Source organism: Triturus cristatus, chromosome 1_1 (genome assembly GCF_964204655.1).
Source record: "Triturus cristatus chromosome 1_1, aTriCri1.1, whole genome shotgun sequence".
NCBI lineage: Eukaryota > Metazoa > Chordata > Amphibia > Caudata > Salamandridae > Triturus > Triturus cristatus.
Window position 1 is genome coordinate 20,816,655 of NC_140579.1, and position 144,179 is coordinate 20,960,833.

General features: G+C 48.4%; 1 protein-coding gene across 1 annotated transcript; it reads left to right on the forward strand.

Annotated features, from left to right (window-relative positions):
- The first annotated feature begins 2,955 nt into the window (after nt 1–2,955).
- On the forward strand, nt 2,956–98,569 carry LOC146869178 (endoplasmic reticulum protein SC65-like). The gene is made up of 7 exons (XM_085642154.1): nt 2,956–3,802; nt 25,174–25,323; nt 48,786–48,957; nt 71,300–71,428; nt 94,463–94,608; nt 95,751–95,834; nt 98,121–98,569. The coding sequence occupies exons 1-7, from the start codon at nt 3,329–3,331 to the stop codon at nt 98,268–98,270; spliced, it is 1,305 nt and encodes a 434-aa protein (XP_085498280.1). The 5' UTR covers nt 2,956–3,328; the 3' UTR covers nt 98,271–98,569.
- Nucleotides 98,570–144,179: the final 45,610 nt, after the last annotated feature.

Genomic DNA, 144,179 nt, shown 5'->3' on the forward strand with positions numbered 1-144,179 from the left:
CTAACTTGATGTCTGCCAAGGGTGAGTTAAGCACACAGCAGCTGAACATTACATGAGTCAGCCTGTGGGCCTCACTCCTTTCACACAGACAGTTAGGCCTGCTCACTTCTACTGATCACTACCCGGTCTGCTGCCACCACCGCGCCCACGGTATTAACTCCTGGCGAAGGCAGAAGCAATGTACCACTGAGGGTAGCGCTGTGGGCACTGACGAGACTGCAATCCATGAGACAGGCCTATGACATGGCGCCCACGACAACAAAAATCAGCACCATGGACCTGACATTATTGCAGCTGGGGTACTCAGGACAGGGGTACACGTCTGTTACCATACAAGGGACTTTTCCGTCCCAACACTCCCCCCCCAAACCTGTTGAAGACCTGATGGTCTTCAGTGTAGTGTCCCTTCAGACTGCGTTTACCCCTCGGCAACAAATCTTGCTCCTCCTCAATAATTAAGGATAACTCATATACCCCACACAACAGAGCATCCCTATGCAGGGTGGCAGTGGCCGTAGCGAGCACCGGGCGTTTCCCCGGTCGGCCACCATAATGGGGGCCGGGGTTGGACCCCTGGGAGTCCATTTTGCATAGCTGCAATATCGGCCCGATGTAACAAAAGCTGCAGCGGTGAGACGGGAGTGGTGCATCCAGGCGTTTCCCCGGTCGGCCACCATAATGGGGGCCGGGGTTGGACCCCTGGGAGTCCATTTTGCATAGCTGCAATATCGGCCCACTGTAACAAAAGCTGCAGCGGTGAGACGGGAGTGGTGCATCCAACTAACGCCCCTGGACCAGCCGAGCTGTTTGCGAGGGCCGGTTTCGGTTCCCAGTCCGGTGGTGTCCCTATGCTGCTGGGAAGACAATGTCTACTCTGAAACCCCTGCAGTCAATAAGTAGCAACAGGCAGAACACAGCGCTTTCATAGCAGGCATTGCATATGCTATGAGGCAAGGACATTTGCAAGAAGGGGAGGTTTACCTTCTTTCAGTAACAACCAGTGCAGAAGTGCAAAGTTCTCCTTTCGAGCTACTTTTAATGAATGTAATGCTAAACCTGCAGGCATGAGCAATACAAACACAAAATAAAGCAGTATTTAGCAACATGCTGGTTTTGCAGAGCAAACTTGAACGTAAAATTGGGTTAAGTGACATTTTGAGTTGGTGGATACTAAGGGCAAATCACAGCGCTGTGGGCCATCATCCCTCTCCATGGGTAGGAGCTGTGGCTCCCCTGTGATCCTGGGCAGGCTTGGACTGACTGAGCCTCCAGGGGAGCTTGCATTAAGAGACATTTTGAGTTAGTGGATACTAAGGGCAAGTCACAGCGCTGTGGGCCATCATCCCGCTCCATGGGTAGGAGCTGTGGCTCCCCTGTGATCCTGGGCAGGCTTGGACTGACTGAGCCTCCAGGGGAGCTTGCATTAAGAGACATTTTGAGTTAGTGGATACTAAGGGCAAGTCACAGCGCTGTGGGCCATCATCCCGCTCCATGGGTAGGAGCTGTGGCTCCCCTGTGATCCTGGGCAGGCTTGGACTGACTGAGCCTCCAGGGGAGCTTGCATTAAGAGACATTTTGAGTTAGTGGATACTAAGGGCAAGTCACAGCGCTGTGGGCCATCATCCCGCTCCATGGGTAGGAGCTGTGGCTCCCCTGTGATCCTGGGCAGGCTTGGACTGAATGAGCCTCCAGGGGAGCTTGCATTAAGTGACATTTTGAGTTAGTAGATATTAAGGGCAAATGACAGCGCTGTGGGCCATCATCCCGCTCCACGGGTAGGAGCTGTGGCTCCCCTGTGATCCTGGGCAGGCTTGGACTGAATGAGCCTCCAGGGGAGCTTGCATTAAGTGACATTTTGAGTTAGTAGATATTAAGGGCAAATGACAGCGCTGTGGGCCATCATCCCGCTCCACGGGTAGGAGCTGTGGCTCCCCTGTGATCCTGGGCAGGCTTGGACTGAATTAGCCTCCAGGGGAGCTTTAAGTATGAACAGTAGAGGTGGGCATCCACCGAGAGCTTGATGCAGATGCCAGGCTCTGTCTCAGCTCACTTCAGGCCAAAACAAGTCTTTGCACGTGAGGCGATGTGACCTCGTGGCTACAACTGCAGACCGTGCAGCCTGGGAAGCCAGGTTTGAATCCAGACCAGCGATCCTGTGAGCCCACGGAAATGTACCTGTGCTGAAAAAAGTGCACTTTCAAACCTGTGAATTCAGGATGTGCGCTGTTCAAAAACCTCGAGTGTATGATTTAATAGCCTTGTTGCTCCACGTATAATAAGAATGTACGCCGCATGTAGGGAGCACATGACCAGGGCCGGCTTTAGGGCAGTGCGACCGGTGCGGCAGCGCTTGGCGCAGTCCTGGAGGGGGTGGGGCACTGACCTCAGGGTCAGCTCAGCTGGGTTTAGCAATAATTTAAGATTTAAAAGTACCTGCTGCAGAGTTCCTTGTGCTGTCCAGCTTTTAGGCAGCAATAAAAATGTCAAGATAACTCTTGTGCTTAATGTTCCTGCTGGAGAGACAGATTCCAGCTTTATCTAGTGGCAGTTTTGACTTGCCATAAAGTAGCGCAGAGGGTTAATGTGCCTGCTGCAAAGAACAGATCTGCATTTAAAGTGGACAGCTGAGTGGATTAGTAAAGCCAGCCTTTACCAGCGCTTTAAAACAGATTGAAATCTTTTCAAGGCTCGGCTTGAACACAGACTTTTAGAGCCAGAGGCGACCCTTTTCCCGGCTCGCCCTGTTCATTTGGAGGCTTGCCCACCTCTATATGGACGGATGGATTTTGATGGCGCATTGACCAAGTTTACTCGACTCATCTCTCGACAACTTCCTTGGGTTTCTTGGAGCACTAAGACCCTGCAGAATCCCCCGCTCATCCTCCCTCCCACCTTTTACCAAATTTGGGAACAGGAAAAAAAGTTCCAGATGTGCTCTAAACCCTTTTTTCCCCCAACTTTCAATGAACGGAATTTTCGAGCCGGGTGCTACGTGCAGGGTAGCGTGTGCTCGAGACAGGGGCATGAGAGGGCGGCAGGAGGGGGTCGGGGGCAGCAGCAGCACGAGAAGTGGCAGCAGGGCCAGGGCAGTTCAGCTGCACCGAGGCAGAAGCAGCAGGGAGGGGGGGGGGGCAAGGGCACCCAGGGCATGATGAGTGACAGCAAGCTGGTGCCTCCAAAGTGACAGAAGGCACCAGGGCCGGACGGAGCATAGGTAGTGCCTGGGGGCAAGAGGTGCCCCAGGGGGCAGCCAGCAGTGGGTGGACCCTACGGGTGTGCTGCAGGGGCACCCTAGCTTCAGTAAGGTGTTGCCCCACAGCCAGCTGCCATGGACCCCCAGACTCGGCTACATTCCCACCGAAGCCCCCGCCTCGCCCTACTCTGGGCTCTGCTGCTCTCACTGGCGCCCCCCTGCGCCCGGGCGCAGTACGAGAAGTACAGCTTTCGGGGCTTCTCCCGAGCGGACCTGGCGCCCCTGACGGCCACCTACAGCCTGGCGCTGGAGCACTACGAGGGCGAGAGCTGGAGGGAGGCGGTGCGGCTCCTGGAGCACAGCCTGCGTCTGCACCGCCTCCTGCGGGACAGCGAGGCCGCCTGCGGCCGGGCGTGCGGCCCGCGGGGGGCGGCCCGCACCTCCGAGTCCCTGGAGGGCTGGCACCGGGAGCTGCTGCCCACCGCCGTCTGCTGGAGGGAGTGCAAGCAGGGCCTGCCCGCCTTCCAGGTGCCCTACCCCGGCCGGGACACGCTGCGGGACTTCCAGCGGAGGGAGCCCTACCAGTACCTGCACTATGCGCTCTTCAAGGTGAGTGCAAGGATTCTAGGCGCTATGGAGGAGCACACAATGGATGCCGCTCCTAAGTCACAATGGACTTTCGAAGTTCTGTAGACACCTTGACGTCTGCGTATTATTTACTGGTGCTGGGTAGAGTTTCCAAGAGTTGGGAGCTGTGTGTGTTCTTTTAAGCGCTGCATAAGCCCAAAGTGAACTTCCCTTAAATGCTTTAGAATCGAATATACGCTACTTGGAGTGCCAGGCATGTCTGTATACTTTAGTGGGTAGTGGGCACTCGCCTCTGCCATGTAAATGTATTAAAGTCCCAGCATAGGAGCCTTGAGGTAACATGTGATTTGTAAGCATTATAAAGCCATCTGATTAATATATGACAAGCGCTTCGTAGGTGCTTTGCTTTTAAGGCCTTGCTAAAGACAGCTGTAGTTGTCTACAACACCTGTTGCTCAGAATCCATCAATGTATACATAGAATGGCTTTGGCTCCGCCCTAAATTAGTAAAGCTCTAACGCCTCATACTATTGGCTGGGCGGAGCCTCCTTTACATTGTTGTGCACGAGGAACTACTTCACATCTTCAAGATACACAAAGTCGTCATACATGCATTCCTTTATCCGGTATGTACAAGTTATGCGGAATCGTATTTCTTATTTATACTGCAACACATTATTAATTATGTATGTATGTATGTGCGGTCTTATATAGCGCTCAAATTACCCTTGGGCATCTCGGCGCTTGCATTGGGAACCCGTCCTGGTTTTTCCCTATGAGATAACCCGTACTGGGCATCCCCAAGGTGAAAGCCAGGCATCCCGCCGCGGGGGGCCGTTGTGGAGATTAAGCAAGCTTGTTGCCCAGAGCTGCATAGTGTGAACTCGTGCTTAGAGTAGGCACCGAAGCGAGAATTATCGAGTCCGTGGACAATTGGGCTCCAGACCCTGCCGCGTCGGGAATCGAACCCTGGTCTGACCTCTGCTTCAGGGTATGCCTCCTCTAACCAGTGCCTCAGTGTTAGCCTGACCCGAAGATGGCACCATTGTTCTCTTACTTTAGGGTGCCTGACACCAAGATGGCTGCACATAAATGCCAGACTTCTATCTGCTTAACAGCATGGCTCCCTCTCACCATGCCACTGGGATGAGGTCTGGCTGCGCCTTTTCATCCTGCTGCGAGGCTGCTGGTTTATATCTTCTCTCCAAGATGTCCGTGCTTCCAGCTCTGGATCTCTCGGACCTGAGATGCCCATCTGTCTTTAGATGTACCTGTTGCATCCATGCCATCTTGCTGCCAGGACCGCGCTCCTCTTCAGTGCAACCAGTGCCCATGAAGCTCTCCACCGTGCTACTTCTCATATTAAGAGCATCCCTAGGCCCTTTTCGCACTGATGCTGGGCCTCTCACAACCACAAAGCTAACTGGTCTGGCTTGTGACGCAAGTTTGCCAGCCAGGTCTATTGGCTTTGATAATGCTTGCCATTTTGTAAGGCGTTTGAGCACTGAAACTACAGTTTACTTTTAATCATTTGAAGGAACAACACATGGGGCCTTATTTAGAGTTTGGATGACTGGATACTCTGTCACAATTGTGGAGGATGTCCCATCCGCCCATTGCTTAATTTGTGAATAATGAAGTGCTGGGGCCCTTGTCAGGAGGCCACTGCAGCCTACACCACCCATAGCCCCTGCGAGCCCTACCAATGACAGTACCAACCCAGCTGCTAACCAGCCCACTCCTACCAGTGCGACACTTCAAGGCCCCAAAGCTGTAAGATTAGTATGGGTGGAAGGTGATTGTCATTTTTAATATATGTTGAATTAGTAAACAATGTTGTTGTGCTCACTCTAAATCGGGCACACAGCCCACCATGTGGCAGACTGTCATAAGTGCTGGCGCTGCATATTAAGTGCCAGTGCCAAGCACAGTGCCCACCGTGTTACAAGTACATAATAGCCTTAGAATCTTATAGTAAATAAAGATGGGATATCTGCCTCTTATGAAGGCCCATAGTCTCTGTGAGCATCAGAAAACCAAAGATACCCTAATTCTATATGCGTATCTTATATTTGTACAGCGCAAGTCCAGCTGAGAGGAAGCAGAACTTTCTGTAGGGTTAAAGGTTTCCGAAAGTGTCTGGCTTCCTCTTCTGGTGTACTGTGCTTCAAAGCCTGGAGCAGCGGTGGGCTGTCTTGGTTGACATGTAGACGTCGGTTCAGATTCTGGGCACAAGGATGGTGAAATCCTGTCACTTTATTATTTTTATTTTTTTACTTTTTTGCACTTTGGCCTTATGGTGTCCTGGCCACACTGGAGTTGGTGAGCTTGTCCGTCAGTAGGTGCGGTGCCTGTTTGATGACTGCTTGGTCAAGATGGTGCTTGGTGGGGGCCAGGTGTACATTTGTGTCCAAGTCTGACATATCCACGACGCCCTGTTCAGAAGGATTCAAGCACTGTCTCTTCTGGATTGTAAAGTGACCAGAAGCACACATGGCGTCAACGCACGAGAACAGATGCACATTGTAACAAAGGAAGCACATATAACCGATATGTTAACTATTTAACTCTAATCTTGGGTTCTGGAGGAGTGCGGTATTTGCTGCAAAGTGGTTCATCACCTCCTCAATTGTAATAAGCGCTATACAATTACAATTTCCGGGTCCAATACTTAAAAATAAAAGTTAAAATAGCGTCTCTTCAACAATTAATGTCTATTAGTGACACCCATGCACTTTATTTTATTTCACCTTTGTACCAAAGGAGAACACATTGCGTTATTACTTCATGTGTTATGATTATTATTTGACACAAATACCACATTTTTTTACATTCCTACAATGTCCAGTTTAGTTTAATTGACTGCTTTTTGTATCCCCCAAAGGCTGTCTTCCGACAGCAAATAAACCCCGCGGCTCCCACCTGCGGTAAGTGTGTGGCCGGGGCTCAGAGTATAGGGTTTCACGGTGAGAATACAAGGGGGCTTTTGTAAGCCTCGGCTGCGTGTCTCGGTGCCACGCCCACCGTGCCACGTGTACTTTCTTGCACACATTGCCCATTCTGTGGGACGCCCGATTCACTCAGGCGCCTCGATGCCCTCGTTGAGAGCGGTGCTCGGCGCGTGAGGGGAAGGAGATGACAGAATCATAGACGCGCATTCATTCTGTAACACAAGTTGTTAATATATGTTGATTCTTTCATTTAAATGACACTAGAGCCGACGTGTGAGACTTTAGGTGAGCTAAAAAAACACTTAAAGCTGTGAAATACATTTCCTAAAACAAACCCCCTCCGAATTTTGAGCTTAACTGGCGCTTATCACACTGAGGTCTACCAGTCCATTTGGACGTCACACATATGACCGCACCGCACCCCCACCCCCTCCAACTCTCTTGTCTCTTAACGCTTAGTTGGCTGTACAGTTTAGCTGTGTTCTTGTAGCGTCTCTTTCTTACCTTTGTGCAATGCCCCCCTTCTCTGGAATCCGGAGGTCAAAGGGCAGCAGCCCAGACCTAAGGGGCGCATGCAGTGTCTGGGGATGTGCGGTGCACCCCCCCCCCCCCCTCCCATGCAGACAGGAGCCGAAGAGCGGTGCTGGCCTCTCCTCTGCTGTTCACCCCCTCCCCCAGGCCAGAGCTGTAGAAGGGGGGCGGGGGGGGGGGAGGGGATGCCACGTCACACATCGAAGGACCTCAGGGGCCAGGGCTTTAAACAGGGAGAGAACAGAGAGAGACAGCGACCTGCCCATGTCTGTCAGTCAAACCTGTCCAGACGGAGACAAGACACCCGATGTCTCTGCCACATGCGCCTCGCTCCACTCAAGTTTCCTTTTTGATCTGTTCATCAGGAATATATTGACTAGGCGCCCCCCTCGCCTAGAAGTGGGGCGCCCCCCTCGCCTAGAGGAGGGGCGCCCTTAGTCGCGCCTGAAACCAAGCTTCAGTTGAGGGGATGGTTTGGGTGGTCCGATTACGCGATGACGTGTGGTATACGTTTGGAAACCGAAACTTATCTCATTGTGTTATAGAGAAGTGTGGCTCAATGGTTAGAGCGGCAGACCCTGATGCAGAGGTCTAGCCCGGGACCAGGGTTCAATTCCCCGTCTCGGTGGGTCTTGGGCTCAAAAATTCCACGGACCTGATAATTCTCGCCTCGGTGCCTATTCCAATCATGGAGTCCCACTCTGCAACTCTGGGCAATAGCTTGCTTAATCTCCACAACGGCCCCCACAACGCTAAGGATGCCTGGCCTCCACCTTGGGGGTGCCCAGGAGTGGACGCCTCACAGGGAAAGCCAGGATGGGTTCCACAGCGGTATTTGTACAAGCGCCTTGAGACCCTTGCGGGTGAGTAGTGCGCTATACAAGTATCAAATTTACATAAGGCGGCGTCCCTGGGGTCACCTCCTCTTTGTCTCTGGACCCAGGGAAGCCGCAAGAACGTCGGAAACCACCCGGCAGAAGAGAAAGGCAGAGCGCTGGCAGTTAACACCAAAGGGGGCATGCCCAGCAATGGAGGTTCAGCGACTGGATGAACCCCAAGAGGGGGTAGGGTGGAACTGTGCAGTGGATAGGCAGGGAGGGGACTGACCTGCCGGTGGTCCTGTCTCTACTGCCCTATCCCGCAAAGTATGGATTGTGTGGACTCTTTGGGAGGCTGCCTGTGTTCAGGTACCTCGGTGGGCCGGTGCACTATGCGGTGCCCAGTATTTCAAGCAATTCAATGTTTGCTGTAGCGCGTTGGGGCCTCTCGGCACAATGTGCGCAGCTGAGTGGGTCGGCCGAGTCGGCCAACAAATAATGTTATGCCTAATTTCCTTACTACCTTTGACATGTGGCAATGTTTGCTGTAGCGCGTTGGGGGTCTACCGGCACAATGTGCGCAGCTGAGTGAGTCGGCCGAGTCAGCCAACAAATTTAAGTACGTGTATGGCGAAGCTGAAATCAATTCTAATGTTATGCCTCATGTCTTACTGCCTTTGACATGTGGATGTCGCAGAAAGTCTGTTGCTGTGTTTCATGATATATATCCAAGTAGTACTTTACTCCCGTAGTGCTTGTGTAGATTTATATGGTTTGATGTGAATAAAAGTCTACGCCTTGGACAACATAATCGATGTTTGGATATTCTTGGGCCCAGCGGGCGATGAGGGGTGTCAGAAGTGAGGGGGAGTGAGGGTTTCATTGTGCGCGTACTATATAATCGGAAGGTTTCTCTGCTGCTCTTCACGCGGGCTGAGGCCCACAGACCCCTTTAACGGCAGTTTATGTCTCCTGTCCTTCGCTGTGGTGTTCACCGGGGGGCATTTTTCCTCCATGCTGTTCACTTTGAGTTGGAATAAATTAGTAACTAGTCATGTCCGAATTTGTGGCCCCTGGTGATGGGGGCCGCAGTGCATGCACACTTCAGTGTTTAAGGGGACAGACCGCTTCTGTTGCAGAGAAACTGAGGTGCACTGAAGTTGAGAGACTCTCGAAGAGAGGGGGGGCAGGTGTATGGATGGGCCACAAACAGGGACGCTCTCCCAAACCAGGGGGCCACAAACAGGGACGCTCTCCCAAACCAGGGGGCCACAAACAGGGACGCTCTCCCAAACCAGGGGGCCACAAACAGGGACTCTCTCCCAAACCAGGGGGCCGCAAACAGGGACTCTCTCCCAAACCAGGGGGCCGCAAACAGGGACTCTCTCCCAAACCAGGGGGCGCAAACAGGGACGCTCTCCCAAACCAGGGGGCCACAAACAGGGACTCTCTCCCAAACCAGGGGGCCGCAAACAGGGACTCTCTCCCAAACCAGGGGGCCACAAACAGGGACTCTCTCCCAAACCAGGGGGCCACAAACAGGGACTCTCTCCCAAACCAGGGGGCCACAAACAGGGACTCTCTCCCAAACCAGGGGGCCACAAACAGGGACTCTCTCCCAAACCAGGGGGCCACAAAGAGGGACTCTCTCCGAAACCAGGGGGCCACAAACAGGGACTCTCTCCCAAACCAGGGGGCCACAAACAGGGACTCTCTCCCAAACCAGGGGGCCACAAACAGGGACTCTCTCCCAAACCAGGGGGCCACAAACAGGGACTCTCTCCCAAACCAGGGGGCCACAAACAGGGACTCTCTCCCAAACCAGGTGTTTATAGTGAGAAGGGGCTCCACTCACAGCTGGAGATCTACTCCCACAAGATGACTCCACATTTCTTGATATACAGGTTTTTAGGCATGCACAATAAATCAATTGGAAATGTGTCTTTTGAATTTCAACTTCCCAAACCCTACTCTTCTCGAAATAGCGGATGCTAGTAAAACAGCAAAACAGGACACTCCTGCCTTTAGAAAGAACAGTTTTGCGAACCTTTCCAGGGCAGTAAATACCCCAAACGTTCGTGATTGCCGCAGGGTTACACGTTTGAGGGCGTTGTTGCATTTTCAGGGTCACCCTCCATTACCAACCAAGACCATTGGGGAGAAAAACAGAATACGAATAGACCTTTCATTGTCGTAAATGCCCTTTGTGCTCTAAAAATGCATCAATGTTGAATGCATTGAACCACATTGCACGTTTCTTTCTCTGTGCGTCTTAGGGAGGCTTAGGTGCCCCCAAAGCTCACTTTTATCTGGTAGAGTCTTCTTTTCAGGAGCAAGCAGGGTGCCCGAAATGGACAACACAATGCAAACCACTGTCCAGTCCAATAAATCCAGGACATTAAAATGTAATGAAGACAAATCACGAAAAATGTAAAAGCGAGGTAAATAATAAAAATACTTGTTCCTTTAATAAACAAAGCCGGACCTTGAGTTATGAAATGAAAAAGATGTTCAGGGTCTCCACACACATGGTGCACCCAGAAATATTAACTGTAAATGGAAATCATTTGCGTAGTTGGGGGTTACCCTCAATCAGTGTCTTACAAAGCACGACTACTCACCCGGGAGGGTGGCACGGTGCTGGGGTGGAGGACGGGGCTGGGTCTGAGGTTCAGTCGAAGAGCCAGGTCTGAGGTCTTTCCTGAATTGTGGCAGCGATGCTGATTGCCGGAGGTGCAGAGGCAGTGAGTTCCAGGTGTTCACAGCGAGGTAAAAGAAGGATCTTCCTCCAGCCGTGATCTTGCGGATTCGTGTGACAGTGGCCAGGGCCATATGGGCAGAGCAGAGATGTCTGGTGGGAGTGTAGAAGGAGAGGCAGTGGTTGTGGTATGCAGATCCGGCATAGTGGAGGGCTCTGTAGGTGTATGTGAGAAGCTTGAAGGTGATTCTCTTGTTGAAAGGTAGCCAGGGAAGGTGTCTCAGGTGGCTGGTGATTTGGCTGCGGTGTGGGATGTTCAGGATGAGTCTGACGGTGGCATTCTGGATGGTCTGCAGTTTTTTGGGGTAGTTTCTGGGTGGTGCCAGCGTAGACTGCGTTGCCGTAGTAGTCTGCTGCTGACGAGTGTATGGGTGACCGTGTTCCTGGACTCAGTGGGGATCCACTTGAAGATCTTACAAAGGATTCGGAGATTGTGGAAGCAGGAGGACGAGACGACATTGATTTGTCAGTTCATTGAGAGCGAGGAGTCCAGGATGTTGCTGAGGTTTCGTGTGTGGTCCGTGGGTGTGGGGGGGATTCTGTGCGCTGTGGGCCATCAAGAGTCATCTCAGGCGGAGGGGAAGGAATCCAGGAGGCGGACTTCGATCTTATCTAAGTTAAACTTGAGGCTGCTGTCCTTCATCCAGTTGGTGAAAGCCGTTGTGGACGTTGCCCCTGGTGGCTGTGGGTTTGCTTGTGAGGGAGAGAATCAGCTTGGCGTCGTCGGCGTAGGAGACAATGTTGAGTCCATGGCTTCTAAAGATGGCTGTATGTGGGGCCATGTAGATGTTGAAGACGGTGGGGCTTAGGGAGGATCCCTGAGGCACTCTGCAGTTGATCTCTGGGGGTTGTGATTTGAATGGTGGAAGTCTGACCCTCTCCGTTTGGCCGGTGAGGAAGGACTGGATCCATCTTAGGGCTTTAATGTTGATGCTGGAGTCGTGGAGTCTTGCGCAGTGGTTGTGATGGGAGACGGTGTCAAAGGCGGCTGAGAGGTCCAGGAGGATGAGAGCTGCAGTCTTGCCTCGGTTGAGTATGGTGCGGCTGTCGTCTGTAGGGGCGAGGAGAGCGGTCTCACTGCTGTGGTTGCTTCTGAAGCCCGATTGGGAGAGGTCCAGGATGCTGTCCGTTTAGACGAACTTGGAGAGTTGGGCATTGATGGCTTTCTTAATGACTTTGGCTGGGAAGGGGAGCAGAGAGAAAATGTGGCATGTATTTGTCCTTCCGGGAACAGTGTTGGACTCCCACTTCTGAAGAATGTGACAAAGTGAGATGGCTAACTCCAAGGGACTAGCCAGCCTAAAGGGTACTTTAGCTGACTGAACGTGATGACTTCAACCCGCAGCACTGGGGGATATCAGAGGGATTGTAGTCTGTGGTGACGCTCAAGAGAAAGAACCGAGTGAACACACTCGATGCAACTTGTAGGCGGATGTTTGCTCTGCTAATCGTTTTAGGTGTGCATTATCTCTGCTAACTGTTCTTTTATGGCACTTAGGTCCTTTTTTAGAGTTTGTCGGACAGGATACTACTTCACATATATGGCAGATGCATTATAGCCTATGATACTTGGGGTACGATGGATGAAATATCTACCAATTTTTGATGGAGTTTCCATCAGCTAGCCTCTAAAAAAAAGTCAGTGTCAGAGAAGAAATGACACTGGGCAGGACCAACAAAAGGGGGTGGTGTAGTTGGGCTAATGGTCCTAGGCCCCACTCCAATCAGGGCCACAAACCTCTGCTGAAAACATCTGTAAATCATGGCTCATAATAAAATGAAGATAACAATGAATAAAAAACGTTACCAGAGCACACATATAAGTCCCAATACTACTGATTAGACCATGATACGTCAGTAGTAAAGGTCAACAAAAGTTAGCCGACACGTGTTTCGTCTTCAAGAAATTTCTCAAGGCTGGAAAAAGTGTACATAAGAGGCTCATATTACCGTGCTTTTTGATGACGACGCAACTGCGGTATGTGTCTCCTGCCTGCTCTTTTCTTTCTACTCTTTTTTTGTTTTTGTCTATTCCCTATGAATTGGATATGGGGCAATCATTTATCTCACTTTCATCATCTGTTCATCCTTTTTCTGCACGGGTGATTTCTCCAGTTCAATTATATTTAACCTATAGGTCAATCCCAAATGGATTGCCCTCTATTTTTCACGGTAATACTAGCCTTTTATGCACACTTTTCGCAGCCTTGAAAAAGTCTTGGAGACGAAACACTTGTTGGCTTCCCTTTGAAGATGTATTGTAATGGTTCATGAAGATTTGAAGAAGAATAAAAGTCAAGACTATTCATAAACTTTTGTCGACCTTTACCTCTGACATATCATGGTCCAATCAGTACAGTTGGAACTTTTATGTCTGCTTTAGTACCATTTTGTTCGTAAATTTACTTCGCTGGGATCTTGCTTCAGAATGGATTTTTCGCCCTTGGTGGTAGGGGGTTGGTAATAGGAGAGCACCACCATTGGGACATTTTCTTTTCTTTTGAACCTCATTTCTTCTGATGCCGGCCATGCATTTGTGGAAAAATATGTCTATTTTCTTGCCATTTGCTTTGCCATTTCTTGCGCTTCACCCTTCCTTATGGACTCTCTCCCAGTACCACAAACGCTCTGGGGCTTCATGTCTTGATTTGCCTCATTCCTGCACGGACGCCCACACCCTGTTCATGCCTCAGTCAGCCACAAACTGACCAACTCATGCTCAAACCAGTCAAACAGGGAGTTTCCCAGATGCTTATCGTCTGCACCCTGCGCGCTACACCCTGCAGGGACCCAACAGCTACCACCTGTGGATTTATCAGATTGACCACTACTTGTTGTGTAATCACTATGCCCTGCGGGGCCCAACAGCTACCATCTGCTAATCTGATCCATGTGAGACCGGTTCAGCAGGGAGTTCCCCGTGTGGTTTATTGCCTCCATCCTGCATGCTGCACCCTGTGGGGTCTCAACGGCTGCCCTCTACTGATATAATCAGAATAACCTCTGCTCGTATGATTATCGTATTTTATCAATGTCACCACCGTTTTATAATCATGGTTCCTTTGTTCTCTTTGCTCGCCTGGGGTAAGGGTGAGGGGTATAAGAGATACTGAACTGAGGATCCGGCAGACTGCCTCCTCAGACAGCTATGGGTGTCTGTTGCTGATGCTCTCTCTCATGAGATCAGAATAAATATCTTTTCTCTCCGTACTCCAGTGTTGGTCTCAGTTTGTATTCCGGACCCGTGGACGAAGGGTGACCCTGCACCTTTGGGTGATCTTCTTTTGGGACCCCCAAATCCACACATTAGATGAGCAAACAATATTGCATACCCACCAGTTTGTTATTGTCCAAAGATAACAATGAGACCGAGCAGTCTCGCTCTTATTCCCTTTGTAAAGCGAATTGAGATTAAACTTTCAGGGGGGAAAGGCAAAGGCCCCAGAGCCACTGACTAATCTCACTGACACTTTAGAAAAAATTAAACTTAAAATAAAAGCTTTAAGGAAATTGGCCTGGTTTAAAAAATGGTTTCTTTATTTAAAAAGCTGTCACAAGCATGTTGGAAGCCACCCTATGATTGTGGCCGACTGCAGTGCGTCCCAATTTGTCCCCTCGTGTTTGTATGGTCCAGTTCAATTTGCTTCGGATATGGAGAAAACACTGTTCTCCACTAATAATCGTATAGGCCCAATAGGTTTAGAGGGAGAGACTGTGCGGCTGCCCTCTTGCGGTGAAGCACATCCGTGTAAACGTAGTCCCACCTGTCCTGAGTGCCAGAACAGTGTTTTCTCCATATCCGGAGCAAATTGAACCAGACCTTACAAAAACCAGGGGACATTGCTCTGCCTGTCTTGGAAAACAAAGGGATTCTCCTACTCTATTGGTCCTGATGAAAGCCACCGACCCGTTGGGTCGCAAGTATGCTGAAACATTATATATCCCAAATACACACACACCTTCACTTTTAACCTTACCCCTATCTAGGTTCTTAATAAATCATTTTCTTCTAGATAAGAGGTAATTTTAAATCTCCTACTCTGATGCGGATCCCAAATAATTTCTTCGATCAGAGATATTACCTCCTGGTGGAGGAACAGACCTGATGATGACGCTATCAGTTACCAGTACGCCAGTGGCAAAGCATATATCACTGACCGAAAATAGCTGTTGAGGGTCCCTCAGATTTTTCTAATAGGGATCCCTCTAATACACATGATCCCACTTCCGTTTTGATATTTTGTGAAACAATCCATCCTCATATATAAATAAACATATTCTTCTAAGGTTTTTCTCTGCGTATCCAGTGGTTTTTCCAATCTACTTTTCACACAAAACACACACCGTAGGCCATTCTGTGGGAGTCTGTGGTAATAATGAGGTCACTCCGCTGCAAGGTAAGGAAGCACTTCAACTTTTATTCAGAGCAACCTGCCCATCTCGGTCAGGCACAAACCCCCCCAACGTCCGACATGGGATCCTATGATGTCATCGCTCCAGGCAGCATGACATCAACGCAGTACATGCGATCGACAGGAACAAGATACACTAAAGAACACCGCACAGGTACCACAAATACAAAATGTGAAGGAAAGGAAACCGACAACTGGGGAAAAGAGGGCAAGATAAACTAAGACACCACGCACACAAGACACAATACAGCAAACACACAACACATAATTATCTGACCAGGGTGGACTAAACACTAGAGGGAAAAACTAACCCAGAACATAATCATCCGACCAGGCTGGGACGTCTGCTCACCCGCACTCCACTCGTGCTATAATCCTCACCACTCACTGCTGCATTCGAAGCCCTCCTAGTGTCTGTGTCTTGAGGTCTCACAAACTCATTGTCATCTATGAGGGACCAGCCAGGACTACCACCTTGCTCCTGAGACATGGGAACAACAACAAAACCTTGCTCTTTCTTTCTAAACAAAGCTACTCTTCTGAGATTTCAAGTTTGGTCATTTTCCAGTCTGACCCAATTGCCACCCTCCTCCTCCTCTCTTTATGGACCATGAAATTTGTATAAACCTCCACTGACTCCACCCGGTTTGACATTTACCCAATCGTCAACACTAATCAAACCTGGATCTTTGTGAGAGGTTTTGAGATTTGTGTTGGCCTTGGCATCACACTCACGCAACTGTGTACCATTATCCGTGATTAAGCTCGAGGGTATGCCTTCCCTTCTGAGTATTTCCCCCCAACACAGAAAAGATCGCCCTAGTGTTGATAGACCTCATGAAAACAACCTTTGGCCACCACGATCTAACATCTACTAAAACTGCTACTACCTTTCATGCTCCGGATGGGAGACAAATAAGCCAATGAAATCCAAGCACAGTTTTTCTCACACGCACTCAGCCGCATTTACAAGCTCATTGTGCTCAGACACCCCAAAGCCAACTTTAAGCCTTTTTCTGAGTTCATGCATGTCTCACATTTCTCCACCCACGCCTTGGTCTGAGCATCCATCCCAGGCCACCACAATTGGTCCTTGAGTCTCTTAATGGTAAGAGTTTGGCCCAAATGACCTTCACGAGCTAGCCGCACAAGTTTTTCCCTCACAGCTGTAGGCCGCACAAATCTTTTGTTATGCATGATAAGATCATTCTTCACTAGGGATAGTTCTTTCAGTACATTATGAAACGCTCTAACTGCCTGCGGTAACGTGCTTTCTCTTCTCGAATCGCCTTTGAGTAACTCTCTCACCACCCCAAGGACCTCATCAGATTCCATGGCTGCCTTCCACTCACTCATGGGAACACACCGGTGTAGACTCTCAATCGCATCCTCCACATCAGCTACTACTTCTTCTGTTTCAAAAGTGCACTCATCGGCTGACGTATTGGGCAAACAAGATAAACAGTCTGCTACACTATTCTTCCAACCTGGTAGGTATTCAATTATGTAATTGTACTCATGTAACTTTGCAGCCAACCTAGCTAAACAACCTGAACACCTGGTAGATCCATTGGGTCCTAACACTTGCAATAGTGGTTCATGGCCAGTTCTCAGAACAACTTTCCCACCCCACAAAAACACACGGAAATGGTTGTTAGCCCATGCTGCTGCTATCGCTTCGCACTCAATAATTCAATAATTTCCCCCCGCTTCAGTTAAGAACTGCAACACAAAAGCCACAATTTGCGCAGAACGTCCATGCACCTGAGACAAAATGGCCCCTATACCATGCACACTGGCATCAACGGTTAGAAACTTTCTTAAACCACATTGAAAAGGAACCAACAAATTAGCGTTTACAATGTCCATTTTGAGTTGCTCACACTTCAGCTATTGCATTTTTCCCACTCAAACTTCTTTCCTTTTTAAGTATGTCCCGCAATGGAATGGACTTTTCAGCAAAGTCCCTCACAAACTTAATATGTCTTTGTCACTGGGAACTTGAGCATTAACAACTGCGGTGATCAAATTCAACTCAGGCTTTATACCTTCCCCAGTAATCAAATGGCCTAGATACTCCACCTCCCTGACTAGAAACTTGCATTTGTCCTTATGCAGGGTCATGCCTGCATCCGCTAGACGACTTAGTACCTGCTGCAAAAACCTGTTGTGCTCAGAGACATCCTTGCCAAAAATAAGTATGAAAGAAGACTACGTTAGTGATATCAGCCAACACACATGTCATGAGCCTCTGAAACACACTGGCAGCTGATGATAGTCCAAAAGGTAATCCATTGAACTGATATACACCTTCAGTGGTAATGAAAGCTGTCAAGTGCTTTGAGTCATGATGTAATTTCACCTGACGGTAGGCACTTATAAGGTCTATTCTGGAAAACGTACAATCGGATACCGGAGATAACAATTAGTTGATATTAGGCAGTGGAAAACAGTCCATCACTACTCTTTGTTTAGGCTACGCAATTCCACACAAAACCTAAGAGACGAATCCGTCTTCTTGGTGATCACAACCGGCGATATCCATTGGGATGCTTCTATTGGTTTGATGTTTGTCTCTGAGCATTTGATTGATGATGGACTTGACTCCAGGGCGAGTAGCTAGCAGAACTTTCCTAAGACAGTGCCTTACGGGAAGGGCATCCTCCTTTAAAACTTATGTTGGTAGTCTTTGAATTTGCTGATATGATCCTCGAACAAACTTTTAAACTCCTTGACTAACTCTTCCCGCTCTTCTTCTTCAACTAACAACACTTGTTCTCTGTCTCTAGGATTTACGATGATGTACAGATCGTACTGGTGGGACCACCCTAACATTGGAGGTCCAGATACCGCCACATGAACTTTACCCTTCGTCGTGCGACTTTTCAACACTATCTCTGCAGTGAAGGACCCCATGACACCAATGTCAGCTCCCTGATACCCTTTCAGCACTACATCTGAAATTTCCATTTTTAGGTCGAGGACTACCGGTCTGCCGAAGGCAGAACCGGAAGTCGAGATTTAATGTTTCCTAGAGTGGCTCCTTAGCCCGCCTCTCTTTTTGCCTCTCCTCCATTGGCTGGCTTCCTAAACGGAGGCCCGCCATTGGAAGAGAGCCGTCCCTCCAAATAGGCTCCGTCTTTTTCAGATTCGGGGGCGTGTTCCTTGCTGTTCTTTCCACTTTTTAGCCACGCCCCTTTAGAAAAGCAGGAACACGCCCTCGAATCTGAAAAAGTTTCGAAGCTTCCATCCGCCATTTTTTAGGACTCACCAGAAGCTCCGAGGGCGTTGCAGGCGTTTGTCTCCTACAGGGGTAGACTTTCGGACGAAGTGGAACACCAGATCAGGGAAGGCTGAAATGTCAGGTAATTCCTAGCTCTTTATTGTGGGGGTGAGCGGATTGCCGGCCCTGACGCAAAGCTTGTCCCCTGATGCCAAAACATGGCCTGTGACCCGGGGCAGTGAAGGGTGGTACAACGCGTGTGTAAGCAGGGCAAAGTGAAATGATGCAGCCGCCATAAACTTGGATTATTAAACTGAATCCCATCCGTAGTTTTTACACCTAGTTTTACCACAATATAAACTGTTCTTACTCCTGGGCCAGTGTGACGTTTACATCTCATTGGCTGATGCCCACGCTGAATTGGACCACACCATTGTCCTTCCTCCAATTAGCTTGCAGGGGAGTAAGGGGATCGTGGTCATTGGTGCACACGCGCAGTTTTCAGAAAGTACACAGGACAAGAAAACCCGAGAAAGAGAAGCGAATGGAAACCCCCGCCCGAGCACTGCTGCCTCCCCCTCGGTTCTCGTCAGGCGCGCGCCACATGCCTCGAGTTAGTGCTGGAAAAAACAACTCTTTTCAAGGCGCACGCCACATGCCTCGGGTCACTCCGGAAAAAACACAGCTCTTTTCACACGGCCACAAAACACTGAACACTAGCAAAGCACGGGGCGCCTATCTGTGTACAAGCAGCGCGCGGCCCTCCTCGTGCTGGGCGGTGAGTCACTGGGAGGACGGGAGGCTCCGGGGCAAGACGGGAACCCGGGGCGACCTCAGCAAGGGGGCGGGACCCCACACTGACCACAGCCTCACTCACCTTCATACAGCTTCACTTTTTCCTCCAACACCATCAACCCCTTTGCAAGAAGCTGGTTCTGAAAACAAACCGAAGGAAAACCAGGTTACTAGCGCTGAAAGAATATTGGCGCTATAGTGAACGTTTCTTAGCGCTCCAGAGACTTGTTAGCATGTACTTTGAAACTATTTAAGGTCAGGGTTCAGGGGCTCCCCGGAATACTCCACCACCTGTACATACTTTGAAGCACTGACCACACACGGTCTCAAGCTTTGCCCTTACATTTTTTATTCATTAATTCATTCAGGGTGTTTTATATGGCGAGAACAAGACTCGAGGGTATCAGAGCGCTGCACATATGATTGAAAGAGCACAAAGCTAGCCAAATAACTGAAAACAGGAAGGAAATCAACACCTTAACTAAAGCATTGATCAAAAGCCGTATTGAGTGTTTATTGGTGGGGGCTGTTAGAGCCGCAGGTCTGGGTGGAAAGAACCCCCTTTACACTGGAGGTTCATGTACAGCTGTGCACTCACACCGCATGCAGTGCAGGGACACGGCCCGAAGGTGCCTTCGCACAAACAAGGAACCGGTCAGATCGAGGGATGGAGGCACACCACAGCCCCACGGAAGGCCACTACAGAACTGGCTCTCTGCTCCAGGAGCGCCCTCAGCTCTGCGCCCCCCCTGCAGACTCCCTTTTACAGCTGGGAGCGCCCTGGACTTCAGAGCCCGCGCCGTCAGCACAGCGTCTCACTGAGGGCACGGGCGGGGCATTAACCCCTCTCTCCCAGGCGAGCCTGCGCCTCCCTTGTGTGAGGCCACCCTCCCATCCACTCCTGAAGCCTTGGTTGGAACTAGGCAAGGACCCTGCATCCCGCCACTGCAGGTGTGTGCGTTTCTGGGGATGGGAAGCAGCGCAGTAACACCATGCACAATGTGAACAAGCCATTATGCAAATATAAATCACACCCGACAACATGAATTTCAGCCAGCCACCCCATCAATGGTTAATATTCACAGCCGGGTGTATTTACTGCCTTCATAATAAATATGAGTTAGTGAATATAGCACCAATACTCACCCCGCCCCAAAAAACAGCAGAAACAGTCCTTGGCACCCAAGCAGTCCCCAATATCCTAGCAATTTACTATTCGGAAGCCCACCGTCAGTGTAATCGAATTTAAAAAGTTTGTGGGCACACGTCATATTATATTTCAGATTTCATAATGTTTTCGAAAATTCTAATTCGCCATCACAGAGTTTTACATACTTCTGAGATAAAAAGGCTTAGAAATCACATTTGAAATTGAGTTAAAATGTGTTGAGGTGTGTGCTGCAGGCAGTAAAACTTTTTTTTAAATCCAGGTGAAAAAGTCTAGTGTTTGGGGGTCTGTTGCCCTTTCGCCAGAATTTTGTAAATTTTTTGCAGTTTTATGTAGCGCTACGTCGACCGGAGCTATTGGAGGGCATTACTGTTCACCAGTTCCATTACACATGGTTTATTCGTTTTTGTAGCCACGAGGAGATTAAGTAATTTGTCTCGAATCACAAGTGGTTGAGCAGACGCCGAGATTCGAAACCGGTTCCTCAGATTCAAATTCGACGGCGCTGGCCATAACGCCACATCCCTTAACGTCTTCCTAATGTTTACATCTCTTGGTCTTTAGGGTGTTGTAATGTTTCCTATATCTCACTACCTCACAACATCCCTCTCCCTCACTATATCACTGTTTCACTACCTCACTCTCTCTCACTACATAACTCTCTCTACCTCACTACTCCACTCTATCTCACTACCTCCCTATCTCACAACTTCTCTCTCTCAAAACATCACTACCTCACTCTCTAGCTCACAACTTCACTCTCTCACTCACTACCTCAATCACTCTCTATCTCACTACCTCACTCTTTCTATCTCACTAAGGGGCATATCAACAACAACCGGCGATAATTAGCTCTAAGCGCACTTAGCGCTAGGATAATTATCGCCGGCTAGCGTGAACTTTTATCGCTGAGATAGCGTGCTATTAGCAACGCTTATCTCAATAGCGATAAAAATCCTCACGCTAACAGGCTAACGTGAGATTATCGCTGGAAACCCAGCGATAATCTCACGTTACCTTGTTGATAGGGACAGGCAAACTTAGCCATGATATCCTCCTTCCATAGGATATCATGGCTAAGTCTGAAAAATACCAGACGTAAAAAAGCAGCGTTAACCGCGGTTAGCGCTGCTTTTTTTGTCTCTAACAGGGTTAGCGACATTCTTGATAATAGGAGAAATGTTGCTTAGCGACATTTCTCCTATGATTTTACTCTGGAACGCCCCTTTGCATCTCATTAGAGATGCAAGGGGAAGCGTAGAGTAAAAGGGTGCTAACATGCAAATTTGCATGTTAGCACCCTGTTGTTGATAGGGTGCTAGTTTTATCTCTCCTTTTTTGACTTTTAAAGCCAAAAAAGCAGAGATAAAGCCCTTGTTGATATGCCCCTTGCTCACTTTCACTCTCTCTTTCACTACCTCTCTCTCTCTCTCACTACATCACAACATCACTCTATGCTTATATATCACTACCTCACAACATCCCTCTCCCTCACTACCTCACTCTCTATCTCACTACCTCACTCTCTATCTCACTACCTCACTCTCTATCTCACTACCTCACTCTCTATTTCAATACCTCACTCTCTCTCTCTATCTCACTACCTCACTCTCTCTCTGCTAATGCAATAGGTATCACATATGCAAAAAAAGCTAATGCCAATAGAAATGACAATGCCATTTATTTAGGGATACAAAAATGATAAAAAAAATAATGAGCAATACCAATAGCTCTACCTATAATATTGCCGAGACCATTGCATTGTAAATGCTTGTTTCTTTTGACGACAAGTCATCAATGGGTAGAGGAGTTGGCCTAATGGCTAGGGTGGTCGACCTTGAATCTGGGTTTGAGTCCCGGCAATGACGCTGAACATCCTGTGATTCTAGGCAAATCACTTAATCTCCCCGTGCCTAACAAAAAAAAGAAAATGAAAGTGTCCTCATGTAACGCAACTGGTGCTATGTAAAGAGCTCTGATACCCAATTCGGGTCAAGTTTGCGCTATATAAAACTCTGCAAAATACAACAAAAAAATAAATAAAAATCAAACATGTGACTAGGAACAATGGTGTATAAGGAGCCTGAATCTACCATCAACTCGGACACTTTGTCATTAATCTTATAGTCAGCCTTAGGTCGTACTTTCCTTTCTCAGCTTGGTTCTCATCATCTTCCACCATCAACACCTTGTCACTCCCTTCCTCCAGAAAAGCAATTCTTATGCTTGAGGCTTTGCAAACTGGTGAGAAATTACCTTTTCTTCCACATTTATAACAGTCTGTTCCAAAGGCAAAGCAGTTCTTGGAATCCGCCAAGTGTGGGAAACTGCCACATCTATGACCGGACCGGGTGACTTGACTTCTCTGAGTTCAGAGTGGGCCAAGATTTCTCCAAAGTACCTTTCCCTGTGCATCTGGATGCACTCACGGCTTTAAATAGAGTTTTTTTCTTACATCATTAACTAGTTCATCTTCATCCCCTAACCTAGCTACAGCACCATCAGATTTAAAATCTGGTTTTTACATTTCTTTCATGCATCTCTGCGAATCCTCCAGTCTTGGATATTTTTATTGCATCTTTAAGGGTTGGGTAGTACATGGCCCACAGTCCTTCCCGCATCTTCTCGCTACTACATTGCACGATGAGTGGATCCCTGATCATTTCCTCAGTCATGGGGACAAACGTACATTTAGCTGCCAATTCACACAACCGAGCTACAAACTCATTGATAGTTTCCCCAGGTTTCTGCGGTTGTGTATAGAATTTGTGACGTCTCATTACAGTATTAACAGTTTTAGCAATGCGAGTGTGTGACCTCAATTAGCTTCCTTAAAAACATCCTCTATAATGTCACCATTTTGCTCATGAGCTTCAGGTAAGTATTGGAAAATGTGTTGGCCTTCAGTGCCCAAACAACCCACAAAGATTGCCTTCTTCCGTGCAGCTGAGGAGTTGGTACCTCCCAGTGCCACAATATAATTGTAGAAAATTTCAGACCAATCTTCCCATTCGATGGGAGGTTCTCCGTGTTGCGACAGAAATGACAGTGGAACAGTGATCGACTGGCTGATATTCATGTTGATAAAGAAAACTCTTGCTTCCAAAATGAACTGGATGGCGTTGTGAGTGAATAAAACAAGGGTATGAGTGGGAATGTAGGATGTCAGTATGTTATACACCAGGTGAATTGAGCAGGTCAGGGGGTGCATATAGTTCACTTTTCTTTTGAGTAGATAAGGTTTGGCAGAGTCACAAATAAGCTCACACTGTCTCTGGCATTCATGAATAAACCCAGGGAACAGAGGTACAAATGTCCCAGATGCCACACCCCTGGTAAGTGAGTAAGTCAGAAAAACGTGGCTGGGTACTCACCAAGACAGGGCAAGCGTCTCGAAATTTCAAAATAGGACCAATGAAACTAAATAAAGAATCCACGCCTGCTCTCTCCCAAATCACTCGTGCAGGAATATTGAAAGCTTCACCACACAGTGGCAGGCAAGCGCAGGGCATCGTGAAGGTGGCACCACTCCACCGGAAGCAAAGAGGAAGCGGTGTGATAGTCAACGATTCCCTTTTCCAAATAAACATACGCCACTCCACTGGACGCCGCTCCACTGGACGCCGCTCCACTGGACGCCGCTCCACTGGACGCCGCTCCACTGGACGCCGCTCCACTGGACGCCACTCCACTGGACGCCACTCCACTGGACACCACTCCACTGGACACCACACCACTGGACGCCACTCCACTGGACGCCACTCCACTGGACGCCACTCCACTGGAATCCGCCCTGTAGAACACAGGGACCAGCCTTTGCACCATAAACACAGGCCACAGATACATCGGAGCAGCTCTCCAGGCCTCGGTAGAAGCTTCGCTGTGTCCGCTCTCCTCAGATGAGTGCCCGACCAAGGAAATCTCACCTGTCGCCAAATAATGTGGTAATAATGAGGCCACTCTGCTGCAAGGTAAGAAAGCTCTTCAACTTTCATTCATAGCAACCTCCCATATCAGTCAGGCACAAACCGCCCCCAACGTCCGACATGGGATCCTATGATGTCATCGCTCCAGGCAGCGTGACATCAATGGAGTTCCATGCGATCGACAGGAACAAGATACAACAGAGTCATAGCCCCAGGAGCACACACCCACTGCACCACAGGTCCAATGGCCACATTACCTTTAATGCTTTCAACAAGGAAATGCTGTTTTTTCTCTTCAAACGTTAACATTTGGTCCAAACCCTTGAGATATCAGACCCGACAAAATCCATAACTTTTCCTATTTCCAACAGGTCTGTGCAAGAACGGTGCAAGTAAAAATGTGTTCGACTAAAAACTGGGCAAGAGGTTTGAGCTGCAGTTGCCCTGCTTTACATCTGTTTGCATTGGTTGAGGCTTTTATACCTGGCGCACCAGTGCATGTTCTCTTCTGGGGATGGGCACTGCTTATTAATCGATCAGTCAATTTTTGATAAATTTGAAAAAAGCCTGGGTAAATTAGAACAAAACGCTGTGCTTTCTAGATGTTAAAATGCAAGAAATTATAATTATTTAGTGGGCAGATGACAAATTAACATCCAAGACTCTTAAATTTGTCCAAAAACAGAATTGTTTCAGCAACAAAATAAAAATGAAATCCAACGATGTTTCCCCGTGAATCCTGCTTTTGTCAAGTTACCAAAGCCTGTAAACGCTGCAGTTCATGGAGGTCTGTGTGTTTCCCTCTTCTAGGCCAACAAGATCGAAAAAGCTGTCTCAGCGGCTCACACCTACCTGCAGAAGAACCCCAAGCACGAGATGACCTTGAGGTACATGAACTACTACAAGTCCTTGCTGGACGTCGACGAGTTTCTGGTAGATATAGAGGCTCACGCCTACGAAGTAAGTTGAGATTCGATGAGCTCATGGTTATGCTAGAAGGAATTGTAGCCCCTGTGTGTTTGCTTAGTCCAAATAGAGCCAGTAGGTGGCACCAATGGGCACCAGACCTTCTTCTGAGGTCTTGGTGTGACCATAAAAGCCCTGGGCATGTGTTCGTTAGTGGCGACTCGGTCAGAGTTATTTCGTTTATTTATTGAATTAGTTGTAATACCGACATTTATAATTAAAACCAAAGGCAGTGCAGTGATGTAGAATAATCAGGGCCACTGGAATTATGTGACAGGAGTGGGCCAAATTATGCGGCAGGGTTGAATAAATTATGCGGCAAGAAGAGGCAAATTATGTGGCATAATACGGAACATTTCTGAAATTAGCACTTTAATATTCTGTCATTTTTACACTTGTTAACCGTGTCTGGGCATAGCTTGCACCGTATTAGTACCAGTTTGATGCTCAAACATACCAACAAGCAAGAGATGGATGACCAGTCACCTTTGCAAAGGGCCTTCAACTGTCTTGCTGCATTTTTAGTAACTTTTGAAACGTTTTTAGCTGGAAACACATTTTTTTTGGGGGGGCGGGGAACCTGCAGATTATGCAGCAGATGATGGATTATGTGGATGATGCGGGTGATACATAATCATGGGAAAAACGCAGCAGCCGCACAATCGCATAATTCCAGTGGCCCTGATAATAACGTACCAAAGCTTTGGGGAAGCCAATCTTTATTTTCTCAATTTTATTTATTTGTAAGCATGAAAACTATATTTGAAAACGAAATTCTACTTTTTGATGCAAACATTCTAGATGGCTAATATCGGGCTTTAAAAGGCACGGTGCTCTCTCCCACATAATATATGCAGATTGACCACTGCTTAGTTATTGTTAACATGTTTTTGGACTTGACCGGTATTACTTACCGAGATGAATCTCACATGAAAATGATCATGTACTATATATATTTGTGTACATTTATTATAGAGTCTATATCTGAGAATCTGTAGTAAGTAAATGAGCAAATGCTGACACGGGATGTGAGACGAGCCATGTGTGTAATGTATGATTGTGCGCTTTTTTAGGGATACTGTAAGAAATTGGATCATTATTAGGGGTGGATGACCACCCACATCAAAGAATTATCACAACCCATGTCAGGGTATGCCTGCAAAGTTACTAAATTAACCTGAGTTCAAACCCCTGGGAGCTGTGGCATAAAGCAGACAGATTTAACTTAGGCCAGTGTGCTCAGTAATTATGCATTTCAAAAACAGTAATAAAGTAGAAATTAGTAAAAATGACAAACTGAATTAGAAAAAAAGAGGAAAATCTAATAAACAAAATGAAACCAAAATGACAAAAATCCAACAAGGCAAATTGAAGATATGAATTTCTAAAGTTTCAAATAGGAATAGTGCCAAGAAGCACGCAGTGCCAGTGACAGTCAATGGTCACAGTTGACCGGAACCTAGGCGCAATATGGCACTGACAGCGATGGAGCACAGGTTGGATACACCCACCAGGTTTTTCCTGGTCAAAGATTTTACCTTGTGACTTTTATACGTTAAGTCTCAATCCGCCATAGCGGTACACTTCTAAAAGCCCCAGTGGAGCCACTTAGAGACTCACAGGGTGTCGGGCAGGGGCCAAACAGCAGGGTGCAGTCCAGGTCCATTTGTCACTAGACAGCCTGGCAGTGGCATGAAAAGGCCTCTAGAAGCTTGCTGTGTCCCTGTAGCTTTAACAGGAGGTCCGCCTTACGACCATTGGAATCCACATCTTTGCCCCAGGTGCAAGAGAGCAGGTCCAGTCTTCTAGGCTTTTCTCAGGTGGCAGACCTTAGGCTAAGTTCTCTTCTGATCACCCTCAGGCCCAGACATGCTCCTGGAAATGCTACATTTATGAATGGCATGGGCTAGTGGGTGGGAATAACTCCTGGACATGCCCTAACCAATGGGGTATAAGGTCCTTTGGTCAACCCTACCCATTATGGGCATTTTAAAGATGGTGAAATTCTTTGGCCTGGCCAAACTTGGACTCAGAGGATTGGAGGTGTATGTGGGGTGTATACTATGGCAAACCTAGTGTCCTGGTAAAAGAGAAAGGGTATGCTGTTCCTATAGAGGACGGGGTGAGGAATGTGACAGGCCACGATAGTATTCTCAGTTACAGAAAGGTGCTAGATAGGACAAGGCAGTGCGTGCTTCTCCAGGGATAGCTCCAATAAGTAGCAAGGGCCCTCACACTCTCCGAGGGGTGTCATGCTTCGTCATAGGGCAGCTCCTCGTTGGGCCAGCGCTGCAATGCCCAACGGACCCCACAGGGGACGTCTTTGTCGGAGGTCTTCTCAGTTTGTCGTCGTGAAGCTACGGATGTTTTTGGAGGGTGCCAATGTATGGTGAGTAGAAGTGGGATTGTGTGCGTGTGGTTAAAAATGACTCCTGGATTTTCCAAAGACAATTTATTCGAGGAGTACCTGGGCCATGGATAAACATTTAAAAAAAATAAAAAACAGACTAAGAGGTCGTAGACCGAGGAGGGAGGATTAAACCTGTCTCAGTTCTTGGATTAGCGAGTTGTGCAGGGGGTCGACATACCTTATTCAGTCCGTATGGATCTATGCATTTCATCAGGACCTTTATATCCTCATCTACTTAGAGCGGGTGGCTTGTAAAGATTTTGCCAAAAATGAGTAAAGAGTCACGTCCCCTCAAGTCGGGATTCAACAGGAGCTCTAATTTGTAGTGAAAACAACAGGTACAATTATACCTTCTGGAAAGATGGTGCACCTAAAAAGGGGGGGGGGGGATTCAGCCCCAACATAGACGAGCAGGGGAGCTCGCTGGCGTTGCAAGAAAGACCAATTTTAGTCCGGATGGCTCCTAGGATGGGACCTACCCTACTATTGGAGCTATCCCTGGACGAGCACGCCCTGCCTTGTCCTATCGAGCACCTGTCTGTAACTGACAATACTAACGTGGCCTGTCACATTCCTCACCCCGTCCTCTATAGGAACAGCATACCAGTATCCTTGGGGCCTGTATGCTGAACCTACTAGGCCCCTTGTCACTCCCTGTGAGACTCAAACCTAGTGTCCTCCCATATCTGACATTAAAATTCAGTTTGGGGGAATCAGTGTACCCACACTAAACCCAACAACAAAGGTCTGGTACAACAAAACTAGAGTTTTCCAGCAACCTGACCATGGATACACAAGAGTTGTTTATGCATTCAGGTCCCCTTCCTTTCAAGTGCACCCCAAAGTGTTATTTGTAACCCCAGCAGACCTGTCAAGCAGGAACTGACATTCCAGAATGATGTGGTACTGTAATATAAAAAAGGATGTTCAGAGCTCCACCCTCATATTTTGGGAGGCTCTGAGGAGTTTATTGTTTACCCCTGGGATGCAGTTCACACCTATTCGGAAACCACTTACTGGCTGGCAGACGTGGAAGTGCAAATGCAAATTTAGCCTCCAGAATCTTCAGGCAGACAGGGAAAAGGTAACTTTCTACCGTTCCTTGATATTTATTAAAAAATTCGACTTCACTTTTGAATTGGAGCTTTAATAACTATTAGACCATTGGAATGTTGGAAGCTCCATTGAAAACAATGAAGTGCTCTGGGCTTCTATTGGCCGGTAGACGCCGAGAGCATCATCATTCCAATGTTGTTGTTCACAGCTATTGCTGTGAACAAAGACCTCACGGACCCCGAGGGGATTTGAAACCCCTCTGGTTCCGTGAGGCCTTTGTTTTATCTGCCCTCTAGTGGCGGAATGTTCTAATAGCCTTATAGCCCTCCATAGCTGGGATATACTGGCATTAAAGTCCTGCTCCCTTGTTAAAGACCCGAGCCGAATTTAACGTTGGAGGGGGCCTTTAATGGCCAGTATATCCAGCTACGGCAGGCTATAAGGCTATATTAAAAATAGGCGTTACATTATTTTTCTAGTTAGTTCCATTGCCGAGATACAGTATTAGGATTTGTAAACTGTACTGTAGCTTTCTGCGTAGAGCAGCTAGGCTTGCCGTAGTGAAAAATAGCTTTTGGGTACTAGTCAATATAAGAACATGTTAACATTGAATTTCTACATGTCCTACTTTTAAATACCATACCCTGCTTTGTAGGCAACAAGACTTACACATGGTTGACTTATTATTTTTTTAAAGGGAGGCTTTGAACCACCGGTGGCTCCTCTGTTAAGGGGGAGGAGCATCGCCCCACTGCCTGACAGCCAGCAAATTCGAGCATGTAAAATAAAGTGATAATAAAACAATGTTATTATCATTTTATTTTTCATCTAGCCAAGCTGATTGAGCGTCTGAGCCAGTCTCAGGACGGGGTGAGGCCATCCTGGCGGACAGCAGCTGCAGCAGGGTAGAGGAGTGGTGGGAACTGCAAGTGCGCATGTCGGTTTGGCCAGCTATCTTAGGATAGCCAAACTGACATGCGCACTTAGATTTCTCCAACCCGAGCAGGGTTATACAGCTGGGTGGGAATCCTAGTCCCTGTGTGATCGTTAAATAAGCCCACTCAGACCAATCTTGGCACTTCTCTCATGCTGGGTAATGAGTTTAGGATTGGGCTTTACTATACCCTACAGTTATGAAATGGTTAATAGAGTTCACACAACTTTTTTAAATTCTTCTAGATAATTACTTTGCCAAGGGACTATAGATTATATAGGCTTTAACAATGAACAATTGCGAAGATAGCCATTGCTCCGCAGTTTAGCAGTGGAGAATGGCCTACAGTGGCTCCTCCAGCTGCAAATATTCCAGTCCATCATCTGTCAACCTGGCTTGACTGTAGAGACTACAGAAAGTAAAACTTAGAGATATGTGCCAACATTGAGAGACTTGAGAGCCTTCATAAATATTAATCAACCCTAACCTATTCTTCCAGCTTTGGAAGAATATTGGTTCTTTCCAGCCTGTCGATATTTCGCCAGATTTAAATTCCCCAAGTGAGTTGCTTCGTGGCATTACAGACATCCTTTTTAACAAACACAGCTTCCATCTTATGCCTGCGGCAATGAATTACCCTGTCCCAAGCCTTCCGTCTAAAGGATTTTCTTGTGCTGAATTCTATCACCGTGGACAGCACTGCAGTTGAGTTATCCATTGGCTAGACCAGGCTGCAAGGTGTTTTCAGACAAAGATTCTTAGAAAAACAAGCACTGGCAAAGCCAATTGGTCTCACCTATGAGAGCTATTGGCTTGGACAATGTTTTGTAGCCAGTCTGTACAGCAGCAGGGGTACTTTGCAATGTGGCTAAATCTAATTTATAAAAAGCTCTATGATGCAGACAGGGATAGTTCACTTTTTGTTTATAAAAGGTGCAACAGTGCTGGATGCATCAGAGTCCTTTTTAATTATTATTTTTGGCCATGCAATACAGCAGCCACGTTGTTATACTGCATGGCTACAAATCATTGCCACAGTCGGCAATGCCCACGATGTATAGCATGAACAAAAGGTAATAGCAGAACTTATAGTTTGAAAGGTGAGACGTGTCGGCTTTGCCAGTGCGTGTTAGGTCTTGGCACAACACCCTTAGGATTCTGAGCAAACCAGTTAATCTCCGAATGTGTGAAAAGAAAAAAATGACATTTGACAAAAAATACTATCACATAAAAAAAGCGATTGCGCCCATGTCTTATGAAAAAATAGGTTTGGAAACAGATAACATCTGTTGTCACACTAAAAGCAGATAACATCTGTTGTCACAATAAACAGCCATTTTAAAGGAGGAAAGGGCTTCTTTAAAGTGTATGTGGCATAATAAAACATTGCTACACATTGCTACAAGAACAACTGGGAAGAAAAAAATAATAAAAGTAGTACCTCAATTACAGCACGACCAGCGGAAAGACCGCAATCAAGCTGAAGCAATCAGTACTTGGTCCATGCTCCTGCTGAACGAAGAGGAAGAGAAGCCAGCATGCTGTGGCCAATTAGAAGACAGCAAAAAAGAGTGACCATGAAGCCAACAAATGTTAATCGACAGGCGGGCTGCAAGCCCCTGTTGTATACAATATCTCTTCCAAGCGAGAGCGCACGCAGCGCATATGCTGTGGCCGGTGAAACCTAATGATGGTATAGGCACGTTAACCCCTAGTATATTTTAAAAATCCCTGCATCAGCTACTTTATCTAGGCCAACATAGAGCCTGCTAACCTTTTGAGTCTTACTGTTACTTTAAGAACATTTTTGATTTCTAATATCAAAGTGTGACTACACTAAGGCCAGTATCCAGCATATGTTATGACACCAGTCAGTGCTGGATAAAAGGCTCTAAGAGTATCCTCGCCAGCCATTCTTCATCTGCCACACAACACTCCTGTTCTAAAACCGCCCGGGGCATTTAATAATGTATAGATACACTTCCCGGGTTTGGAATAACATTTGGCTTTCAGGCCACTCTCAAAAATGTTATTTTCTGCAATCTGCAAGCTATAAATCTATTGTCATTGGTCTGCCCATCTTGTTATTTCCCTAGAGAAGAGGCAGGCCTTTTCAAAATCAATGGTCATAGGTCTCTCAAGGTCTAGTGGGATTTTGATGCATTCAGTATATCATAGCAGAATGAATTGTGCAACTGCTTGGAACTATATATCAGGAAGATATTTAAAAATAATTTTGACCCTACTCATTTTACCTTAATCCGGGACAACACCAACTTCATAGAGCTACTGAGAGAAAAGGCCCCTCTTAAGGTGTCGGCAGAAGGAAATGTGTTGATTAGCGTAGGAAAGGCACCTTTTCTGTGTGGTCACTCTGTATTTTCACCTTTTGCTGGATCCTAGATTTTTGCTTTTGAACTTTGTGCACTCTACACCCTGCTAACCAGACGTCATGTGCCTGAGCTCCCCTTCAAACATGGTAGAATGTTCTTACTCTTAACTGATATATTTGCCTTGCCTATAAGTCCTTAGTACGGGGTACAGAATGTACCCAAGGACCTGGAAGTTACATGCTATTAGTGGACTGCAGCACCTGTACTGGCAGGGCAAACATTACGTAATGCCAACCATCGTAGCCTGACTGTAACAGTGCAAAACATGCAACGCAGCCTGTCAAAGTAAACCCCCTTTGACACATAAAAATATTAATCGGTCACCCCTATATAGGTCTTGTTGCTCAAAAGGCAGGGAGCCTAGTATTTAGAAGTAGTACATATAGACATTTAAAGTTAGCTTTTCCTTACAGTGACTAGCCCTCAACAGCTATTTTCGTTGTAGGAAAGCTGATTGGCCCAGAGAGAAACACTGGGAATGAATATTAGATGCTAATACTGTATCTCGGGAAAGGTACCACCTAGAAATATAATTAAATTACCATTTTTGACACACACCCCAGATATCAGAGCCCAAGTCTGGTGTGGCTGAAGACGGTCGCCATCTTGAAAATGTCCTGACACTTGGCATTTATTGCCTGTTTGCAGTGAGGCACAAAATGAACTATTGAAATAGTGTGTAGGGTTGGCCCTGGGAACTTTTACTTTTGGGGTAAAACCGAGAGAGAAACCTTGAAGGACTGGACCTGCTTCCTCTTATACACAGGACAAAAAAGTGGACTTTAAGGATCAATTGGCTGTCTTCACTGTGGCTACAGGGAGACAAGCTGCAAGAGGCCTTTTCCTGGAAATACCCAGCTGGCCAGTGGCAACTGGACCTGGACTGGACCCTGCTGGTAGCCTCTACCTGACACCCTGTGAGTCTATAACTGGTTCCCCTGAGGTCTTGGAGGGGCTCTAAAAGTGTTCTTCTGTGGTGGATCGGGACTTAAAAGACTGGGTCAGAAGGTTAAACCTTTGACTGGGTCAAATCTGGTTGGTCTATCCGACCAGTGGATCTCATGAAATTGGGCCTCGGTCCCCGACTATCATTGGTTTATGGTTTGATTTTTGGTGCCCTTTTCTCCTGTACCTTTAAAAATGCATAACTCCGGTTCCCCTTATTGGATTTTTGTGTCATTTTGTTTATTAAATTGTACTCTGTTTCTAATTCGGTGTGGAACTTTTATTGTTCTGCACTTTATTACTGTTTTTGTACTGCATAAATACTTTACACATTGCCCTAAGTTGAGGCAGTCTGCTAAGTGCCGAAGCTACCAGGGTGTTGAACTCAGGCTAATTTAGTGACTTTGAGGGTTCCCCCTCACAAGGGTTGTGATTATTTCTTGAAGTGGGTAGTCACCCACCCCAAATTATAATGCAATTTCTTACAATTGCTTTCGGAAAGAAAAGTGTTCTCCATTAAGACTCTGATATTTAAAATGTAGATTCGACCACACGTCCAATAGGAGAAGTTCTTAGCAAGAATTCTGGCTAATATTCGCAATAGGACCTGGTTTATAGTGTGTTTTAGGTGCCACACATATGCTTTAATTTTGCTCCTTATAGCAACTGTGAGGTTGTGGAGTGCTGACCCTACGGGTTGGATAGGTTTGTAATGACTGCTTCCGTTTACCAGTGTCTCTTCTGCAACTCTTAATGATCCGGGTTGGTAATCCAAGGTAATCTGTTAAAATAGTCCAAGCTGGTAAATAAAACAAATATCAAATAAAAACCACACACATCATGAAGAACAGTGGCATTCGGGACTAATTCCAGGCCGCAGCTCGAATCACAGTAACTGGATGAAGTAGAACCCATTTGTAAGTTGTCACTTGAAATTTAAAACTCGGCATCACAGCAGCTCTCACCCCACTATTGCCTTGTGTCTATTTTACTAAGCCTCGGAGATGTATAAATAGCACTTCAAAGTCCACCTGTTGCTCTCACAATTAAGCCAACCATTTGATGTGCTTTTTAAGGTCTCGCCTAGCGTTGCAGCACATGTTCTGCTTGCTCGGCGAGATTTATTGTGAAGGAAGACATTGAGAAGAGGGCTTGAAGCCCCGCCCCTCATTTTCATTGGAAGGCGTCATTGTTTATGGTAAACGGTGGCCTGCCATTGAAAATGAAGCTTCTTTGTTACCGCCCTTTCGCCTTTTGGGACGGCCCATCCGGACTGGCTCGTCTGCTTTGCAGCTGTTGCCAAGCAATTTCTTATCTTTAGGAGCCGTGTTAGATAAACAAGCCGTGAGATCCAGTCCGGATGGGCCGTCCAAAAGGAGACAGGGCGGTAACAAACGAGCACTGTTTGGAGAGCTTGTTAAACCTAGGAGATGTTGGGCTAAGGCGCGTCATCGCGGGAGCTTATGTCTTTCATCCGTGTGTACACAGTAATCCCGGATGTGTGCATGCGGCCATCTTATTACACAGTCGGAGCAGAAAGCGTTTCCACCTATAAGCTGTCTGTGGGCGGCACTAAGTCAAATGACAGTTGTGTCTGCAGTCATCGCAGAGAGGCGAAAGACTGAATGAGCATAGAACACGATTAGGAAACCTTCCTGTGGGATTCAGTGAGGTGACAACGTATCTGTACTGTTCCAGGGCAAGATGAAGGTATTTTGGCTTTGTTGTACTTGGGCTCGCTTTCTTCTGAGAAGTGACGGTACTCTACAAGTGAAAGTATTGTACCTCTGCTGACAAGTGCAGGTTCTCGCCATCTCAAAATGAAGACATGCAAGTACAGTACCGGGCCGGTCCATTTAAAAACACTCTGGCTCTAGGGCTGTACCATCTGAGGGCTCCGTAGGTCAGATCATACCAATGACGCTGATGTGTGTTCTGGGGTCCAAGTCCTGAAACAGGAAGTACTACTTGAGGTCAGACTAAAGGTAGGCGGTTTAGGTAGATGCTAAACAGTGATGAGTCCGAGTCCTGAAACCCATCTAAGATGTGATATTTACAAGAGGACGGACGGGAGGGGGGGCAGTCTTGCTCTCTCCTGACACAGACCCCTTCACACATAAACCGTGCTGAGCGGGTCGCGTGGGGGCTCATGAACCACGTGGGTGATCCTGGGAGGGAACGCTCCAGGCACCAGCCCCCCCCCCACCCCCCCTGCTCTGCACATGGTAGCACCCGAGCCATCTCCGGTGACCCGTGAGTGTCTGGAGAAATGACTACGCGGCTTTGGAAGAGAATTGCACATCCCTCCCCACGGGAACCGTCCAGTGAGTGGTGAGAGGAGGAGGTCGCATTGAGAGGGAAGGGGGAGAGGTGCCAGGATGGAGTAGAGTATTTTTCTCCCTGCTCTTTAGAACCCCTCTCCCTTTCTTTCCTTCGCTCTGTGTTAATCTCCTCTCGATTGCCCTCTCGCGCTCTTAGTCCCTCTTTCGCCTCTCCCTTCTTCCCCATCCTAGTTCACTCCCTATCCTAGTTCTCTCTCCGCTCTTGCCTCTCTCTAGTCTCGTGCTCTCACCTGCACTTGCTCCGAACCCCTTTCGATACCCTACATTCTTCCTTTCATATTTTCTTTCCTTATGCTTTCCCCATTTGTTTCCTGCACTCTCATTCACTCATGTTCTTTTGCGCACTCCTTCATTCTTATCTTCCTTTCTCTTGGGCCCCCCTCTTCTTGCTTTACCTCGCATGCTCACTCTTTCTTATTCATATTCTCACAAATACTATATCTCAGTCTTTTCAGGACACCTTTCATTTTTCAGTATGCTAAGTTATCTCCCTCCCTCGCGTACTCTCACACCTTCACTATCTAGCTTTCACCGGCTATGTCTCTTATGCTGAATAAGAGACATAGCCGGTGAAAGCTAGATAGTGAAGGTGAGACAGGAAGTACTTCTCGAGGTCAGACTGGAGCAGGCGGTTTAGGTTGACGCCTCAAAGGCCTGAAACCCATTGAACATGTGATGTTACATGCGGATGGACGGCGGGGGAAGGGGGGGCAGTCCTGCTCTGTCTCTGGTGCATAAGTTATGCACTGTATCCACTACTACTTTTTCTCTTTTACCCTTCTTCGCATATTCTCTGCTAATATTCTCTCCCTCTTGCCTTCAACCCCCTCCCCTCACACTGACGTTCTTTCTCTTATATCCTGTCTCTGACTATCGGAATGTCTAGTACTTATGTGCGCTCACTCTTCTGCACTGCCTCATGGTCTTTCAAACACTCGCTTACACTTTAGTTCTTATTTTCTTTTGTAACTTTTCACTGTTTTTCCTCTGTTGCCGTCACACGCTCTCCTTTTCTTTCTCACACCTTCTGTTCCTCCATCTACTTGGAGCTTTTTTTTTTGTCTCTTGACTTGATTCTCTCACACCCTTTCTCTCGCTTAAAAATTTCCCTCTTGTATTTTCTCTATGCCACTCTCTTGTTTTCTTTCTATCTTTCTTTCTTTCTCTCTTTCTTTCTTTCTTCCCTGTTCTCGCTTTCTTTTTTTCCAGTTTTTAGTTTCTTCCCTCTCTTATCTTTCCTTCTTTGGCCTCATCTTTCTTTCTTTCTTTCTTTCTTTCTTTCTTTCTTTCTTTCTTTCTTTCTTTCTTTCTTTCTTGTTCGTTCTTTCTTTCTCTCTCTCTCACACTCTCCCTCTTTCTCTCTTACTCCCTTCCTCTTTCTCTCTTTCTTTCTCTCTCCCCCTCCCTCTGAAGCATTTGCAATGCAATAGGTCTCGCATTTATGTTACGCTACGGAGTTGTGAATTGCAAATAACAATGCCTTCTATTTATGTTTTTAAAATGAAAACAAAAATAAAAGGCATTGTTATTTGCAATGTCAATAGCTCAAACTCGCGTGAAAGCGAGACCTATTGCATTGCAAATGCTTGTTATCCTTATATTAGGTTCCATGTGACCACCTCAAAGGAACGCTGCAAATATACTGGAAGTAGATATCTCGGGGTACAGAGGATAGAATTTAAATTTCGGGACTAAAGAAGGTTTTAGAATCCAAGGGGTTTAGTGGATGTGGACTCATTTGAATCTGTGTAGAAGAGGTCAGGGTTGTAATTAGAAGTTCATTTTTAGAGATTATTTTCTCAAGCTCTTTGTTTCCAGTGGTTTTATGTAGAGGGGTGTTGTAACTTTGCTTTCAGCATTGGATTAGGTGTGTCCCAGAGCCCGGTGCTGATATGCCCTCATGCAGCTTGCGTTCAGCATTGGATTAGGCATGTCCCAGAGCCCGGTGCTGATATGCCCTCATGCAGCTTGCGTTCAGCATTGGATTAGGCGTGTCCCAGAGCCCGGTGCTGATATGCCCTCATGCAGCTTGCGTTCAGCATTGGATTAGGCGTGTCCCAGAGCCCGGTGCTGATATGCCCTCATGCAGTTTGCGTTCAGCATTGGATTAGGCGTGTCCCAGAGCCCGGTGCTGATATGCCCTCATGGAGCTTGCGTTCAGCATTGGATTAGGCGTGTCCCAGAGCCCGGTGCTGATATGCCCTCATGGAGCTTGCGTTCAGCATTGGCTTTGGCGTGTCCCAGAGCCTGGTGCTGATATGCCCTCATGGAGCTTGCGTTCAGCATTGGATTAGGCATGTCCCAGAGCCCGGTGCTGATATGCCCTCATGCAGCTTGCGTTCAGCATTGGATTAGGCGTGTCCCAGAGCCCGGTGCTGATATGCCCTCATGCAGTTTGCGTTCAGCATTGGATTAGGCGTGTCCCAGAGCCCGGTGCTGATATGCCCTCATGGAGCTTGCGTTCAGCATTGGATTAGGCGTGTCCCAGAGCCCGGTGCTGATATGCCCTCATGCAGCTTGTGTTCAGCATTGGATTAGCTGTGTCCCAGAGCCCGGTGCTGATATGCCCTCATGCAATTTGCGTTCAGCATTGGATTAGGCGTGTCCCAGAGCCCGGTGCTGATATGCCCTCATGCAGCTTGCGTTCAGCATTGGATTAGGCATGTCCCAGAGCCCGGTGCTGATATGCCCTCATGGAGCTTGCTTCCAGCATTGGATTAGGCGTGTCCCAGAGCCCGGTGCTGATATGCCCTCATGCAGCTTGCGTTCAGCATTGGATTAGGCGTGTCCCAGAGCCCGGTGCTGATATGCCCTCATGCAGCTTGCGTTCAGCATTGGATTAGGCGTGTCCCAGAGCCCGGTGCTGATATGCCCTCATGGAGCTTGTGTTCAGCATTGGATTAGGCGTGTCCCAGAGCCCGGTGCTGATATGCCCTCATGCAGCTTGCGTTCAGCATTGGATTAGGCGTGTCCCAGAGCCCGGTGCTGATATGCCCTCATGCAGCTTGCGTTCAGCATTGGATTAGGCGTGTCCCAGAGCCCGGTGCTGATATGCCCTCATGCAGCTTGCGTTCAGCATTGGATTAGGCGTGTCCCAGAGCCCGGTGCTGATATGCCCTCATGCAGCTTGCGTTCAGCATTGGATTAGGCATGTCCCAGAGCCCGGTGCGGATATGCCCTCATGCAGCTTGCTTTCAGCATTGGATTAGGCGTGTCCCAGAGCCCGGTGCTGATATGCCCTCATGCAGCTTGCGTTCAGCATTGGATTAGGCGTGTCCCAGAGCCCGGTGCTGATATGCCCTCATGCAGCTTGCGTTCAGCATTGGATTAGGCGTGTCCCAGAGCCCGGTGCTGATATGCCCTCATGCAGCTTGTGTTCAGCATTGGATTAGGCGTGTCCCAGAGCCCGGTGCTGATATACCCTCATGCAGCTTGCGTTCAGCATTGGATTAGGCGTGTCCCAGAGCCCGGTGCTGATATGCCCTCATGCAGCTTGCGTTCAGCATTGGATTAGGCGTGTCCCAGAGCCCGGTGCTGATATGCCCTCATGCAGCTTGCGTTCAGCATTGGATTAGGCGTGTCCCAGAGCCCGGTGCTGACATGCCCTCATGCAGCTTGCGTTCAGCATTGGATTAGGCGTGTCCCAGAGCCCGGTGCTGACATGCCCTCATGCAGCTTGCGTTCAGCATTGGATTAGGCGTGTCCCAGAGCCCGGTGCTGACATGCCCTCATGCAGCTTGCGTTCAGCATTGGATTAGGCGTGTCCCAGAGCCCGGTGTTGATATGCCCTCATGCAGCTTGTGTTCAGCATTGGATTAGGCGTGTCCCAGAGCCCGGTGCTGATATGCCCTCATGCAGCTTGCGTTCAGCATTGGATTAGGCGTGTCCCAGAGCCCGGTGCTGATATGCCCTCATGCAGCTTGGATTTCATTGGTCAGACTGAGGTTCTGTTGCTTTGTCAGAATGCTTTGATCAAAGTACTTTGAAGGAGCAGCTTTTTTAGGTCACCAGGTCCCTTGATCCTGCATACTTGGTGTGTGGAGCCGGAAATCTATAAATGTATCCTCAATGCACATGGTACTGTCTTTATACTCACACTGTATTCACTGAGTGTTTGGTTCTGGCCACTGTAACTTGTTGAGCGATGTAAATTATGCATGACTCATTATCTATTTCTTCCTGGTCATTCATTATGAAAGGCCTCTGACCAGCACATTTGCTTCCAGAACAAATGTCATATCAAAGTCCAAGATTAGGCCCAGATTATTCCCTTTTTGCACTAGAGTCAAACAGCCCCAGCGCGTCGGGCGTTGAACTGATACATTTCATATCCTCCCCCCTCAGAGTATCAGTAACTTTGTTTTGGACCATCAAGACGAGCCTTGTTTTCCTGGGCAATGTGTGACGCGACCTGTTCTGCGAATCATTATCTAAACAACGGTTTTGTTGTTACGCCTTTTGGTCCACTCTTCTTTGCAGGCAAAACAAGAGAGGGAAATAATTTTTAGATGATTATTAGAGAACATTAGACTTATTAGAATAGACGGAAAGTAAAACCACTCTTGAAAAATAATATTTAGAGAAAATCAGCAATCACAAAAGAAAGGTTGATAAAAGCAGCATAAAGGATGTATAGAAGTGCCGATGTATGTATGGAGATTTGTCAATACTCGTACACAACACGTATTGATATATAGTGTGGGCCTCTGGTAGGTTTTCCCACAATTCCCAGTGTACGTATGGTGTGTGAGCTAGCATCTTCCTTTTCAAGAAGCACATCTCAAGAAGATGACCACTCTTACTTCAGGGACCATGTGTTCCTGTAGTTATGTACGTCTCTTCTCCCGTATCCAGGAGCAGGCCTCTCAAGACCTGAGGATGCTGTCTGCACCAGTATGGAGTATGGGACTAGTCGCCTGTAGCTCTTTCATTGCAGCCATGTTTCCCTGTAGTTACGTATGTCTCTCCTCCCGTATCCAGGAGCCGGCCTCTCGACCTGAGGATGCTGTCTGCACCAGTATGGAGTATGGGACTAGTCGTCTGTAGATCTTTCATTGCATTGGCATGTTTCCCTGTAGTTACGTATGTCTCTCCTCCCGTATCCAGGAGCCGGCCTCTCAAGACCTGAGGATGCTGTCTGCACCAGTATGGAGTATGGGACTAGTCGTCTGTAGCTCTTTCATTGCATTGGCATGTGTCCCTGTAGTTACGTATGTCTCTCCTCCCGTATCCAGGAGCAGGCCTCTCAAGACCTGAGGATGCTGTCTGCACCAGTATGGAGTATGGGACTAGTCGTCTGTAGCTCTTTCATTGCAGCCATGTTTCCCTGTAGTTACGTATGTCTCTCCTCCCGTCTCTAGGAGCAGGCCTCTCAAGACCTGAGGATGCTGTCTGCACCAGTATGGAGTATGGGACTAGTCGTCTGTAGCTCTTTCATTGCATTGGCATGTTTCCCTGTAGTTACGTATGTCTCTCCTCCCGTATCCAGGAGCCGGCCTCTCGACCTGAGGATGCTGTCTGCACCAGTATGGAGTATGGGACTAGTCGTCTGTAGCTCTTTCATTGCAGCCATGTTTCCCTGTAGTTACGTATGTCTCTCCTCCCGTATCCAGGAGCCGGCCTCTCGACCTGAGGATGCTGTCTGCACCAGTATGGAGTATGGGACTAGTCGTCTGTAGCTCTTTCATTGCAGCCATGTTTCCCTGTAGTTACGTATGTCTCTCCTCCCGTCTCTAGGAGCCGGCCTCTCAAGACCTGAGGATGCTGTCTGCACCAGTATGGAGTATGGGACTAGTCATCTGTAGCTCTTTCATTGCATTGCCATGTGTCCCTGTAGTTACGTATGTCTCTCCTCCCGTCTCTAGGAGCCGGCCTCTCGACCTGAGGATGCTGTCTGCACCAGTATGGAGTATGGGACTAGTCGTCTGTAGCTCTTTCATTGCATTGGCATGTTTCCCTGTAGTTGGATTGGATTGGATTGGATGTGCATTTATAGAGCGCAAATTGCTGCCCGGAGGCGTCCAAGCGCTAAGAATACCGTAAGACCAGACTGAGACACCCGTGGGGAGAAGGGGGGGGTAGGTTAGATTGGGTGAAATAAAAAGGTTTTCAGCTGTTTACGAAAGGCTAGAAGGTTAGGGTTGGCTCTAAGATGCAGAGGAAGGGCGTTCCAGGCCCTCGCGGCGTTGTGTGAAAAAGACCTGCCTCCGGATCTGGATCTCTTTATCCTGGGAACTATTGCCCGGAAGGTCTGACTCGAGCGTAGACTTCTGTTGGGTGTGTAGTGGGTTATTAGATCTTGAGTGATGCTGGGGCCAGTGTTCCAGAAGGACTGATGAGCTATGCACATGGCCTTGAACATAACTCTCTGGCGCACTGGAAGCCAGTGAAGGGTTATCAGTCCGGCCCTAGCTGACTGTCTGCGAGGAATGTTGAGTAGGATGCGGGCTGCGCAGTTCTGGGCCATCTGAAGCCTGCTCAGAGTGTATTCCGGGGCCCCGAGGTAAAGTACATTATTAAAGTCGAGGCGCGACTGGATTAGACCTTGGACAGCTGTTTGTCTGGCCTCCATAGGAAGGAGAGGGAGGATTCTCCTCAGCATCCTCATGATGCCGAAGCAAGTTGCTGAGAGTTTTGTGGCCTGCGTGCTAAAGGACAGAGATCTGTCAAGCCAGACTCCGAGGCTCTTGATGCTATTTTTTGGGGTAGGTGGAGGGCCCAGACTAGGTGGCCACATGGAGGTGGGGAGACTGAGGTCTGGGGGCCCGAGGAGCATCAGCTCGGTTTTGTCTCCATTTAATTTTAAAGATGAGCGGGACATCCAGGTTTTCACTTCCTCCAGGCACTCTCTAAGCCTGCCCTGTGTTGAAAAATTGGCAACCTGCGTCAGGGAGACCACTAGCTGTGTGTCGTCCGCGTAGGAGATGATCTTAATCCCAAAAGGACGGACGACATCTGCCAGTGGCCTCATGTATATGTTAAAGAGTGCAGGGCTTAGAGAGGAACCCTGGGGGACTCCACATTTCAGGGGCCTGCTGGTGGAGACAGACTCACCGTCAAACACGCGGAAGGACCTATCCTCCAAGAATGACTGGAACCAGGACCAGGCTTTGTCTTTGATGCCGACCTGGGACATACGATACAGCAGGGTGTTGTGGCTGACCGTATCAAAGGCCGCGCTGAGGTCAAGGAGGATCACTGCCACTGATCCTCCCTGATCCAGAATATGTCTAGCTTCTTCGGTGACCATGAGGAGAGCGGTCTCGGTCCCGTGTTTCGGTCTAAAGCCTGTTTGAGTTGGGTCCAGTAGATGATGAACTTCCAGGAAGTTTATTAGTTGTTGGTTTATATGTTTCTCCAGGATCTTGCTTAGCCATGGGAGCAGTGATATGGGGCGATAATTGCTCAGGTCGGCGGAGTCCAGGTTAGGCTTTTTCAGCAGGGCTCTGACCATAGCCCGCTTCCACGCTATTGGGACCGTACCGGAGGAGATGGAGGTATTTAAGACCTCCCTTATGATGGGGAGAGTCGTGTGTGCGGCAGCCATTATTATATCTGGAGGGGCTGGGTCATTCGGGGACCCGGATTTTACTTTCCGTGCTAAGGGCTCGAGAGATGCTAAGTCCAGAAGAGGGAAGTGGTTTAGCATAGGTAGGTGTGGGCTGGGCGGGGAGACTGTGGGGAGAGGGGGAGTGACTGAAAGGGTGGAATTTTCCGGGGAGAAAGCAGAGTAGATGGAGCTGATTTTCAGATGAAAGAATTCGGCAACATTGTTACAATGGGAGGATGTCTTATCCGCCTGCAGACGTGGTGATTGTTTGGATAGTTGTTTAATGATCTGGAAGATTTCTTTTGGTCTAGATTTGGCATGCAGGATTTTCTCTGAGAAATATGTGGCCTGTGCTGTTTTTATGAGTGATTTGTATTCACTGATGCTTTTGCGATATAGGGTTCTTTTGACTGCGGAGTAGTCAGAGCGCCAGTGCCTTTCTGATTTCCTGCAGAGACGCTTCTTCTCTCTGAGAACATCTGTATACCATGGAGCTGTTTTATGCGAGCGCTTGAACGTAATTTCCTTTTTAGGGAGAACGGCGTCAAGCGAATTAGTAATCCAGTTGGTATATGCTTGGTTTGCTATGCCAGGGTTATCTTCAATCAGGGGTGGATTCTCTGTGAGTATACTAGTCCAGTTGTCGACTGCTAAGCGAGACCAAGCTCTCATGATTCTCGTAGTGGGAAGGGGTTCGGGGGGTTTGGGCGCAGACCAATTAATGGGAATAAGGAAGTGATCCGTCCAGGGCAAGGGAATAGGAGAGCTGGTTAGAAGGTCATGACAGTTGCTGAAGACCGGGTCCAGCAAATGGCCTTTTTCATGAGTGGGAGATGTGACTCGTTGAGTGAGTCGTAGGGCCGCAAGGTCATCTGTTAAGATTGCCGCCGTGGGTCTACATGAGCCCCCTCGCGGCCATCGTACGCAAACACAACCTCAGCATAATCTCCTACGCCGACGACACCCAGCTGATCCTCTCCCTGACCAACGACCCCGCCGCCGCCAAAGCCAACCTACAAGAAGGGATGAAAGAGGTAGCCGAGTGGATGACGACCAGCCGCCTGAAGCTGAACTCAGACAAGACGGAGGTCCTCATCCTGGGCTCCTCACCCTCCGCCTGGGACGACTCCTGGTGGCCTCCCGCCCTGGGCACCGCACCCAAACCGACAGACCATGCACGCAACCTGGGCTTCATCCTGGACTCCTCCCTCTCCATGACCAGGCAAGTCAACGCCGTCTCCTCGTCATGCTTCAACATCCTACGCATGCTACGGAAGATCTTCTGGTGGATCCCCACAGAGACCAGGAAGACCGTCACCCAGGCCCTCGTCACCAGCCGACTGGACTACGGCAACGCCCTCTACGCCGGCACCACCGCCAAGCTCCAGAAGAGACTCCAGCGGATCCAAAACGCCTCAGCCAGACTCATCCTCGACATCCCACGAACCAGCCACATCTCCGGACATCTGAGAGACCTCCACTGGCTCCCCGTCAGCAAGAGAGTCTCCTTCCGCCTCCTCACCCACGCACACAAAGCCCTACACGACCAAGGCCCGAGCTACCTCAACAGCCGAGTCAACTTCTACGCTCCCAAACGCCACCTCCGATCTGCCAGCCACGCCCTCGCCGCCGTCCCCCGCATCCGAAGAGCGACCACAGGAGGAAGGTCCTTCTCCTACCTGGCCGCCAAGACCTGGAACTCCCTCCCGACCGGCCTGCGCCTGACCCAAGACCACCTCTCCTTCAGGAAGAAGCTGAAGACCTGGCTGTTCGAGCAGTAGCGGCACCCCCTCCCCCCCCAGCGCCTTGAGACCCTACGGGTATGTAGCGCGCTCTAGAAATGTCTTTGATTGATTGATTGATTGATCTGCTGTTGACTCGAAATGAAAATTAAAGTCTCCTAGCAGGATGAAGTTGGACGTGTGTCTCTCCTCCCGTATCCAGGAGCCGGCCTCTCAAGACCTGAGGATGCTATCTGCACCAGTATGGAGTATGGGACTAGTCGCCTGTAGCTCTTTCATTGCATTGGCATGTTTCCCTGTAGTTACGTATGTCTCTCCTCCCGTATCCAGGAGCAGGCCTCTCCAGACCTGAGGATGCTGTCTGCACCAGTATGGAGTATGGGACTAGTCGTCTGTAGCTCTTTCATTGCATTGGCATGTTTCCCTGTAGTTACGTATGTCTCTCCTCCCGTCTCTAGGAGCCGGCCTCTCGACCTGAGGATGCTGTCTGCACCAGTATGGAGTATGGGACTAGTCGTCTGTAGCTCTTTCATTGCATTGGCATGTTTCCCTGTAGTTACGTATGTCTCTCCTCCCGTATCCAGGAGCAGGCCTCTCGACCTGAGGATGCTGTCTGCACCAGTATGGAGTATGGGACTAGTCGTCTGTAGCTCTTTCATTGCATTGGCATGTTTCCCTGTAGTTACGTATGTCTCTCCTCCCGTATCCAGGAGCCGGCCTCTCAAGACCTGAGGATGCTATCTGCACCAGTATGGACTATGGGACTAGTCGTCTGTAGCTCTTTCATTGCATTGGCATGTTTCCCTGTAGTTACGTATGTCTCTCCTCCCGTCTCCAGGAGCAGGCCTCTCAAGACCTGAGGATGCTGTCTGCACCAGTATGGAGTATGGGACTAGTCATCTGTAGCTCTTTCATTGCATTGCCATGTGTCCCTGTAGTTACGTATGTCTCTCCTCCCGTCTCTAGGAGCCGGCCTCTCGACCTGAGGATGCTGTCTGCACCAGTATGGAGTATGGGACTAGTCGTCTGTAGCTCTTTCATTGCATTGGCATGTTTCCCTGTAGTTACGTATGTCTCTCCTCCCGTATCCAGGAGCCGGCCTCTCAAGACCTGAGGATGCTATCTGCACCAGTATGGACTATGGGACTAGTCGTCTGTAGCTCTTTCATTGCAGCCATGTTTCCCTGTAGTTACGTATGTCTCTCCTCCCGTATCCAGGAGCAGGCCTCTCGACCTGAGGATGCTGTCTGCACCAGTATGGAGTATGGGACTAGTCGCCTGTAGCTCTTTCATTGCATTGGCATGTGTCCCTGTAGTTACGTATGTCTCTCCTCCCGTCTCCAGGAGCAGGCCTCTCAAAGCGTGAGGATGCTATCTGCACCAGTATGGAGTATGGGACTAGTCGCCTGTAGCTCTTTCATTGCATTGGCATGTGTCCCTGTAGTTACGTATGTCTCTCCTCCCGTATCCAGGAGCAGGCCTCTCAAGACCTGAGGATGCTGTCTGCACCAGTATGGAGTATGGGACTAGTCGCCTGTAGCTCTTTCATTGCATTGGCATGTTTCCCTGTAGTTACGTATGTCTCTCCTCCCGTCTCTAGGAGCAGGCCTCTCGACCTGAGGATGCTGTCTGCACCAGTATGGAGTATGGGACTAGTCATCTGTAGCTCTTTCATTGCATTGGCATGTTTCCCTGTAGTTACGTATGTCTCTCCTCCCGTATCCAGGAGCCGGCCTCTCAAGGCGTGAGGATGCTATCTGCACCAGTATGGAGTATGGGACTAGTCGTCTGTAGCTCTTTCATTGCATTGGCATGTTTCCCTGTAGTTACGTATGTCTCTCCTCCCGTATCCAGGAGCCGGCCTCTCAAGACCTGAGGATGCTGTCTGCACCAGTATGGAGTATGGGACTAGTCGTCTGTAGCTCTTTCATTGCAGCCATGTGTTCCTGTAGTTACGTATGTCTCTCCTCCCGTATCCAGGAGCCGGCCTCTCGACCTGAGGATGCTGTCTGCACCAGTATGGAGTATGGGACTAGTCGTCTGTAGCTCTTTCATTGCATTGGCATGTTTCCCTGTAGTTACGTATGTCTCTCCTCCCGTATCCAGGAGCCGGCCTCTCAAGGCCTGAGGATGCTGTCTACACCAGTATGGACTATGGGACTAGTCGTCTGTAGCTCTTTCATTGCAGCCATGTTTCCCTGTAGTTACGTATGTCTCTTCTCGCGTATCCAGGAGCCGGCCTCTCGACCTGAGGATGCTATCTGCACCAGTATGGAGTATGGGACTAGTCGTCTGTAGATCTTTCATGGCATTGCCATGTGTCCCTGTAGTTACGTATGTCTCTCCTCCCGTATCTAGGAGCAGGCCTCTCAAGACCTGAGGATGCTGTCTGCACCAGTATGGAGTATGGGACTAGTCGTCTGTAGATCTTTCATGGCATTGCCATTTTTCCAAGGCTGGAACCCCAGCCTCTTGGTTTGTTGCCATCCAGCCACTTGGCTCTGGCCAGGATGAAGACTTGTCCTTCCTTTGGGCTTTTAAGAGTGCAAGCGAATGGCTCTCTCCGGCTCGTCGGGTGAAGACTTCTTGGCATAGAATGTGTTTTTATTTCTCGATTTGTTTCATCCCAGGTTGATTTCCTCACTGTTCCAGTTTGATTTTCAGGATTGATGACGCTTTCTGGCGGTTGTGGTTGTTTTTCTTTTGAAAGAAGGCTACATTTTGCGTGTCTCTTTTAATGTCTGATTGTTTGGGCTTCTCACAATCATTCTTTGCAGAATGTGTCCTTCATATGCCTGTTTGCTGCTGAAGGGCACTTGACTGCATAGCTACAACCCTCTTTTTCATTCACTACCTCAAGGGCCGGCTCTAGAGTTGATGGCACCCAGTGTGATAATCATTTTTGCAACCCCCCCCCCCCTCTTTTGATTCCCTCACGACCACCAGGCAAGAAAGCCCGTCATCTCTCCATAGCCCCTCTCTCACATACATTTAATTTGTTTTAAAGCACTGGTAAAGGCTGACTTTTTTAATAAGAATGTATATCTTTCCAAACAATCACTGTCCAGCAACAGAAATAGATCATGAATGACTGAGGGTGAACATAATGTCCTAATTTATTCTACGCAGTTTGCTGGCAGCTCCTTGAGGGCAGTTTGTAATAGTCACTGTTGTATATTAGGGTTGTATCTCATGAACTGCGGTAACAAATGGATCTCTGTGACACGCCTATTTTCTATTGTCTTCTTTAAGTGCCACAATAAAAATGGGCACCGGTAAAGCCAAGAGGTTTAACCGTGACAATGTGGTGCAATGGCTATTAAAACATATATATGTTTTTCTGCAGGTGAAGTCCCCAAAAATAAACAAGCATTGGCATAGCCAATAGGTCTCGCCTTTGGGACCTTAGAAGTATTTAGTTATGCAGTACAATATCCTTGGTGCAACAACATCAACTGTTGCATGGCTAAACACTTATAAGGTCCCAAAGGCGAGACCTATTGGCTATGCCAATGCTTGTTGAACAGTTGCAATAGTCATTTTGCTGGAGCAGGTGTATTTGGGTGAAGTTTATGTACATTCAGAGCTGCAGTTCACAGGGTCAGCATACAACTAGGAGCTTGACAGAAATCTCAACTGTCTCCAGATACAAACACATTTCAATAAGGACGGTTGCTCATTCTCAGGTCGCTTTTTGCATCTAGAATTATAGAGGGGGAAAAAGAGCCGCGCAGAACAGTAAAAGGAGTGAGTCCAACAAACATAGAAGCTCTGCCTGCGCTCTTGGCATTATCATCATCAAAGTCGTTTATCTGGCCCAAGGAGTATAACATAAGGAATGGGTGGATAGTTCTTTTTGGCTGATTCTCTTGAGAAAATAACCTGTATTTTGGGGTCATAAGGCAGGGTGAGGTAAGAGGCGAAAGCAGCGCCTTCAAGCTTGGCTGTTACTCATATTAAACTGCCCAACACGTGCCCTTTCACCCAACTGATTATTGGCTTATTTACTTGCGTTGGAACTTCACGCCATCACTGTTGTGAAAGCTGCAGATGCGCACGTGAATAACCTTTGACCCTACTTTTAGGCGCTCTTCGTGAAAGCTGTGAAGTCCTACAACAGTGGTGACTTCAGCAGCAGCAGTTCCGGCATGGAGCAGGCACTGTCCGAATATTACAAAGCCTATGAGGACTGCTTGGCGTGCTGCGAGGGCTCCTACGAGGTGCAAGAGAGGAAGGACTTCTACCCAGCCATTGCCGGTGCGTGCCTGTACAAGGCCCCTCCATCTTCCAAATGTGTTTGATGTGCATTGTCTCTTTAGCACAACTTTATGTCTAAATCCTTTCGCACTGATTATATTTTTTCTATTGCTTGCCACAGAAAAACAAGCATTTGCAATGCTATTAGGTCTCGCATTTGTGAGTTAGAGCTATTGATATTGTAAATGGCAATGTTTTTTACCTACGCGTTTTATTTTTGGAGTGAATGTATGTAGTGTGCAAAATCCCTTGGAAAGGTCCTGCACTTCGTAATGAATATAATGAAAAAGACGCAAAGTGTGGATTGTGTCAACAATTGCTTGGCACGTACCTCATGGGTGAAGTGTCGCCACACATGCATACCGTGGTGCTTTACTAATGCGAAACTCATTAATAAAAGTAGTGCTTACAGACTAACCAACGCGATCGGAGCATGTGAATCCAAATCCCGACTTCTCTTTCATTTTCTACACTATGTGACTCACTCTCTTGCGTCTTGGTTATCCCCCAAACACTGGGAGGCAATGAATTATGCCAAGGGGGCGGGGGCAGGGGGGCTTCGGGGGTACATGAAAATGTATTCATTGCCTAGTTGTCAAAGGTCGCCTGGTGCTATTAGTTAAAAGTGTGCAGATTTCATTAAGATATTAAAAGTACTTTACTCGCATCTATTAGAAAATCGACATTAACTAAACAAAATGCCAGAATGTGTGTCAGTTTTAACAGTGTTTTAGACAGTACTGGTTGCTTAGTTTCATTGCATCCATTTTTGGATTTACTCTTTTACACAGCATCCAAAGTAGGTTACCTAACCCCAAAGCCCCGAGTTGTTAAATGACCAATAGAAGGGAGTGTTTTACAGTTGAGCAAATGTGTCCAAATGTAGTTTTGGTAGTGCCATGGAATGATCAGCCAATGAGGTACTCGATGACCAGGTATTTAACTACACGTTCAAAACGTACGGTATTGCGGCTGTTGTTTGTTTGTACACAACCACCTCCCTGAATGTGTTTATTAACACAGAGCTTCATCTACCAGACAGTGCTCACAGAGGGGCGACTAAAGCACAGAACAAAATGTATTCATTTATCCTGAGTGTGAAGGCACCCGGAAGGCTTAGGTGCCCTCCTGGAGAGGCCAGGGATCCTAGCGCTTCTACAGACTCTGCCGTGCTCCTCTGCACCAGCAGGGCACAGTTCAGAATCTGCCGCTTCTGCTAAGAATAGGTGAGGGGGATGATTCTGACGTGAGGCAATGGAGACTGACTTTGTCTGTTTGTCTGCACCAGTCTATTTCTCTACCATCTACCGGGCTCACTGTCATGTATCCATTCATCTCTCTTTGTTAGAGGTGCGCAAGCCAATATATTAATTAACAGGTAGAGCCAGCCAGAGACGAGCCAAGCGTATACGATCCAGTGGGCGAGCCGTGAAAATGATCGGCATGTTAATCATACAGTAAACATGATGTAAATGTGCGATAATGTCTTTTCAGAACTAAAAAAAGTGCATTTCTTTAGCTCGTCACCTCAGTACACAAGATTATAGCACTGAATTGAGAGGAAGTCATTAAAAGTGCTCGTTTTAAGCATGAGTTAAAACACTGCCACTTCTCCCGGCCGACAACAATGCCATTTGTGAACTAAGAGGTGTCAGTTGCCATGCATACCCCAAATGTTGCCTAGAGTCTTATTATATTTAGAGTAACATTAAAATCTAGTTCATTAAACAAGAGAAGTTTTTGTACAGCACGCATCTTGAACGCGCATATTTCAAGGTGGCAATAATAAAGATGAAAACGGAAGTGCCGGCAGGCAAGAAAACACAAATGGGAGTGGGGGGGCTGGGGCAGGTGAGAAGTCACAGACTGAGGGAGGGGGCGTTGGGGTGGGGAGACAGGGAAGAACATTGTGTTAGGAGTAAAGGGGCCAATAGCCGTGGAAGGATACAAATGATGAATGAGGAGGGACTAACAAGCCTCAAACCAATCGGAAGGCAGTATTTAAGACAAAAGCCAATGGGTAGAGAGTGGGCGGAGCTCCCACAAAGCTTCCACACTACAGTATATACTGCATGTCTCGCAAAGCGATGGCAGAGCATTCGCACTGCAACGCTAGTCGAGACCTAAAAGAAAATAGAGTCAGGAGAAAAAGGGCCAATAGCCGTGGAAGGTTATAAATGATGAATGAGGAGGGACTAACAAGCCTAAAACCAATCGGACGGCAGCATTTAAAACAAAAGCCAATGGGCGGAGAGTGGGCTGAGCTTCCACAAAGCTTCCACACTACAGTATATACTGCATGTCTCGCAAAGCGATTGCAGCGCGTGTGCGCTGCAACGCTAGGCGAGACCTAATGAACCTCCCATCTGGCACGACGGTGGTGCTTCTGCTGCATACTACATCTTTAGAGTATGTGATGTCATGATCTCCAGTAAAGCCTGTATAGTTTCAAAGATAAAACAATATACCACACCTCTAAAGCCCCCCCATAAAAAAAAATCTGCATCACCACAAATAAAACACATACCTTTCCAAATGAAACACATTCACCTTCCTTATAGAAGCAAAGTGGCCCATGTCCTGTGTGACATTGTCCACCGGCCAGGACTTTTTAGCCAACAGCACATTGCTCGTTATAAGTCCCTTCCAGTAGGCAATCTGCTATTTGCTAAGAAAGCATAGAATGTTTGAATATGGCACACAAGACATAGCCACATGGCACCAGTGATGTTACATGAGCTGAGAAAGCAAACCCAATATGTTGTAAATAAAAAAGAAGTAATTTTACTAATAAAGTGTGCATTTGTAAAGCGCACGTTCACCCGTAGGTATCTTGGTGCTGAATGACAGATGCTTCTTGTTACCCAACGGTACTCATTTTATCGACTTCAGATAGATGAAAGGCTGAGTGGACCTGCCGCAATTTGAACCTGTGACCATGAGGTCGAACACAGGCCCCGGATGTAGGCATGAGTCCACGGAGTCATCAGACCCTACATATCCCAGACTATATTTCAGTACATTTGATATTTTCCACTTCCGGCCTATGATCAGTGGATACTCCTTCCTATCCCTGATGGGGGATAAAATATGTGCCTCAAATAGGATGGCGACATTCCTTCACATTGTATGCGGTTCCCACATGCCAGATGTGCCTGTTCCTGGTGGTGATATCCCATCTGTACAATTGCAATGACTTTTATTATGTAAGGGGTGAGAGCCCTCAGGCGCTTTACAACCAGAATGAAACATCTGCACAAGAGGTGCCACTTTGACAAACGTTAAGAGATCTGCCCCTCTGAGGAGGGGTGAAGTCTGAAACTGACATCAAAAGTGACTGCCAGTCCAGCACTTGCTCCCACAGAGGGGCAAACACAGCCTTATTAGAGCTTCACTTGAAGACATTAGAGGATTTGGGTAATGTTAATGATGCTTGATTTGTCTACAGCCTTTGAGACCCTTGCTCCCTGTTGTATATTGTCCAGGGTTAGGGAAAATGGAGGGGTATCGGGCAACACCGCTGCTTTGGGTTCGGCAAGCGGTCAAGGATTAGAGTGGGTGACTTTTCGTTCCCCACCTTTTTGTCCACTACAGCGTTGATGCCCAGCCTCTCTAACAGCTGCTCCTGGACCAGATTGGTGCTTTTCACAGTTACGCTGATGATACCCAGACAGTGTTCCGTCTACCATGAGCCTGGACAGTGATGTTGCCATGAGATAGATCAGCCCGTCCGAGCTTATCTGGCGCAGCAAAGTCAGATTGGCATTGTGCACCCACTCTACCATTTGACCCCACATACTCCTTATTATTGGTTTTCCACACCAGTTACTCAGTTTATCAAGGAGGAAAGTGAGTGAGCTCAGTTCTTCTTCGAAGATAATTTTAACCTTTCCTAAAATATCCCTTATGAGACTTGCTACCCATTAAGTTTGAGCAACATCTCCAGTGTCGTTATGTACGTTTGCTGGAATCGCATCGCCAGAAGAGCAATGAATAACGCCGCTCTGTTCATCAGAGCTTTAAGTGGACTTTAGAGTGCGACGGGAAGAGGTCTCTTTTTGGCAGCCACAGTGGGTTTAGCAGTAGGTTTAGCAGGCCTTGGGGACAGCCAGTAATTGAGTTCCTTCTCAGGCCTTCTTGTCCTTCTTGATGGCTCCCACAAACGGACTGTTTAGGGCTTCTTAGTAGAACACACTGCGGACCTGTCAAAGCACCTTGTGGATCCAAGGACAGAGACAGTTGTCTCAGTAAATTCTATCTCCACGGCCACTACACCTATGGCTCTTTGCAACATTCTGTCAGTAGAGGTGGGGTTTGGGGACAGCAAGGGCGACTGGGACCTCCCTTGGTGGTTCCTTTTCCCTATGGTGTGAATAAAAGAATTTGATGGTTGACTACAGGGAGAACACCCTGCCACAAGAATAGAATCACTCACACTGCAGAGTACTTGTATCCGGGAAGGCACAATAGATGAAAGATACAAGTGAGGTGGCCCAGCCTCGTCCGGCTACAGATGTGCCCGCTCTTTGACGGGGTACGCGCCTGGTTGCGTCCCATGCAGCAGGAGCCCAGCAAGAGTTTGTAGGTGCCTTCTGGTGCAACTAAACAGCTTAGTCGGCTTCCTGCCGCAGGGAAGTCTGGGGCTTGTAGTCTGGTCTGGCCCCCACCACCACCGTCAGCACAACCGCAACACTGGTGTAATCCGGAGCACTGCTTGAATGAGGAACAGCCTGAGCTTTCACGCGTGGGCTCAAATCCAGCTCAGCGGAAACTAAAACCCCATGTGGGGATTATTCAGGAGACACAAACATACCTCAAGTGCTTAAACCTGACCACTGTGCACTGTTGCCATGGGCCAGTGACACCAATTTAACATATAACACCACTTTATGCAACTTGAATGCACAGATTATAAACAGATCCTCATTAGCATATAAAGAAGCACTTTCAAAGCAAGAATTTTGACAAAAAGCAAGAATTTTTACAAAAAGAAACACGTCAACATGATTTATTCTGTTTTTTAAAACAGAAAATAAATTTCTTCTGGGAAATCTATCAAGTTTCTCTGTTCAACATCCAAGCCCAATGCATTTCGGGCCAGACGGCCCTTCTTCGGGGGCTAAAGTCTACAAATGACAGAAAAAATGACATGAAAACAATGTGCAGGGAGTGTCAGTCTCATTTCAGTCAATTTCTACTGCCTAGTATAGTAAACACGGTCTAAAGACATCTTATTATAAGTAATAATATGGGTGTGTCCGTGTCCTACTGCGTCTGTCATTGTTGTCGCACATGCGAAATTTGTGTGCTCTGTTAGAAACAGTCCTTGTGTTCTAGTGTGAACTATGAATGATGTTGCCAGTATATAGTGATAGATGTTGCTCTTATAAAGTGAAACCTCCACTTTCAAAACCCGCAGAACCCTATATCCACATTGGTGATGCCAATACATTCACACGTGAATTAAAAAAAAAAAAATAATACTAGTGCTCCAAGCAAATAATGTCCCGAATTACAAACTTATCGATGAACTCTCCTATATCAATCTGTAACAGATAACTCAACAGGTTGTTAAAACCTACCGGTGCCTTAAATATCACCTACCTAGGTGCATGAGAACAACATAAACGTACTGACCTGAAAAATGGTGAATGCACCTCTCTTATTCATTTATTTAGAGTCTTGTAAAGCGCCCGAATCGCCCACTAAAGGGTATCTCCGCGCTGCGGGAGTGCTAGGAGTGGCAGGAAAGGAAATCAAACGATCGCAGTTTTCAAGAGCTTATGGAATCAAAGATAGTCAGCACAATTCCAGAGGTGGCTGGGAAGTGAATTCCACAGGGAAGGGGCCAGATGGTAAAAAGATTTCCCTCCGATGCGGGATTTCTTAATACGAGGCAACAACAAGAGTGATTTAGAACTAGAAGGTAGAGTTCTGGAAGGTAGATAGCGAATAGGTTTATCTGCTAGATAGCTAGGGCCATTACCATGGATTGCCTTATGCACTATGCAGCAGATCTTGTATTGAATTTGCTTGCGAATGGGTAGCCAGTGCAGACCTTGGAGAAGTGGCAAAGAGGCGGTCCTAGCAGGAGAGGGCGGGCAGTGTTTTGGACCACTTGAAGTCTGTTAAGAGAAGACTCATTGGCTGAAATCAGGAGGGCATTACAGTAGTCTAATCGACTGAATACCAGCGCCTGAAGGAGAGTTTTTCAGACAGTCATGGGGAGAAGAGGGAAAGCCCTTCTCAGGAGGCTCAAGGCATGGTAGCAAGAGCCCGCAATGGTCGCAACTTGATCCTTCATCGTTAATTTCTGGTTTATATGTACTGCTAGGTTTTTTACCACTGTTTTTGTGACGGGGGCATCACCCAGGTCAGCAGGCCACCAATCAGGGGACCAGAGTAGGGGTGCTTCTCCAAACAGCATAATCTCTGTTTTGCTGGTATTTAGTCGAAGAAAATTGTTCCGCATCCAGGCTGATATGGCTATCAAGCCTTCACAGAAGTTTGATTGGGTATTGGGAGAGTTTTTGTCAAACGCCATTAGAAGCTGGGTGTCGTCAGCGTATGAGATTGGGATGAAGCCCAGATCCCTTAGAAGATTTGCCAGGGGAGCCACATAAATGTTATCTAGAGTGGGACTGAGGCACGATACCTGAGGCACCCCTATAGTCAGCTCCGATGGTTGGGAGCGGAAAGTGCCAAGATTGATGGTTTGGGTGCGGTGGGTTAAGAAGCTGGCTAACCACTGGAAAGCAGAGCTCTGAACTCCGATGTCTATTGAGTAGGATGGAAAGGGATATTGTGTCAAACGCCTTCTTGAAATGCGATGGATATAAATAACAAGCTTGGTCTGTAAAACATAAATCCGCACAGCCACACCATGACTCTAAGTACTCACGAGATCCAAGGTGAATATAGTCTCAACTATCTGGAATCCTATCTGTAACTGCTCACCTGGATCTTACCGTCGAAAAAACGCTCGATACTCTGCACTAACGGCTTGAGTTTGGCGTGTGCGACGCGCTCATAACTCATAATAAGTGGCACCAATTCTATAAAACAAACGACGGACTCAGGAGCTTGGAAGCTCTCACTGAATGTAAATGTGATTGCCATCTTTGAGTAAAGAAAAATTATAGAGTGAAAAAAGTCGACAAGGAAAAGGTGTAAAAAAAACATATGAAGTGAACACAATATCACTGAAAAATATCCATCGTGAATAGATGCACTACAAACTTTTTGGGCACGTAACTGTTCACCTGAAACTTCATGGACAAAAAAACGCTCAATGCTTTTCACGAACAGCTGATGTTCAGCTTGTATGAGGCGCACAACACTCAAAAATAAGCAGGGTAGATTACATGAAACAAACAACGGACTCAGGAGCAAAGGATCTCTCACTACATGGGAACGTGGTCGTCATACTCAAATAAAGAAAAGACTGATATGGTACAGAAAATAAAAATCGATAAGGTCAACACAATGTCATTACATAACCCATCGTGAGTAGATACTCGACAAACTATTCTATCACGTGAGCAACATACTCAGACTACTAGCAACACCGAGAAATGAAAAACAATAGTGTTCTACCCAATTCTGCCACATCACACACAAACAATAATCCAAACTCATGTTCATCATGGACTCTCAAGGTTGTAAGAGATCGTGTCCTATGTAGAAGTAAGTGGTCGTGAATGGTCGGCATGCACGTCATCCTGTTTTGTGTTGGGACACATCTGGATTATAGAATCAGGATTCACATGACTATACAATCGCAAAACATATTACCGTTATAGGAAACAACTCGTCAATTTTTTCATTTAAACCCTTCGGATGTTGTGTGTCTAGTTTCCTGATCCAGGAAATTTCTCTTTGTAGTAGTGATCTCGTGACATCTTTGCCAGGAGTGAGTATTACGGTCTCTATGACCTGGAATTTATTCTGTGCGCTGGTGTGTCTGGCCTCTGTCCAATGAACTGCTAGACTGCTTGTTGTCCACAAGGACACTACGCAGTAAATCCAATTCTTAGAATTGCCGTTGGGAGTGTGTCTTAGTGTAATGGTTTCTCCCGCCATGGGGTGCTGAATCTTAGTGCCAATTATTACATTGTTGCAGTGCACACAGTTAAGCCATTTCCTGGTGCCAGCGGTTGTGACGTTTCTCCGGGAGTCATCGTTATCAAAAGTTCTTTAAGATTCTTTGACCTTCAGTATGCGTGCAGCGGTTTTTCTTTAAAGAGATCTTTGAAATCTGTTTTGTTCCTCAATATCTCTCATCTGTTATTAATGATTTTCTTAATCTTTGCAGAACTGGTGGAGTATTTAGACACAAAAACCTGTCGTTGTTGGTTCTTTTTTGGGTGTTTAGTCATTAATGCAGTTCGACTTGGTCTCTTCATGCGATCAATGGCTCCATTCAAGATTTTTCTGGATATCCCCAGGAACTACATTTCTGTTTCTGAATCCTGGTATTTTCATCAAGAGTTGTGGTTTGTGAGCAGATCCTCTTCATGCATAGACACTGAGAATATGGTAAATTTTGAATAAGATTGTTGGGATGGAAACTTGTAAACAGTAACGCGTTGTTTTCATCCGTCTCTTTCCGATGGACTTGGGTTTGGATGCCGGAATCTGTTTTGATAATGAGTACATCAAGAAAAGCGATAGATTCGTCACTGATGGTATGAGTAAATTTGTAAATTGTAATATAAATTGATACTTGTATAGCGCACTACTCACCCGCCAGGGTGTCAAGGCGCTTGTACAAATACCGCTGTGGAACCCATCCTGGCTTTCCCTGTGAGGCGTCCACTCCTGGGCACCCCCAAAGGTGGAGGCCAGGCATCCTTAGCATTGTGGGGGCCATTGTGGAGATTAAGCAAGCTATTGCCCAGAGTTGCAGAGTGGGACTCCATGATCGGAATAGGCGCCGAGGCGAGAATTATCAGGTCCGTGGAATTTTTTAGCCCAAGACCCGCCGAGGCGGGGAATTGAACCCTGGTCCCGGGCTAGACCTCTGCATCAGGGTCTGCCGCTCTAATCATTGAGCCACACTTCTCCACTCAAATTGAATGTGATCATCAAATGTGTTAAGTTGTGTATTCTTCAGTTCAAGACTCTCACGGGTGTTGGTACACATCAACAAAATATCATCTATATATCTGCAGTACAGTAGAAGCGTGTCTGTCCATTCCTTGTCTCCACACGGTCTTTCTCAAATTTAGCCATGAATGTATTGGCATACGTCGGCGCCACTGCAAAGCCCATTGTTGTGCTCCTAGTCCTGTTTGTTTCAAAAGGGCCCATTCTACAGCTTCCATTCCACCCGAGTGAGGGATTGAAGTGTAAAGGGAGTTTGTGTCTATGGTGCAGAGTATGCATTCTGCCCTGCAACGCACGCGAGACCTAAAAAACGGTGATAACTGAAAGCTGTAATGGACTTGAATTGTCCTCTTGAAAGAAAAAAAATCTGATAACTTAAAGGAAACAATAATTGTAGCCTTAATGAAAAGTGCATTTTATATATATATGTAATAATGAAGCTGAATTTGTGAATTAAGCGTTGACATACCGAAACACCTGACTGCATACCTGTAATACCAACATTGGACACACGATGGCAGCAGAATGCAATGAATGTGAAATTATTAAACTGATCCGTTTCACTGTTGCCAGTATGGCAGCAAAAAGCAATGTTTCATTCTTCAGTTTGCCAGGTCGTGTGCTGTCTGGCTTTTATTAGTCTCTAAAATCAGTCAACTTACGCTTTGTGTAGCCAAATACTAAAGATGCATTAACAAAGTCAATAGGTCTGTTTAGGAATGAAAGAGCCTTTCGGGTCATTGATGGAATGAGGCACTCAACAAATCCTCATAAATGCACGCTGTCACTCATTGTTGCACTGGTGCATCCAGCCATTCATCCACTGACTCATTATTACATCCACCGTCACACTCAACCGCAATAGAACACACACAAATTCAACAAGATATGCACAACAACTCATTGCAGTAACAAAGGTAAACATAGCAGTGTGTGTCCATCTTGCAGTGGTATGGTTGTTTTAAAAAGTTCCAGCATGGCCTCCACCTTTAGAACCAGCGATAATCTCACGTTACCTTGTTGATAGGGACAGGAAAACTTAGCCATGATATCCTCCTCCCATAGGATATCATGGCTAAGTCAGAAAAATACCAGACGTAAAAAAGCAGCGTTAACCGCGGTTAGCGCTGCTTTTTTTGTCTCTAACAGGGTTAGCGACATTCTTGATAATAGGGGAAATGTCGCTTAGCAACATTTCTCCTATTATTTTACTCTGGAACGCCCCCTTTGCATCTCATTAGAGATGAAAGGGGAAGCGTAGAGTAAAAGGGTGCTAACATGCAAATTTGCGTGTTAGCACCCTGTTGTTGATAGGGCGCTAGTTTTATCTCTCCTTTTTTGGCTTTTAAAGCCAAAAAAGCAGAGATAAAGCCCTTGTTGATATGCCCCGTGGAATGGTAAAACAATGATAAACTATGGACTACCGTATTCTATAACGGTTGCGTGGTTTAGAGGGAGTGGCCACATGGGTTCAAACACACTGCAGACTAAATGCATTTAGGGAGTGGCAAGCAGGCGGCACGTCAGACATTGCATCTTAGGTATTCAGTATCTTCTTCAGTATTCTCTTAAGACAAATGTAAATAAATATAGGAGAAGCAAATAAATGAAAGGGGAACTATAAAGGGATAAAATTGAAATCTAAAGGACTAGCCACCCACCCCTGACCCTGACGCACACTTGTTTTCAGGTGGATGCACATACACAATCAGCTAATGCTATCATTCACAGAGCAAGAGAGACAAAGACTGATGTGACCTGAATGATTCATTACCCCATGCAGTGCGCTGTCATAGTTGGAAGCAGAGTGTAACTGACCCTCAAAGCAGTGGCAGCAGCGGGCAGCCACAAAGCCCTTTGTGTATCTATCCATCTATGAACAAAGCTTTGTGTCGGCGAGACGTCCAAAGAAAGGGGCTCTCCAAGGTGGCATGCAGTCACTGTAATTCATTCAGCGGACACAAATGCTACCAACATGTTTCGGCTCTACGAGCCTTTCTCAACTCCTTGAGTAAGGCTCGCAAATCCAAACCGTGTTGGTAGCGTTTGTGTCCACTGAAAAAATTTCATGACTGCATGCCACCTTGGAGAGCCCTTTTCTTTGGTCGTCTCACAGACGCAAAGCTTTGCTCATGTGTATTACAGTGGGGTGTCGCACCCGCCACGGAGCACCCGAATATCGTTGGATGTGACCACTTTTTGCTACACAAGGAAACATATATATTAACATTACTTAATTATTTTTTTTATGCAAGATCCTTGTAGACAGTTAAGCCTGTTAATAAGTCTTCTGAAGAGATTCTAGCAAGAAATATAACTGCAAATCTTCTACCTGTAAGATTTCTCAAAGGGGGCACCAACACCAAAATCCTTCTCTACAATGGTTATCTGTGAGATTTCATTTAACAAAATATCTGACTGCAGGCTTTAACAAAGCTCAAAAACACTCCATATAAAGGCATATAGACTTTGACATGTGTTATATCATAAATAGGTCTGGTGTTCTGCCATTGTCATAACTTTTCATAATAAGCAGATGAGGCCTACGGTATCGGAAGTAACTTTTCCTGGTGAACCCCTCAGGCTTATACCTGAGTTGGTTATGGCCCATCACAGTAACCAACTTGGGCCTAACGAATTGAGCTTAAGCTTTTCCTCAAGGCAACCATGAGGCAAACATTCATAAAATTACAAAAGTATTCAAAATATTATGCATCCGAACAGGGCTAAGCAGAATCCTCACAGTGCAAATCTTCTATTTCCACAGTTTGTCAGAGGGGCAACCAACACTGAAATCCCTGCATACTCAGATTAAACCTTCCCACAAGGCAACCGTCGAGCATATGTCATAAAAATAAAATATTAAACGTCTCAATTTCTCAAAATTAGTACTCACTTTGATTTTAATGCACATTTAAATACAAATGAGGCAAATGGAACCTCAGCATTGATGGTCTCAGATATGTTTTATGTCTTGTTTTCGAGGGCCCCACATCTTATTTACAGTCAAATGGCGCAAAAATCATCCAAAGACTTGAACACAAAGAGGGAAGTCAGGCTAAACAGAACCGGGGGCTAGGATGTAAACAGCCATGTTTCAAATGTTTACGAAAGTCCAAAAGCTTTTCAGATCCAGCAATGCCGCTGGGTACGGTGTCCCATAGTTTGGCCACCTCATAAGCAAGAGAGCGCCACCCCGATCTGCCATTGCGAAGCTTGGGCACCATCGCCTTCCTCCTGTAGGTGGAACGAAGGGGCCTGTTGGGCACATGACACTAAAATATCGACTGGAAAAACCTCCGACCCATTTTATGCAAAGCCATAAAGGCCAGGATTAGAACTTTAAAAATGACTTGTTTCCTGACTGGAAGCCAACCGAAGTCTGAAGACCTCTGGCAAATGAGAGATGTTTTGGAATGCCATAAAAAGCTGTGCCGCTGCTTTTTGGATGACCTAGAGTTTATTAAGGGAAGCTTGGTTGATGTTCAGGTAAGGAGCGTTACAATAATCCGGGCGGGAGGACACCAGTGCCATGGATCACAGATATGCAAATCCCTGCTGGAATCAACGGAAAGACCTTTTCCATCAATCTAATAATACAGAAGCACATGCTGGTCGTGCGATTAACTTTTAGGCTGAATGTCAAGGAGTTGTCAAAAATAACCACTAGGTTCTTGGCTGACTCGACCAGAGTAGGGAGAGGACCGCAAGACTCCATCCATAACAGCTCAGACCAAATGGACGGCTGTGCTCCAAACACGAGAACATTTGTTTCATCAGCGTTCAGCTTAAGAACATTTTCTTTCATCCAGTTACTAATTCTGGCCATACAGTTCTTAGACCTGTGTGCCACCAAGGGCACACTGTCGGTTATCGACACAATGATTTGAGTGTCGTCTGCATAGGACAGCACCCGAAAAACAAAAGTTCTAAGCACAGTCGCAAAGGATGAGACATAGAGATGAAAAAGGGTAGGGCTCAGTGTGAGCCCTGTGGCAGCCCACAAGGAAGTTTAATAGCGTTAGCCCATAACTGTCTGCAACTTACAACTTGCACTGTGCACTAGAAAATAATGCAACAGACGGAGCGATTTGCCCTCCATGCCCAGTTGCAGTAAACAATTTATCACGAGATTCAGGAACACCGTATCGAAATCATCATCATCATAATAACTTTATTTCGGCCATAAGACCATAAAAGTACAATAAAATATATACAAGTACAAGAGTAAGACCATAAATACAAAAAAGAAATTTTTAAGAAGTTATTAAACAGTAAGTTATCATGATTATTTAGCAGTAAAAAAGAATAAAGGCTGAAGGCTAGACCATTGTTAAATAAAACTCATCCTTCTCCGCCACATCCCATATAAATAGCGGGAGACTGCATAAACAATAAGAGGATCAGTGTCATAAGTCAGGACTCTACAGACTTGTACACATTGTCTGAGGCCCAAATTTTTGCACAGAGGAATAAGCCAACATTTTCGAATCATGCTATATGCTGGACAAAAGAACATAATATGGGTGATATCTTCATTACAAGTTTTGCAAGCTGGACAAATGCCCTCCATCTGTTTTTCCCATCTAGATGTTAGCGCCCCGATTGGGAGAGAGCCATGTCTCAGCTGAATATATAATTTTCTTGCTAGAGGAGGCTGTACTAGGTCCAAGAATACCTCCAGCTTAGAGTCAGTTTTCACCATTAAAAACTCAGAGGTCAACCTGCCCAAGGAGGTCGAGCAGCATAGTAATTTAGAGTTATATAATCTAACAGCCGCCAATATCTCGGACCTTTGAGTCCTCTCGCAGCTGGTACCCAGCGAATCCCAAAGTTGGGGCAAACCGACTTGATAGAGGGAAGTCTTTATATGGAGTAGCCATGGTATTTTCTTGTAGTTTAACTGTCCCCAGATTGCATTAAATTCCACTCTAAAAATTGCAAGCTCAGGGACAGACCAGAGCCTTCTCCAATAAAGTAATGGTCGGGCAGCCGCCAGTTCACTGACGGATTCCAGATCCATGTCCAGGCGCAGTGGTATAAGAGGCGTGCTCAGGGGGAGACCAACTAAACCACGCATAAAGGCTTGTTCTACCTTCCGTAAATTGGATGTATTTGTGTGGCCCCAAAGTTCAGCAGCATACAAGGCTGCTGACCTCACCTGTGTTTTATAAATCTCTAGTAGAGGGGTGACAGGTTTAAATATAGAGATTCTATGGAATCTGCTGATACCCCTCGTTATCTGAGATAGCCTCAGGGAAGATTTGGCTACTTGAGCGTCCCAAACGAAATGCTCAGTCGGCGTGACTCCCAGAAATATAAAGGTCTTGACTCTTTCTAGGGGTACACCACCTAGTACAGGGTTCGGACGCGTGTGCCTCGGAGGATTGAAGATCATAAACTTAGTTTTCCCCAGGTTGATCTCCAATCCCCGCGAGGCGCAAAAGGTCAAAAACCCGTCCAGAACCCGCTGGATGCCCGATGATGTCCGCGAACATCAGAGCGGGCACCTGACCAGAGGCCAAACGCGGGGCATCATTATCCCTGAGACTATTTAGATCATCGATCAGTCCATTTACATATAGGCTGAACAGTGTAGGGGCCAGTACGCAACCCTGGCGAAACCCCCGAGTTACAGGAAAGCGAGCTGATAGCTCCCCATTCTTCCCACATCTCACCTGTGCGAAGTTCCCTGTATGAAGACGAACCAGCACATCAAGTAGGTAGGATGGGAGACCAAGTTCCTTCAGCACCATCCAGAGTTTCGCCCTGGGTACCAGATCAAATGCGGCCCACAGGTCCACAAAAACAAGGTAGAGGCTGCCACCCTCCACTCTTGCAGTTTTCCAATACAGGACCTGGAGCCGGAAGATCTGGTCCAGGGTAGAAATACCCGTTCTAAAACCGGCTTGTAAGGGAGTCTGTATTTTGTTCACCTCCATCCAATCTAATAATCTATTCAGGAGAATTCGGCCCAGCAGTTTTTGAGTGGTGTCCAATAAACTGATGGGTCTATAGTTGGATGGGGCTAATGGGCAGCCCTTCTTAAAAATTGGAACAATCTCGGCTCCAAGCCATGTGTCCGGCAATGCGGAACCTTGCTGAACCGCATTAAACAGAACAACCAGGTAAGGGGCCCAGATTTTAGGTTGAGAACGGAAAAGGTCCCCCGGGAGATTGTCAAGACCTGGTGCTATATTTAGGGGCAGTCCCTCAATTGCAGATTCGACCTCTTTAAAAGAAATTGAGTCTGGATAATTGGCCTCATTCCTATCCTGAGGGTCCTGGGAACTAATCCCTATCCCAATGCCCAAAAATCCCGGGTAACTATAATCGAGGGGGGAGTCTAAGGATACAACAGTCCCATGAGATGGTGTATTAACCTGCTCCTGACACACAGATGCCCTCAACTCAGGACTTGAGTAAAGTTCTTTAAAATGCGCCTCCCACACTAAGGGAGCAATATTTGGCACCCCTTCCTCTCGGTCGTCTCTCAATGTTGAAGAGGCAATGCCCCAAAAGGTCTTAGGATCCTTAGAGAGGAGTGCTTGTCTCAGATCATTCCATCTGGATTCCTCACACTCTCTCTTAGCCCTGGTCAATTCCTTCTTATACAGTATTCTAGATGCTCTAATTTTAGGGGTAACTTTAGATTTAATTGCTGCAAGCATATCTCTCTTTGCTATTTTACAAGCATGGTCAAACCAGGGGTGTGTTCTGGACCTTGACTGCCTAGTCCCGGTAACTGGGTAAAATATCTCTCCTAGACTCATAGTCAACTTCCTATGTATCTCTATAGCCTGCCTAAAAGAAACAAGACCCCCCATTTCACTAATGAGTGGAGTGGCAATCTGATAAATTTCTGCAAGACGAGTCGGTGATTCCAGACATATTGGCCATTTAACCCTTCTCCTATTGTTAGATATAATGAAAGGTGGTGCAGCCAGCTTTAAACTTGGATCTGGGTTGGATAAGCCAAATACACCCGGCTTAAGCGTCAGAACCAGGGCATTATGGTCACTATCGTGTCTTAATACAACCCTAAAGTCTTTAAGCTTGTCCCAGTGCTTAGCTTCCAGTAAGATGTAATCTAAAATGGAAGTACTATTAGACCTACTAAATGTGGGTAGACCAGAGCTAGCATTATCAAACCTTCCATTGCACGCCCACAAGGACATTGCAAGAGTAAAGGATTTGATTTGCAATACCAGCTTGGTCCAAGCCCTTACTGGGGTAATCACGGGGGCTGGAATACACCCAAGCGAATCGACTTCATCTTGGTTGCCATAATCAGGAATACTCAAAGGTTCGTACTGGCAGTTAAAATCGCCACCCAAAATTATTGTTATTGAGGGATCAAGTGACTGGATGAAAAGGTCAAGTGCGATAATAGTACTTGATTCATTTCCGTTCGTAGTGGGCCTAGAATAGATATTTATTATGGCCACTCGTGACTTATCAGGAAGGATTAGTAGAACACATTGGATATCTAGGGAGTTTGTTCCAAGCTCAGTGGCCTGTATTCCTAAGTGTGTTCCTACCCAGATAGATAGGCCACCCGAAGGGCGGCCCTTGCCCCTGGATACTGCGGGGATATCAAAGGTCGCAAAACCGAGACATGCACTCCCTTCCAGGGCCCAAGTCTCCTGCATCAGGCAAATATCATACTTTGCCTTAAAGGTGAACCACTCCGGTACTAGTAATTTATTCTTTAATCCCGCTATGTTCCATGAGAGAATCGTTATACACCCTTGCTTCATTTTTTCAGTAGCTTGCTCACACCCCTGTTCTTTTAAGGGGGCCTGATCTCGAATACCTTCTATTCTCTTTTGTACCCTCCTAGTGTCAGTAGGGCAAGGATCATTGCCAGAGGGTAGGGACAAAATATTCTCCACTAATCCAGAACCATCCGTACATTCAGTAATACTCGGTTCTGGGATAGGGGTTTCAGTGTGGATCAGTCAGTCAACCTCCTCTAAGACACTAAACCTGTTCCAATGGGCATATGACTGGAAAGGCGGATTGGGATTTAAGGGGCATTCCAGAGGTGACTTCCAATGTCGTGGTCCCTCTAGGTGGCAAGTAATGGTTCCTATCATATTGGGGCCTCTGCGTACAATTCAAATTAAAATCCGCAAACAGGCCACGCATGACCAGAACTGCATTTCCACCCCGATCGACCTGACCTCTGATACAGTCAGCTGCCACCACTAGGGCAGTCTCTGTACTGTGGCTACTCCTGTAACCCGTCTGGAATGGATCAGGGAGACCGTGAGTATCAATAAATGTAACCAATTCCTTGTTCAAATGCTTCTCCAATATTTTAGCAGGAGGGGGCAGTAATGAAATTGGGCAATCGTTTTTGAAATCCTCAGTTTATGTTTCTTGAGCAAAGGAGTGACACATGCTTCCTTCCATGGCCTAGGACCTTTTCCAGCCTCTACGGCCTTACTAAAGCTCAGTGCATGATGCTCAGCAACTATATCTTGGGCAAGTTGTGAGATATTAGAAGAGCAGGGATCCAATGGCGAGCCAGATTTAATGCCCATCAAAAGTTCTAGAACTTGCGGCCTCGTAATTTGTTAAAAACCAGACAGCACTGGAGAACGCTTCAAAGAAGAAGGAGAAGAGGCCATAGGCAAGGTCTCCTGATCACAAGGAAAATCAAACTCAGAGTGAATATTGAAAATGTAGCTCTAGAAAAATGTCTAACTCATCACCAAAAGCTTGAGAAGTATTAAAAGGCTGTAGAGAACGAAGATTACATAAAGAGTTAACAACTTAAAAAAGCTCATTAAAGGAGTTTGTAGCGGACCTGATTTTCTCTGTAAAGAAAACAGATTTGGCCTAGAAAATGGTGACTTATAAAAAAGTCACAGCACTTTATGTTAACTCTTTTCGTCTGGATCGAAATTTAAGTGCCATCTGCACTCCTGCCAGCGGCATGACCGCCTGAGTTCTTTAAGCCGTTCTGAGAACCAGGGAGCCGGAGGCTTACTTCTTGTATGCCTCCTTACTTCCAACAGGGCAAGTGTCTCTAAAGCTGCATTAACCCAACTCTCAACGCCCTCAGGAGTGAGACCCATGAATGAACATGCACTTGAATAGGAGGTCGTAAGAGCATTCTGCGAATCAATGCCAGAGACCTTTTCCCGAGTCCTATTCAAATGGGGCGAGTTCGGCGATCTAGGAGGGCCCACAAAGGAAAGAGAAGGGGTCACCTTGAAGCCACCACTGAATGATCTGACCAGCTAAGAGTGATAATGTCCTTAATTCTAATTGTGAAGATATGTCCCGCCCCATGAGAGGGAGAATGAAGTAGCTGAGAAAATCCCAGACTGGACATCAACTCAAAGCAATGGAGTCCTGGCACCTAAAAGCCTCTAAATGAAATTTAAATCCCCCAGGGAGAGTGAAACTCAAACTTACTGAACAATGTTCTAAAAAATGACCCCAAGTCGATATGAAGCTGGCGCGCGAGCCTGGAAGGCGATAAACCAAGAGACCAGAGAAGGTGAAAAAACTCATAGCTCTTTATTTTAAATAGTGCCGCTTCACAGTCACCATGAGGTGATTGGGAAGCAGGGGCGTTACAAGGATTTTGACAGTGCATATCTTATATACCCATGTTTTTTCAGAGGAGATAATTTTTGTAAACAAAGTTAGGCCCTTGTATGTAATCAGTCCAGAAGCAAGTAGCTTAGATTTTGTAGGTTTATTCAGTTACAGGTAAGATGGTGCAGCTCCACCGGGAACTGCAAACATTCTGCTGCTCGGCTCCCCTCATTCCAACCGAGCACTCATACAAACCGTGCCCTCATGAACATTCGATTACATCACACTCACACCGGCTGAGCAACAAGGAAGTGGAGGAACACAGGATATAACCTATCTCCTTCCTTCAGGTGACAAAAGAAAGGACATTAAGGTAAGTGAAAGAAAATGCACATTCTACACCTCCTGTAAATATAAGTGAGCAATACTCAATCACAAAGAAAGATGAATCCTTGTCGCCGTTGTGATAATGTATAAAAAGTCCATGGTAGCTGTAGAGCAGATTGTAGAAGATGGTTTATTATGAATTAGTTACAAGTCAAGACGGTAAGTTTCAGGTAAGTAAATAAGTATATGGAAGATAAGAAGTTTAGTAGATTACCCCTCCCCCCCCACTCTGGTTGAGCAGTAGGGAAGTTGAGCTAAGGAAAAGGTATGACAACACTTAAGTCACAACAATAACGAACGCCAACATCTGTGCCTAGTATGGTAATCTGCATGATCCCCCGTAACAAAACACCCACCTGTAGGAATGAATACAGAGCAGTAACAATCCACCCGTAAACGCCTATCAACCTTAGCATTCCTTCTCACAAGGAATATGTCAGGCCTGCTGCCTTTGTCGTAACTTTTCATAATAGACAGTCAGGCCTATTAGCTTTTATCATTGGCTAGTCAGCATAACCAACTCAGACCTACTGTGTTGGGCAAAAGCATTCCCTCAAGGCAGCCGTCAGGTAAACCACAATAACATTACACAGATTTACAAAACTACAGTTGTCTAAAAATATAAAGTCCGTCCTGTTAAAACCCATTGGGGTGATCGTAGCGCAAATCTAATACCCTGAAGGTGTGTTTGGGCGGGTCATCAACATCAAAACACTTGCCTTCTGTGGTCGTGTGAGAGAGTTTGTGTAACAAATACCTTTCCACAGGCCACACCAAGTGTAATAATAATCCACCCTTGAGAGCCTATTGCCTTTGTGAAACCCGTCACAATACGCAAGTCAGATCTACTGGCTTTGTCTTAACTTTTCATTATAAACTGATCACGCCTCAGGACTTTGACACACCTATAGTTATATCCACTGGCATTACACTACAGCCAACACTGGCCTGCTAAAGTGCACAGAAACGGGTAACCATCATGCACACAGTGATAACATTACAAATATGTACACAATACCAGCTGGCAAAGCAATATGCACCCCCTCTCAATCGGATCTAACGTGCATTATCACAGTGAGAACCCCCAGTGTGTGTTAGAGTGGGCGGCCAACACCAAAACCCTTACCTACTGCATTAATCTGTGAGAATACCCGAAACAAAAATACCTACCTATGGCCTGTAACTTAGTGTGACAGCAACCAACTGTTCAAGTCCTATTGGCTTTAACAAACGCTTTTCACATTACATAAGCCAGTTCTAATGCCTTTGCCATAAATCATATTAAATAGACTGGACCTATTGTATCTGGCAAAACGTTTCCCAGCCCTCGAATCAGGCCTGAAGCTGTTATTGCAAACTTGTCACCATAAACACTTCAGACCTTTTATACTCAGTGTAAACCCACCCACAAGGAACTATCAAGCATACGGTCATGTTACAAATGCATAAAGATTGTCAAATACTATAACTCGTAAGAAGGCATCACAAGGATTTTGAGAGTACAAAGGGGATGACCATCCCAAAACCCGTGCCTCCTGTGGTGATCTGTGAGACTCCATGGCAGGGGCGGCTCTAGGCTCATGGTGGCCCTGTGCAGGGAGCGTAGGTAGGGGGCACCGGAAGAGGGGGTCCGGGCACGGCGGACTCGGATGCCGGAGGCCGCCAAATCCCTGCCAAGCGCCGCCACGAATATGTATTGTATCCGATCGCCACGAATATGTATTGTATCAGATTCCTCGTGGTGGCCCCTGGGGTTTGGCGGCCCTGTGCAGGTGCACAGCTTGCACATGCCTAAGGCCGCCCCTGTCCATGGAACGAAACACCCATCCGTGGGCTTTAAGACAGAGTCATACATATCCACTAAATGTTTATTGAATTTAACATATGCTTTTCAAAACAAATGTCAGCCCTACTGCCTTTAGCAGCCTGTTTTAATTATAAACATGCAGACACAGGACCATAACCAATCCAGACTCGCCTCCCACACGGCACCCACAGAAGTGATCATAGTCGGCATTGGCTGAGGCTGGTGTTTTCGTGACATGAAGAAATGTGACTCTTCTGAGCTTATAGGGAACAAATAAATAGACATTTTCAGTAATAAAATGTACTTAAGGTTAATAAACATGCAGACATTGTGTTATCAGGAGAAAACGCCACACGCATCAATCAAACTGTTTACAATGAAAGTGACTTGTATAAGTAGCAGGGTACAATTAATCAGGAATTGTATTATTTAGAGGAAAGAATGAATATGTCGCTTTATTATTATTGAGTTCACATTCTTGATATGTTTATTTCTTCGGGGGATTTATAAAGTCCTGCGTTTAGTCTAGTATTATCCCCGGAGCACTGGTGGCGAATCTAGCTTTCCATTTGTTAATAAAATGTTAATTCACTTTGAAATTAATCAAATTGACCTCAGTAGTTTTTAAGTTATAAAAATAACAATATGGACATTTAGAAACATGAACCAATGGCATCGAATCCTCAGCATAAATATTGCTCATTGTACACACAGTTACTACAAGGCCTGCTGCTGAGGAGTCCTTCATGGCAGGACGATATATGCCTGCTCCAGGACCTGGGAGCCATTGTGCTTGACATGCCTTTCCTTAAAGTGCTTGTGGTCAGAGCTTTCCAGGAGGCAGGGGGCACATGCTCACAGAGACTCAGATCATGGACAGGAGCATGGCTTGAGTTCCTTCATATTTGGTTTTTATTTACTTCCGGGAGATGTTTGCTTTGACTGTGTCACTGAATTGCCTCTCCATGGGAGATTATTCGTCAGTGTTCCCTTTGCCTGAGGGTTTACCCCTCATCAGGGGGTCTTCGGTGGGTGTCAGAGTGAGGGACCTTGTCAGCTCGTCCCAGCAGAGTCCTACTTTTATAGGGTAGACCTGGGGTGGTTGCACTCCACCACCATGACGTGTGTTGCTAGGTCTATGCTAGTAATTTATTTAGTTTTTTTGTTAATTGCTACAAACCTCCCAGTAGGTGGCCTGAGAGTGCTCAGTGGGTGAGAGTTGTAGGAAAGCAGGAAATAGGCTGCTGTGATAGTGCATTCCCTGTAGGCCCACGGCTACTCGGTGATGTCTTACTGGGCCACTATTATGTAGCGGATGACTTTCATGTCTTTGCTGGCACCTGTTAGCCCAATGAGGCAAAGAGCAGGTGTCAAAAGTGGTTCTCACACAGCACATGACACCAACCATAGGATCCGGGGACAGGACTCATAAAGCAATTTTCTCAAATTTGCTTTTTTTATGACTTTCTTTTGGGTCAATTTCAGATCTTTTTGTGGATGTCCTGAGGTGTAAAGTGGACTGTGAAACCAACCTGACCCCGAATGTCGGCGGCTTCTTTGTGGAGAAGTTCGTAGCCACTATGTACCACTATCTGCAGTTCGCCTATTACAAGCGTAAGTATCTTTGACCGTCTTTCTTCCTTTGTGGGTATGTAACTGTGTCCAATCACTCTTTCAGGCTTATCTTTTTATATCATATTGTTTGGAAGCAGAGGGTTGCTGGGTCATATTCTGAGGAGCACAGACCACAGATCCAAATAGAGACAGATTTGCACATGTGCTATTGTTTTCAAAAAGCAAGGTTTTCATACTCATAACTGACGTCATTCCATTTCCCTTAAGTACACTGAACCCAGCAATAGTTGTGACCTTGCTGATTGCATTTTCAATATTTCTAAGTTCATTATGACCATGCATTCACTGAACAGCGACTTTAGTATTAAGCCAGGGACTAATGATTGGCAAAGTGTTCGGCCATACCAGGAAATGAATCGCTGTTTTATCATAACTAGATTGAACCAACTTGGCAGCTCCTTTATGTGCAGTTATGTGATTATGATTGTTATATTTCTCATACCGTTATGAGCACATTTTCAGGTTTCACCTGAACAGCGCACATGTATTGGCAAAACCCTATTGTTAACAAAAAAAAGCTTACTTCAGACTTAGAGCCCATCCATTACTTACCACTGCTTACCATTGGTGGGTTTCCATGTCACTCATTTCCTTGCTTCTGATTGGTCAGCGCCATCTGCTTCTTTCTGCTTCCAGTATGTGTCCGTGGCAAGGAGCATGTGGCTAGTACACCTTCCTGTATTCAGCCAGGGTCCTTCCATTGGGTGCGCTCTCCAGTAGGTACATTTAAAAAAACTTTTTGACATGCACTCTTGAAGAGTGCATTTGTCTGCAGTGTTTCTCCCTCCCCTGCCCCTCCTTTGTGTTGCTTGTCCATTTGCCCTCATCTTGCTGTCTGTTGTGTTACTGCTCTCTCTCTCGTCCCCCACACCTCCTTTGTGTTGCTTGTCCCCACGCCCTGCTCTTGCTGTCTGTTGTGTTACTGCTCTCTCTCTCGTCCCCCACACCTCCTTTGTGTTGCTTGTCCCGACGCCCTGCTCTTGCTGTCTGTTGTGGTACTGCTCCCTCTCTCGTCCCCCACACCTCCTTTGTGTTGCTTGTCCCCACGCCCTGTTCTTCCTGTCTGTTGTGGTACTGCTCCCTCTCTCGTCCCCCACACCTCCTTTGTGTTGCTTGTCCCCACGCCCTCCTCTTGCTGTCTGTTGTGTTACTGGTCTCTCTCTCGTCCCCGACACCTCCTTTGTGTTGCTTGTCCCCACGCCCTGCTCTTGCTGTCTGTTGTGTTACTGCTCTCTCTCTCGTCCCCCACACCTCCTTTGTGTTGCTTGTCCCCACGCCCTGCTCTTGCTGTCTGTTGTGTTACTGCTCTCTCTCTCGTCCCCCACACCTCCTTTGTGTTGCTTGTCCCCACGCCCTCCTCTTGCTGTCTGTTGTGTTACTGCTCTCTCTCTCGTCCCCCACACCTCCTTTGTGTTGCTTGTCCCCACGCCCTGCTCTTGCTGTCTGTTGTGGTACTGCTCCCTCTCTCGTCCCCCACACCTCCTTTGTGTTGCTTGTCCCCACGCCCTGCTCTTGCTGTCTGTTGTGTTACTGCTCTCTCTCTCGTCCCCCACACGTCCTTTGTGTTGCTTGTCCCCACGCCCTGCTCTTGCTGTCTGTTGTGGTACTGCTCCCTCTCTCGTCCCCCACACCTCCTTTGTGTTGCTTGTCCCCACGCCCTGCTCTTGCTGTCTGTTGTGTTACTGCTCTCTCTCTCGTCCCCCACACCTCCTTTGTGTTGCTTGTCCCCATGCCCTGCTCTTGCTGTCTGTTGTGTTACTGCTCCCTCTCTCGTCCCCCACACCTCCTTTGTGTTGCTTGTCCCCACGCCCTGCTCTTGCTGTCTGTTGTGTTAATGCTCTCTCTCTCGCACCCCACACCTCCTTTGTGTTGCTTGTCCCCACGCCCTGCTCTTGCTGTCTGCTGTGTTATTGCTCCCTTTCTTGTCCCCCACACCTCCTTTGTGTTGCTTGTCCCCAAGCCCTGCTCTTGCTGTCTGTTGTGTTACTGCTCCCTCTCTCGTCCCCCATACCTCCTTTGTGTTGCTTGTCCCCACACCCTGCTCTTGCTGTCTTCTGTGTTACTGCTCTCTCTCTCGTCCCCCACACCTCCTTTGTGTTGCTTGTCCCCACGCCCTGCTCTTGCTGTCTGTTGTGTTACTGCTCCCGCCCTTCTCCTCGCACCGCCTTTGTGTTGCTTGTCCCCACGTCCTCCTCTTGCTGTCTGTTGTGTTGCTGCTCTCTCTCTCGTCCCCCACACCTCCTTTGTGTTGCTTGTCCCCACGCCCTGCTCTTGCTGTCTGTTGTGTTACTGCTCTCTCTCTCGTCCCCCACACCTCCTTTGTGTTGCTTGTCCCCACGCCCTGCTCTTGCTGTCTGTTGTGTTACTGCTCTCTCTCTCGTCCCCCACACCTCCTTTGTGTTGCTTGTCCCCACGCCCTGTTCTTCCTGTCTGTTGTGGTACTGCTCCCTCTCTCGTCCCCCACACCTCCTTTGTGTTGCTTGTCCCCACGCCCTCCTCTTGCTGTCTGTTGTGTTACTGGTCTCTCTCTCGTCCCCGACACCTCCTTTGTGTTGCTTGTCCCCACGCCCTGCTCTTGCTGTCTGTTGTGTTACTGCTCTCTCTCTCGTCCCCCACACCTCCTTTGTGTTGCTTGTCCCCACGCCCTGCTCTTGCTGTCTGTTGTGTTACTGCTCTCTCTCTCGTCCCCCACACCTCCTTTGTGTTGCTTGTCCCCACGCCCTCCTCTTGCTGTCTGTTGTGTTACTGCTCTCTCTCTCGTCCCCCACACCTCCTTTGTGTTGCTTGTCCCCACGCCCTGCTCTTGCTGTCTGTTGTGGTACTGCTCCCTCTCTCGTCCCCCACACCTCCTTTGTGTTGCTTGTCCCCACGCCCTGCTCTTGCTGTCTGTTGTGTTACTGCTCTCTCTCTCGTCCCCCACACCTCCTTTGTGTTGCTTGTCCCCACGCCCTGTTCTTCCTGTCTGTTGTGGTACTGCTCCCTCTCTCGTCCCCCACACCTCCTTTGTGTTGCTTGTCCCCACGCCCTCCTCTTGCTGTCTGTTGTGTTACTGGTCTCTCTCTCGTCCCCGACACCTCCTTTGTGTTGCTTGTCCCCACGCCCTGCTCTTGCTGTCTGTTGTGTTACTGCTCTCTCTCTCGTCCCCCACACCTCCTTTGTGTTGCTTGTCCCCACGCCCTGCTCTTGCTGTCTGTTGTGTTACTGCTCTCTCTCTCGTCCCCCACACCTCCTTTGTGTTGCTTGTCCCCACGCCCTCCTCTTGCTGTCTGTTGTGTTACTGCTCTCTCTCTCGTCCCCCACACCTCCTTTGTGTTGCTTGTCCCCACGCCCTGCTCTTGCTGTCTGTTGTGGTACTGCTCCCTCTCTCATCCCCCACACCTCCTTTGTGTTGCTTGTCCCCATGCCCTGCTCTTGCTGTCTGTTGTGTTACTGCTCCCTCTCTCGTCCCCCACACCTCCTTTGTGTTGCTTGTCCCCACGCCCTGCTCTTGCTGTCTGTTGTGTTAATGCTCTCTCTCTCGCACCCCACACCTCCTTTGTGTTGCTTGTCCCCACGCCCTGCTCTTGCTGTCTGCTGTGTTATTGCTCCCTTTCTTGTCCCCCACACCTCCTTTGTGTTGCTTGTCCCCAAGCCCTGCTCTTGCTGTCTGTTGTGTTACTGCTCCCTCCCTCGTCCCCCATACCTCCTTTGTGTTGCTTGTCCCCACACCCTGCTCTTGCTGTCTGCTGTGTTACTGCTCTCTCTCTCGTCCCCCACACCTCCTTTGTGTTGCTTGTCCCCACGCCCTGCTCTTGCTGTCTGTTGTGTTACTGCTCCCGCCCTTCTCCTCGCACCGCCTTTGTGTTGCTTGTCCCCACGTCCTCCTCTTGCTGTCTGTTGTGTTGCTGCTCTCTCTCTCGTCCCCCACACCTCCTTTGTGTTGCTTGTCCCCACGCCCTGCTCTTGCTGTCTGTTGTGTTACTGCTCTCTCTCTCGTCCCCCACACCTCCTTTGTGTTGCTTGTCCCCACGCCCTGCTCTTGCTGTCTGTTGTGTTACTGCTCTCTCTCTCTTCCCCCACACCTCCTTTGTGTTGCTTGTCCCCACGCCCTGCTCTTGCTGTCTGTTGTGTTACTGCTCTCTCTCTCGTCCCCCACACGTCCTTTGTGTTGCTTGTCCCCACGCCCTCCTCTTGCTGTCTGTTGTGTTACTGCTCCCTCTCTCGTCCCCCACACCTCCTTTGTGTTGCTTGTCCACATGCCCTGCTCTTGCTGTCTGTTGTGTTGCTGCTCCCTCTCTCATCCCCCACACCTCCTTTGCGTTGCTTGTCCCCACGCCCTCCTCTTGCTGTCTGTTGTGTTACTGCTCTCTCTCTCGTCCCCCACACCTCCTTTGTGTTGCTTGTCCCCACGCCCTGCTCTTGCTGTCTGTTGTGTTACTGCTCTCTCTCTCGTCCCCCACACCTCCTTTGTGTTGCTTGTCCCCACGCCCTGCTCTTGCTGTCTGCTGTGTTACTGCTCTCTCTCTCGTCCCCCACACCTCCTTTGTGTTGCTTGTCCACACGCCCTGCTCTTGCTGTCTGTTGTGTTGCTGCTCCCGCCCTTCTCGTCGCACCGCCTTTGTGTTGCTTGTCCCCACGCCCTCCTCTTGCTGCTTGTTGTGTTACTGCTCCCTCTCTTGTCCCCCACACCTCCTTTGTGTTGCTTGTCCCCACGCCCTGCTCTTGCTGTCTGTTGTGTTACTGCTCCCGCCCTTCTCCTCGCACCTCCTTTGTGTTGCTTGTCCCCACGCCCTCCTCTTGCTGTCTGTTGTGTTACTGCTCTCTCTCTCGTCCCCACACCTCCTTTGTGTTGCTTGTCCCCACGCCCTGCTCTTGCTGTCTGTTGTGTTACTGCTCTCTCTCTCGTCCCCCACACCTCCTTTGTGTTGCTTGTCCCCACACCCTGCTCTTGCTGTCTGCTGTGTTACTGCTCTCTCTCTCGTCCCCCACACCTCCTTTGTGTTGCTTGTCCCCACGCCCTGCTCTTGCTGACTGTTGTGTTACTGCTCCCGCCCTTCTCCTCGCACCGCCTTTGTGTTGCTTGTCCCCACGTCCTCCTCTTGCTGTCTGTTGTGTTACTGCTCTCTCTCTCGTCCCCACACCTCCTTTGTGTTGCTTGTCCCCACGCCCTGCTCTTGCTGTCTGTTGTGTTACTGCTCTCTCTCTCGTCCCCCACACCTCCTTTGTGTTGCTTGCCCCCACGCCCTGCTCTTGCTGTCTGTTGTGTTACTGCTCCCTCTCTCATCCCCCACACCTCCTTTGTGTTGCTTGTCCCCATGCCCTCCTCTTGCTGTCTGTTGTGTTACTGCTCTCTCTCTCGTCCCCCACACTTCCTTTGTGTTGCTTGTCCCCACGCTCTCCTCTTGCTGTCTGTTGTGTTACTGCTCCCTCTCTCATCCCCCACACCTCCTTTGTGTTGCTTGTCCACACGCCCTGCTCTTTCTGTCTGTTGTGTTACTGCTCCCGCCCTTCTCCTCGCACCGCCTTTGTGTTGCTTGTCCCCATGCCCTCCTCTTGCTGTCTGTTGTGTTACTGCTCTCTCTCTCGTCCCCTACACCTCCTTTGTGTTGCTTGTCCCCACGCCCTGCTCTTCCTGTCTGTTGTGTTACTGCTCCCTCTCTTGTCCCCCACACCTCCTTTGTGTTGCTCGTCCCCACGTCCTGCTCTTGCTGTCTGTTGTGTTCCTGCTCTCTCTCTCATCCCCCACACCTCCTTTGTGTTGCTTGTCCCCACGCCCTGCTCTTGCTGTCTGTTGTGTTACTGCTCTCTCTCTCGTCCCCCACACCTCCTTTGTGTTGCTTGTCCCCACGCCCTGCTCTTGCTGTCTGTTGTGTTACTGCTCTCTCTCTCGTCCCCCACACCTCCTTTGTGTTGCTTCTCCCCAAGCCCTGCTCTTGCTGTCTGCTGTGTTACTGCTCTCTCTCTCGTCCCCCACACCTCCTTTGTGTTGCTTGTCCACACGCCCTGCTCTTGCTGTCTGTTGTGTTGCTGCTCCCGCCCTTCTCCTCGCACCGCCTTTGTGTTGCTTGTCCCCACGCCCTGCTCTTGCTGTCTGTTGTTTTACTGCTCTCTCTCTCGTCCCCCACACCTCCTTTGTATTGCTTGTCCCCATGCCCTGCTCTTTCTGTCTGTTGTGTTGCTGCTCCCTCTCTCGTCCCCCACACCTCCTTTGTGTTGCTTGTCCCCACGCCCTCCTCTTGCTGTCTGTTGTGTTACTCCTCTCTCTCTTGTCCCCCACACCTCCTTTGTGTTGCTTGTCCCCACGCCCTGCTCTTGCTGTCTGTTGTTACTGCTCCCTCTCTCATCCCCCACACCTCCTTTGTGTTGCTTGTCCCCACGCCCTCCTCTTGCTGTCTGTTGTGTTACTGCTCTCTCTCTCGTCCCCCACACCTCCTTTGTGTTGCTTTTCTCCACGCCCTGCTCTTGCTGTCTGTTGTGTTACTGCTCCCGCCCTTCTCCTCGCACCGCCTTTGTGTTGCTTGTCCCCACGTCCTCCTCTTGCTGTCTGTTGTGTTACTGTTCTCTCTCTCGTCCCCACACCTCCTTTGTGTTGCTTGTCCCCACGCCCTGCTCTTGCTGTCTGTTGTGTTACTGCTCTCTCTCTCGTCCCCCACACCTCCTTTGTGTTGCTTGCCCCCACGCCCTGCTCTTGCTGTCTGTTGTGTTACTGCTCCCTCTCTCACCCCCCACACCTTTGTGTTGCTTGTCCCCATGCCCTCCTCTTGCTGTCTGTTGTGTTACTGCTCTCTCTCTCGTCCCCCACACCTCCTTTGTGTTGCTTGTCCCCACGCCCTCCTCTTGCTGTCTGTTGTGTTACTGCTCCCTCTCTCATCCCCCACACCTCCTTTGTGTTGCTTGTCCACACGCCCTGCTCTTGCTGTCTGTTGTGTTCTTGCTCCCGCCCTTCTCCTCGCACCGCCTTTGTGTTGCTTGTCCCCACGCCCTCCTCTTGCTGTCTGTTGTGTTACTGCTCTCTCTCTCGTCCCCTACACCTCCTTTGTGTTGCTTGTCCCCACGCCCTGCTCTTCCTGTCTGTTGTGTTACTGCTCCCTCTCTTGTCCCCCACACCTCCTTTGTGTTGCTTGTCCCCACGTCCTGCTCTTGCTGTCTGTTGTGTTCCTGCTCTCTCTCTCGTCCCCCACACCTCCTTTGTGTTGCTTGTCCCCACGCCCTGCTCTTGCTGTCTGTTGTGTTACTGCTCTCGTCCCCCACACCTCCTTTGTGTTGCTTGTCCCCATGCCCTGCTCTTGCTGTCGGTTGTGTTACTGCTCCCTCTCTCATCCCCCACACCTCCTTTGTGTTGCTTCTCCCCACGCCCTGCTCTTGCTGTCTGTTGGTTTACTGCTCTCTCTCTCGTCCCCCACACCTCCTTTGTGTTGCTTGTCCCCACGCCCTGCTTTTGCTGTCTGTTGTGTTACTGCTCTCTCTCTCGTCCCCCACACCTCCTTTGTGTTGCTTGTCCCCACGCCCTGCTCTTGCTGTCTGTTGTGTTACTGCTCTCTCTCTCGTCCCCCACACGTCCTTTGTGTTGCTTGTCCCCACGCCCTCCTCTTGCTGTCTGTTGTGTTACTGCTCCCTCTCTCGTCCCCCACACCTCCTTTGTGTTGCTTGTCCACATGCCCTGCTCTTGCTGTCTGTTGTGTTGCTGCTCCCTCTCTCATCCCCCATACCTCCTTTGTGTTGCTTGTCCCCACGCCCTCCTCTTGCTGTCTGTTGTGTTACTGCTCTCTCTCTCGTCCCCTACACCTCATTTGTGTTGCTTGTCCACACGCCCTGCTCTTGCTGTCTGTTGTGTTGCTGCTCCCGCCCTTCTCCTCGCACCGCCTTTGTGTTGCTTGTCCCCACGCCCTCCTCTTGCTGTCTGTTGTGTTACTGCTCTCTCTCATATCCCCCACACCTCCTTTGTGTTGCTTGTCCCCACACCCTCCTCTTGCTGTCTGTTGTGTTACTGCTCTCTCTCTCGTCCCCCACACCTCCTTTGTGTTGCTTGTCCCCACACCCTGCTCTTGCTGTCTGCTGTGTTACTGCTCTCTCTCTCGTCCCCCACACCTCCTTTGTGTTGCTTGTCCCCACGCCCTGCTCTTGCTGTCTGTTGTGTTACTGCTCCCGCCCTTCTCCTCGCACCGCCTTTGTGTTGCTTGTCCCCACGCCCTCCTCTTGCTGTCTGTTGTGTTACTGCTCTCTCTCTCGTCCCCACACCTCCTTTGTGTTGCTTGTCCCCACGCCCTGCTCTTGCTGTCTGTTGTGTTACTGCTCTCTCTCTCGTCCCCCACACCTCCTTTGTGTTGCTTGTCCCCACACCCTGCTCTTGCTGTCTGCTGTGTTACTGCTCTCTCTCTCGTCCCCCACACCTCCTTTGTGTTGCTTGTCCCCACGCCCTGCTCTTGCTGTCTGTTGTGTTACTGCTCCCGCCCTTCTCCTCACACCGCCTTTGTGTTGCTTGTCCCCACGTCCTCCTCTTGCTGTCTGTTGTGTTACTGCTCTCTCTCTCGTCCCCACACCTCCTTTGTGTTGCTTGTCCCCACGCCCTGCTCTTGCTGTCTGTTGTGTTACTGCTCTCTCTCTCGTCCCCCACACCTCCTTTGTGTTGCTTGCCCCCACGCCCTGCTCTTGCTGTCTGTTGTGTTACTGCTCCCTCTCTCATCCCCCACACCTCCTTTGTGTTGCTTGTCCCCATGCCCTCCTCTTGCTGTCTGTTGTGTTACTGCTCTCTCTCTCGTCCCCCACACTTCCTTTGTGTTGCTTGTCCCCACGCTCTCCTCTTGCTGTCTGTTGTGTTACTGCTCCCTCTCTAATCCCCCACACCTCCTTTGTGTTGCTTGTCCACACGCCCTGCTCTTGCTGTCTGTTGTGTTACTGCTCCCGCCCTTCTCCTCGCACCGCCTTTGTGTTGCGTGTCCCCATGCCCTCCTCTTGCTGTCTGTTGTGTTACTGCTCTCTCTCTCGTCCCCTACACCTCCTTTGTGTTGCTTGTCCCCACGCCCTGTTCTTCCTGTCTGTTGTGTTACTGCTCCCTCTCTTGTCCCCCACACCTCCTTTGTGTTGCTTGTCCCCACGTCCTGCTCTTGCTGTCTGTTGTGTTCCTGCTCTCTCTCTCATCCCTCACACCTCCTTTGTGTTGCTTGTCCCCACGCCCTGCTCTTGCTGTCTGTTGTGTTACTGCTCTCTCTCTCGTCCCCCACACCTCCTTTGTGTTGCTTGTCCCCACGCCCTGCTCTTGCTGTCTGTTGTGTTACTGCTCTCTCTCTCGTCCCCCACACCTCCTTTGTGTTGCTTGTCCCCACGCCCTGCTCTTGCTGTCTGTTGTGTTTCTGCTCCCGCCCTTCTCCTCGCACCGCCTTTGTGTTGCTTGTCCCCACGCCCTGCTCTTGCTGTCTGTTGTTTTACTGCTCTCTCTCTCGTCCCCCACACCTCCTTTGTATTGCTTGTCCCCATGCCCTGCTCTTTCTGTCTGTTGTGTTGCTGCTCCCTCTCTCGTCCCCCACACCTCCTTTGTGTTGCTTGTCCCCACGCCCTCCTCTTGCTGTCTGTTGTGTTACTCCTCTCTCTCTTGTCCCCCGCACCTCCTTTGTGTTGCTTGTCCCCACGCCCTGCTCTTGCTGTCTGTTGTGTTACTGCTCCCTCTCTCATCCCCCACACCTCCTTTGTGTTGCTTGTCCCCACGCCCTCCTCTTGCTGTCTGTTGTGTTACTGCTCTCTCTCTCGTCCCCCACACCTCCTTTGTGTTGCTTGTCCCCACGCCCTGCTCTTGCTGTCTGTTGTGGTACTGCTCCCTCTCTCGTCCCCCACACCTCCTTTGTGTTGCTTGTCCCCACGCCCTGCTCTTGCTGTCTGTTGTGTTACTGCTCTCTCTCTCGTCCCCCACACGTCCTTTGTGTTGCTTGTCCCCACGCCCTGCTCTTGCTGTCTGTTGTGGTACTGCTCCCTCTCTCGTCCCCCACACCTCCTTTGTGTTGCTTGTCCCCACGCCCTGCTCTTGCTGTCTGTTGTGTTACTGCTCTCTCTCTCGTCCCCCACACCTCCTTTGTGTTGCTTGTCCCCATGCCCTGCTCTTGCTGTCTGTTGTGTTACTGCTCCCTCTCTCGTCCCCCACACCTCCTTTGTGTTGCTTGTCCCCACGCCCTGCTCTTGCTGTCTGTTGTGTTAATGCTCTCTCTCTCGCACCCCACACCTCCTTTGTGTTGCTTGTCCCCACGCCCTGCTCTTGCTGTCTGCTGTGTTATTGCTCCCTTTCTTGTCCCCCACACCTCCTTTGTGTTGCTTGTCCCCAAGCCCTGCTCTTGCTGTCTGTTGTGTTACTGCTCCCTCCCTCGTCCCCCATACCTCCTTTGTGTTGCTTGTCCCCACACCCTGCTCTTGCTGTCCGCTGTGTTACTGCTCTCTCTCTCGTCCCCCACACCTCCTTTGTGTTGCTTGTCCCCACGCCCTGCTCTTGCTGTCTGTTGTGTTACTGCTCCCGCCCTTCTCCTCGCACCGCCTTTGTGTTGCTTGTCCCCACGTCCTCCTCTTGCTGTCTGTTGTGTTGCTGCTCTCTCTCTCGTCCCCCACACCTCCTTTGTGTTGCTTGTCCCCACGCCCTGCTCTTGCTGTCTGTTGTGTTACTGCTCTCTCTCTCGTCCCCCACACCTCCTTTGTGTTGCTTGTCCCCACGCCCTGCTCTTGCTGTCTGTTGTGTTACTGCTCTCTCTCTCTTCCCCCACACCTCCTTTGTGTTGCTTGTCCCCACGCCCTGCTCTTGCTGTCTGTTGTGTTACTGCTCTCTCTCTCGTCCCCCACACGTCCTTTGTGTTGCTTGTCCCCACGCCCTCCTCTTGCTGTCTGTTGTGTTACTGCTCCCTCTCTCGTCCCCCACACCTCCTTTGTGTTGCTTGTCCACATGCCCTGCTCTTGCTGTCTGTTGTGTTGCTGCTCCCTCTCTCATCCCCCACACCTCCTTTGCGTTGCTTGTCCCCACGCCCTCCTCTTGCTGTCTGTTGTGTTACTGCTCTCTCTCTCGTCCCCCACACCTCCTTTGCGTTGCTTGTCCCCACGCCCTGCTCTTGCTGTCTGTTGTGTTACTGCTCTCTCTCTCGTCCCCCACACCTCCTTTGTGTTGCTTGTCCCCACGCCCTGCTCTTGCTGTCTGTTGTGTTACTGCTCTCTCTCTCGTCCCCCACACCTCCTTTGTGTTGCTTGTCCCCACGCCCTGCTCTTGCTGTCTGCTGTGTTACTGCTCTCTCTCTCGTCCCCCACACCTCCTTTGTGTTGCTTGTCCACACGCCCTGCTCTTGCTGTCTGTTGTGTTGCTGCTCCCGCCCTTCTCGTCGCACCGCCTTTGTGTTGCTTGTCCCCACGCCCTCCTCTTGCTGCTTGTTGTGTTACTGCTCCCTCTCTTGTCCCCCACACCTCCTTTGTGTTGCTTGTCCCCACGCCCTGCTCTTGCTGTCTGTTGTGTTACTGCTCCCGCCCTTCTCCTCGCACCTCCTTTGTGTTGCTTGTCCCCACGCCCTCCTCTTGCTGTCTGTTGTGTTACTGCTCTCTCTCTCGTCCCCACACCTCCTTTGTGTTGCTTGTCCCCACGCCCTGCTCTTGCTGTCTGTTGTGTTACTGCTCTCTCTCTCGTCCCCCACACCTCCTTTGTGTTGCTTGTCCCCACACCCTGCTCTTGCTGTCTGCTGTGTTACTGCTCTCTCTCTCGTCCCCCACACCTCCTTTGTGTTGCTTGTCCCCACGCCCTGCTCTTGCTGACTGTTGTGTTACTGCTCCCGCCCTTCTCCTCGCACCGCCTTTGTGTTGCTTGTCCCCACGTCCTCCTCTTGCTGTCTGTTGTGTTACTGCTCTCTCTCTCGTCCCCACACCTCCTTTGTGTTGCTTGTCCCCACGCCCTGCTCTTGCTGTCTGTTGTGTTACTGCTCTCTCTCTCGTCCCCCACACCTCCTTTGTGTTGCTTGCCCCCACGCCCTGCTCTTGCTGTCTGTTGTGTTACTGCTCCCTCTCTCATCCCCCACACCTCCTTTGTGTTGCTTGTCCCCATGCCCTCCTCTTGCTGTCTGTTGTGTTACTGCTCTCTCTCTCGTCCCCCACACTTCCTTTGTGTTGCTTGTCCCCACGCTCTCCTCTTGCTGTCTGTTGTGTTACTGCTCCCTCTCTCATCCCCCACACCTCCTTTGTGTTGCTTGTCCACACGCCCTGCTCTTTCTGTCTGTTGTGTTACTGCTCCCGCCCTTCTCCTCGCACCGCCTTTGTGTTGCTTGTCCCCATGCCCTCCTCTTGCTGTCTGTTGTGTTACTGCTCTCTCTCTCGTCCCCTACACCTCCTTTGTGTTGCTTGTCCCCACGCCCTGCTCTTCCTGTCTGTTGTGTTACTGCTCCCTCTCTTGTCCCCCACACCTCCTTTGTGTTGCTCGTCCCCACGTCCTGCTCTTGCTGTCTGTTGTGTTCCTGCTCTCTCTCTCATCCCCCACACCTCCTTTGTGTTGCTTGTCCCCACGCCCTGCTCTTGCTGTCTGTTGTGTTACTGCTCTCTCTCTCGTCCCCCACACCTCCTTTGTGTTGCTTGTCCCCACGCCCTGCTCTTGCTGTCTGTTGTGTTACTGCTCTCTCTCTCGTCCCCCACACCTCCTTTGTGTTGCTTCTCCCCAAGCCCTGCTCTTGCTGTCTGCTGTGTTACTGCTCTCTCTCTCGTCCCCCACACCTCCTTTGTGTTGCTTGTCCACACGCCCTGCTCTTGCTGTCTGTTGTGTTGCTGCTCCCGCCCTTCTCCTCGCACCGCCTTTGTGTTGCTTGTCCCCACGCCCTGCTCTTGCTGTCTGTTGTTTTACTGCTCTCTCTCTCGTCCCCCACACCTCCTTTGTATTGCTTGTCCCCATGCCCTGCTCTTTCTGTCTGTTGTGTTGCTGCTCCCTCTCTCGTCCCCCACACCTCCTTTGTGTTGCTTGTCCCCACGCCCTCCTCTTGCTGTCTGTTGTGTTACTCCTCTCTCTCTTGTCCCCCACACCTCCTTTGTGTTGCTTGTCCCCACGCCCTGCTCTTGCTGTCTGTTGTTACTGCTCCCTCTCTCATCCCCCACACCTCCTTTGTGTTGCTTGTCCCCACGCCCTCCTCTTGCTGTCTGTTGTGTTACTGCTCTCTCTCTCGTCCCCCACACCTCCTTTGTGTTGCTTTTCCCCACGCCCTGCTCTTGCTGTCTGTTGTGTTACTGCTCCCGCCCTTCTCCTCGCACCGCCTTTGTGTTGCTTGTCCCCACGTCCTCCTCTTGCTGTCTGTTGTGTTACTGTTCTCTCTCTCGTCCCCACACCTCCTTTGTGTTGCTTGTCCCCACGCCCTGCTCTTGCTGTCTGTTGTGTTACTGCTCTCTCTCTCGTCCCCCACACCTCCTTTGTGTTGCTTGCCCCCACGCCCTGCTCTTGCTGTCTGTTGTGTTACTGCTCCCTCTCTCACCCCCCACACCTTTGTGTTGCTTGTCCCCATGCCCTCCTCTTGCTGTCTGTTGTGTTACTGCTCTCTCTCTCGTCCCCCACACCTCCTTTGTGTTGCTTGTCCCCACGCCCTCCTCTTGCTGTCTGTTGTGTTACTGCTCCCTCTCTCATCCCCCACACCTCCTTTGTGTTGCTTGTCCACACGCCCTGCTCTTGCTGTCTGTTGTGTTCTTGCTCCCGCCCTTCTCCTCGCACCGCCTTTGTGTTGCTTGTCCCCACGCCCTCCTCTTGCTGTCTGTTGTGTTACTGCTCTCTCTCTCGTCCCCTACACCTCCTTTGTGTTGCTTGTCCCCACGCCCTGCTCTTCCTGTCTGTTGTGTTACTGCTCCCTGTAACGCCCGGAACGTCCCAGGATCGTTTAACAGACACGATAATGAGGACGCAACCACTTGTGAAGGGTTAGTTATTTTAATGAAGGCAAAACAATACAACGAATAAACAAAAGTTATAGTCACTGGAATCCTCCAGGCTAAGTACGTTACCAGCCCACAGCACGGATGGTCCTAACCGTCCTCTGCATATACGCCGATCCCGGCGTATGCCAACAGAGGGCAGAAATGAAATGGCCGACAATGCCAATCGGTAGGCTGTGAGGGGCACGACGAGTGTTGGGGAGAATCGAGGAGTCAGGGAAACACCCAGCCGGGGTCTCTACCTGAAGGGAGCAGCCGCTCAACCTCTTCCTCAGACTGCACCGGGACGCGGAGTCACCTCCTGGTGATGCGTCACCGATACCCCAATCAAAAGCAAGAAGACTGAACCGAGAGCAGCCGCTCGATCGATCCTGTGGACTTCCGAGTCTGTAACGCGGCAAACACCTCCTGGTGTGCGTTACAGCTGGCAGTCCCTGTATCTCTGGTCGGGCTGGGAGTTACGACTCCAACCAGCAAAAGCGCCACTGCGCTTTGACTCAGCCGAGTCAAAAAGCGAAGCTCAATGGTTGACCGGTAGAGCTTCCGGGTCCTTCACAGGTGACGATGGGGCAAGACACGGCCCAGGGAGTAACGACTCGACCTACCTCCGTTCTTGCCTTACTGGAGCACCACTCCGGAACACTGCTCTTCACGAAGCAGGTACGTCGGTGTAAACACAATATCCGACAGCCTTGTACCTCCCGGTTCCTCCCTTTATAGGGCGTGTTTTCAATGAGTTATGTAACAGCTCTCCTGTTTACATAAGGGCGTGTTTTCCCTTGAGTTATGTAACAGCTCTCCTGTTTACATAAGGGCGTGTTTTCCCTTGAGTTATGTAACAGCTCTCCTGTTTACATAAGGGCGTGTTTTCCTTGAGTTATGTAACAGCTCTCCTGTTTACATAACCTCTCAACCGCTAAGCATCCTGGGAGATGTAGTCCGTTTACGCTGGTTACCGTTTTCCTCCCCTCGCATGACAGGAATTCTTGACACTCCCTCTCTTGTCCCCCACACCTCCTTTGTGTTGCTTGTCCCCACGTCCTGCTCTTGCTGTCTGTTGTGTTCCTGCTCTCTCTCTCGTCCCCCACACCTCCTTTGTGTTGCTTGTCCCCACGCCCTGCTCTTGCTGTCTGTTGTGTTACTGCTCTCGTCCCCCACACCTCCTTTGTGTTGCTTGTCCCCATGCCCTGCTCTTGCTGTCGGTTGTGTTACTGCTCCCTCTCTCATCCCCCACACCTCCTTTGTGTTGCTTCTCCCCACGCCCTGCTCTTGCTGTCTGTTGGTTTACTGCTCTCTCTCTCGTCCCCCACACCTCCTTTGTGTTGCTTGTCCCCACGCCCTGCTCTTTCTGTCTGTTGTGTTGCTGCTCCCTCTCTCGTCCCCCACACCTCCTTTGTGTTGCGTGTCCTCACGCCCTCCTCTTGCTGTCTGTTGTGTTACTCCTCTCTCTCTTGTCCCCCACACCTCCTTTGTGTTGCTTGTCCCCACGCCCTGCTTTTGCTGTCTGTTGTGTTACTGTTCCCTCTCTCATCCCCCACACCTCCTTTGTGTTGCTTGTCCCCACACCCTCCTCTTGCTGTCTGTTGTGTTACTGCTCTCTCTCTCGTCCCCCACACCTCCTTTGTGTTGCTTGTCCCCACGCCCTGCTCTTGCTGTCTGTTGTGTTACTGCTCTCTCTCTCGTCCCCCACACGTCCTTTGTGTTGCTTGTCCCCACGCCCTCCTCTTGCTGTCTGTTGTGTTACTGCTCCCTCTCTCGTCCCCCACACCTCCTTTGTGTTGCTTGTCCACATGCCCTGCTCTTGCTGTCTGTTGTGTTGCTGCTACCTCTCTCATCCCCCACACCTCCTTTGTGTTGCTTGTCCCCACGCCCTCCTCTTGCTGTCTGTTGTGTTACTGCTCTCTCTCTCGTCCCCTACACCTCATTTGTGTTGCTTGTCCACACGCCCTGCTCTTGCTGTCTGTTGTGTTGCTGCTCCCGCCCTTCTCCTCGCACCGCCTTTGTGTTGCTTGTCCCCACGCCCTCCTCTTGCTGTCTGTTGTGTTACTGCTCTCTCTCATATCCCCCACACCTCCTTTGTGTTGCTTGTCCCCACACCCTCCTCTTGCTGTCTGTTGTGTTACTGCTCTCTCTCTCGTCCCCCACACCTCCTTTGTGTTGCTTGTCCCCACACCCTGCTCTTGCTGTCTGCTGTGTTACTGCTCTCTCTCTCGTCCCCCACACCTCCTTTGTGTTGCATGTCCCCACGCCCTGCTCTTGCTGTCTGTTGTGTTACTGCTCCCGCCCTTCTCCTCGCACCGCCTTTGTGTTGCTTGTCCCCACGCCCTCCTCTTGCTGTCTGTTGTGTTACTGCTCTCTCTCTCGTCCCCACACCTCCTTTGTGTTGCTTGTCCCCACGCCCTGCTCTTGCTGTCTGTTGTGTTACTGCTCTCTCTCTCGTCCCCCACACCTCCTTTGTGTTGCTTGTCCCCACACCCTGCTCTTGCTGTCTGCTGTGTTACTGCTCTCTCTCTCGTCCCCCACACCTCCTTTGTGTTGCTTGTCCCCACGCCCTGCTCTTGCTGTCTGTTGTGTTACTGCTCCCGCCCTTCTCCTCACACCGCCTTTGTGTTGCTTGTCCCCACGTCCTCCTCTTGCTGTCTGTTGTGTTACTGCTCTCTCTCTCGTCCCCACACCTCCTTTGTGTTGCTTGTCCCCACGCCCTGCTCTTGCTGTCTGTTGTGTTACTGCTCTCTCTCTCGTCCCCCACACCTCCTTTGTGTTGCTTGCCCCCACGCCCTGCTCTTGCTGTCTGTTGTGTTACTGCTCCCTCTCTCATCCCCCACACCTCCTTTGTGTTGCTTGTCCCCATGCCCTCCTCTTGCTGTCTGTTGTGTTACTGCTCTCTCTCTCGTCCCCCACACTTCCTTTGTGTTGCTTGTCCCCACGCTCTCCTCTTGCTGTCTGTTGTGTTACTGCTCCCTCTCTAATCCCCCACACCTCCTTTGTGTTGCTTGTCCACACGCCCTGCTCTTGCTGTCTGTTGTGTTACTGCTCCCGCCCTTCTCCTCGCACCGCCTTTGTGTTGCGTGTCCCCATGCCCTCCTCTTGCTGTCTGTTGTGTTACTGCTCTCTCTCTCGTCCCCTACACCTCCTTTGTGTTGCTTGTCCCCACGCCCTGTTCTTCCTGTCTGTTGTGTTACTGCTCCCTCTCTTGTCCCCCACACCTCCTTTGTGTTGCTTGTCCCCACGTCCTGCTCTTGCTGTCTGTTGTGTTCCTGCTCTCTCTCTCATCCCTCACACCTCCTTTGTGTTGCTTGTCCCCACGCCCTGCTCTTGCTGTCTGTTGTGTTACTGCTCTCTCTCTCGTCCCCCACACCTCCTTTGTGTTGCTTGTCCCCACGCCCTGCTCTTGCTGTCTGTTGTGTTACTGCTCTCTCTCTCGTCCCCCACACCTCCTTTGTGTTGCTTGTCCCCACGCCCTGCTCTTGCTGTCTGTTGTGTTGCTGCTCCCGCCCTTCTCCTCGCACCGCCTTTGTGTTGCTTGTCCCCACGCCCTGCTCTTGCTGTCTGTTGTTTTACTGCTCTCTCTCTCGTCCCCCACACCTCCTTTGTATTGCTTGTCCCCATGCCCTGCTCTTTCTGTCTGTTGTGTTGCTGCTCCCTCTCTCGTCCCCCACACTTCCTTTGTGTTGCTTGTCCCCACGCCCTCCTCTTGCTGTCTGTTGTGTTACTCCTCTCTCTCTTGTCCCCCACACCTCCTTTGTGTTGCTTGTCCCCACGCCCTGCTCTTGCTGTCTGTTGTGTTACTGCTCCCTCTCTCATCCCCCACACCTCCTTTGTGTTGCTTGTCCCCACGCCCTCCTCTTGCTGTCTGTTGTGTTACTGCTCTCTCTCTCGTCCCCCACACCTCCTTTGTGTTGCTTGTCCCCACGCCCTGCTCTTGCTGTCTGTTGTGTTACTGCTCCCGCCCTTCTCCTCGCACCGCCTTTGTGTTGCTTGTCCCCACGCCCTCCTCTTGCTGTCTGTTGTCTTACTGTTCTCTCTCTCGTCCCCACACCTCCTTTGTGTTGCTTGTCCCCACGCCCTGCTCTTGCTGTCTGTTGTGTTACTGCTCTCTCTCTCGTCCCCCATACCTCCTTTGTGTTGCTTGCCCCCACGCCCTGCTCTTGCTGTCTGTTGTGTTACTGCTCCCTCTCTCATCCCCCACACCTCCTTTGTGTTGCTTGTCCCCATGCCCTCCTCTTGCTGTCTGTTGTGTTACTGCTCTCTCTCGTCCCCCACACCTCCTTTGTGTTGCTTGTCCCCACGCCCTCCTCTTGCTGTCTGTTGTGTTACTGCTCCCTCTCTCATCCCCCACACCTCCTTTGTGTTGCTTGTCCACACGCCCTGCTCTTGCTGTCTGTTGTGTTACTGCTCCCTCCCTTCTCCTCGCACCGCCTTTGTGTTGCTTGTCCCCACGCCCTCCTCTTGCTGTCTGTTGTGTTACTGCTCTCTCTCTCGTCCCCTACACCTCCTTTGTGTTGCTTGTCCCCACGCCCTGCTCTTCCTGTCTGTTGTGTTACTGCTCCCTCTCTTGTCCCCCACACCTCCTTTGTGTTGCTTGTCCCCACGTCCTGCTCTTGCTGTCTGTTGTGTTCCTGCTCTCTCTCTCGTCCCCCACACCTCCTTTGTGTTGCTTGTCCCCACGCCCTGCTCTTGCTGTCTGTTGTGTTACTGCTCTCGTCCCCCACACCTCCTTTGTGTTGCTTGTCCCCATGCCCTGCTCTTGCTGTCGGTTGTGTTACTGCTCCCTCTCTCATCCCCCACACCTCCTTTGTGTTGCTTCTCCCCACGCCCTGCTCTTGCTGTCTGTTGGTTTACTGCTCTCTCTCTCGTCCCCCACACCTCCTTTGTGTTGCTTGTCCCCACGCCCTGCTCTTTCTGTCTGTTGTGTTGCTGCTCCCTCTCTCGTCCCCCACACCTCCTTTGTGTTGCGTGTCCCCACGCCCTCCTCTTTCTGTCTGTTGTGTTACTCCTCTCTCTCTTGTCCCCCACACCTCCTTTGTGTTGCTTGTCCCCACGCCCTGCTTTTGCTGTCTGTTGTGTTACAGCTCCCTCTCTCATCCCCCACACCTCCTTTGTGTTGCTTGTCCCCACGCCCTCCTCTTGCTGTCTGTTGTGTTACTGCTCTCTCTCTCGTCCCCCACACCTCCTTTGTGTTGCTTGTCCCCACGCCCTGCTCTTGCTATCTGTTGTGTTACTGCTCTCTCTCTCGTCCCCCACACGTCCTTTGTGTTGCTTGTCCCCACGCCCTCCTCTTGCTGTCTGTTGTGTTACTGCTCCCTCTCTCGTCCCCCACACCTCCTTTGTGTTGCTTGTCCACATGCCCTGCTCTTGCTGTCTGTTGTGTTGCTGCTCCCTCTCTCATCCCCCACACCTCCTTTGTGTTGCTTGTCCCCACGCCCTCCTCTTGCTGTCTGTTGTGTTACTGCTCTCTCTCTCGTCCCCCACACCTCCTTTGTGTTGCTTGTCCCCACGCCCTGCTCTTGCTGCCTGTTGTGTTACTGCTCTCTCTCTCGTCCCCCACACCTCCTTTGTGTTGCTTGTCCCCACGCCCTGCTCTTGCTGTCTGTTGTGTTACTGCTCCCTCTCTCATCCCCCACACCTCCTTTGTGTTGCTTGTCCCCACGCCCTCCTCTTGCTGTCTGTTGTGTTACTGGTCTCTCTCTCGTCCCCCACACCTCCTTTGTGTTGCTTGTCCCCACGCCCTCCTCTTGCTGTCGGTTGTGTTACTGCTCTCTCTCTCGTCTCCCACACCTCCTTTGTGTTGCTTGTCCTGTGGTAAATAAAATTCATTACCGGGACTTAATTTGATACGGAAACATAATAAAATAGCTCAGTAAAATGAGAGGCAGAATCCGTGGTATCAGAGGTTCGGAATGGGCTTTATTCCAATGGACGATTATAATCGGTTGCTCCAAGTTCCATCACCACGGAGGTTCAGGAAGTGAAGTACATACATGATTGACAAGAAATGACTTTTATAGTACATACATTACAATGAAGTGAATGCAGTAGGCGTAACAATTGATAAGAAAAATGACGATTCATATGCGTAACCGAAAATGGGTGTAATAAGGAGTAAAAAGGAACATAATTGGTTATGATGTCATATATAGGTGGATCTATAAGATAATACTTGGCATAGATGCGCGCGCAGCAGCATGACGTGTGATTGACGTGCAACTAGGGGGTGAAGGGGACTTGACATTTAGCTCTACATGTGGAGACGAAAAGTCTGGGGGGTCAAGTCAACCTAATCCCAAATCATATCTAACATCCTATGTTTAAAGAACTATGTTATCCACAAAAGAAGGACTCTCGGACAGAATCTATTCTATACTGACTGTGCGTGCGTGTACAAGCGTCTAAGTGTCTACACTAAATGCGAGGGGGTAGGAATATTCCATAGTAACAGGGCTATGAATTACTTGCATAAAGACAGAGAAGCCGAGCCATTGCTCGGTAGCTGGAAGAATGTTTATTTAAACTACTAGACAGGAATGCATCGGCTGAGGGGTGAAGCAGATAACTCGAAGGTGAAATACAGTTCTTGGCAGAGAATAGGCTGATGTCAGGCTTCGTGAGCCGCGCAGAGAATGAGACAAAGTTCATGGTCACAGATGCAGGCTCAGACTGGAGTTTTCAGAGGCAGAAGGCAAGAAGAGTTTGACGACAGAATCAGGGCCTACTTGCCTGGACTGTAAAATGGCATAGGTGAACCATATGAAGCCGGTGGCTTTTCATACTTAGGAATGGAATATCCGGCCTATTCATGGCGGATCTGACAGAGGACATGTTGACGGTGGACGCACATGTGTTTGCGTCTTCATAACTGGAACTGGAGGAAACATACATGTACTTGTAATATGCACATAGAACCGTTGGGGTCCAAGATAGGGGACATAACTGACCAGAAAAATCCATATTTCCACAGTCCTCATGCCCTGCTCTTGCTGTCTGTTGTGTTACTGCTCCCTCTCTCATCCCCCACACCTCCTTTGTGTTGCTTGTCCCCACGCCCTCCTCTTGCTGTCTGTTGTGTTACTGGTCTCTCTCTCGTCCCCCACACCTCCTTTGTGTTGCTTGTCCCCACGCCCTCCTCTTGCTGTCTGTTGTGTTACTGCTCTCTCTCTCGTCCCCCACACCTCCTTTGTGTTGCTTGTCAATTTGCCCTGCTCTTGCTGTCTGTTATGTTACTGCTCTCTCTCTCTTCCCCCACACCTCCTTTGTGTTGCTTGTCCTCATGCCCTGCTCTTGCTGTCTGTTGTGTTACTGCTCTCTCTCTCGTCCCCCACACCTCCTTTGTGTTGCTTGTCCTCATGCCCTGCTCTTGCTGTCTGTTGTGTTACTGGTCTCTCTCTCGTCCCCCACACCTCCTTTGTGTTGCGTGTCCCCACGCCCTCCTCTTGCTGTCTGTTGTGTTACTGGTCTCTCTCTCGTCCCCCACACCTCCTTTGTGTTGCTTGTCAATTTGCCCTGCTCTTGCTGTCTGTTATGTTACTGCTCCCTCTCTCGTCCCCCACACCTCCTTTGTGTTGCTTGTCCCCATGCCCTGCTCTTGCTGTCTGTTGTGTTACTGCTCCCTCTCTCGTCCCCCACACCTCCTTTGTGTTGCTTGTCCCCACGCCCTGCTCTTGCTGTCTGTTGTGTTACTGCTCCCACCCTTCTCCTCGCACCTCCTTTGTGTTGCTTGTCCCCACGCCCTCCTCTTGCTGTCTGTTGTGTTGCTGCTCCCGCCCTTCTCCTCACACCTCGTTTGTGTTGCTTGTCCCCCGCCCTCCTCCCGCTGTCTGTTGTTGGGGATTCATCTCTTCTTATCCGCACCTCCCTTGTTTTGCTTTCCCATACCCCACCCTCCTCTTGCTCTCCGTTATTGCTGTGTCCTTCCTCTCCTCCGCAGCTTCCTCATGTTGCTTTCCCCCCCCCCTCTCTGTCCATTTTGTGCTGCTCCCGCCCTCCTCCCCTGCATCTCCCTCATGTGGCTTGCCCCTCATGTTCTTTTTTTAAACATATTGCAAAACAGCGCGAGCTGCTGTGCAACATGGCTTAATAAAAAACATGCTATGATGCGTTCAACGCTGGCACTTTTTTTCTTTACTCTAAGCCATGTTGCACAGCATCATGTGCTGCTGTGCAACATGTCTAAAAAAAATTGACAAAGGCAATAGTTCTTGCATAGGCAAGACATATTGGTGTTGCCAATGCTTGTTTAATTAAGGTGTCCAAGTCAGAAAGCAGCAAGTTATTAGCAAACAAAGTTAGGGTTCAATTTGTAAACTACCAATTTCTTAACCAAAGCAGTATTTTAATATGAATGTTCATAAATGCCTGACTCGACTCTTTGGCTACGTAATCGCATAAGTATTTTACTAAAGACGGATGTTTGGATTTTAGACTCATTTTTGCCGAATGCCTCTTAAAATCTGCTTTCAACACAACCTCAGACTTCTGCATCCCACACTGGGTCCTGTCCAATTTCTTTAAGAAACCCACCAACAAGATGTTTTTGGTGCCTCGTGTCATAAGTGTGAATGTATAACTGTCAATCAAGTCTGGCTGCAGTTTTTTTAGAAATTGTTTTTTTTCTGTGGTAGAATGAGTGGTTTGTGTCTCATGCGGCAGGCGATGGCTTTGCTTCTAGGAATGTAAGGAAGCGTTATTAGCTGTATTGTTTGACACAGGTATGTTTATAATTGTAAACTGAGGCATTAAAAGAGCTACAAGAATAATTTACATTTATTGTTGAGCCCCTGTGGTAGCTCAGCGAAAATGTATATTTGGGACCTGGAAGCTCACCTTAGAAGGCCACCTGGTCTGCTAGGTTGAGCTTCTGGCAGAGAATAGTATTAATATCTACTTCTGGCACCAAACCTTCCAAGAGAGGCCTTGATGATGGAACATTTGCAGAAATAGCAGCCATTCATTTCTCCACATTAGTAGAATCAGGAATGTTCCTGCAGATGGTAAGAATGCCTGGAACACCCTGCCGGTACCACTCAGGAAACACTTGAATATTGCTCTTCCTCTGGGGCCAGTTTGGTTATAGGGTGTTCAAAGGCGGTCTTAGAACTGTGAGATCAGAGCTTCTTGGTGTTTTTGTAGTGAACGACATCAAGAATGCGGTGCAGTGCGTCTCCAGCTACATTCTCTTCGACTCCAAGGATGACGTCATGCAGCGGAACCTGGTGTACTACCGCTTCTACAAGGAGCAGTGGAACCTGCAGGAGGAGGACTTTCATCCTCGAGAGGTAAGAGCAGGGGCTAGAGGCGTTTCAGGAGCGAGTTTCTTGCTCTAAGGTTCTTGCACCCTAGTAGCCTTACACATTGCCTACATTTGCTATACCTACCGTTAGTGGCCTCCTACTTCTTTTTGGGTCCCGTCACATCTTGTTAAGCTTGTGGTTTTGCTGTTTGTTTTACTGTTTCTTCCTTCCTGGCAGCTGATAAAGTGCTCTGATACCTTCTTGGGCCATGTCCGCGCTATATAAAACTTTTAAAATAAATATATATTCACCTGTCTGTCAGTGAAGACATCAGAGCCTGGCTACCATGAACACAACAGGCAGGCCTTCCATGTCTAGCCTCTTACTAAACTCTCTCTCTCTCCGAAATATCTTTACTAGGGGCAATCTATTCTTTACAAGTTAAGTATTCAGTCTGTTGTGCAGTTTAAAAGATAGAACCAAGCTAAAAGTAGAAGGAACCTTAACTATTCTGGTACTGTGCTAGAATAAGGGGGTGTTTGCTGAGCAGTTGGCCATCTGTGTAGTGCCTGTGTTACACCACTTGCTTACAGTAAGAAATCTGCCCTGATTCAGAGTTTAAAGGATCACGGAACATCCTTCAAAAATTGGCCTATATTTTTTTTTAAACTTTACATAGAGGGGATGAGACATCTGCCAGTGTTTGGCAGGTGTCCCACATCCACAAAACTCTCAGGGCCCTAGAAGTTTGGTAGTGGTATGATCTGTGAGGAAAGGTAGGGAGGGAACATTATTTCTCAGTGACTGCTTTTGGTCAACCCCAATTAAAAATGAGTAATTATGCCTTTGAAACTCTGATATAGACGCAGATATGCGTCACGTATCTGCTTGTCCTTGCACCACGATGCGCCGCATTGTAAATGCGGCGCATCTGCGGTGGCGCAAGGGCAAACTTGCGTGACGCATCTTCCCTGGCGCATCCATGCTGATTTGCAGGGATGCGCCAGGGAACATAAATCTGCCCCTATATATACATGGAGGTTTGAGAGTTGTATTTTTAACTGCTTTTTGAAGGATGCTTATACTAAAACCTTGTGCTGTAGAACAGATCCTGGAGACTCTGAATATCGCTCACAATTGTAAGTTAAATTAAAAATCATATTCTGGCCTGTTGTTTTCTCTCACAGGAAGCTGTTCGATACCATAACCGGACCACCATTCAAAGGAGCATGCTGGATTTTGCCGAGCACCATCTTCAGCCAGATGATGAAGTGAGTGAACATGTTGCCCCCTCCACGACCACATTCTAAGGGCTTTTTATTAGCTCCTGGCTTGGCAATAGGGCCTCTTCCTATCCTAGTAACCTTGACAGGGCCAGGGTTATTGGTACAGAAACCATGCTCGGGCTTTCCACACAAAATGGGACCCCTCAAATCTAGACTGGTTGCCCACCCCTGAAGAAGGTACAGCCTCGAGTAAAGACCCAGTCCCAGTTACAAGGGACCTTCCTGCAAGCCATGTGCTGGTTTTTGATGCCTCATGTTTGCCCCAGATAGGAGTCTTTTGCAGATTTCTAATAGGAAAAATGAAAAAAGGTTGTTGAGGAAAGGGAGGGGCCACTTGTAGGTGGCTAAGTTTGGACTAAAAGAAAAGCGGGTAGAGAAAATGTTAAATACATAGATAGAAATAACTATGGGACCTGAGAGATGAACAGACAGTGAGAACAAGAGTTTAATTATGGGGTAGCTAATAGAAGAGACTGTGACCCCATGTGAATGCCACACACACATGAACTGTAGTATGAGATCCCATGTGTTTACATCAGATCCATTAATCCATTTGACATCAATCTTGGGTGATTAAGAGATTGAATAATTTCGAGATCCATTTTTTAGGTCTGGTGCTACAGATAGCATTTAGAAGTCTAGTGTTGAAAGCCTATTGTTTACAATACCAATACTTAGAGTGGGCTTTGGGTCAGCCCCGTGTCATATGTGGCTTTTTTGTCAGTCATTCATCTGCATCTTTCTTGATGGAGTTCCTCCATCTTCTTGTGTTTGTCCTTTCTCTGCATAGCTTCTTTAGCATCCTTTTTAAGGGGTGACTTTGCTTTGAACACTGCATAGGAGGGCATGTGTTTTCTTGCTCTCGTCTTCACAAGCAGCTTCTCCTGACCATCCTCTGCCTTTCACATGTTGCATGAAACACCAGACCTTGGCACACAAAGGCAGCATGATCTGTGACGTTGGGGCAGCATGGAAGCAAATGACTAGCACATTTGTTCAAGGTCTGAGTTCTTTGAAAATTAAATGGACGGCATTTTCATTTAAATTCTGATACCTGCCCAGACAACTTTATGTTCTTTTAAGTACGCGCAATGAACCATTGGTGTTATTTGTAATCAAAATCATGTGCAACAGCCTTTTTACATTATGTCCAGTATCTGATGTGAAAGTCGAAAAATAAAACGTGCTGTTTATAAAGATTGAAAATATTTAATTCAATGTGAAGTTTCATGATACCTTAAGATGATTTCCCTCCAGTATTTTGTAATGCTTTTCCCCAACATGCTGTGTAATCAAGCATTGGCAAAACCAATAGCTTAGCCCTTAACGTGCATAATTAAAGTGCGACCTGTTGGCTTAGCTAATGCTTGTTATTGATGTGTTGTCATAAATACAATATTTCATTTTTCTATCCTACATACGCCCATGTTGCATCATGCACAATGCGTTCTTTTCTCTTATTGATTTTTTTTTATTTGCAGGACAGACTCATGTACCCTGACACTTAACCATACTCTGATACGCTAGGGGTAGAATTTTGCTAGCAGTACTTTGAACTCTGATCTCATTTAATTTCAGCACTTTAATGCAACAGAAGTGCATGACAAGCAGTGATAGCCGACATCTGGGGTCTCGGCTTCCACACATACCTGTCTCTCCTTGTTGATGGTTTGCATGAAGAGAATGGTGGTTTCCTGACTTCACTTGAATTGTACAGGCTGTCCCTTCTTTCCCCTTCAGTCGCCCGCCCATTAGTCAGCAGTGGTGCCACTGGCAATCCAGGAAGTAGTGAAAAACACTATAGTTAGGGTGCACTTGGCCCTCCACTCCCAGTGCCCCAGTAACATTGCAACTACTGTACCACTGATAGGTAAACCAGTGAACCCAGGGAGCACTTTGGTTTTCTCCTTGGGGTCCTAAAAGCCCTTATGGGCCTCCTACCCTGCCAGTCTTCCTCTCTGGAGTACCTTGCTTGGGTTTTCTGTTAGGGTACCTTAGCATCCAAGCACCTCCTCTGTACCATAAACTGACATCAGAATTGGATCAGACATATAGTACATGTCTACGGCTTCCAAGCCTGGGCCCGAGACCTGTCAGAGTTGTACAAGTCCCACCTATTAACATGATGGCACCCGCCACTTTAGTTATAATGTTACAATACACACAAGGCTTTGAAAAGCCCTTGAGTGCAAACACATTATTGTTTTCAGGAAGTTATTTTTCTACTTACTTTTAGAGAAATGACTGTGTTTTTTCCCCCTCTCATCCAAGATGGAAGTAGGAGCAGAAGAAGATATGGCAGATGAAGAGACACCTTCAGACAGTGAGTTCGAAGGTGAAGGTGATTATGAAGAAGGAATCTATGCTGAAGGGTGGAGGGACCACAAGGTAAAAGGAGACAAAGCTGATAAGAGCAACTGATGGTGGAACATGGGAGAAGATGCTACCTCAACATTCCAGTGATGAACAAGTGATATCCTGGGCAAGATGGGCTCTGATAGCTCACTGAATCTTAAGGTTAGGTCCAGTCCCCTGCCTGAATGCCCAGCTCCAACTCACACATGTGGGCTGATCGCAGAAGATACACGAACATCTTGGAAACCCCTGGACCTGTGAAGCCTCCTTAACTCCCAGTACAGAGACGCTGACTGCCTGGCATTGAGCTACAACTTCTATGAAGGTCAAATAAAGGCGTGTAAATAAAGGTGTATAGACTCTCATCAGCCAGCATTTGTAATTGAATCCGTTCAAAGGGGTCTGGGTGGATGGAGAGGGTGGTCTAGAAGACTACGGGACCAGGATTCCATGGCTCTCATATTGTTTTTAACTCTCTTTGATCTCATCAAAATGTCAGAAAATATTTGGAGTCCTGGGTAATGAGTAAAAGGAACAGATAATTTCCCCTCTATCTGTAATTAAATAAAGACTATAGATAAGGGCCAATAGGGTGGCAGGAATTGGTAATTGGCTCTCTGTAGTAGTAGATGGAGTCAAAAGTAGATGTTATATAATCGCGTATTAGGGGAGAATGTTCGTTAAGTCCTTTTTCTTGTGTCTTAAGGTAGATGGAGTAAAAAGTAGATATTATATAATCGCGTTTTCCCAGGGAAGATGTTCGTTAAGACCTTTTTCTTGTGTTTTAAGGATGTATATCCAAAAAACCTCTCTTTTACGTCTGATTGCATCCACATTGAGGCTGTTGAGGGGATGTACATGTTCCAAAATAAGCCACTTGAGTTCTGAGATACTATGATGTTTCTCGATCCAATGGGCCACCAGTGGTGCTCCCTCGCGTTTGTTTAGTATTGATGACTTATGTTCACTAAAGCGCACGCGGAATTCTCTGCTGGTTTCTCCAACATATCCTTTGCCACAAGGACAAAGGATAAGATAAACAACATGTCGGGTACGACAATTAGTCATGTTTTTAAATGTGTACGTCTGTTTGTCCCAGATTAGTTCATCAGTCACCATGGCATGGTGGCATGCGTGGCAACTCCCACATTTATGGGTACCACTAATTGGTTGGGTTCCAGTAATAGATTTTTGTACAAATTGATTAGTGGTCGGTATTTTTGCTTTGACCAAAGAGTTTCTTAGATTTTTGTTGCGTCTGAATGCAAAGATAGGTCTCGGGAAACTATTCTTGGTCTGATCCGTATTGAGAATATGCCATTCTTTATTGATGATTTGTCTGATTTTGTGATCGATATTTGAGTGGGTAGTCACACAAACCAATTTCTCATCAGTTTTAGGTTCTTTAGGTTGCAGCAATATGGATCTGTCGTGATATTTGGCTCTTTTATAAGCATCTTTAATGAGCTTAAAAGGATATCCTCTGCTTGCAAATTTCTGTTTGAGTTCCTCTGCATGTATATCATAATTAGATATAGTGGTACAATTCCTGCGTAGCCGTAAAAATTGGCTAAAAGGGATGTTATCCTTTTGGCTGCGCGGATGAAAGCTGGAGTACTGAAGTAGAGTGTTTTTTGCAGTGGGTTTGGTGTATAAACTCACCTCGATTTTAGCATCAATAATTTGTATCCAAATGTCCAGAAATTCTATTTTGGATTTACTTATATTAGGGCTAAATTTGAGGTGGACATCGCAAAGGTTAATCCATGCCATAAATTCCTGCAGTTGCTCTTCCGGACCTCTCCAAATAAAAAAGATATCATCAATAAAGCGATACCAGCTTTTGATGTTTTCGCTGAAAGGAGCCATTTCATTGAAAATAAACCTATTTTCAAATTCCCCCATGTATATGTTCGCTACATTGGGGGCACAGGCAGCACCCATACTTACTCCAAGTATCTGTTTGTAGATTTGTCTGTTAAATTCAAAGTAGTTTTCCTTTAGAACAATGGCTAGACATTCTAGCAGAAATAGCCGATCGACCATGGTATTGCTGTTCTCCAGAGTGTGTTTGACTGCTTCTAGTGCTCCCAGCTGTGGGATGTTGGTGTATAGGGCTTCGATGTCCATGGACACTAGAAAGTCTGTGTGGATGTTAAACTGCATGCCTTCAATTTCTCTAATGAGGTGTCCTGTGTCCTTTATGTATCCTCGGAGATTAAACACCAGCGGTTGTATAATTTTGTCTACATATTTGGACAATGGTTCCGTTAGAGAACCAATCGTAGAAACGATGGGTCTAAACGGAGGGCTGGAGGAATTCTTATGGATTTTAGGTACTCCATATAAGATGGGTATTCGATGGTTTTCTACATTGAGAAAGTTGAATTCTTGTATGCACAGTGTACCTCTGTCAAGAGCTCTTTGAGTGATTTCTAAAATGTCTCTTTTAATCCTTACTTCAGGGTATGTTCTGGTTTTGGCGTAATGTTCGGGGATAGCAAGCATGGCCTCAATTTGTTGTATATAGGCTGGACTATCCATAACTACAATGCCTCCACCCTTGTCCGCGGGCTTAATGGTTAAGCTAGTATTGTTGGCCAATTGTTTAAAAGCTTGATACTCTGAATAGTTCAAGTTGTAGTCCGGTTTGGGAACAAAGGACAGGAGTTTCTGAATTTTAGTGGAAACCACCTTTTCAAAAATACCCACCTCTGGGCCAATTTGGTCTAAAGTTGGAGTAAAGATGGATTTAGGTCTAAATCCTGTAGAGTTGTCACTAGTCTGAAGAGGGTTATCTTCAAAAAATCTTTTCAGACGGATTTTACGAAAAAATGATTGAATATCAGTCATTAGTTTGAACCGATCCAGGTAGGTGGTGGGAATAAACGTAAGCCCTCGAGATAACAATTCCATGACGGGCGTATCTAGCTTGGTCTTAGAAAGGTTAAATACCGGTATTGTTTTACTATCTCTGGTAGCTGTACTTTCAGGAATGTTTATTATTTCTGTAGGGAAACAGTCTTTAGAGGTACTGGGTAAAGAGGCTGAATTGTAATAGAGTGATACTTCAGTGATACTGTTATTGTCAGAGTTGGTACCTACTCTCTCCAGTATTGATTTCTTCGGGTCTGAAGAAATTGGGGGGTATTCTCTGATTGTTGGTAAGAACCCCTTTCGGAGTTCCGATACCGGGTTTTCATTTGGCCTCGTCTGTTGCCTAAAAAATGGGCGTTCCTTCTAGGGCCTTGATAGTTAGCCCTTCTTTGTCCATAGTTGTCAAAGGAGTTGGGTCCACTATCTGTGTCTGATCCGGAGGTATCTGAGAATCTGGTTACCTTTTTATTAGACCAATATTGTCGGTCATTAGAGTAGGGTTGATCTATTTGGTTTTTATAGTATTCTGGAGCTAAATATGGATAAACTCTTTGCTCACTAAAGTATCTAATATCTTTCTTGAGTTTCTCCGTTTTTTTCTTTATTAGGTATTCACAAAAGGAGTTCATCTCATTGTTAATCTCCTCTAATTTGTTTTTAGCTTCTTCTAGTGAGTTATTTTTCTTTAGATTTTCTTCCATCTCTGCTATTTCTTTAAGCAGATCTTCTACTACCTCTCTTGCTGTTTCTAACATGTGGGCTGATCGCAGAAGATACACGAACATCTTGGAAACCCCTGGACCTGTGAAGCCTCCTTAACTCCCAGTACAGAGACGCTGACTGCCTGGCATTGAGCTACAACTTCTATGAAGGTCAAATAAAGGCGTGTAAATAAAGGTGTATAGACTCTCATCAGCCAGCATTTGTAATTGAATCCGTTCAAAGGGGTCTGGGTGGATGGAGAGGGTGGTCTAGAAGACTACGGGACCAGGATTCCATGGCTCTCATATTGTTTTTAACTCTCTTTGATCTCATCAAAATGTCAGAAAATATTTGGAGTCCTGGGTTTGACTGCCGCTTAGGGATTGTTGTCTTTCACCACCAACTGTACATTGTCAGGTGTTATAGGGTCCCTTTCTAGGTGTCTGGTAGCAGCACATCTCCTATTGTCTGTGTGCTACGCAACATGTTCCTCACTTTTTCTGACCCACGTTTCTGCCACTTTTTAGCGCTCGTGGTACCACGTCCTTCATTAGCCCTTGTGCTCCCAAGTAAAGTAGAAATCTCCACCAATTGAAGCCGGTGTACAGAGAAAACGTACCCTGTTTAGTGGAGGTCACAGAGCTTGGGTCAAAGAGAGGTTCGTAGCAGGTTGAGCTTTGTATTGTACCCCAGTGATGTCTGCTCCCACCTTATGACATTGACATATGCGTCTGCCGAAATGAAGCTTTTCAATACAAAGACTGTCCATGTATCCACCAATATCTGTCCAGAATAAGACTCTTCCTGCTCAGGCTCTCCACTGGTGTACCGAAACCAGCCGGTGCTCTTCATAGAACTATCTGCAAAGGAAGTAACTGCGTGCAGACCTCTACCTCTGAGATAAGCCTGACTGCCCGTGCCAAGCTACCAAGGGGGTGAGCAAGGGTTATCTTAGCTGTGTAATCCCCTTACCCTGACTAGAGTGATTGTCCCTACTTGGAGAGGGTGAACGCCAGGGCCAACTAGAGACCCCCATTTCTAACTTACCCCCTACAAGAAGCTTCGCGTCTACGCTTGCCTTGGAGTTAGTTTCTGCAGCAAGTGTTCTTGAGACCATTATCTGCCCAGAAAAATTGTTTGCTCGTGCTTGAAGAATATATACCTTTAATGCATATAAATGTGAAATTAAGAATAGTAAAACTATACTTGCTTATATATACCTAACTCCATGATATTGTGCAATTGGCAGGCTGATATTTAAACCCAATACTGTCGAGGAATCCACAACATCGGATCGCACTTTTGATGGTTTACAGCCAATCATCTGTACATTAAGAGGTCCGCTGCTCAAGATCTCCGCAGGGTCAGTTCATGCTGCTGGAGTCCTAGAGACTAATATTTACCCATTGGTAGAAGCTCACATTTCAGGGTATTCTTGGGTCTACTGCATGCTGATAGTATCTTGCGGAGCATTATTTGCCCAGGCTAATGTTGCTACTGCCCTGTCTCTTCCTGGCTTCAGTGCATGCACGCAGTGCATAATAGTAACTCCTCAGGTTTAGTCTCTGCCAGGCAGAACCTTACCTGTAGGGTATCTGCCCACTGACCATGCTCTATATGGAGCCAAGTGGTGGCGTCTATAGATCTGTATCTGCTCAGGATATAAGTCATAGCTGAGTATTTGCAAAGAAGCAATTTCTTTCTCTCGTGGGATTTCATAAGCATTTAGTATTCAAGTGTAATCTGATGCACCTTTTCTAATGAGTCTTGACTTACTGGTGAGGAAATACTACGCAACGTATGCACTTACGGGTCATTGGTGTGCCGCTGTTCACAGTACTTACAAAAAAGGTATTCATTTACATACAAATACTTGGGTGATACTGGAGTGACCCAGTTTCAATAAACACCACGACGAGAGGAGTGCAGCGCTTGCAAAAGTTACAACCACTGGCAATAGCTTGGCTCACATTCCACTCCATTGTTTCTGTGCCCACTGTACCACTCCTGATGGGGAGTGACCATATGTAAATAAAGATTGGTCTTGCTCTAGTAGGAATAGTCAAGTGAGAATACAAACAACCCCGCTTCCGGGCGTCAGCTTCACGGGGCATCATCAGTAAAGTGCAGCCTTTGATCCTATTGCCCATCGCATACCCTTCACACTTAGAATGTCACACTGAAACAAACAAGCTGATGGGTGAGATGCTTGAAAACGTATTAGTGACTGGCACTCGCGTGTACTGCATTCAAGGGCATTGTATGTTAGATCACTGCAGCACATACGGTGCGCTGGCTCTCAATCTGCAATCACTGATGAGGCCCAACAAGACAAAAATAGATCAGGGGCTGCTTGTCTTTATACTTTGAGAGGACCTGGCCTAGCAGCTAAGGCTGGAACTGATTATACTGGAGCAGGATGACGTCTCATTTGCATATGGCTAGCCTCTGTCTTGAGTGGCATAGTGGACAAAAGATGGATGGAATTGTAAGCTCTCTGAGCAATTACCAGTGGCTGAGATGAATTCACACGTTCCATCCATTATTGGTTTTTAAGCATCGTGGTTACAAAGTACTGGTGAGACAAGCCAAGAAAGGTACAACATGCTTAGGAGTTACTGTGCCAATTAACGCTCGGGGAGACTTATGCTTGGGAATAGGGGAAGAGCAGTCTGTAAACTACAAAATCTGTGAAGGCCAAACTTTGGGAACGCCACAAAACCTTGCTTATGTCCTAAAGGTTTAGCACTCTTGTAGTCAATGCCCATGTTCTTTTCAGATACCTAATCGCTTTCAGTGCCTTAGAGATCACTATCAGCCCAGGTTGAGTCATTGTTAAGGCTCTACATAGATTCAGAGAGTGGGCACGGATTGGTCAATAAGGCACCTTATGGAGCCACTGCATGCGGCCAGTGATGCCATCCTGACAGGTGAGTAAGTCACTTTCTGAGATATTTACATTCTGCATGCCGCCGTTGCCATACAGACCAGTATCACCCCATTAGAAGACTGGATCTACTTCATGACAACCATGTTTACATTTCTAACTAGATTAGGGGTCTGGTTTCAAGTTTGGCTGATGGAAGAGTGTCCATCGGGATAACAATACCGCCATCAACTGGAGGCTGCTCTGTCTGCTATTTCTGAACATTGAAAGGAACCGCTGGTACGGTGGCTCCTTTTAATGTACTAAATGTTTGGCATTCGGCCACCGTTGGTATTGAATGTCGTACACAAACTCCCAAAATACGAATGACCCCCACACTCTGGGAGTTGTCTCTGAAGGTGTGGGGGTCAATATTGTGTTACCCTGTCCCTCACCGCCAGGTTTTTCTTGGCAATGATGGACAGAAAAAAAGGCTTTATACCATCCACCGTAAATAGGGCAGGCGGTGTAATGTCCTTCCTCTGATGGCCCACTACTCCGTTGGGCTGTCGGAGGAAGTATTCAGTCAATGGAACCAGCAGGGGCTCTGTTAATGGTATACTTAAAGTCTGACCGTCTCTAATTGAGGTAGGCGGAGCAAGGGTTTGGTGAGCAGGGTACACTGTTGCATTTGTGACAGAGTACACTGTCTTCAAAATTGTAAATCTAGCCTAAGTCACTGTCCAAACTTTGCATCAATTCCTATCATGCACACCGGGCTGTTTGGACCAATCACAGCGCATGCCAATACCCTGCCCAGATGCTTTGATGATTGACTTGATGCAGCCGCTGGATGCAGCCCGGTATCTACCCAGGTAAGTCCACATTACATAATAAACAAAGATTTACCACAAAGTGTTGCTGTTATGCAAAGCAGTCTGCTTGGGGATCACCACTACTCCTGACACGCTTACAGGCCAGTATAGACCCAGGTCAGCCCCAACAAACATTGGCCACATCATACTGCCACTGCTTCACTGGCTAGTATGGACACTCTACTGAGATCTTGTCTTACACAGTAACACTGCCAACCTTCTGCAAGGATCCATGCGATGAGGCTGGGGTAGGTTCCTGCTTAGAGTCCACCTGCGTCAACGTATGTTGCTGGTGCCCCACAGATCAGACAATGCCATGATTGAGTCACTATGAAGCATCTATAGGGGGAGTATTTTACTGACAAACATTCAGCTGCTGGCCGGGCACTCCATGAATAAGCCGCACGCTGTCCATGGCATGGAGACCAGCATCTACTCATCTACTCGTGCGACACAGATCCATGTGGCCTTTTTATACAGATTAATAAACATGGACATTCATTCTCTGCCCAGGCTCTCCTTGCACTGCTGGAGAGCAGTCAGTACACTGTTTGTTTGGATTCCAGTTTTTGTTTCCTTGTATCTATCCATAGAGGAGGGGAGGCCCTATCAGCAAAGACTATTATCTGTTCTAATTCCAGAGCACTGTGCTGTGTCTGTCCAGCAGCCGACACACTGGCAAAGCGACATCTATTGATGAGCTTCCGACAGTGTGAAATACATAGTAGGTATTGCATCGAAGCATCATGTAAGGGAATGTTTTCAAAATTCATAATGTCAATAGCCGTAATGCATTAGGATATGCAAATTTGGCTATTGTTTGTGATGTAACAAATTAATTGTGAAATATTCGACTAGATCATCGACCAAACATTTTTGACTACTATGGATTCCCAAGCGTCCTTTCCAGACTACTTCATCCAAGTCATCCAACTAACAGGTGCACATGTCCTCTCCTGTTCCTTTTACTAATCCTCTTCAATCAATCAATCCCTTTCAAAAAGGCCCAATAAATGCAGGAGAACTCAAGAGCACCTACTTAACACATTTACACAACAAACCCACAAAAACCCTCATTACTAATCTACTGGATTCTTACCTCTTAACCTCGTGTTCCGGAGTAGCGTCGTCTCGCCGCAAAGCGCTTCAACGCCTGTTCATTGTAAGAACACAAATTAAACAAACATTTGCAATGCAATCGGTCTCGCATTTGTGAGAGTCGGAGCTGTTGGCGTTGAAAATTACAATGTTTTTTACTTTCGTTTTTAGGTCTCGCCTGACCCAGCGCATGCGCTGGTCTGGCGAGACTTATTGAGAGGGCTCCAAAAAGTGCTACCATGCCAGCCTAGAGGTACAGTGCATGTGCGCGGGAGCGCGCGCCGCGCTTTACCGCTATTACTTTCACTTTCGAGTCCGTACGGCCGCTTCGATGTTTGATCGTGATTGCGATTGCGACCACTTTCACTTTAGCGGCCGCACGGCCGCTTTGCATAGCCAATAGGTCTCGCTTTTGGGACCTTATAAGTATTTAGTTATGCAACTGTTGCATGGCTAGCCACTTATAAGGTCACAAAGGCGAGACCTATTGGCTATGCCAATGCTTGTTTTGTATGCAGTGGAGTGATGATATTGGCATGGCGCTATTGCCATTTGTATGACCTTGCAGCGCTGGAGAACCAGAACATTGGGGAAATAGGTTATGAGGGAGAGGAGACAAGAGTAATATGTTGGCTGAAAAAAAAATACACATTAAACCATTCTAATTCCCTGTAGGAAGCGGTGAATTGACTTCAGCCATGTATTTCATAAATACCCTATAGAAAGCTTTCAAAAATAACTCTGTTGTACCGTGATTAAAACAGAAATAAAGCAAATGTGAAAAGCAATACAGAAATTGCTATGAAAAATATTTCTTTAATTAACACAGTTGGAAGTTTTAACAAATAAATCAAAAGTGAAAAGCAATACAGAAATTGCTGTGAAAATTAACTCTTCACTTAATACAGCTGGAATTTTAAACAACACAACCCATTATGTTTAGCAAGCGGTGAAATAAGTGAGCCGCTGTGCGGAATCATGGTGCGGACTAGGCATATTATGTGGTGAATTATCCACTTCAGCATGGCGACGTCAGATAGCAGAGTGACAGACATATATTAGATGCAAGATTTATTTCCTTTCTAAAGAAAAATAAGAACTGCATCAAAAATGTTCTTTTCACAAATACATATGAACCCTAAAGGAAATAACCCTCCCAGCTGTAGAGTAAAAACTCCAACCATGGAAATATTTAAATGCCTAAAAAAAGCTGGGGAAGTCATGAGTTCAGCCCCCAACCCAGGGAGAGGACCGGGAGGGTGAGCTGAGAAATGAGAGCACGTAGCGCTGAACAGTTCGGTGGCGATCCCATCATCCTAGGACCACCACAGCAGAAGTGATGGGCAACATGATTTTGTAAATAAAAGGCCCTTCAAGGCATTATGGGAGGAGTCTCCATGGTGCAGTGAATTTTATAGCAGCGGCTCTCCCGCTGTGCCAGGGAGAGTGTGAAGGCGTTTTTCTTACTTTTTTCCCTAGTTTGCTACGGCTTCACACCTCGGCTTCATTTTTCTTCAGGGTGTTTCAACAATATTAAAGCAAAAAAGGATCACAGGTTAAGTGATTTGCTCTGAATAGCAGTTTGTTGAGCCAGGGTCGTTCCAAGGTCGGCAGCGCTGGCTGTTACGCCACATCATTTCCCCTAAAAAACACAAATCCTGGAAATGTAATGAAAAGAGCAGAGGCAAAGAAAGTGCCCGCCAAGATGTATAATCAGTGTTGTGAGGGTGCGTTACGAGGGGGTCCCTTGGGAACTCTTTTGGTCACATATGATACTGCACCCTGCAACACGGCTACGGAAAGGAAATGGCCCCAGCGGTGAGAGCAGCCAACTGGGGAGCTGGCGAGCCATGTTCGAGTCTGGTGCGGGCTCAAAGTTGAGCAGCATAGATAGGTGTGCTATATAAATAAAAGTGACTAATTTAAAATAACATAAGAATTCAAAGCAGCGATCTCTGGGGTGGGAGTAAACTGCGTAATTTAACCAAACGAGCAAAACAGCAGTGCCCTCAGAGGGGTGGTGGGGGCCTGCGAGCAGTGCTGTGGGAAGGGCAAAGGGGAGGCAAGCAAATGAAACGACCTAAATTTCATTGCACAAGAAAACAGAACAGTTAGCGAGCAAAGAGGCAGGCCAACTAAAAAAAAGAGTTCTCTCTAAGTATAAATAACTAACCCTGGGCGTCGTGCTCTGCTTCGCTCACGGGCTTTCGTCAGGACCTTAAAGATGAATGCTACTGCAAGATACGAGAAAATAGTGAATAATATCAAAAAAGGATATCAAGCCAATGCGTTGTCATCAGCCTGTGGTAGAACCTGCATGTACCCGTAAAAGCTGGGTACAGAGTCTCACCTCTCGCCTGGCAACCGCTCAGGAGGGCAGCACCGCTCTGTCCGTCTGTCCGATGACAACGCATTGGCTTGATATTCTTTTTTGATATTATTCACTATTTTCTCGTATCTTGCAGTAGCATTCATCTTTAAGGTCTTGACGAAAGCCCGATCCACCTCTGGTCTTCGTGGGCTGAAACATGTTGACCACCTGAAACTCACACCACATCAGTTTTAAATCCATACTGTTGGTGTACTGCTTTTTAATCCTGACAGTAGGCGCCCTTTGATTAAAATTGTTCTCGGTGCCTCCTAGCCAGTTTTAGTCTTTCACCAGTTTCTTACTTTTTCACATCTTTGCACTGCACCCTCACTCACACTTGTCAGCTCATCATATACGGACGTAGCTTGTCCACCAACATCAATAATCAAAACATCCCTGAGCTCCTCCCTCTCAGTGGAGGGGTTGTAGCCCTCAAGGGAACTAGGTTTTTCCCTTGGGAGGAGAGTCCCTATGATGAAGCATGTCACCTCTGGTGAGTGAGGGATCTTGTCCTTTAAGGGATCTGCCCTTTTGCATGCATTATCTCTAGCTTCCTCCAAGATAGGCTTACTACCACATAGGTCGAAATGAGACTTAGAGGTAGGTCGTAGACCCTAGGATTTCTGTGTTTGGCTATCAGTTATTTTGGGAAATAATCCTTTAGTGGTCTCTAAAACCCTCCCTAGGACTCTCTTGTAAAACTGTGTTTTATTACTAAGGCTTGCTATCGCCTCGAATGCGGGACAAATGCCGCTCTGCATCTCACAGTCGCACTGAGCCTCTGAAGAAGACTTTTGCAGGGACGCTGACAACGTCCAGTAGTGTCCATTCGAATGTCCCCCCACTGCGGGGGTTGGGGAGGGCTTGCATCACGCTGTGATTAACAGGACAGGGTCTAGGCAGACCCTGCACTGTTGACTCGGCGTTCACCAACCCTTCTGCTTCAGCCCCCCCCTCTCCCTCGTCCCCCCTTTCAGTCAGGTGCGTGAAGTGGCCTGGCCTTGGGCTGCGGTCAGTAATCCAGTCCATTTAAGGTTGTGCACTGGCCATACTAAAGCGAGTAGCAGCCGGGTTTTCCTACCTTTGTTGTTTTCAGCAAAGGAGCAGATTCCCTTTGTGTGCCCCATAAACACGAATGGCTGCATTACATAACAGCGAGGGACCCATGGGTGTGACGGCAGCCCTGCCCGAAGAGCAAGGAATAGCGGGGGACGCTGCAGCACCCCAGGAACTGGATCTGGTTGGGGGAAAACGACATGAACATAGAAGGAAGGGGGAGGGGGGAATGTAAAATAAGTGAGGCGACAGCTGGAGTTAGAATTGCCACTTTTTTCAGATAAAAATACTAGATATTTGTTCAGTTTTGAAATGGGTCCTTAGGAATTGTATTTTAACACAAATTTGTGTAAAGTAAAAATCTGCTGTATTTCTTGAGGTAATGGGTTTAGCTATTGACGTCCCACGTGCAATTTCAATCGAATCGCCTCTTTTAATGCCTGGAAGCAGTCTGATAAAGAGAGATGGACGAACCATTAGCCTGAAATTTAGTGTAAAAAGCTGCCTTGCAGAATTTACAGGGCGTGACGGAGCGTGAGCGCACACGCACATGCACAGTCTCACACACACATGCACACACACACAAAAATTCACAGCTTGGAAATAGTTTTGTACTTTTGAAGTGAAAAATGTATTTATGCTTTTATTTACTGGAAAAAATATCAATCCTGATTTAGCAAGTTTTTTTTTTTTTTTTTTGCAAATCTTTATTTAAAACTACAGGCCTCAACAGTAAGCATGCTCCATCAACACAAATAATGAAATATAGGGCAACATATTACTGGCCAGGTGGAAAATGTAGGGTATGGGAACATCATGGAGGACAGAAGATGAGACAAGTGGAGGAAAAAACAGTGACAAAATGTAAGAGACTTGTGGAGAAAGTAAGCGAGGGGTGGCAGTAAGAGGGGCAGAACCAGGGAGAGAAGGTTGGAGGCTGGGTAGAGATGAGAGGTGAATCGAGAACGGAGAGGAGATGTGGATGTAAAGATACTGAACCAGCAAGACACAGGAAGAGCCTGGCCATAGGGAAAGGGCAGAGGCAGTGCTTTAAATGGGCCGGTGCTCACAGGTACTGAGTACTGGCACTTCTTATCACTGTTAATACCGGCACTTCGCTACCGCCTAGAAGAATGCCAGCACTCATGAAAAGTAAGCTAACTGGCTGCTAGTGCTGGTGAGCACTCGGCTGTCCCAGAAGAAGCTGCCTCTGACAGCCAAGGCGCTTCTGTGGTCCTTAGCTCAGCAGCTTTTGTGTACATGTCTGCTCGTTTCTTTGTGTGTGTGCACGCTTGAGGATATGCAGCATTGTGTAAAACAACAGTATGACATTAAGAAGTTGCAAATATTACAAAACAGGGACATTTTAAACATGTTATGCTGTTTGGCTTCCATTTTGTGTAATGGTGGAACCTGTTTTGTTAACATAAATGCATTTCTGTTGTGTTTTGATATGTGCTGCAGCTGGTATTGAATTATTATGTATCATCATATCTTGGCCTTAGCCCCTCCCATAGCCCCGCCCACTCGCCACACCTCTAGTTCACTTTAATGAGTACCTGCACTTATTTTTTCCCATTTAAAGCACTGTCTACTACTATAAGCTGTTGGAGTTAGACTGAGGGTGGAGGGTTCCTTCTCCAGAGAGGAGTCATGTCAGCTAGTTTCATCTATTCAGGCACAAATAAAGAGGTGCTGGAATGGCCAGGGAGTTAGAAACATATTCGCTGCAGCACTCCAAGAAACATATCCCACTCATCGATGTTTTCATTATAATGAAAGAGAAGTGTGCTTGCTCTTTCATCCCCTCTCTTTCCAAGACCAGCTTTCCTCTTTTACCAGTGTTGAGCCCACCGTCGTTGGATCACAGAAGACAGAACCCCTGTCTCCCCCCTCGGCCCCAGAGGTGGACTGTGATGGAAAACCGAGTCAAACATCAAACCCATTAGGGAATTAGAGAACTATAAAATCCCAAATTTGAAGATCAGAGCAGGTGTGATCCTACAGAGACGCGCTGTGTGACTGCCTTGCAAAGTGTGGGAGACTGCATGCATGTGTGCTTGCTGCATGCATGTGTGCTTGCTGCATGCATGTGTGCTTGCTGCACGCATGTGTGCTTGCTGCATGTATGCGTGCTTGCTGCATGCATGTGTGCTTGCTGCATGCATGTGTGCTTGCTGCACGTATGTGTGCTTGCTGCACGTATGTGTGCTTGCTGCATGCATGTGTGGTAATATCACTGAAACCAACTGTGAATACACTGCTTTCCAGACCATAAAACAGGCTACAGACTGCCCCAAATAGCCAACCCGCTGACCTTTCAGACCAATCCCTCTGCTACTGGCAGAGCGTCCCACAGACCAGCCCTACCCTGCTCAGTCCCCTCATACCAGCAGCAGGCACTTTGTGGCTATTCCTTCGTTACATTAAAGCTGCTTCTAACAGAAAGAATGCGGAATCTTTATTAACCCATAAACAGAATCAAAATCTGACCGGACCTTCCACCTGATTCCGGGCCAGTGTGTGGCTCCGTAGTCTCCACAGGTGCCGCAGACTGAAGAGAAAGGCTGTCCCTGTTGGACTTGGGGCGCAGTGGGGAGGGCTGGGGGGCAAGCTGCTTCCTCCGACCACCCTGCGAACAATCATTAAAGTGTTGCTGCTTTGCCTGTCCCAAACCCTCGGACCTTGGCTTTAGCGGCGCCTTTCCCTGCAGGGAGTTTATTTCTCCCTCCCAAACCCACAGCAAAAGCCAAAGTCATTTGTGCAACAAGTGAGCCCCTTTTCCTGATTTATTTTTATTTTTTAGAACTGATGCCTGTGGGAAGCCCTCACCAGTTCCATAAACACTGGAGAGCAAGCTCTGGAAGGCTGGCAGTTGCATTTGGGGGGGGGGCAGGCATTTTTATAAGGGGGCCCGGCCCCGTCTGGCCCCCCTGAGGCTACAGCCCTGTTCATGATGTCCCCTAATCAAGGTTGTTTTATAAATAGCCACGTTCTTATGCTTTGACAAGGAACACGTTAACCTTGTCCTGGGAACGGGCTGCTGTTTGAAAATGCAATTACTAGTCTTCGGGCAATAAATCATGTCCCAGACTCAAAATTGGGGTAAAAGGCCGCTTTATTGGACAGGTAGGCAAATACGATATCTAATTACATCAGTTCATAATCAAACATATTCCGAACTAACACCCCCCGCCCCTAGGCAATATCCCCGTACAACTACCACCCCACCTTGTTCAGCCTAATCCTCCTCCCCAAACCCCTAACTCCATCTCCTGCCTAACTCTTGCCTCCAATTTCTCTCCCTGCTTTCCTCTGCCCGAAGCTATTCCTAATGCCCCCAAACCTTTCCTGCCTGTCTTGATCTCCTCCAACTCTGCCACCAGGAAAAAACCCTTACTCAGGCGTTTTTCCTGTCCCCCCCCCCAAAAAACCTTTTTCTCTCCCCATGTATATTAAATTGGCCACGTATTTAAACCATTCCGAAAGATTCCTGAGCACCACAGCCGCTAGAACTGGGAAATATTAATTAAAATAAAAAATTTTTAGAAAACCAGAAGTACTTGAGAAAACAGAAAATCTAAACAACTGTCGCCAAACAGTGAATTATTAAGTAGTGAAAAAACATTGTCTATAACATTCGTAAAAAGATTGGGGTGATAAGGAAGAAAAAAGGGGGGGGGAGAGGATGGGAGAGGAAAGGGAGAGGAGAAAAAAGGGGGAGAGCGATAAACAACTTTACTTAGGCCGGAAATCTAAAAAACCAGTTCTTATACTATAGAAAACTGTAACAAGGAAAAAACGCTGTCGCTTCAACAGCATAAATCAACACCATGTTTTTACATTCAAAAACTTCAAAATCATTTCTCTTATATTTAAAATATAAATCTCGTTGCCAATGAAAGATAGATGTATACCATCATGCCTGAAAAATTGATAGTCATCTTTGGTTATCTCATTATGTACAAGCCAATGTATACTATTAAGGATACAGAAACGTTCCATTTCGCGGTTGACTTTCTTCCTTGCTCGCTCCATGGCAGTAAATTTTTCCGCCCCTCTCCATATTCTGCGAGGCATTAAGGCAGTTAACACCAACTGTGTATTAGGCCAAGTGTTCAAAAAGAGTGCAAGGTCAGTTTTCATCTCAATTAAAAGCCCTAATCCCGACAACTGTACCAAATCGTTTTCCCCCAGGTGCAAGATGACCACATCTGGCTTGTTGTGTGCAGATAACTCGCTCATCAAAGGTAAAAACTGTCCCCATCTCATACCACTTTTTCCCCACCAGGACAAAAGCACTTCCTCGGAAGAAAAACCCAAATTCTTCCCAAAATGCCGTTTTTCTGCTTGCTTGGCTGCCCATTTGATGAACGAATGACCGACCATGCAGATTCTATGTTGATGTTTTGCTGAGTTTGTTGCCCAACCTAAAAGAAAAAACAATTAATATTCCGCGACATTAACTGTCTTGATCCAACTTTCTAATATAACGCAGGCAACAATCTGATGACCACCGTCCCAATTTTTTAACATCGGTGATAGTAAATCCCCATCGCACTGCTTCCGATGCTGCCCCAATACGAAAAGAATGGGTACCAAACCTAGCTGGATCCCTACCCACTTTTAATAATACCTTTCGTAAAACGGACAATAACTGAAAGGCAGTTAGCTGTGACCCATTCTGATGTCTAAAAATAAATTTCGTAGTTGCCCCTCCAACTGCCAAAAAATCTAGCCATGCTTGGACGGGGCATAATAAGCCGCCAACAGCCTGCAATATTACTTTAGCACCTTTCCCCATCTGATCTGTTTTAGAATGTTGAAGGAAAATCTCTATGTTTGAATGTATCAAAGATATGCTTTCTTTTCTTATGTCGTTGTTAGCTACATTTCCCAACAACTCGGAGACTCTGAAAGCCCCGAAAAAGAGCCAAACCATGCACAATTTAAATAAATGACATTCAAATATGGAAAAACAAACTTCTTGTAGTACAGTGACTATTTTATGCAACAGTTGTAAGGATATAGGATCTCTCTTGTATGAACCTCTCTTTTTTGTCTTAGCCCAGCCCTGAAGAATTCTTCTTCCCATTTCGCCTGCGGATGGTTCGTAGCCCCAGAAAATTTTTCCATAAAATGATATACCGGCTAACTTACCGGCTATAGTGGTAGAAGAAATGCCCTTATGGATGTTAAGCATAATGAACTGCACCACATCCCTTCGTCGCTGTTCTAAACCCACCCCATCAAAACTTCTGAAATCAGCACCTGAGTCTAGAAACTCCAGCCAAGCTCGTCTGTAAGCCAGCTTTGTACTCTTTGCTAAAGAGAACTCGATGAGATGGTACATATTCACAGCACCAGATTCCAGATCTCGCTGGGTATCGGAGTCTTCCGCTTGTCTGCTCCTGGCGCCAAGCCACGGAATCTCTCCCACTGAAATCGAGATAGGGCATCCGCGATGTTATTTGAAATACCAGCAATGTGCCTCACCTTGAAAATAATGTTAAACTTAAGACAGCCTAACATGAAAATCTGCAACAACTTCAATAGGTGCTTATCTTTTGGTTTTTGACCATGGATCAAATCAACCACTGTTCTGTTGTCTACGTTGAATACGACTGTCCTATTTGCCAACTTCGTTCCCCACACAGCCAGAGCCACTATTAAAGGAAAGAATTCCAGAAAGGCTATGCTTTTCTTCTCTGCGGCCCATCTGGCCGGCCAACGTTCCGCACACCACTTTCCTTCCCAGAAGAGGCCGAAGCCGTTAGCCCCAGAAGCATCGGAAAAAAGCTGCATTTCCCAGATAAAATCTTCATCTAGAGACCAGAGTGTTATGCCATTAAAATCTGACAAGAAAGTCGACCAAACCACAAAATCTGCTCGCATCTGAGCCGTTATTCTAATTCTGTGGTGAGGAAGCTTTAGACCTGACATGGAAAAACCCAAACGCCTGCAAAAGGATCTGCCTGCATGAATGACCTTGCATGCAAAATTTAGATGGCCTAGTAAGCATTGGGCTTCCAACAAAGTTAGCTTCGCTGCCCAACGAGCGTGCTCCAAAAGTTTAGTTATTTCTTGAATCTTTTTCTGCGGTAATCTGGCTTGCATTTTAGTAGTATCTATTTCAATGCCTAAGTACGTAAGGCAACAAGCGGGACCTTCTGTCTTATCCTCCGCTAGAGGTACCCCCAAATCTTGAGCCAGCCCTTCAAAATCCTGTATAGCTCTCTTGCATTGCTGAGAATTGGCTGTGCCTATGAACAAAAAGTCGTCTAGGTAATGTGTTACCCCCGTATGTCCTGTGGTAAATGAAAAACACCACTGAAGAAAGGAGCTAAAGGCTTCGAATAGTCTGCACGATATGGCACAACCCATAGGAAGGGCCTTGTCAACAAAAAACTTTCCCTCAAAAAATATTCCCAGCAAGGAAAAATCAGAGGGATGTACAGGTAGCAATCTAAAGGCCGATTTGATGTCACATTTTGCTAACTCAGAATACTCCCCTGACTTCCTGATCATCTTGAAGGCTGAATCAATTGATGAAAATTGTACCATAGCATCGTCCCTGGAAATAAAATCGTTAATAGAGCCACCTAAAGGCCATGAAAGATGCTGAATCATTCTGAACTCTCCAGCGGTCTTTTTAGGAACCACGCCCAGAGGTGACACAACAAGATTATCCAGGGGCCATGAGTCAAAAGGCCCTGCCATCCTACCCTCCCGGACTTCAGTCATCAGTTTTTCCCTTACTACCTGTGGAAAGGCGTCAACAGATTTTAAATTCAGAGCAAAACGGCGACAACGTGGACCCTGATAACCTAATTTGAAGCCCTCCTTAAAGCCCCATGCTAGCAAGGCCGCCTCTTGAGAATCGGGGTAAAAACGTAACCATTCACATAGGATGTCCACTTTGATTGGCGTAGAAGCCCTTGTTTCCAGACTGAAACATGAAGCCTCTGCCTCTGTTTTGAAAACTAGATCCCCAATTTGCATGTTCCCCGAAACACTGTAAGACTGCATGCTTACCTCCGCATTTCGAGCACTCATGCTTATACTTGCAGGGGTTCCTTGCACAGTACCCCTTGTTAAAATTCCAGCATGCCCCGGAAATGGATGACTGTTGTTTGTCCCAACTACCCACCCCCCCCGGGGTGGATCTGTTCTGAAAGGGCCGGTAAGCAACCGCTAAACCGCTAGCTGTGTGCATGGAAGGAGGGGGCCGCTGGGGATACATCCATTGTACCCAAAGCTCATTATCAACTTCTCCCCATGGTTTTTCCGGCATCAAAACTAATCGAGCCCTAAATTCTTCGTCATAGTGTAGCCACGAGTATCCCCCAAATTCCGAAGCTGCCTTTCGAATTGTGTCTAAGTATTTAAAAAGTGACACCGATCTATCCGGGAATTTTTCGCAGTATACACTGGCGAAAATGAGAAAAGCTGAAGTCCATGTATCTATGTTTGTGGGTACCCTGGGCCTTCTTGACAATTCCCATGCTTCCTCTTTTGAACCTTCCTTCGCTTGAATTTCCCTGTGAAGGAGTTTAAAAACATCAATAAAATCTCCCCTCCATATCTTATCCTTAGTAGACTTATTATCCTTCCTTGTTGCCCGCCTACCACGCCACCCCCCGCCCTCCCTTCCCGCCACCGCCGCTTGTCCCCGCCCCTTTTTCTTCTGTAACCCTCCCCGCTCCCGCCTCCCAGCTGCCCCGCCCACCCGCGCACTTGGCCTTAAATGGCGACCGTGCGACGCAGGTGAGTGTGACCCACTTGTGGGACACCCCCGCGCCGCACGGCCACCAGCTGCTGCGTGTGCCCCTTGCCTGCCCTGCTGCCTCGTTGAGCCTCGTTTGCCGGCTGCCGCCGCTGCGAGTGCTTTTGCCGCTTTTTTCCAGGTTTTGTCAAGCATTTGTGCTTGTCTTGCCGATCTGTGTTTTCCTCTGTTTTGCCCGTTTTTTGTCGTTTATTTTTGCCTGTTTGTATTTTAAAGTGTGCGCTCTCCTTCCTTGTTGCCCGCCTACCACGCCACCCCCCGCCCTCCCTTCCCGCCACCGCCGCTTGTCCCCGCCCCTTTTTCTTCTGTAACCCTCCCCGCTCCCGCCTCCCAGCTGCCCCGCCCACCCGCGCACTTGGCCTTAAATGGCGACCGTGCGACGCAGGTGAGTGTGACCCACTTGTGGGACACCCCCGCGCCGCACGGCCACCAGCTGCTGCGTGTGCCCCTTGCCTGCCCTGCTGCCTCGTTGAGCCTCGTTTGCCGGCTGCCGCCGCTGCGAGTGCTTTTGCCGCTTTTTTCCAGGTTTTGTCAAGCATTTGTGCTTGTCTTGCCGATCTGTGTTTTCCTCTGTTTTGCCCGTTTTTTGTCGTTTATTTTTGCCTGTTTGTATTTTAAAGTGTGCGCTCTCCTTCCTTGTTGCCCGCCTACCACGCCACCCCCCGCCCTCCCTTCCCGCCACCGCCGCTTGTCCCCGCCCCTTTTTCTTCTGTAACCCTCCCCGCTCCCGCCTCCCAGCTGCCCCGCCCACCCGCGCACTTCGCCTTAAATGGCGACCGTGCGAACGCGCAGCGGTCACGCGCAGCGGGCGCGCCGATTGTGCGCCGAAGGCGCGCCAAAGGTAAGCCCGTCTGCGCCCGTCCGCGACCGGATCGCGACCAGCGCCAGGACCCCTGGCCCCCGAAGAGCCCGACCGACCCGCCTGACGTACTCCGCCGCCACCCTCATCGCACTCAACACCGGCCGACTCCCAGAATGCCATCAAGCCACACCACGACACACCCACGGACCTTTCAGCTGCCACGCCTGCAAGTTCTCCTGCATCCGGACCAGCCCCGCACCAGCACCCGACAAGTCGAACTCCAGCAGCACCCACCTCAAGTGCATCCTGCTCAACACCCGCTCCGTCCACAGACACGCCATCGAACTCTGGAACCTCCTAGACGCCACAGCCCCTGACGTTGCCTTCCTCACGGAGACCTGGATGAACGCCTCTTCAGCTCCCGACATCGCCATCGCCATCCCAGAGGGCTACAAGATCATCCGGAGGGACCGCAACGCCAACCAGATGGGAGGAGGCATCGCCATCATCCACAGGAACACCATCCGTCTCACGACCAGCACCGACAACACCCTGACCAGCGCCGAACACCTGCACTTCCAGATCCACACCAACCCGAACACCACCCTCAGAGGCACCCTGATCTACCGACCCCCTGGACCACGCACGCAATTCAGCGAGGACATCGCCGACTTCGTCAGCCCGCATGCCCTCCCCTCCGCCGACTACATCCTCCTGGGGGACCTGAACTTCCACCTGGAGAACAACAACGACCACAACACCAGCACCCTGCTCGACAACCTCGCCAACCTGGGACTCAAGCAACTGGTGTCCACCCCCACCCACCTCGCCGGACACACACTCGACGCCGTCTTCTCATCCAGCACAGACATCGACTTCAGCCACGCCACAGAGCTTCAATGGACGGACCACAGCTGCGTCCACTTCACCTTCAAGAGACGGACGACCCACCAACACCAGCAACACACCGCCCGCAGAAGCTGGAACAAGATCACAGCAGACCAGCTCGCCACCTCCCTGAGCCAACACCCTCCTGCCAGCTCAGCGAACCCCAGCCAGGCCGCCGACAACCTCACGAAGTGGATCACCACCTGCGCGGACGAGCTCGCCCCGCTGAGGACCCCGCCCAGCAGACCCGCCAGCAAGAAGGCCCCATGGTTCACCGACGAACTCAAGAGCTCCAAGAAGAACTGCCGAGCCCTCGAGAAAGTCTGGATAAAGGACCCGACACCGGACAACAGGACCTCCTACAAACTGGCCACCCGGAAACACCACCAGCTGATCCGCGCCGCCAAGAGAACAGCATTCAAGGACCGGTTGGACAACAACGCACACAACAGCAAGGAACTCTTCAACATCGTGAAAGAGCTTTCCAACCCCAGCGCAGGAAACAACGACATCACCCCATCGCAAGACCTCTGCAACTCCCTCGCCTCATACTTCCACAACAAGATCACGGACATACACAGCAGTTTCAACAACCAACCAACGCACACCACGACCGACCTGCCACCCCCCCCCACCACCACCCTCCACGCCTGGACCCCGATCAGCACAGAAGACACCATCCGCACGATGAACTCCATCCACTCCGGTTCACCAACCGACCCCTGCCCTCACCACGTCTTCAACAAGGCCGACGCTGTCATCGCACCCCACCTGCGAGACATCATCAACACATCCTTCGACACCGCCATCTTCCCCGAAAGCTGGAAACACGCCGAACTCAGCGCTCTACTCAAGAAACCAACAGCGGACCCCACCGACCTCAAGAATTACCGCCCCATCTCGCTTCTACCGTTTCCAGCCAAAGTCATCGAGAAGACCGTCAACAAGCAGATGGCCGCCTTCCTCGAGACGAACGGATCCCTCGACCCCTCACAGTCCGGCTTCCGAGCCAAACACAGCACCGAGACCGCCCTCATCGCCGCCACCGATGACATCCGAGCCCTGATGGACAAGGGAGAAACAGCGGCCCTCATCCTCCTAGACCTCTCCGCGGCATTCGACACGGTCTGCCACCGCACCCTAACACGGCGCCTCAGCAACATCGGTATCCAGGACAAGGCGCTGGAATGGATCATCTCCTTCCTCGACGGAAGAACACAGCGAGTCCGCCTACCACCGTACAAGTCAGAGGCCTCCGAAGTCATCTGCGGCGTCCCCCAAGGATCATCACTGAGCCCCACCCTCTTCAACGTCTACATGAGCCCCCTCGCGGCCATCGTACGCAAACACCACCTCAGCATCATCTCCTACGCCGACGACACCCAGCTGATCCTCTCCCTGACCAACAACCCCGCCGCCGCCAGAGCCAACCTGCACGAAGGGATGAAAGAGGTAGCCGAGTGGATGACGACCAGCCGCCTGAAACTGAACTCGGACAAGACGGAGGTCCTCATCCTGGGCTCTTCACCCTCCGCCTGGGACGACTCCTGGTGGCCTCCCGCCCTGGGCACCGCGCCCAAACCGACAGACCATGCACGAAACCTGGGCTTCATCCTGGACTCCTCCCTCTCCATGACCAGGCAAGTCAACAGCGTCTCCTCGGCGTGCTTCAACATCCTACGCATGCTACGAAAGATCTTTTGGTGGATCCCCTCAGAGACCAGGAAGACCGTCACCCAGGCCCTCGTCACCAGCCGACTGGACTACGGCAACGCCCTCTACGCCGGGACCACCGCCAAGCTCCAGAAGAGACTCCAGCGGATCCAAAACGCCTCAGCCAGACTCATCCTCGACATCCCACGATCCAGCCACATCTCCGGTCATCTGAGAGACCTTCACTGGCTCCCCATCAACAAGAGAATCACCTTCCGCCTCCTCACCCACGCACACAAAGCCCTACACGACCAAGGCCCGAGCTACCTCAACAGCCGAGTCAACTTCTACGCTCCCAAACGCCACCTCCGATCAGCCAACCACGCCCTCGCCGCCGTCCCCCGCATCCAAAGAGCGACTACAGGAGGAAGGTCCTTCTCCTACCTGGCCGCCAAGACCTGGAACTCCCTCCCGTCCGACCTGCGCCTGACCCAAGACAACCTCTCCTTCAGGAAGAAGCTGAAGACCTGGCTGTTCGAGCAGTAGCGGCACCCCCCCTCCCCAGCGCCTTGAGACCCTACGGGTATGTAGCGCGCTTTATAAGTGTCACTGATTGATTGATTGATTAAGGTGTGCGCCCAGGGGCATAGAAAAACCCATATACGGTAGGCGTTTAAATTTCGATGCAGCTTTCTCCTCTGACTCTGATTTTCCCTTATCATCCGTATTCACTATACTTTTGGAGTTGTTAATCAAATCATGTGTCTCGCCGCAGACTTGTGTGCGCTTGTTTACAGTGATTGAATTACTGTGTTCGATATCAGTACCCACTCCCTTATCTACCCTTATGCGTTTTGCAGGTAAAAGCGTATGCACCTCACCTGATTTGAGTTTGCGCCTGTTCTTCAGCCGCTGATCTGTTCTTTACTCCCTTGCGCTGCCTTGAACCTGATCCACGCTGGGTGCCCTCGTTTATTTTATTCTGTGAGAAATAAAATCTAGACAAATTTTTAGTACAACCCCCCCCTCTTTCCCCCGGACATTTTGATAAACTCCCGGTAAATTGTCCCCTTCCAATATTTCCCCTTCCTCCAAAGAGTCGTCATCATCCATAAATTGTTCAGGAACTACCACCCCATCTCCCCCTATGTTTTCGCTCCTACCACTGCAGCTCGGCTGCACCCCATCGCCTATACCCCCATCAAACTCCCTCCAATTTACAACTTTCTTAAAATATGCAGCTCATGTGTCGTCCAGCGGCGTGGGAAATTTCGCTGAAAAATCTCCCTCCTCTATGCTTCTGACGTTGCAGGACGTTGAAAGCCTGACCGTAGCGTTTCTACTGCCCTTTCTTGCGTCTTGCAGAGGTTTGCCCACGTAGAACTGCGAGCCGCTTGAACTCGCAGTTAGTGAGGATCCCCTGCGAAGTTTCGACAACCTGTCTTTATCCTTAATTTCTTGAGGAATCCACACCCATTGCCCTGGTTGGTCAGGCTGTGGAACGGTCGCCAATCGTGTGGTATCGGACACCCTGCGAGAATCTGACTGGAAAGGGGGAATCATGTCATTTGCAACAACAACGGCAGGCTCTTCCTCATTATTAATAGACATTGGCGGCAACAAAGGGCAAAAAACTTGCTCTATTTGGGATTTGTGCCCTCCCATAATGGTATCGCCTTGACTACTGGCGATAACTGGCAATAAATCCCTATCCTGCAAGCTCAAATCTGACATTATGTCTAGTTGCCTGGCGTGTTTAGCAAAAATACCAATGTCTTTTACTTGTTTATTAATACTAAGCTCCTTTAAAATGGGCCTATTTTCAGTTTGGCCACTTGGTGGAGCCCTTACCACGTTTTTAGCAACTAGCGAGCCCTTCACTGTCCCTCCGGCTCGTCTTTTTATCAGGCTCTTTCCCCCATTGTCTTGTGATGACAGTGCGCGTGTGCGCGCCCGGCCCCTCCCCCTCCTGGTTACACCGGCAATTCTATGAGCAGAAGACGACCTGGAAGGCGGCCGAACCGGCGGGGGTGAGTTGTTTTTTATCGCGTTCATAGCGCTGCCTGCCAGCTCTGGGGAACCATCACTTGAAATGCAGGCTGCCACAGCGGCGGAAACGCCCTTCGAGGCCTGCCTCCCCCGCTGCTCCAGCCCGACCCACGCCTCATTCAATACACCAGGGATTAGCAAGTCCTCCCTGCCCGCCTCATATAATACCCGCAGCGCTTCCTTAACGGAGGCGGCGGAATCCATTGCACAGAAAAATTAAAATACAATTTACCTAACGACCCAGCGAGACGACAAAATTCGTTGCCCTACCTCACCACAAGCTAGGCGTCACACATAGAACGTTCGGAGAGCGCAGCTCGCGCCGATAACATTTTAGCCAATCACAGATGCCTACCTGTCTAAAGGGCCATACCATATGCCCGAAGCTACCCGGGGGTGCACGCTCTGCGAGCGGCACCCCCAGGAGCCCTCATTTCCTGCAGGTGTGTCTTTACGTGCTGGTGGATATAAAATGCCACGCTTGCTGTACATTGAGCACGAGCCCCCTAAGGAGGTCTCCCCCCAACACCAACCGGGAACCTCGCGGAGATTAGCTATCGATGAGCAGCGAGACTCTGATGGCGCCCAAGGGGCGGGGTCACGCGCACCTGTAACATTTGCATTAATGACTAGGATAACGTCTAGAAAGAGAGTCATGGCAAATCACAGCGGCCTCACTATGACGCTAGGAATGCGAGCACTGACAAAGGATAGCGCACACTTTAGTATGCTTGCATTGCGAGGCACTAGCATGCCACCATTTTACAAAGGAAACCCCTGCTGTCTCAGATAACGCATGCGCTGCTGCAGGAAAATGACGACATTTACAGGCGCCTGCTGCTCAGTCGGAAGAAGCGGGACGCTGAGCTACACGGAGTTACAAATTATTAGCAGCGGTTTCATTTATTTATCAATCAATCAATCAATCAATCAAGGCATTTATACAGCGCACTACTCACCCGGAGGGTCTCAAGGCGCTTGGGGGGGGGGGTTGGGTGCCGCTACTGCTCGAACAGCCAGGTCTTGAGCTTCTTCCTGAAGGAGAGGTGGTCTTGGGTCAGACGAAGGTCGGTCGGGAGGGTGTTCCAGGTCTTGGTGGCCAGGTAGGAGAAGGACCTTCCTCCAGTTGTTGCTCTTCGGATGCGGGGGACGGCGGCGAGGGCGTGGTTGGTCGATCGGAGCTGGCGTTTGGGAGCGTAGAAGTTGAGGCGGTTGTTGAGGTAGCTCGGGCCTTGGTCGTGTAGGGCTTTGTGTGCGTGGGTGAGGAGACGGAAGGTGATTCTCTTGTTGACGGGGAGCCAGTGCAGGTCTCTCAGATGTCCGGAGATGTGGCTGCGTCGGGGGATGTTGAGGATGAGTCTGGCTGAGGCGTTCTGGATCCGCTGGAGTCTCTTCTGGAGCTTGGCGGTGGTTCCAGCGTAGAGGGCGTTGCCGTAGTCCAGTCGGCTGGTGACGAGTGCCTGGGTGACCGTCTTCCTGGTCTCGGTGGGGATCCACCGGAAGATCTTCCGTAGCATGCGCAGGATGTTGAAACAGGACGCGGAGACGGCGTTGACTTGTCTGGTCATGGAGAGGGAGGAGTCCAGGATGAAGCCCAGGTTGCGTGCGTGGTCTGTCGGTTTCGGTGCGGTGCCCAGGGCGGGGGGCCACCAGGAGTCGTCCCAGGCGGAGGGCGAGGAGCCTAGGATGAGGACTTCCGTCTTGTCTGAGTTCAGTTTCAGGCGGCTGGTCGTCATCCACTCGGCTACGTCTTTCTTCCCTTCGTGGAGGTTGGTTCTGGCGGCGGCGGGGTCGTTGGTCAGGGAGAGGATCAGCTGGGTGTCGTTGGCGTAGGAGATGATGTTGAGGTTGTGTTGGCGTGCGATGGCCGCAAGGGGGCTCATGTAGACGTTGAAGAGGGTGGGGCTGAGCGAGGAGCCCTGGGGAACACCGCAGATGACTTCCGTGGCTGCAGATCTGAACGGTGGTAGGCGGACTCTCTGTGTCCTTCCAGCGAGGAAGGAGATGATCCACTCCAGTGCCTTCTCCTGGATTCCGATGTTGCTAAGGCGCTGCACTAGGGTGCGGTGGCAAACAGTGTCGAACGCTGCGGAGAGGTCTAGGAGGATGAGGGCCGCTGTTTCACCGTTGTCCAGCAGGGCTCGGATGTCATCGGTGGCAGCGATGAGGGCGGTCTCGGTGCTGTGGTTGGCTCGGAAGCCGGACTGTGAGGGGTCGAGGGATCCGTTCGTCTCGAGGAAGGCGGCCAGCTGCTTGTTGACGGTCTTCTCGATGACTTTGGCTGGAAACGGGAGGAGCGAGATGGGGCGGTAATTCTTGAGTTCGGTGGGGTCCTCTGTTGGTTTCTTTAGTAGAGCGCTGAGTTCGGCGTGCTTCCAGCTCTCAGGGAAGGTGGCGGTGTCGAAGGAGGTGTTGATGATGTCCCGCAGGTGGGGTGCGATGACAGCGTCGGCCTTGTTGAAGACGTGGTGGGGGCAGGGGTCGGTCGGAGATCCGGAGTGGATAGAGTTCATCGTGCAGATGGTGTCTTCTGTGTTGATCTGGGTCCAGGCGCTGAGGGTGGAGGTGGGGGGCGTTGGTGCGGACGTGGGGAGCGTTGTTTGTGGGCTGAAGCTGTTGTGTATGTCAGCGATCTTGTTGTGGAAGTAGGAGGCGAGGGAGTTGCAGAGGTCTTGTGACGGGGTGATGTCGTTGTTTCCGGCGTTGGGGTTGGAGAGCTCTTTCACGATGTTGAAGAGTTCCTTGCAGTTGTGCGCGTTGTTGTCCAGCCGGTCCTTGAATGCTGTTTTCTTGGTGGCGTGGATCAGTTGATGGTGCTTCCGGGTGGCGATCTTGAGGGTGGTCATGTTGTCCGGTGTTGGCTCCCTTCTCCAGGCTTTCTCGAGGGCTCGGCAGTTCTTCTTGGAGCTCTTGAGTTCGTCGGTGAACCATGGGGCCTTCTTGCTGCCGGGTCTGCTAGGCGGGGTCTTCAATGGGGCGAGGTCGTCTGCGCAGTCGCTGATCCACTTTGTGAGGTTGTCGGCGGCCTGGCTGGGGTTCGCTGAGCTGGCGGGAGGGTGCTGGCTCAGGGAAGCGGCGAGCTGGTCTGCTGTGATCTTGTTCCAGTTTCTCCGGGCAGCCTGTTGCTGGTGGTGGTGGATCGTGGATCTTCTGAAGGTGAAGTGGACGCAGCTGTGGTCCGTCCAGTGGAGTCCGGTGGCGTGGCTGAAGCCGATGTCCTTGCTAAAAGAGAAGACAGCGTCGAGTGTGTGTCCGGCGAGGTGGGTGGGGGTGGTCACCAGCTGCTTGAGTCCGAGGTTGGCGAGGTTGTCGAGCAGGGTGGTGGTGTTGCGGTCGTTGTTGTTCTCCAGGTGGAAGTTGATGTCCCCCAGGAGGATGTAGTCAGCGGAGGGGAGGGCGTGCGGGCTGATGAAGTCGGCGATGTCTTCGCTGAATTGTGTACGTGGTCCCGGGGGTCGGTAGATGAGGGTGCCTCTGAGGGTGGTCTTGGGGTCCGTGTGGATCTGGAAGTGCAGGTGTTCGGCGGTTGTCAGGGTGTCGTCGGTGTTGGTTGTGATGCGGATGGTGTCCCTGTAGATGATGGCGATCCCTCCCTTATTTGCGGCATGTATTGCATTTAAATGCAAGCGTTTGGAGATCTAGTTATGCATGTACGTTTTTGTTCTTATTTAAAGTTCTCCAAATAATTAGTTGTTTGTATTGGCAAGCCTTGCAACGTTCAAGCCTCTTTCCATGTGGAATTTTAATAGAACGTGTATGAGACGTGTTGTATGTATCGGATGTATTCTGAGTCAGCAGTGACATTTCCATCCAAATTTTGGATCAGAAAGAAATATTTGTAGGATTAGCTTTGATTTGAACTTGCCCCTGATTTGTCGGGTTAGGTGACTACCATATGTCTGTCCTGATGAAGATCCCAGATGATTTGTCTAATTAAGGGTCGAAACATCGACATCACATGCGTCTACTCATGTCATTTATTGTTGGATACCCAAACTCTAATGTTCTTTACATTGTGTTTGCAATAGTTTCAATACTGAAATCCGTGGGTATGGGCAATTGGTACATATTGTAAATACATCTTCTTTTTTAGACTTTTTTCATTTCATTTGTTATGGCTCACCAGTTTTCACTTTTCACTGCGCCATCACTTGGAGCGCCTGTTCATTTCTATGCAGCATGATGGTCAGTCTCTTGTGGAACATTGCCTCAAAATACAAAACTGAAACACTGGCCTTGTCATTGGATGAATTTCTTTTGGGAGAAAAACGTTTGATACATTCTTTCGTACAGTGAAAAATCAATGAAGGGGAAAAGTGTTCTGCTTTAAATTGGACTCCTGCTAGAACACATTTTTTTTAAAACATATTTTTATTAAAGAATGCCATCACATCGTAGCGCAGATGATATTAGTCATTACATTCACATTATAACTTTACATACTATGTAATAAGCAATATTACCATTGTATCCTCAAGTTGTACTTGTAATTTAAGTTGTGAACCATACAATAGCCTGTTTATAACACACAATATTAATCACACCTTCTCACTACTTTTTGTTTAATTCTGTAACGATATATCTATAACAGAGGAGCAATTTACGGAACCCTGGTAGAACACATTCTTTCTCACCATTCCGAGTAAAGGCAGCAATTGCCTTTTGTAGTGTCTGTACGACACAAAATATGGCCTTAAGTACTCACCTTAAACTTACTGATGTAACTAGCACATTATGTTGTACACGCACGGGCATATTTACAACAAAAGTGGCAGAATGCGGGTTAGCTGCAAAATAGCTAACGCGCTCCGTCACTTTAGAAACGCAGAGATGAAAGTATTTACAACAATACGATGCACCCCTGCATTTGTCCCTGAGCTGGCGCTAAAGTCAGCTGCCTAGCGCCAGCTCAGGCACCCTTGTACCATAGTGCAAGGGTGGCAGCGATGAGGGAATGATTGTTCAAGTGAAGGAAGGTGTGTCATGCAAATTATAATTCTTTAAATTATTTTTAATGTGCAGGAAGCACACCTTCCAGCCCCTAGACAATCACTCATGGTGTTTTGCTGTTTCTATTCTGCAGCGCACATAGAAACAGCAAAAACGAGGAGAAATTAACTATTTCTCCTTGTTTTGCCAAGATGAGACCCGCTTTTCCCTGGTCTTAATTTTGGTGCTGCCCCACATTTACGCCACGCTTGTAAATATGGGGCAGCGTCAAAATCGATGCGTGTTGCGGAGGAACGCCCACCACAACACCCATTGCCCACCCCTTTTACTCTAAGCATAGCTTGAACGGGGGCCCTGTTTACGAGGCAGCGTTAAGCTACTTTAAGTGGGTGAATCTAAAAGATGAATCTGCTTGGAAGATCGATTACCAGATCTTTGAAATCAATAATCATTGCAAAGTCTGAGTATTTCCAATACTATTCTGAATGCTCCGAACGGCACCAGAAGCATTTTCAGAATCTCGAATGATCTGACCAACCCTGATTGTGCTACGAATCAGACGCCCCCGACTCAGGATCTTTGTGACAGTCTGGTAAGGTTTCTTAATGACAAAATTAAAACCATCATTGATGGCGTCGGAAGGGTTATTATACAGGGGGGGGCTGAGGGCACAGAGTGCAAGGGTCATGTTGACGGAAATGCAAATGATGTAAAAAAGGCAGGAGATGAAGAGAGAGAGATTTTTTGTACCTTAACTGATTTTGAGATACCATCGGTGGAGGTATTTGGTAAAGTGGCCTTGGGTATCTCTTCGGGATCACCTTTGGACCCCTTGCCACATAAAGTGTGGAAGGAGCTGGGAGCAGAATTGTTCCCCACTCTCCGCCAGATCTGTAATCAATCCCTTCTTAGTGGAGTAGTACCGACGGGGTGGAAACAGGCTTTGGTGACCCCCCTTTTTAAAAAAGGCAACATTGGATCCAGATTGCCCTAAAAATTATAGGCCGATCTCCCTGCTACCGTATCCTGCAAAAATTGTAGAACGCTTGGTCAGTAGAGCTCTCTCTAAATACTTGGAAACCAATGGAATCCTAGAGGATGTGCAATTTGGGTTCCGTCCAGCTCATGGTACAGAGACTGCTCTAGTGACGGTGATGGACGAGCTTTGTATGCGTGCAGACAGAGGTCAAGCGGTGGTATTAATCCTGCTTGACCTGTCTGCCGCATTCGATACGGTCAATCACGCCACTCTTCTGGAGAGACTCGAAGAGGTGGGAATAGCAGGTACGGCCTTGAGCTCGTTTCAATCTTTTCTTTCAAATAGGAGACAGGCGGCTGCTCTTCCCCCATCAGTCGGATTATATTGATAACTCGCGTGGGGTTCCTCAGGGCTCCGCGCTTAGTCCAATCCTATTTAATATTAATATGAAACCTTTAATTGCTGTCATAAGGTCATATAATATTAATATTGTAAATTTGCGGACGACACTCAACTTATTCTGTCCTTAGAGGGAGAACAGTCTACATCTCTGGATGTGTTTCATGGCTGTCTTCGAGCTATTGCTCAGTGGCTGAGGGAGAATTCGCTACAATTTAATTCAGAGAAAACCGAGATTCTCTACTGCCCAGTGGGGAAGGACCCTTCTGTGCTCCCCCCGAATTACTGGCCATTAGCGACAACCAGCCCTCTGTTGCCTGCTGAGAAGGTTCGAAACTTGGGTGTCATGTTTAATAATAAGCTGACGCTTGAATCATAGGTTAATAAAACCGTGGGGAGCTCTTTTGCTATTATTAGAGTCCTTCGCAAAATTCTCCCGCTTCTGCCAGTACATGCTTGAGCATTGATAGTACAATGTACCATCGTAAGCAGATTGGAGTACTGTAATGCCTTAATGCTGGAGTACCCTAGATATCTACTGGAAAGGCTCCGGAGGATCCAAGCTATAGCAGCTAAACTAGCCTTGGGAAAAGCAAGACGTTCCTCCACTTCTTTGGCTCCGTCAGAGCTGCACTGGCCCCCGATACTTCAGAGAGTCCAGTTTAAATCCCTCTGTATAGTTTTTAAGGCCCTGCATGGGTTTGGACCGAAGCTGTTGAGGAGCAAATTTGCTTGGTATGTTCCGGAGAGAAGCCTTCGCTCCTCTTGAGCGAGACTGGTGAAGGTGCCAAGATTTAAAAAAATAAAATCAGGAGGTACCTCGGCTGCTCGATTATGGAACAGGCATCCATTGGAGCGGAGACAAATGGAGGGCCTCCTCCCATTTAGGAAGAGACTAAAAACGTGGCTCTTTCCGAGTGCGTAACCTGGTTACTCATACGTTTCCTAGAACACTAGACTGATTGCACACCGATATGTCAGCGCCAGGATGCCTGCTAGGTGATAGATGTCATAAATAAAATAAGGTGGCAGGGACTCACAATTATGACTGTCTTATTATCCAGCTGGAAGGATGGCACCCAAGCTCCCAGCACCGGCTCCTAAATGCAGAAATGGGACCGCCACCTTTCCCTGGAACCAGTCATTTTTTCACGTTTTAAGAAACTGCAAAGGCCGGGTCATGATACTTGAATAGAACTTTAAATAAAAATGTTTATTCTTTTTAACAAGGCCTTTCTGTCTTTGTTTACTTTGATTATGAGTAAGGCTCGCAGTTTTCCTTTTCTACTGATTTTTACAGATAAATATAGACACAAAACCTTCTATTTTCCTGTCTGTATTTACTTCTAAATATGGAACAATATGGGAAACAGATCGTCTTTAGATGAGATAATTATCAATACTGTCAGTCATCGGAGTGAAGGTCAGTAGCTGTGCGACTTGACATGTAGGGGAGTTGAAAAAAAGGAAAGAAGGTTTTCTAATGAAGTTTAAATAACTGCAGGTGAGCGGTTTTATGAGCAGCCCTACAATGTAAATATTTTCAGATGATTGAGTTGTACTGGAAATGGCTAAAACTTGCAAAACATTCAAACAGGAGTATAGATTTACTGGTTAAATATATGTGGTAATATACCCACTGCAACTTCATTTTTGCAGTAAACACAAAGTAAATACATATAAAATGATCAAAAAATAAATATGGATAAATACAGATGGAAAGATAAAAAACATATATATACCATAAAACCACCGGGAGCCCTAATGATCAGCCATGGATGATTAAAGAAGCTCTACGGCACATGTGAAGTGCTTTATATGTGTGCTGATAAGTATGGGTGCGTGCGACTTTCATAAATCCATGTAGCGTAATCACGGGAATTACTCAGGAACTCTCTGAGATTACACAAAATTATGCGAGAAGAGTAATTCTGCATTTAGCGCTATTTCTTAGCTCAAAAATTACCGCTAGCGTCCCAAATGGACGTGAGGATACATTTTGCACTAAGAAATATCACTCAATGCATCGAAATACACATCGCGAGCCGATGCTCACACTCGCTAAATGTGCTCTTGGAGTAGGATTTTCCTTCAATTGACTCCCGGCATGGAGTGCTAGTTTCTTGGGGCAAAATGTCCCCTCGTGCCCACAATGGACTGCAGGACGCACTTTACAGTAAGAAACAGCTCTTAATACAGCAGAACACGAACGGCAAGTGCTGGCGGCTGCTCGGGCCCCTTCAATGTGTTCTTGCTGGAAGATTTTCCCCCCCAAATGGCTGTTAATTATGGGAGTAGTAATTGTGCAACTATCGGTAAATCTGCGTCAAAGAAGTTACCGAAAATACTCCAATTAATCTGGGTTAATCAAAATTCCGCCCAGGCTTACTGATAGGGGGAAAATTACCAAGTGATTTTCCAAAATGTTGTATCGTGCAGGACCTTAAAATACAGGCATCAGTATAAACCCACCTGGGGCCTTATTGCCGATAGGACACACTTTTCCTGTTTGCACCACAGTGCATCTTAAGCCAGGTGTGCCGGGTGCAAACAGTGGATTACTGCACCCACCTGCAGAGGGATGTCTGGGAGGTCCATGGGACCCTCTTTCATCCCTTGAGAGGGCTGCCTTCATTGGGCGCACTGTCAGTGCGCAGGCCCGGTTCTAGCGGGTGGGCCGGGTGAGCCTGGCCCACCCAAACAGGAGCCTTGGCCCTCGAAGTGAGGGCTTGAAGACAGAACGCAACGGCATTGGGCTCAAAGTGCTGTGTGTGTGTGTGCGCCCCGGCTACAGCTTCCCGGACGCACACACACACAGATAGTTTTTGAGATTATCGCAGCCGCACCCGAGTACTTCACAGGTCTTTAAAATACAATATACATGTTAATGAGGCTTTGTTTATTTTTTCACCCCTTCATCTCCACATGGCAAAGGCGCCAATGTTGTGCTGCGTGGATATTTCTTTTTCTATGCAGCGCAGGAGAAAAGAAGTTTGTTTATTCCTATTCACTTTCCTGACCCCTGCAGCTGCTTATCACATCAGGCTGTGACACAAAGTTTGACTAATGGAGTAGGTAAGATAATGTGTTACTATTTGTCTCTCTTTTTAAAATCTGCACAGGCCCAGCAGGACACATACTTCGTGTGCGCTTCATTTAAACAATTTGTATCCTTATCATGGCCGATGCAGGACAACAATAAGACAATAAAAAATGCCCCAATAACGCTGGTGATTAATGATCCTGCTGGAGAGCAATCATTTGTCTGTTAGTAGTTTTTAAATGCAGATGAGCTGTATTTTATGTGGAAACTCAGTGGGTTACTGTCATTGTGACAGAGATCCTTGTGTTCCTTGCAGTTCAGAAGTTACAATCCTAACATAGGACAGTGACCAATGAACTGGCACCAAAGAGCTGCAGACAAACATGAATGGTATAGTTAGAACTTCGCTTTCTTTGTTTTGTGATATAGTTAGAACTTCCCCAGTCTTTCATTATTTTAATGTTGCTAAAATGAGTATGTTTGGGCAGATATACATTTTTATCGATAAAGCTGACCCCCATGGAATACTCTTTAAATCCTAAGGTTGTGTTTCCCCAGACCAAACCCTCTTAAAATATACTGCCCACAAGTATGGATGACACGTGATTCATACACCTTGTAATCCTCATTGGCTTATGTGACATTCCCTGTAGACTGATTTACATACTTGTATGATTCATTGTCTCTGTATAATGTGTGCTTGGTGTAAAGTGCTGACACATTACACTGATATGAGTAGTGCTAAACAACAAATGCATATGAGAGAGGGGCTACGGAGCGATGAGGGGCACTGGTGGAGGGTGGCAGTGAGGGAATACGAGGAGGAGGTCAATAGAGGGGGGCCATGGAGGGATGAGGGGCACTGCTGGAGGGTGGCAGTAAAGGTATTTAGGGAGAAAGAGGTCATTGGTGGGCGCCAAAAAAGACTTTCGCATCAGCGCTAAAGCCGGCCCTGTCATGGCCTTTCTGTTTTTGTTTATTTAATTAGCAGTCGGGTTATAGGGGCTACTGTGGAACATACTTTAAAGTGTGTGCTAATTATATTTCTGCTATATTCAATGTTTTAAGTTTGAAGGTGATTTTACTAATGTTTTTACCGGGAAAATGAAAGTGGAGCCCGATGGTGCCTGATATGGGGCTGGGGCCCAAGGTCAGCTGTGAGATAAGGTGCACTGGAGAGGAGTAGAGAATAATCAAGCCTGTAAGGGAGTGCGTTGCAGAGTCCGGGGTCAGGTGGAGGTAGTAATGAAGAGGGAATCTCCCTGAAGGCTCGCACAGAGGGAGCCTGTAAGGGAGTGCGCTGCAGAGTCCGGGGTCAGGTGGAGGAACTAATGAAGAGAGATTCTTCCTGAAGACTCGCACAGAGGGAGCCTGTAAGGGAGTGCGTTGCGGAGTCTGGGGTTAGGTGGAGGTAGTAATGAAGAGGGAGTCTCCCTGAAGGCTCGCACAGAGGGAGCCTGTAAGGGAGTGCGCTGCAGAGTCAGGGGTGAGGTGGAGGTAGTAATGAAGAGGGATTCTCCCTGAAGGCTCGCACAGAGGGAGCCTGTAAGGGAGTGCGCTGCAGAGTCCGGGGTCAGGTGGAGGTAGTAATGAAGAGGGATTCTCCCTGAAGGCTCGCACAGAGGGAGCCTGTAAGGGAGTGCGCTGCAGAGTCCGGGGTCAGGTGGAGGTAGTAATGAAGAGGGATTCACCCTGAAGACTCGCACAGAGGGAGCCTGTAAGGGAGTGCGTTGCAGAGTCCGGGGTCAGTTGGAGGTAGTAATGGAGAGGGATTCTCCCTGAAGGCTCGCACAGAGGGAGCCTGTAATGGAGTGCGTTGCAGAGTCCGGGGTCAGGTGGAGGTAGTAATGAAGAGGGATTCTCCCTGAAGACTCGCACAGAGGGAGCCCGAGTAGTGTCACTTGCCTGATACTTCCTCCTCAGAAACCTCCTCTTCCCATCAAAGGGACATTACATGGAAAAACATTTTTTGAGAGTGATAACATTTAGAAAGAGATCGGGAAAAGAGTGCGTTTTACTGGGCCTTGTAAGACTAAGAAGAGATAAAGGAGGGCCCGGAAGCAGGCCTGCCCAGACATATATGCGACAAATCGAGCCCGCAGTGGCCCACCCAAATGCACCCTTAGCCCACCCAAATAAAACTTCCTGGAGCCGGGCCTGACAGTGCGCCACATTTTTGTGGTGCCCTTTCAGGGCGCATTCAAAGGACATGCTTGCCTCTGTGCGCACGTCAGTAACAGGGCACACGTACAGAGGTAAAGTGATTCCCTCATTTGCATGGGACCACGCCCCTATGCAAATGAGGGAACGCCCTTTATCGATAGCGCTGGCACGACGTGTGTGCCAGCGCTATCTTTATTATAGAAGCGCTGCACATGCGTCTGTGGTCCCTTCTGTGATGCCAGAGTGCCCCGGGGGCCCGTTGAGCCTCCAGGGCGCGTCTGTATTTGTAATCGGTCCTCAAGTGGCGAACTTACTTGAGGCTCTAAAATGATTTTGCTGCTAGAACCATTCTTGGTCTGGAAAGAGTTGATGACCTCTGATGTGCATTGGTTTCACTTCCTGCCGCTGTTGCTGCTGTTTAAACAAAGGATCGACCTAGAACCCTCTCCCCGGCTGGAAAAGTACCTTACAAAGGTCTTTCTTCCATGCCACGGATGTGACACCTAAGGTAGCCTGCCGGACAAACCTTTCCCTGCTAGAGCTGCGACGCGTGTTTGGGGGGATCGCCCCTGCGATCTCCTGTCTCTTCTAACCCCGCTCGCCCTCCTTCCAAGCCTCGAGGCGACGGCGGTCGGTTAAGCAAACCCTTGAAGAGGCCCCGAGAGGAGGCGCGTGCGGCTCTGTTTCCTTTACACCTTCCTGCACCCAACCCTACAAGCGCTTTGAGGGTCCTCTGATTGCGCTGCCGCCCTACATACAACTATAACTCAATAATGTAAATCCAATTTTCAAAATGTCAGTAGAAGAAATATTGGACGCAGTTTTTAATATTTCTTTCCAAACTGATGTTTTTATTTCTTACCAAACTTTTCAACTGTGCAATGTGGACACCGGTTCAACTGCGCGCGCACTCAATCCGTGTCTGCGAGTTGACTGTGCCTGAGAGTTCGCACGTGTTGTAACTTGCGCTGCTATCATATGAACATTGTTTCACACACACCTGCTTTCCTTGAGGCCCCCCCTCTGGCCCTCCTCCCTCTCCACCGAATCTCTCAAAACGAAATTTGCTGCGAAATGGAGAATATTGGCGCGGTCTCTTTTCGCTGAAGATGCGCAGATGGACGCAGCCAATCAGGGCCCTTTAAGTAAAGGTGTGCATAGTCCGGCAGCAGCCCCTGCTACGGCAGAGCAGTGGTAGAACCGACCCGTCCGTGCACATGTGCTCCGAAGGTCATAGAGCAGGGGTGAGAAGCGCGCACAGGGTGGCAGGTGCAGGGGCTGAAGATGCGCAGATGGACGCAGCCAATCAGGGCCCTTTAAGTAAAGGTGTGCATAGTCCGGCAGCAGCCCCTGCTACGGCAGAGCAGTGGTAGAACCGACCCGTCCGTGCACATGTGCTCCGAAGGCCATAGAGCAGGGGTGAGAAGCGCGCACAGGGCGGCAGGTGCAGGGGCTGAAGATGCGCAGATGGACGCAGCCAATCAGGGCCCTTTAAGTAAAGGTGTGCATAGTCCGGCAACAGCCCCTGCTGGGGCAGAGCAGTGGTAGCACCGACCCCTCCGTGCACATGTGCTCCGAAGGCCATAAAGCAGGGGTGAGAAGCGTGCACAGGGCGGCAGGTGCAGGGGCTGAAGATGCGCAGATGGATGCAGCCAATCAGGGCCCTTCGAAGTAAAGGTGTGCATAGTCCGGCAGCAGCCCCTGCTACGGCAGAGCAGTGGTAGAACCGACCCGTCCGTGCACATGTGCTCCGAAGGCCATAGAGCAGGGGTGAGAAGCGCGCACAGGGCGGCAGGTGCAGGGGCTGAAGATGCGCAGATGGATGCAGCCAATCAGGGCCCTTTAAGTAAAGGTGTGCATAGTCCGGCAGCAGCCCCTGCTACGGCAGAGCAGTGGTAGCACCGACCCGTCCATACACATGTGCTCCGAAGGCCATAGAGCAGGGGTGGGAAGGGCGCACAGGGCGGCAGGTGCAGGGGCTGAAGATGCGCAGATGGATGCAGCCAATCAGGGCCCTTCGAAGTAAAGGTGTGCATAGTCCGGCAGCAGCCCCTGCTACGGCAGAGCAGTGGTACAATCGACCCGTCCATGCACATGTGCTCCGAAGGCCATAGAGCAGGGGTGAGAAGCGCGCACAGGGCGCCAGGTGCTGGGGCTAAAGATAGCTTTGCTTATCACATCCTTTCCAGAAAGAGACGCGGACATCTGCAGGGTTCTGATAATCCAGGAAGCTCATGGCCACATGCGTGGTGTGCAAAAGTCATTTTTCTTCTGATGTCACTTGCTGCCGGAGCTCACTGTGGCCACTTGGGCTCAGCCACTCTACAGGTTACTGTGGGCGTCGCGTGAGTTGCCTTCGGACACTAAAAATCCTCTTTCCTCTTCGAAAGCAACTAATGGGCAAGAAAACAAGTGTTTTGAAAGGAGAATCTCACATTGAGATTTAATACTCGTGTCCGACAGTCCCGTTTATAACTTTCTTATTAATACAATGATGTGCAACACATGCATGTATGACTAGAATGTTCCAAATATTACAATCAATAAACTTACATAAAACTACAGACAATAAAAAACAAACATTGGCTTAGCCAACAGGTCTCGCCTTTGAGACCTTATAAGAGATAACAATGCAAGTGCTAAGCTGTTAGCCAGTACATCAGCGGCGCCTAGCCTCGACCTAAAAAGGCCTCGGAGTGCCCCTAACACCTAAAGATTTCTGAGAAATGGGCTTGCATGAGTGAAAATACAGAAGTGCAGGTTGAGGTGTTATTGGGACCGGTAGCAGGTCAATCTAATACAAAATAAAAGACGGGTTTGGAGATTGTGAGAAGCAGAGGAGACAGGGAATAAACCTTATAATGTATGAAACAAGGAAGAGAAAGAGGAGGTAATGGCCAGTTCCTAGGACTGTAGCTTCGGGGCGGGGGTGTTTGGGGGGTAAACCCCCCTAGGGAATTTATTTCCAGGCAGATAGGTGGGCTCTGGTGCTTTCAGTCAGGTGTGGTGAGGCGTCTGTGGGATTTCACCAGAACTTTTCCCGTGATGCTCTGAACACGTCTTATTTTGCTTAACAGCGCTTCGCTTGATAAAGGCGTGGATCGCCTCGGCCTCTCTGCTTGGGACGCATGCAGCATGGGTGGAAAGCAGGTGTGAGAGAATGCATGAGAGGAGAGAGAAGAGATGCCCCAGGACGAGCTAGTTAATGTTATTCATTCATTCAAAATCCTTCATTCGATATTTAAAAAATATCATAAAAGAACAATTTTACAGTTAAAAACATTCAATACAGTTCATTTTACATTGACATTAAGGGGGCCATTTACATCAAGGCATTCAAAGTAACCCTCTAGTGTGTCTCAGTCTTATTGCAACTCTAATAAAATTCATAATACAAGCTAGCGTCAGTGGATTCTCAACCTTTTGTAAAAATAAAAGAGCAACTTTGGCATGTCTAAACTTCATTTGTTTTAAAAACCTTACTAAAAAGCGGCGTCTGGGAACTGAATAAAAAGGGCAAAGAAGTACAAAATGAAGGGTATCCTGCGGAGATCTATTGTCGCAGCCGCAGGTACCCTTCTGCTCAACCGTGGCCGTAAAACCAGGCGGGTCAGCCAAAAGGTGATGTAAAAGGTTGAGCCTAAAACGGGTGATTAAAAATCTGTCTTGTGCATTGTATAGTAAGGCAAGATAAGGTTCCATACCTTCTACTGACTTAACTGAGCTAAAAATACGGACTGTGGGCTTACTATCTTCTGAGGCGCTCTGTGTGCAGACTCCTTTGCCAGAAAAGTTCTTTTAATACTGGTTTTATCCTCAGGAGTGATTGTTGTGGGTTCAGTAAAGAGGTTCTTACAGTCTAATCTAGTCAAAGCACCCTTTACATAACTCAACCATGGGATGTCCTTCCCCTTGTCTCTACTCATACAGTCACTAATTATTTGCCTGCTCAGGCCCGCCTCGCTATTGGTCCATATTCTTAGCCAGGCCATAAGTGGTCTAACTTTAATCAGGTCCTCCATGTATACCCTTCCCAATTCAGCGTGTGTGATATAAGCTGACGTACTTTGTGGGATTTGTAAGACCTTCCTCAAGAATTTATTTTCCTCAGTTTGAATTTGTGAGGGGTTTGCAAAACCCCAAACTTCTGCCCCATACGTTATTTTGGGGCAACAAACTGAGCCATAAAGGTGCATGACCTGTTCAGGCGACCACCTACCCAGCCTGTGTCCATAGCTCATTATGGCCCCTGTTGAGGCCACTACTTTTGCACTTCTCCCTTCCATTAAAAACTTTTTACATGGTTTGGACCCTGCCAACAGTACATATGACTTGGCTAAATTAGCCGATAGATCTAGACTGGCCATAAAGCTACCAAACCCATCCAGCAAGGTCTGGAGGCCTTTCGGTGTTCGGGCTAAGAGTACCGCGTCATCGGCATATAACAACACCGGTACTGCTCGTGCACCTACTCTAGGGGTATCTGCATTTAAGTTGCATAGTGCCTGTTCTAGCCCATTTATATATAATGAAAACAAAAACGGGGCCAGGATACATCCCTGGCGCACCCCGCTGGTGCAAGGGAAGGGAGCTGTAGTATCACCCTCCAAATTATAACGCACTTTAGCAGAGGTGTTCCAGTGGAGTGCTCTTAAAATAACTACCAGGCCTTCTTCTACCCCTAGTTTAGTCATCAGGTTCCAGAGCTTTTCTCTGTTGACGTGGTCGAAAGCCGATGAGAGGTCCATAAACCCCATATAAATCGACTGGGTACTTGCAATAGTATATTTGGCTGTTAGTAAGTAAAGGTTCAGACACTGGTCTGTAGTTGACCTTCCTGTTCTGAAACCATATTGCAAGTCTGTTATTATATGGTGTTCCTCCGCCCAGTCCAGAAGACGGTTCAGGACAACTCTCCCCAATACTTTAGCCGTTACATCAATTAGGGAAATCGGACGGTAACACCGGGGGTCATCCTTTTTCCCTTTTTTAAAAATTGGGACTATCGTGGCTGCAGCCCAGGATCTTGGCATACCTGTGGTGACTGCCGTGTTTATTACTCTTGTGAGGATGGGTGCCCAAAGATCAACTTTGCTTAGGTAGAGATCCGGGGGGATACCATCCGTGCCGGGGGCCTTATTCTGTGTCAGCCCCTTGATCCCCACTACCAGTTCATCCACCGTGAATTCTACATTTGTCATCCATGGGCAAATTACCTCCCCCCCCTCCCCCCCGGGTGGTCGTTAGCATGATTGTACAGTACTTTAAAGTGGTCAAACCATTGTTCCGGGAGAATGGTTGCACCAATTACCGGTGCAGCCGCATCCTGGAAACATGGGTTGTTTATTATTTCCCAAAATGCCCTAGAATCGTTTCTATCCGCAGCCTCCCGTAGGTTTTCCCATGTCTGTGATTGAAGAGCCAGTTTCCTTGATTTGATGGCTTTTTTATATGCTATCCTAGATTGTGCAATGCGCCCCTTGTCTCTAGGAACCTTTTTTAAGCTTTCTTTCAATTCATTATGGGCCCTAGAGCAATCTCTATTAAACCATCTGGGGGAGCATTTCATCGGCCCTGACATGGGGGATTTTAGTAGTCCATCAATGAGGTGTGCCATTGCCTCAAAGGCTTTAACCACCATGGGTCCCTCAAATGAGGGATCTAAGCATGCTCCAATCATTTCCTTACCATCCTCCATTAGGGATCTGTAAAAGGCGTCCCGTCCACCCGGGCCCATCTGAGCCTTCTCCCCTGGTCCATAGCCCTCAGTGTACTATTTGCATTGTCACTTTGATTATTTTTACAAGGGGCCCAGTTCTTAATCCACAAAACTAGAGGGTTATGGTCGCTGAATATGCTCCATTCAATGCTAGCCTTATTTAACCAATTCACAAAGGGGGTAGAGACTGCTATGTAATCTATAATAGAGCAATACCCTCTTCCCTTAAATGTTGGTATGATTTTATGGCCAACTTTAGGCCCCATCAGGTCTATTGTGTGCCTAAGTGCGTGATTATTCAAGACCCTTTCTAGCTCCAGTCCCTCAGGGGTGTGTTCGAGGTGTGGGCCTTTTTCCACTGTACAACCGGTCCAGGCCCCCTCCGTCCATCTTAGGTTGGGACACAGATGACAGTTTAGATCCCCCGCTAGAATCACATATGGGGCTACTGCTCTCTTTCTCGGCGCTAGCTCATCGGTCAATAAATTATCTAGATTTTGAATTGTTGAGCTCTTCCCGTTCCCTGAGACAGCATTGTATACATTAATCAAAACAATGTTCATCTTCCTGACTTCGAGCCCAATAGCTTGTATATTAGCTGAGCTCCACTGCAGGTCAGTCCACACACCTTCAAGCTGTAAGTCCACATATGTGATTAGCCCTCCCATTGGTCTTCCCGGTGCCATTTTCCTTGCCGGCACAAAAAAACACTTATACCCATCAAGATGAAATGGGTTATGGTTCACCACCCAGGTTTCCTGTAGGCAGATTACGCGGAATTTGCTCACGTACTGTCTCCACTCCTGGTTGTGGAATTTGGAAGCCAGCCCCGCAATGTTCCAGGAGATCATTTCAATCCCCTCTTTCCTTTCCACTCCTGATGGATCTATTTGGGTAGGGGGCGAGTGAACCTTTGCACCAATGGAGGCTTTCTTTAATGCACTCTCAGTTTGTGCCACTTGTGCGTAATATGATTGAGCGGACACCTGTGCTTCTAGCTCGCTGGCTTTATCCTCTTGCACGCCTACCTTGTTCCTTACCAATGTAAATTTAGTTACCGTAATATTATCCCGGGGTCTCTCCCGCGCCAAATAACCAAGGCCTGGTTTACCCCCTGTGGGGTGGACTTGATCATTGCCTATAGGGGGGGATTGGACAAAAGACAGTTCCCGTACAGTTTGCTCCGCTTGGTCTTCCACCCTTTGCAGTCAATCCCACTCTTCTGTGAGCAAAAGGGGATCAAACCTGTTTGACAGGGCTATTCTGCCGTAGTTTCTAGGTGGAACATAGGATTTTATGCCATAGCCCTACTTACAAGTCTGATAACCCTCCTCACTGCCTTGGATTGGCCAATTCCTAGACAGGGGACTTAAATCATTGGCATAAAAAGACCATAAGGGTGCGAGGCTAATGCTACTGTCCGTAACTGCCGGGCCCCAGCTTAATATGTAGTCTACTGTTCTACTGGCCCTAAAGTTTATCACCACGCAGTCACCCCCTTTGTTTTTTACCTTGTTCCCGATCCACCTGGCCCTTCTTACGTGCAGAATTTCTCCCTGTTCATCCCTCGGCAATGGCCTGTTTCTATTCAGCCAATGCATGACTTGGTTTTTAAGCTCGTCATGCGTCTCTATTTGGCCGAATTTCAGCTCTGGGACCCCTGTGAGAATGATGACATAAGGGGCTGCTTCTGGGGGTAAATTCAAACATGGCCCCTTGTTACCTACTTTGGTATAAGGTACCTCTCTATTGCTCTGGCTAGGGTCTATATTTCGTCCACCGGTGGGGAGGGGATTGTGAGTGGCCAAAGGTGGGGGTCCTATATGACCCCTTGATGGCCCTGCTACAGGGTGATCTAGTGGGATAGTGGGTGAGTTCTTGTTTGTTAATAACTCAGCCTCACTAAGGTTCTCCCTCTGAATGGATACTGAATTTGTGGGAGCTGTGTTGCCAATTGGAATACAGGGCAATGATGTTACGGGCGTGTTACTGCCCCCTCCCTTTTGTTTTACTAGCGACACTATTTTATCCAGCCTACTCAAAATTTGTTTTGTCTGGGCATCGATCAGTTGCTCAAAATGTAACTTCAAGTCGCTAATAATATTTGACGCCCAGCCCGGGGGAACCTGTGCGCCCATTGCTTGGTCCCTTATTTCTTCCACCATAGTAATTGCTATCTCATTACTGTTGATGGCCGGGCAGCCTCTACATTTCTTAGGTCTAGATTTCTTTTTGCTGTTCACTTTCCTATTGCCAACTTGCATATTAACCCCTTTGCCCCTAGTACTTAAGCACTTATCCGGGGATGTCTGTACGGGGGAGCTAACAGTCTCTGGGGATTCCAAAGCCGAGTCCTGAATTGTCAATGGAAGGATAGGGGAGGGCAAAATCAATTGACTCAGTTGAGGTGTTAATGAAAGTCGCCTCTCCGTGCGTGCAATTTCGCAGGAGACTTCACCAATAGCTTTAAGCAACATTCGATCGATTGCTGTCTGTGGCGCTGGAACATGTGGAGGGGTCTTTAATGTTCTACTCGTTGTTCTAGTATCTGATTGGTCCATAGTATTAGCTTTTGCTAAACGTGTTCGAGTTTTAGCAGGCATGTCGCCACCACTATAGTACCGATGTTTTTATGATTTTTAACAATGGTTAGTCCTTATCCTGATGGACCCAGGTCAGATGGTACATGACTCCCCTCCTATATTGTGAATCGCACAGCCCGTTACCTTGGTGGACCTTCAGCAGCCTCTTTCCAGGCGTTAGAGTACTGGCCCAGCCCAGCCTCTTTTGGCCTCTGACGGCCACAGATGGCCGCCCTTTGCCCGGGCTTAGCCCGGCGCGGTCCCGCGACGCGGAGGATGTCACCGCTTTTGTGCGCCTCCGGGCGCGTGATTGATGTCAGCTGGTGCAGAGGCTGAAGGTAGTTGTGGTCTCCCCCTCCTCACAGCGGCCGCAGGGTGTTCTACTGCAGCGGCGGGAGGGAGAGCAGGACAGCTGTGGAGGGTTGAGGGAAACAGAAAGGCAGGTGAGGGTCCTCCAAAGCCCCCAGCAGCAGCAAGCGTCCAAGAATGCTTTCTTTCCACTGCTTTACAGCAAAGCCATTCTAAATATATAACAGCGAAACATGACACGTTGCCTAGGGCCAGTTTGTTTTGACAGCGTTACATGAGAGCTACATTAATGCGAGTAGCTGCCCGCTACTTACGCGGACCGTCCGGGCATTCGGTCATTCGGTGGGCAGCGCTGGTGCTTCGCTTCATCTGGTGTGCGTTTTATTAAATAACAGAAATGAAGTCCGTGTGCTGTTTTCATTAAGTTTCAGACACATTAATATTCAGCAGCTGCGTCTCCCGGCGGGACCTGAAATGTATTAAAAAATGGAAATCTCCTCGGAGTGTAGACTTCCTTTTACACCCTGTGGTATGGGCAGCAGAAAACACTCAGAACAGTGTCTCTGCGTGACCTTTCTCTCGGTGCACCCCCTGCCAAGCAGGTAACATGGTTCAATGGGTTAACGCGCCAGCTACCACACTGCATAAATCTTCTAAACCACTGAGGCAAACTGAGGCAGAGTGAGCTCAGCCTTTTATCTTAATAGATTTACAAAAGAGTGCTCGGAAACACTAACATTGTTACGTAATCCCCAGGATACCAAACGGGCTTTTAATGCTAAATAAAACCACGTTTCTTATCCTCTGG

Excerpts from the sequence above, each read along its gene's own strand:
- LOC146869178 (XM_085642154.1), top strand. The coding sequence starts at position 3,329 with ATGGACCCCCAGACTCGGCTACATTCCCACCGAAGCCCCCGCCTCGCC. Across the intron at positions 94,609-95,750 it reads AGGACTTTCATCCTCGAGAG|GAAGCTGTTCGATACCATAA; the intron begins GTAAGAGCAGGG and ends TTTCTCTCACAG. Across the intron at positions 95,835-98,120 it reads ATCTTCAGCCAGATGATGAA|ATGGAAGTAGGAGCAGAAGA; the intron begins GTGAGTGAACAT and ends CTCTCATCCAAG.